General features: G+C 43.8%; 2 protein-coding genes across 3 annotated transcripts in view; one reads left to right on the forward strand and one right to left on the reverse strand.

Annotated features, from left to right (window-relative positions):
- Window positions 1-22762: 22762 nt before the first annotated feature.
- Window positions 22763-111059, forward strand: LOC149444781 (hematopoietic SH2 domain-containing protein homolog). Its single transcript, XM_089654534.1, has 6 exons — window positions 22763-22818; window positions 76302-76438; window positions 80420-80509; window positions 83393-83558; window positions 88932-89204; window positions 110371-111059. Exons 2-6 carry the CDS (start codon window positions 76335-76337, stop codon window positions 110746-110748), a joined length of 1011 nt encoding a protein of 336 aa, XP_089510660.1. The 5' UTR covers window positions 22763-22818; window positions 76302-76334; the 3' UTR covers window positions 110749-111059.
- Window positions 111060-127121: 16062 nt separating this feature from the next.
- The window catches only part of CIB3 (calcium and integrin binding family member 3), a 202427-nt gene continuing 185369 nt past the window's right edge, over window positions 127122-144179 (reverse strand). Inside the window, exons 5-6 of one of the 2 annotated variants that reach the window (XM_089654529.1) lie at window positions 130840-131035; window positions 127122-128484 (exon numbers count right to left, since the gene is read on the reverse strand). In XM_089654529.1, coding sequence (XP_089510655.1) covers window positions 128358-128484; window positions 130840-131035 — 323 coding nt within the window. In that variant the 3' untranslated portion in view covers window positions 127122-128357. Of the gene's footprint in view, window positions 128799-130839; window positions 131036-144179 lie in introns of both variants that reach the window. The other variant, XM_089654530.1, reaches the window with a different exon arrangement.

Raw genomic sequence — 144179 nt, forward strand, 5'->3', positions numbered from 1 at the left:
GGTGCTGTATGGCCTTCCATTGCTGCTGCCTCCACCGCCACCCTGCGCCATGTGCCTCTGTCGTCTGCTCACGCTGCTGACGGCTTCCGCTTTTTAACCGAGGCCTGTGTTTGGCTTCCGAATACTGCTGCATCCACCGCCACCCTGCGCCATGTGTCTCTGTCGTCTGCTCACGCTGCTGACGGCTTCCGCTTTTTAACCTAGGCCTGTGTATGGCTTCAGAATAATGCTGCCTACACCGCCACCCTGCGCCATGTGCCTCTGTCGTCTGCTCACGCTGCTGCCAGGTCCATACTGATTCATGGCCCCCTGTACCGGCTCCTTATGAACGTGGTTCAGCGGGTTTGCATCACTTAACGGCAAATCGTTGACAAACGCTGGGACGTTCAGTGTTGTGCGCATTAAGCCAGACACCAAAGGGCAGCACAGACCTGTTATTACTCACTCAAGCATGGCTGAACAAAACCAGTCTCTACCACAAATTGGACCCAGACCTGCCCAGGGTCTCGTAAGTAGATTGCACGGAGGAGTAGAGTTCGTTATTGGAATTAACTGTGAGGGACTTTTAAACCTAGGCCTGTGTATGGCCTTCAATTGAAGCTGCTTCTGCTCCGCCACTCTGCCATTGGACTCTTGATAGTCGTCGACTATCAAGAGTCCAATGGCAGAGTGGCGGAGCAGAAGCAGCTTCAATTGAAGGCCATACACAGGCCTAGGTTTAAAAGTCCCTCACAGTTAATTCCAATAACGAACTCTACTCCTCCGTGCAATCTACTTACGAGACCCTGGGCAGGTCTGGGTCCAATTTGTGGTAGAGACTGGTTTTGTTCAGCCATGCTTGAGCGAGTAATAACAGGTCTGTGCTGCCCTTTGGTGTCTGGCTTAATGCGCACAACACTGAACGTCCCAGCGTTTGTCAACGATTTGCCATTAAGTGATGCAAACCCGCTGAACCACGTTCATGAGGAGCCGGTACAGGGGGCCATGAATCAGTATGGACCTGGCAGCAGCGTGAGCAGACGACAGAGGCACATGGCGCAGGGTGGCGGTGTAGGCAGCATTATTCTGAAGCCATACACAGGCCTAGGTTAAAAAGCGGAAGCCGTCAGCAGCGTGAGCAGACGACAGAGGCACATGGCGCAGGGTGGCGGTGGATGCAGCAGTATTCGGAAGCCAAACACAGGCCTCGGTTAAAAAGCGGAAGCCGTCAGCAGCGTGAGCAGACGACAGAGGCACATGGCGCAGGGTGGCGGTGGAGGCAGCAGCAATGGAAGGCCATACAGCACCCTATCACAAAATGGAACCCACCAACAGTGTAAGGAGACCTGAAAGTGGCACATGGCAGAGTCTGGCGATGAAGTCAGCAGCAATGGGAGGCCGTACAGGGACCCATGACACACTCTGGACCTGGCAGCAGCAAGAGGGGGCGGTACAGGGGCCCATGGGAGAGTGGCGAAGCGTAAGCAGCTTAAATTGAAGGCCATACAGAGGCCTATGTTAAAAAGTCCCCCCAGCAGCAGCGTGGGGAGACGACTATTAGTCGTCTCCCCACGCTGCTGCTGGGGGGACTTTTTAACATAGGCCTCTGTATGGCCTTCAATTTTAGCTGCTTACGCTCCGCCACTCTGCCATGGGCCCCTGTACAGCCTCCTCATGCTGCTGCCAGGCCCGTAATCTGCCATGGGCCCCCGTACCGACTCCTCATGCTGCTGCCAGGCCCGTAATCTGTCATGGGCCCCTGTACCGCCTCCCCATGCTGCTGCCAGGTCCAGAGTGTGTCATGGGTCCCTGTACGGCCTCCCATTGCTGCTGTCTCCATCGCCACACTCTGCCATGTGCCACTTTCAGGTCTCCTCACACTGCTGGTGGGTTCCATTTTGTCATAGGGTGCTGTATGGCCTCCCATTGCTGCTGCCAGGCCCGTAATCTGCCATGGGCCCCCGTACCGACTCCTCATGCTGCTGCCAGGCCCGTAATCTGTCATGGGCCCCTGTACCGCCTCCTCATGCTGCTGCCAGGTCCAGAGTGTGTCATGGGTCCCTGTACGGCCTCCCATTGCTGCTGTCTCCATCGCCACACTCTGCCATGTGCCACTTTCAGGTCTCCTCACACTGCTGGTGGGTTCCATTTTGTCATAGGGTGCTGTATGGCCTCCCATTGCTGCTGCCAGGCCCGTAATCTGCCATGGGCCCCCGTACCGACTCCTCATGCTGCTGCCAGGCCCGTAATCTGTCATGGGCCCCTGTACCGCCTCCTCATGCTGCTGCCAGGTCCAGAGTGTGTCATGGGTCCCTGTACGGCCTCCCATTGCTGCTGTCTCCATCGCCACACTCTGCCATGTGCCACTTTCAGGTCTCCTCACACTGCTGGTGGGTTCCATTTTGTCATAGGGTGCTGTATGGCCTCCCATTGCTGCTGCCTCCACCGCCACACTGTGGCTCCACACTCTGGTTTTGGCCCCGTGACTGCCCAAATGAGTGAAGTGTGCGGTGATTCTAAGATCGACGGCACTCATCTGCATATCATACTGACTGACAGTATTATTTCTCTTCCCCAGCAGACTCCAAGGGCATTTAAATTAAAGGTACAGTGTTCTGCACTAATATAAAGGCTCTCTGAAGCCTAGAAACACCCTTTTTATAAGTTAAATTCGCAGCGAATATATTCGCATCGAATCAAATTTATTCCGCGAATTCGGCGAATCAGCCGAATCGAATTTTTGAATAATTCGCTCATCTCTAGTCTCCATCTGTTGGCAGATGTCATCCAGAGGGGAAGTTCCCCTTCCAGGCTCAGTCATGGCCGCAAGGTACTGTCAGGCTCCGCCCAACGGGATCTCTAGTGGTCCACGGCACGGGGTCTCCCAGGACGTGGAGTCTAAGTCCCAGTCTGCCTTTTCACCAGGGCCCCTGATGGTGGGGATGGACTTGGTGCAAGACTGAAACCAGGTCGCGTTCCTGGGCACCCCCGGCAGTGGCAGAGGGGTCCCGCTGAGGGTATGTGCCCGGGTTGAGCCTGCTGTGAAGGGGATGACAGATCCCGATCCGAGCGGGATGGATGGGATGACAGATCCCGATCTGAGCGGGATGGATGGGATGACAGATCCCGATCCGAGCAGGATGGATGGGCGACTGTCAGGAGTAGGCGAGGTCAGACTAGCCGGTTCGGTATTGTGCGGGCAGCGTGGTACAGGGGGAGTAGGCGGAGAATGGTCGGGGTCACAAGCCAGGTTCAGCAGGTAGCGGGCAACGTGGTACCGAGGGTCAGGCAGAAGGATGGTCAGGAACGAGCCGGGGTCAGAGCAGGAGAAGGTCAGCGTAAAACAGAACAGGCAGAGTTTGGCAACAAGGAAACGTACTTACAGGACAGGAAACAAGACCTTGCGGCAACTTGGATATGCACAGGGCCGTTTAAATAGAGCGCCCTGTTCTTCCATTGGTGCGGCCGCGATCGCTAGTGCGCATGCGCGGCCGCCGCCGCGATCGCCGAGGACCCAGCGCTCTGCGCATGCATGCACCGCCGCGAGCCCGGGATCCCTGACAACCTCGTACAGATCAAACAGGGGGATGAGCGGAAGACCGCGTTTAACACCAGAACCGGGCACTATGAATACCTGGTGATGCCCTTTGGGTTGTGTAACGCGCTCGCGGTTTTACAGGAATTCATAAACGATGTCCTTCGTGACTTGTTGCAGCAGGGCGTGGTGGTTTACCTGGATGACATCCTGGTTTACTCTACCTCCATGGAGTCCCATATCCAGGATGTTAAGCGGGTGCTGCAACGATTACGTGAGAACAAACTCTTTTGTAAACTCGAGAAGTGCGAGTTCCATCGATCCCAAGTTGCCTTTTTGGGCTACATCATTTCCGCGGAGGGATTCTGCATGGACCCTCAGAAGGTTGCGGCGGTTCTGTAGTGGCCTCGTCCCAATGGTCTTCAGCCCATTCAGCGCTTTCTGGGTTTTGCCAACTACTATCGGAAGTTCATCAGGAACTTCTCCACGTTGGCAAAGCCTCTCTCTGATCTAACCAAGAAGGGGAGTAACCCTCACGAGTGGCCATCCGAGGCCATCGTAGCTTTCGAGGCTCTGAAATCCGCCTTCGCTTCAGCTCCGATTCTTTCTCATCCCAATCCTGGGTTGCCATTCGTCCTCGAGGTTGATGCTTCCAAGATGGGAGTAGGGGCTCTCCTGTCTCCTGTCTCAGTGTCAGTTGCCCGATGGACCCCTACTTCCCTGCGGATTCTACTCCAGGAAGCTTTCCTCTGCAGATTGGAGATAGGGAGTTGTTGGCCATCATTCTGGCTCTCAAGGAATGGAGGCACCTGCTCGAGGGTTCCGCGGTTCCGGTCCTCATTCTTACCGATCACAAGAACCTGACTTATCTTTCGGAGGCCAAGAGATTGACACCCCTCCAGGCCAGATGGGCTCTGTTCTTGTCACGCTTCAACTATGTGGTTTCCTATTTGCCTGGTTCCAAGAATGTCAGAGCTGATGCGTTATCACAGCAATACTCTGAGTTGTCCAGGGAGAACTCTGAGCCAACCTCGGTTATACCTCCAGATCAGATCCTGGCTGCCATTCGCACCAGTCTGACTTCTCCTCTTGGGGAGCAGATTTTGGCAGCTCAAACTGACGCTCCTTCCGAGAGGCCGGAGGGTAGATGTTTCGTACCCGAGGGATTGCGCACCCGCCTGCTGCGTACTTACCATAACTCCAAAACTGCCGGGCATCCGGGGAGGAACCAGTTGTGCTGGGTCGTCTCTCGTTTATTCTGGTGGCCAACTCTCTGTGCCGACATTGCCTCTTATGTAGCGGCATGTTCGATCTGTGCCCAGAATAAGTCTCCACGGCATCTCCCATTGTGTCTCCTGCAACCCATTTCCAATGGGGAGCGTCCTTGGTCACACCTGGGTATGGACTTTATTGTAGACCTCCCAGTGTCTCGGGGACATACGGTCATTCTCATGGTCGTCGATCGCTTTTCCAAGATGTGCCATTGTATTCCATTGTATTACCAACAGCGCAAGAACTGGCCACGATCTTTTCCAGGGAGATTTTTCGCCTGCATGCGTTGCCCAAGGCAATTGTCTTGGACCGCGGGAGTCAGTTCGTGTCCAGATTCTGGCGCGCCTTCTGCTCCCAGTTGGGTATTAGTCTCTCCTTTTCTTCAGCCTACCACCCGCAGTCCAATGGGGCTGCGGAGCGTTCCAACCAGGCCTTAGAACAATTCCTTCGGTGTTATATCTCGGACCATCAGGACGATTGGGCCGATCTCCTGCCTTGGGCAGAGTTTGCCAGGAACTCGGCGGTCAACTCCTCCTCCGGGATGTCTCCCTTCATAGCCAACTATGGGTTCCAACCCACGGTATTACCTGAGAGGTTCTCACCACAGGACATTCCGGCTGTGGAGAACCATCTTGCTGCCCTGCGTTCTTCATGGGGGCAGATCCAGAGGGCCTTGAGGGACTCAGCTCAGCGCCAGAAGTTCCAGGCTGATCGCAGACGGTTGCCCGCTCCTTCATACCAGGTCGGCGATCGGGTGTGGTTGTCTACTCGCAACCTCAATCTTCGGGTGCCCACACCCAAACTAGCTCCCCGTTTTGTTGGTCCTTTTTGCCTTCTCCGCAAGGTGAATCCGGTGGCCTATGCCCTTGCCCTTCCTCCTGGGATGCGGATCTCCAATATCTTTCATGTATCCCTGTTGAAACCTCTGATCTGCAATCGCTTCACTACCTCTCTGCCTTGGCCCCGTCCCATCCGGGTTGACGGTCATGAGGAGTATGAGGTGAGCCGGATCCTGGACTCTCGATTGGTGAGCGGTCGATTACAGTTCCTGGTTCATTGGCGCGGTTATGGTCCCGAGGAGCGTTCCTGGGTTCCTTCCGCGGATGTCCATGCTCATGCCCTCCTCCGCGCTTTTCATACCCGCTTTCCTCAGAAACCTTTTGTTGAGCCGTGGAGGGGGAGGGGCCCTTGAGGAGGAGGTACTGTCAAGGTCCTACCTTTTCCCAGAGGTTATGTTACTCCATGTGCTGGCATCCATCTTGGATTTCTGCTGAGCATGGTGGGAATATTTTATGCCTTCAGGTCTCTGAGGTCCATCCCCCAGAGGGGTGTGGCTGATTACATATAAGCCTGTGGTCCGCACATGCTCTTTGCACTTGTGTCTTGTGACTTTGTGTTGCTATAACTCTGTTCTGACTCTCGTGACTCTCCTGGAATCTGACTCGGCTTGTGACTCGACTATTCTTTGTGTTCTCCTTTGATCTGACCCTCTGTTGCTGAACCCGGCTCGTGACCTGTGATTCTCGTCTGCTGTCCTGTACCGTTTTGTCCCGTTGTTGTCGACCCGGCCTGCCTGACTACTCTATTGTCTTTTCCTCCAGCTACACGCCATTGGTAGCGGCCATTACCACAACTGAGGTGTCTCGGGGGCTGCGACCTGGTTCCTGGCTGCGTCAAGTCCATCCCCACCATCAGGGGCCCTGGTGAAGGGCAGCCTGGGACTTAGACTCCGCACCCTGAGGGACTTCGGTCTGTGGGTGGTGGTTGTCGTCAGCCAGTGCGTTACATGGTTATTAGGCCTGCCTGTCCGTTCCTCAGCTCCTGCCCTGACAGTGAGGCCCTAGTTTAATGACTTCTCCCAGAGTTAATTGGAGCCAGGAGTGAGCCAACCTTGACTCCAATCAGTGTGATGATATTGGATGTGTTGCTGACAGCTGTCCTGCCCTTAAAAAACACACACCTGTTTTGGGTTTACTGGTTTCAAGAAGCACTGTCTGATGTTGAAGCACTGGAGATTGTTGCCACATGTACCACACAGCAGGTACTTGCCAGATATTCCTGCAGCTCCTTTAATGTTGCTGTAGGCCTCTTGGCAGCCTCCCAGACCAGTTTTCTTCTCGTCTTTTCATCAATTTTGGGGGGGACATCCATTTCTTGGTAATGTCACTATTTTCTCCACTTGGTGATGACTGACTTCCATGGTATATCTAATACCCTGAAAATTCTCTTGTACCTTTCTCCTAACTGATACCTTTTACCAATGAGATCCCTCTGATGCTTTGGAAGGTCTCTGCAGACCATGGCTTTTGCTGTAGGATGCGACTAAGAAAATGTCGGGAAAGTCCTACTAGAACAGCTGAACTTTATTTCGGGTTAATCAGAAGCACTTTAATGATGGCAGGTGTGTACTGACTCCTATTTAACATGATTTTGAATGTGATTGCTTAATTCTGAACACAGCTACATCCCCTATTTTAAAGAAGGTGTTCACACTTATGCAAGCACATTATTTTAGCTTTTTAGGTTTACTACCCCCACCTAAAACATTTCAGTTAGTTTTTCAATTGAGTTGTATAGTTTATGGGTCACATTAAAGGTGGAAAAAGTTCTGAAAAGATTTATCTTTGTCTCATTTTTTTTACATCACAGAAACCTGACATTTTACCAGGGGTGTGTAGACTTTTTATATCCACTGTATATTGACCTTTGTATTTAGCTAAAAAGATCTGCAGCATTTTGGAGGCCAATGCTTCCTTTTCCTCCCAGCAGTGGCAGGCAGCATCCTTGATTTCGAGGCACCAGCTCACAAGTATACCATGCTGGGTGTTTAAAAAAAGTGTCCCTGCTCCTTTACATGGCTTTTTCAGCTTTCATATAGCGGTCAAAATAACTGCTTCTACAGCTGCAGAATGTTTGGTGCATGAGAGCGATACCGTACTCAGAATACCAAGTAATGGAATGTTCCTGTGAACCTTCCAAGCAAATGAAGGTGGATCAAGCTGGACATAGAGCCCTCCATGGTAGGCAACAAAAATTGGGGTTCAGTGTACTAACTGAGTTTTATGAAATAGGTTTAAGTCATTGCCAGAAGCTAGAATTGTTTTCCCTCCCCATCCAATTTTATTGTTTGCTTGGTGCTGTCTCTGCAGCTACAAAACTTTAATATGTGGCTTTTGTCCTGTGCTTTGAAGAGGAAATGACTCATATGAAGAACATACAAGCAGAGAGCGCACCAGTTACACTATAATCTAGTAGATTGCATTCCCCTACAAAAAAGAATTACTTTTAGGGTATTGATCAAGATTAATACCCATTAACTTATCAGCAGAACTGTGTTTTTGGCTTTCTTTTAACATCTCTAAATAAAAATTGAAATTCAGTTGTGGACAGTGTTCAGTAAAACGTAATACCTGATTATAACATACTTTAATTCTGCAGAATATCAAATTGTGTACCTGCTACATTTTTGTTTGCAGTTACTGTGCTTTACATTGACTACTGCTACATGTGGAATGTTGGTTTCTTGCTAAAAAAAATGTATTATCATGTTGATGAGTAAAGCTCCACTTTAAGCCTTGCACAGATGTACAGGCTCCTCCCCTGTACTGAAATTGCTTATTTTGATTACACTGCATGCTATGAGCTTTTTGCAGTGTGTTTTAGAAGCAGAAGTTAAGGGTGTTGCGTGGAGGGATGAGGGGAGGCATAGGAGGAAGCAGGAAACACAAAATAAAAGCATACTAAAAAAATCAGCTTTAATGCTGTAATAACTGCATGCACCTTAAGACAGTAGTCAGGATCACCAGGTGAACATAAAAGTGAAAGGGCTTGAAAAAAAATCTAGACTTGTATGCTGCCACATAATAAATTTTTATTATTGGGTTTAGATACACTTTAAAGAGGGTATTAATGAATGGGAAGAGGATCATCATAATTTAAGCAAACTTTATATGTTGACTGCAAGATCTGTTTTAACAAGTTGAATTTGCATGTAGACAGGAGGAAGCATTTGTTTAGTTTTTATCCCAGACACACACACACGTACGTATTAACCACTTCAAGTCCGGACACCTGTCACCCTAGCAGTAATGTCACCATAGTGACACTGTACTACTTGTGGGGGCTGATGAAGATTTTGTTTTCATTTTTTAAACTGATTGCTTTTACTGGGTGAAGGCTGAAAAAGCAATAATTTCTCCTTCTCTCTGGCTGCATTCCTGCAGCCATTGAGAAATACTGTGCGAGCTGTGATTGGTCACAGCTTGTCACATGGTACAATGCTGTTGTGAATAGCCTTGTACCATGTGACCTCTGTGATCATTCACAGATTTCACAAGTAGTAAGCAATGATGTCAGGAAGTGACATCTCGTTTACTACTGTTCATGTGATCCCTGATTGGCCAATCAGTGATCAAATGAATTGGGACCTCACACAGAAGTCACATACAGCGATCTGTGTTCTGCTTTGTCCGGAGGACACTGTGTGCACCGATCACAGTGCCGCACGCTCCCAGGGAGCTCGCACAGGCAATGGATGCGGGGGGATGTTTAGAAACCATCCGGCCGTTTATTGACATGGGCCGAACACAAAGAGGTTAACTTACTTGTGAGTGAGTAGGCAGTAGGGAGCATGCAGCCAATAACACAAAGGCTAATGGTCAGCCACTAAGATTGACATGAATACGTTACCTAAAGGGCCAGAATTTTAGTTCCTCTTAGTAAATACTGACCACAGATGATGCCTGAACAAAGATGGCTTTGGGCCTTTAGGGAGAAATAAAAATAAAGGCATTGTCAGGGGCAGCACCATTATCTCTTTTACAGGTAATACACACCTGTAAGTGTTACTCATAACTTAACGAGCAAATAGTTACCTGTACAGTATACTGTCCACATATATATGTAGTTCCCTGTGGATCTGGACCCCACCCTGAAAGCCCAACACCTTCTGACACCACAGTACACTATTAACTGAAATAAACCACCACCAGAAAGTGAATTCACACACAGATTGAAGTAAACTAGTAAAAGGTTTAAAGCAAACTTCAATATGGCTTGGTTACACAGAATAAACAGAATTGGAATGCGTAAAATCAATTGTTGCTTGTGTTGATTTGGAGTTAAGGACTTAAGGAAAACAGTTATCACAGAATCTCAATTACAGTGCCTTGAAAAAGTATTCATACCCCTTGAAATTTTCCACATTTTGTCACGTTACAACCAAAATTGTAAATGTATTTTATTGGCATTTTATGTGATAGACCAACACAAAGTGGCACATAATTGTGAAGTGGGAGGAAAATGATAAATGGTTTCCCACATTTTTTACAAATAAATATCTGTTTGTAGAACCACCTTTCACTGCAATTACAGCTGCAAGTTTTTTGGGGATGTCTCTACCAGCTTTGCACATCTTGAGAGTGACATTTTTGCCCATTCTTCTTTGCAAAATAGTTCAAGCTCTGTCAGATTGGATGGAGAGTGTCTGTGAACAGCAATTTTCAAGTCTTGCCACTGATTCTCAATTGGAGTTAGGTCTGGACTTTGCACCATTCTAACACATGAATATGCTTTGATCTAAACCATTCCATTGTAGCTCTGGCTGAATGTTTAGGGTCGTTGTCCTGCTGGAAGGTGAACCTCCGCTCCAGTCTCAAGTCTTTTGCAGACTCAAAAAGCTTTTCTTTTAAGATTGCCCTGTATTTCAGTCCATCCATCTTCCCATCAACTCTGACCAGCTTCCCTGTCCCTGCTGAAGAAAAGCATCTCCACAACATGATGCTGCCACCACCATGTTTCACGGTGGGGATGGTGTGTTCAGGGCGATGTGCAGTGTTAGTTTTCAATGTTTGCTTTTAGGCCAAAAAGTTCAGTTTTCGTCTCATCTGACTATTTATTTGTAAAAAAGTTTGAAAACCGTTAATCATTTTCTTTCCCCTCAGGGAGCACGCAGCGTGGCGATCGCCGGTGCACTGTGTCCCTCGGACACAGCAGATCACGGAAAGAGCCGAAGATGTCGGCTCGGTCATGTGATCAGCTGTGTCCAATCACAGCTGATCACATGTAAACACGGCAATGCCGGTCACGCTGACAGCTCGAGAAGAGAGGAAAGCCGGTAATCAGCTTTCCGCGGAGGGGACATGTGCACTGATCATCAGGGCACTGATGATCAGTGTGCCCTGATGATCAGTGTTGCCCCAGAAGTGCCACCTGTCAGTGTCCATCAGTGCCAGCAGTCAGTGCCCATCAGTGCCACGTGCCAGTGCCCATCAGTGCCACATCAATGCCACATATCAGTGCACATCAATGCCACATATCAGTGCCCATCTGAGCTGCCTTTCAATGTCACTCATCAGTGCCAGTCAGTGCCACCTATCAATGCCAATCAGTGCCACCTATCAGTGCTGCCTATCAGTGCACATCAGTGCCGCCTATCAGTGCCAGTCAGTGCCGCCTATCAGTGCCCGTCAGTGCCGCCTATCAGTGCCAGTCAGTTCTGCCTAAGAGTGCCAGTCAGTGCCGCCTATCAGTGCCAGTCAGTGCTGCCTATCAGTGCCATATATCAGTGCCATAAATCAGTGTCATGTATCAGTGCTGCCTTTCAGTGCCCATCAGTGATGCCTGTCAATGCCCATCAGTGCAACCTACCAGTGCCTCCTCATCAGTGCCCATCAGTGCCACCTATTAGTGTCCATCAGTGCAGCCTATCAGTGCCCATCACTGCAGCCTCATTAGCGCACATCAGTGAAGGAGAAAAATAACTTATTTACAAAATTGTATAACAAAAACTAAAAAAAAATTTTTTTTTTTCAAAATTTTCAGTGGTTTTTGGTTTGTTTAAGAAAAAGTAAAACTCCCAGAGGTGATTAAATACCACCAAAAGAAAGCTCTATCTGTCTCAAAAAAATTTCATATGGGTACAGTGTTGCATGACCGCGCAATTGTCATTCAAAATGTGACAGCGCTGAAATATGGAAATTGGCCTGGGCAGGAAGGGGGTATAAGTGCCCTGTAGGCTAGTGGTTAATAATGCTTGGGATTTTCTCAGCCAAGGGATAGCATCTGGCAGTCTCCCCGTTGGTAAGGCCTCCACATACTTTCCGGTCCTGCCTGCAGCGTTCCGTCTGGTCACCTACTAACAGATTAAGTTTCTCCACGATGCGGCAAGGCCAGCGATCATCAGACTCCTTGCCTCCTCTCTCTCTCTACAGCCTGGTTCAGTCCTCCCACAGTCAACGCACTCTTCTCTCTTCTCTCCCCTCTCACTCCCCGTTTCATCTCCCAGGCTTTCATATATATATGCCTCCGCCCTGAGGCTAGGTTCACACCTATGCAGTTTGTGTTTGATCCGTTTCTGCAGTGCTTTTTGCGGTGCGTTTTGCATTTTTGCACATGCATTTTTTGTGTTTGATGTGTTTTTTCTGTGGTTTGCGTTTTTTTTTTCAACTTGTTGCTGGCCAGATTAAAATGTGAAATGCATCAAAAACCCACTACATTCTTTTCTGCAGCAACTCCATTGACGTCTATAGAACCAAAAACGCAATGTTTTGTGCTTAAAAAAAGTCCCTGACCCTTTCCAAAAAACGCTCCGGGTGAAAACACAGAGATGGGAACCTGTCCAATAGGAAATCATGTTAAATGGACTACTGTGCATTTCTGCACAACGCAATGGAAAACGCATAGGTGTGAACCTAGAATGAAATGGCAAGGGATGCTGGGGTGTGTTGGAGGTCTCTTGGTGGCAGCTGATGAGGATCTATTGTTGTGTGGGGGCTTATTGTGCTGGGGAGGTCTATTGATGCTAGTGGGGGATCTATTGTTGCTGGGGAGTCACTTGTTGATGGGATGGATCTGCTATTGAGAGAGGGGTCTATTATTGCTGATTGCTTGAGGGTTTAATAATGTTGGCTCAGGGGAGATCTGTTGTTGCTAGAGGGGGATGAATCTACTATTGAGAGAAGGGTCTATTATTGATGATTGCTGGAGGGTTTAATAATGTTGGCTCAGGGGAGATCTGTTGTTGCTAGAGGGGGATGAATCTACTATTGAGAGAGGGGTCTATTATTGATGATTGCTGGAGGGTTTAATAATGTTGGCTCAGGGGAGATCTGTTGTTGCTAGAGGGGGGTCTATTGTTGCTGGCTGAAGAGGATCTATATTACTGCTTTTTTTGTTATCATTAACAAATTCCATAAAATGCTTAGCACCACAAAATGATACTTGGTTCTGTATGTTCTAAATGGGCGGTACTGGGAGGGAGTGGAGGTGAACAGTGCTCGGAGGTGGGTTGGGTGTGGAGACAAGGGTTGACTTGGAAAGGGAGAGTTCCTGCACCTATTGTCTGAGGAAAAAAAGCCCTGTATGTATCAATCCATAAAACAGCACTAAAAAGTAAAAATAAAAATAAAAAAAGCACTAAAAGAGGACTTTTTTCCAAGCTGAAATAATTCAGCCTTACTACTGATAATTCTATCTATAAAAAGTACCACCTTTGGGTTGTCTTCTGTACCTCTCTGCAATGCCTGTTCTTGTTCCACGGTCTCATTTTTATCTATGCATTATGGGGAATTAGCTTTTTTTGGATAATCTCATTGGATGGTGGGTTACAGCTAGCTTGGATTTTATTTAATCACTGGAATATTATTACTAGTATAAATTGTAACTGTGCTTTTCAAAAAGTGCACTAAGGTTACCTAAAACCCAGTGCAGGCAGATCAGATTGTACACAAAATGTGTATAGTGAGATCAGGGGAAGATATGTGAACTAGTAAACTATCACTGGTGTTTACTTTCGTTTAAAGAGTGCAGAAGACCAATGGTAAAGGTGATTTTTGAACCCCTATGAGTTTACTCTAGTACAGGCTGTACCCTGTGCCACACATTGCTTGGCCTGGTGAGCTATGGAAAACCTTCCCAATCAAGTCAGGAACAGCAATAATGGAAATTGTGAATCCATCTGCGCAGACACTGTCTACTGAGGAAATGCCACCCAGGACGTATCAAGTATAGTAGTGGAGCCACGTACATGACATCATTAGGGTTGCCACCTCATCCCTTTAAAATCAAACATATATTAATTACACAGTTTCTGAGGCTAATTTAGTACACATAAGGCACTAAGTGAGTTTAATTACCACCTTAATCAGTCACAGAACCTGTGTAATTACTATGTGTCTGGTATTATAAGGATGAGGTGGCAACCCTAGACATCATCCCACGGCCATCTTGCCTAGTTGTAATGTTGCATTGAGTGTATATCCTAGCATGGCAGTGTGCCTTATTTTATAAGTGGCGTTTTTACCTATAGCAGTAATAAAATATTTAAAAAAAGAGCACTATTGACTGTTCCTTTATCTTTCATGGATGTCGCTGCATTTTCGAACTTTGTGAATGGGTGATGATTGACCCCTTAAAGAGAGAGGACATTTGACCTATTGTTAGCTTAGTAGTCATACCCTGGTGGTGAGCAGCCAGTTTTTTTTTTTTTGGAGGCTATTGGCACAATGGCTGTTATTCTACGAAGATTTATTAATCATTGGACACATGTTGGTGATTGGACTTTATGACAATTAAGTCCATTATTGGATTGCTTTTGATTTATGGACAGTTATTTATTTATTATTATTTATTTATTGGATGTGCTACACATTATTATTATTCATGATTTATATAGCGCCAACAGTTTACGCAGTGCTTTACAATATAAGGGAGACAGTACAATTACAATACATTTCAGTACAGAAGGAATATGAGGGCTCTGCTCGTGGAGCTTACAATCTAAACATTTTATTTAGTTATTTGGTTCCACTACACTATTTTTTTGTACATCACTGATTTAAGGATATTTGTTTATTTATTAGGCTGTGCTACACATTTATTTATCTATTTGGTTGCGCTATGCTACCTTTGTATAGGTACAGCATTAAAGCAGGGCAGAAGAGTTCTAACCTTCCCCCTTCTCTATTCCATTTTTTTATACACAAGTTCAGGCTGGAGTTGGACTTTCAGTCTGGGTTCACAATGATGCGGCATGAAATTGGCACTGGTTTCTGTGCGATTTCCGCACCGGATCATAAGCGCACCCCGTTCATGTGAACCGCTGCTGGTGTGTATGTGAAGTTAACAATGCCCCAAAATCAGTTCACAAAATGCAGTGCAATGTGTAGAATCTGATCGCATGGGTGTGAATACTCATGCAATCCAATTCTGATGCAAACAAAAAAAAGGGTCCTATTTTGGTGCGGATGCAATATGATCTGAGCCATACAAAATGTATGGCTCAAATTGCACCGCATAGAAATCGCAGGTGATATGAACAGGAATGCAGTGCAGTTCCTGTGCGCATCACATGCGATGTACCGCACCACATCAATGTGAACCCAGGCTTAAGGAGAAGTATAGTCTTTGTAATTTTGCTTTGGATGTAATCATGCACTACTAAGCCCTTAGCAGTGCAACACAATAATTGTGCTTTACTGTTCTTTCCCACAACATATATCTAGGTTGTTGATTTACTACATAAAAAGAGACTGTTTCTGTCATAGAGTTATTATGCAATTATGCAATGTATTATGTATTATGCAATTTCCTTTTTCCATGACAGCAAAGATGCTATTTTTTTTACATTTCCCTTGCCCAGGATTGGGTTTTCCCCTTGCACATGGTTGGAAATGTATTTTTTAAAGCAACCCTTTCATTAGGAGTACAAACTGCAAACATGCCTGCAAATGAAGAATATAAATACTTCCTTTTTGTTGACCTCACAACCAGAACATGGCTCCACTCGTCAGAAAACTTCCAGTGACATTTGCTGGGAAACTTACACTTCCTGGAGTGGTGATCTTGATTATCCCCCAAAGCCCTCACTGGTTTCTCTCTCCATTCTCCATGTTTTTACAGGACAGAGTGGTGATGTGGTGGTTGTTGGAAAGAACAACAGAGCTCTATAGAGGACCACGTAGAAATGTTGATTTTTCCAGCAGACTTCAGCAAAGGACTTTCTCTTGAACAGAGCAGTGTTCGAGAGCGAGTATTTAAATTCTTTTTTTTCTTTTTCTTAATGACAGTGTGGCCTTAAGTAGAGAGGTTCAGTAAAGTTACGTCCAGTACAAGGATCACCATCCACTTGACCTCGAGAATATTAACCCCCCTTCCTGACCAGGCCATTTTTTAACGATATGGCGTTGCATTACTTTAACTGACAATTGCACAGCCATGCAACGCTGTGCTTAAATTAAATTTATGTAATTTTTTCCCAAAAATAGAGCTTTCTTTTGGTGGTATTTGATCACCTTTGCATTTTTTACTTTTTGTGTTATAAACAAAAAAAGACTGACAATTTAAAAAATAAAAACAATATTTAGTTTCTGCTATAAAACAAATCCAAAAAAAATGTAAAAAATTTAATTTCTTTATATATTTAGGCCAAAATGTATTCTGCTACATATTTTTGGTGAAAAAAAAATCCCAATAAGCATATATTGATTAGTTTGCGCAAAAGTTATAGCGTCTACAAACTTTGGGACATATACTGGAATTTTATTTATTTATTTTGTAATACTAGCAATGGCGCCGATCAGCGACTTATAGCGGGACTGCAATATTGCGGCTGACATTTTTACACTAACTGACACTTTGTGGGAACCAGTGACACTCATACAGTGCTAAAAATATGTACTGACACTGTACTAATGACACTGGCTGGGAAGGGGTTAAGTATCTAGGGTATTTAAAGGGTTAACTGTGTGCTTAGCTATGTGCTTGGTGTACACTAGGTGGTGCTTTTACTAGGGGAAGTGAAGGATCGTGTTCCCAGCTTTGCAGGGACACATGATCTTCATCCTCCCCCCCCCCCCCCCGTCAGAACACAGCTCTGCCTTGTTTACATCGGCAGAGCTCTGTTCTGTGTTCTGGACATCTGTTCACTGGCATTGGTAGATCTGCTTCTGCTGTGAGTGCTCACAGCCGAAGCAATCCACCAGCAGCATTCCCACATCCCCTATGGCGGAAGAGCAAAATCACATTTATATACATGATTTTGCACAGGAGGGCAGCCTTGTAGCAGTAAAACTGCTATAAAGCGGACCTTAAGTGGCTATACTGGCTAGTCTACATATCTCTATATTTAATGCAATAAAATATACAGCAGAGCAGTCATTTAAAGAGGTTGTAAAGTTATTTTTTTATTATTATTAAAATAAAAAAGAAGTTATACTTACCTGCAAGTGTATTGCAGTTTGAATGGCCTCAAACCTCCTTTTCTACGGTCCCCCACTGACATTCATGACTCCTCCTCTTCTACATGTGCCACCATAGGAAGCATCTTCCTGTGGTGGTACATGTGGGGGCTAGCTCCTGAGCTGGGACACAGCAAACATTTAGAAGAAGGTGCTCTGGTCAGATGAGACCAAAATTTTACTTTTTGGCCTAAACGCAAAATGCTATGTGTGGCAGGAAATTAACACTGCACATCACCCTGAACACACCATCCCCACCGTGAAACATGGTGTTGGCTGTATCCTGTTGGGGATGCTTTTCTTTGGCAGGGACAGGGAAGCTGATCAGAGTTGATGGGAAGATAGATGAAGCCAAATACAGGGCAATCTTAAAAGAAAACTTGTTAAGAGTCTGCAAAAGACTTGAGACTGGGGTGGAGGTTCACGTTCCAGCAGGACAACAACCCTAAACATACAGCCAGAGCTGCAATGGAATGGTTTATACCAAAGCATATTCATGTCTTAGAATGGCCCAGTCAGAGTCCAGACCTAAATCCAATTGAGAATCTGTGGCAAGACTTGATATTGCTGTTCACAGATGCTGTCCATCCATTCTAATAAAGCATGAGCTATTTTGCAAAGAAGAATTACTCTCGATGTGCAAAGCTGGCAGAGACATATCCAAAAATACTTGCAGCTGTAATTGCAGAGAAAGGAGGTTCTACAAAGTATTGACTGGGGGGGGGGGGGGCTGAATACAAATGCACGCCCCACTTTTCAGATATTTATTTGTAAAAAATGTTGAAAATCATTTTCCTTCCATTATGAATACATTTACATTTTTGGTGGTAACATGACAACATGCGGAAAATTTCAAGGGGTAAGAATACTTTAGGCATGGGGTGGGGTAGAAATAGTTACAGAAAGGTTTTACCCTAATGCATAGAGACATTAGAACCAAAGTGTGAAAGTCACATAAAAATAAATTATGATGAATTAAAGAAAGGTAGTATGAATAGCGCCACGGAAATTTTTATTTTTTTTTATATAATAAATAAATAGCTGCAAATCCTAACCTATGAAAATAGGGTGCATAAATAGTGAAAAAACCAGGTTGCGCTAAATAAATTTACAAATAAATTTGCCTGGCCCACTCTGTGAGGGCGTCGATGACGAAATGTGTAGGGCGGAGCTTTTGGATGTGACGTCAGTACGTTTCCTAGTCGCTGGTATGGCGCATGCGCAGCCAGGCTGGGTCCGTGTTTGTGTTATTCATCACGCTGTTCATGCTAGTGTCGGCTTAGACACTGCCTTTTGTAAGTGCAACATGTTTTGTTAAATCGACAATTTTATTAAGTACTGCACCATGAGTTTTTATTCCCTTGTATTTTGAGTGGAGGTCTGATCATCCTAAGGATTCGGTGGCTGAGTGGTGAAGTGGATCTAGATGCTATAGTATTGCTCCCTGGAGACCAATTATCAAGTTCCTAGTGTTGCTGCTTCGCATTACAGATCATTGCTCCCAGAGCAGAAAGCGTTGTATGCTGATTTATAATATGATCAGCATCTTGCTCTGGTGACTTCATTCAATCTATTCGGTGGTGGATACACTTTTTGGTGATATTTGGTTGAACACTTTGTATTTCATCAAGCATTATATTTTTTATTTTGGACTTTTTCGGTTGGACTTTTTTTTTTTTATTTTTGATTGGACTTTATATGATTTATTTATGATTTTATTTATTTGTAAATTTATTTAGCGCAACCTGGTTTTTTCACTATGATGAATTAAAGCAGTATTAAACCCAAAACCAAAAATTTAACATATTTCGTTGCTTACCAATCATACGATGTGGTGGCTGCATTAGTTTTCTTTTTTTAGGCTTTTTTCACTTCTGTTTTCACCTGGTGATCTGGCCAGTGACATACCTCTATTGGATTCCCCACTCTGGATGAAGGAGCACAAGGGGCACCTTTGGACAGAAGCATTTTCAGTCTGGGGGGAGGAGAGTGTAAGATGTACTAGCAGATTTAGAAACACTAACAAATTGAAGCCAAACTCCAGCTCAAACTTGATAAGCAGTTACAACAAACAGTTTTTCTTCTTTTGGGATAAAGGTTTTACATAAATAAAAATTGATCATTGTGCACACCACCGCTAGTGTTAAATGGATTGCCTCATCTCTGTAATTGACATATTCTGCTGGAGAGCCTGTTCTTTTGAAAAACAGACTTACTGGCCAGATCACCAGATGAAACTAGAAGAAAGCAGAAACAATAAAACAAATGCAGCCATCACATCTAAGAATTGGTAAGCTGCAATGTAATAAATGTTTGCTTTTTGTGTCCCTTTTTGGAGATTTCCCTTCACTTCCTGTTCTGTAGCCGAAACAGGAAGTGAGAGGAAATCCCTCCAAAGTGAGGGCATCCCAGTGTGTCATTAAGGTCACCAGAACTGGTGACACAGACAGCAATAAAAGCCTGGCAGGTGTTCTAAACCCTCTCTACTCTACCCAAAACAAAAAAAGTATTATTTATTACAGGTATTTGTATATTGCTGTTAATTTACGCAGCGCTTTACATATATATTATACATTCACATCAGTCCCTAACCCTCAAGGGGCATACAATCTAAAGTCCCTAACTCACATTCATACATATACATACTAGGGCCAAGTTAGACAGGATCCAATTAACCTACCAGCAAGTCTTTGGAGTCTGGAGTACACAGAGGAAACCCACACAGTCACAGGGAGAACATGAAAACTCCAGGCAGGTATGGGATTCAAACCAACAACCCTAGTACTGCCAGGCGGAAGTGCTAACAATTTAGCCACTGTGCTGCATACATTTGTGTCTCCCTGGCAGCAGAGTTTGTCCTGTCAATTCTTCTGCTTTTCTTTTCTCCCTCCCTAATTTGTGGCTGTCAGCTGATCGGCCTCTGTGTCTGTGATTTTAAACACAATGCCAAGGATAGAGAACAATTGAGCATGTGCAGAACAGGGCGAGACAGTGCATTGTTGGATTATAAAGTGGGGGTAAACTTAAAATGTTACTAAATCCAGGACCCTGCATTCACTATATCTGGTCAGTACACACAACATGGAAGTGCAATTATTTCAGTAAATATAAACTGCTAAATACCTTTTCTCATCAGCACTTAGAGCAGTCTTCTGACTTCTATCAGTGACCAACAGAGCACTGGTTAAAGCTTGTAGGCAGAGTTTTCATTTTGCTCTAGGAGAATGCAGAACCCCTGACCTCTGTCTGGACAGTGCTGTTTGGCCCTGTGCTGATCACATGCACTCTCCCAAAACCTCTGTAGTGATACACACCAAACCGAGCATGTACAGAGTGTCTTCACACAATATTTCTTATCAGGGAATAAGAGGAGGACACTGGAAGAAGGGGAGGATCAGAGAAGACAGGATCAAACAGTGTTTTTACACAATGCAGAGGATTGACCCCTTACGTTCCACGGTGAATATAACAAGCATGCTTTACTGCATATACAGACTGATTTTACTGTTGTGGATTTAGTAGCACTTTAACTACAAAAATAAAAGCACGTTTAAGCCATAATGTGCTAGTATGCACTGCATATGTCAGACTTCCCTTTAGAATGGATCCCTCCGGTGGCACCCTGTCGCCACTGACAGGGTTTCCATCTTCACCCTGTCCTCTTTGCAGGCTCCAGCCATTTGATTGGCTGAGCCGCGATGACGCAATTCCCGGGCATGGCACAAAGCTCTGAAGAAAAGGCATGGGCATACCGTTCCTTCAGACGCATGCATTGGTGAACTCACCGGCTGCCCTTCACTAGAATAACTCATAAACGGTGCATGTTTAGGAGATATTCGTTTTACCTACAGAGAAGAGTTATTATACGCTTACCTGTAGGCAAAAGTTGAAAAGCAGACTTTCTTACCACTTTAAACAGTACAGACTCTTATTTTTTTTCCTATTCCTGCAAAATTGGCCAACGTAACGTGACCTTTTAGGACTTAAGTTTCTTTTTAAACATCTGTCAGGTTTTATCACTATCTATGTCCCTGCTAGTGACATTGTCCCTCACTTGCTGTCCACATCTCTGGGACAGGAAAAAAGGAGAAATCTCCCCAGTGGAATCTAAGGCTGGCCATACACTATACAATTTTCTGTACAATTTCTGCCCAATTTCCTTTATATTTACCTTCAACTGTGTAGTGCAAGGGCCTGCCTAATTGGATACAACTGAAAGTGTTGTTTGGGTTTGACCTCTTATCAGGGGCGTATCTACCGCGAGGCAAACAAGGCGTTTGCCTAGGGTGGCAATTTTTAGGGGGGCAGCACCGCCCCCCAGAAGAAGGGACCTTTTGAGCAGTGGCAGACGGCAGGAAGATCGATGTGGTGGGGCGTAGGAGAGGGCAGTTGCAGAGCGATGGTAATGTACTTCTCCCTCCAGCAGCTGACGAGCCAGGACCTGGGGACAGCCTGGAACAGGGAGAGGAGAAGTGGCGGAGATGAAAGAGCCTGAAGGAGGTGAGCTGTGTTGTGTTCTGTGGGCTCTCCCTCCTGCATCCATCCAGTACATTGCACACTGACAGATAGTATGGGGCTGCACACACCTCCCCCCCTTCCTGCTGCCCGGGGATCAGCAGCGCTTGGAGAGAAGGTGGGAGGGTGTGTGGTCCCATAGGATCTGAGGAAGAGGGGGGGAGGAAGAGAAAGGGAAGAGAGAGAGAGAGGGAGAGAGAAAGAGAGGGAGAAAGAGAGAGGGAGAGAGAAAGAGAGGGAGAAAGATAGAGAGAGAGGGAGAAAGGGAGAGAGAGGGGGAGAGAGGGAGAAAGAGAGAGAGAGGGGGGAGAGGGAGGAAGAGACAGGGAAAGAGAGGGAGGGAAAGAGAGGGAGAGAGAGGGAGAGGGGAGAGAGAGGGAGAGGGAGAGGGAGGGATAGAGAGAGGGAGAGAGATAGAGAGATGAAGAGACAGAGAAAGAGAGAGAGAGGGAGAAAGAGAGAGGGAGGAAGAGAGAGAGAAAGAAAGAGAGGGGGAAGAGAGGGAGAGAAAGAGAGAGGGAGAGAGAGGGGGGAAGAGGGAGCGAGAAAAAGAGAGAGGGAGAAAGGGGGGGGGGGGTGAAGAGAGAGGAAAGAGAGAGAAGAGAAAGAAAGGGAGAGAGAGAGAGAGAGAGAATCATACTGTATATACTGTACATACACACACTTGTTGAACTCTTGCTCTCTCATTGGGGAGGGGGGCGCAAAATGTTTGTGTTGCCTAGGGCAGCACAAAATCTAAATACACTACTGCCTCTTATTATATGGTTTTTGTAAATCTAAAGCAAAAATCTGTATAATGTATGGCCAGCCTTATTGTGATGATTATTGCAATTATTTTCATAAATGAACCCTGTTGTTATTTGTAAATGACAAGTCATACACTCATCACTAAGTCCTGGCAACTGGCATGCTCAGAGTGTCTTGTGCTGTGTCACATATCATCAGCTGTCTCTAAATTTAATTATATAATAGATCAGGATCACGGAGTACCTTTTACAAACAGATTTAGGCATCTGTGCATGTTACGCAACACAAAACCTGACATCATTGGCACGTTGAAGCATGGTGTTTCTAATTCCATCTTCCTTATCTCTTGCTTTTGAAGCAGAGCAGGTGACTGCAACAGCACTCACCTTTCTACCAGCTCCACCTGTTTGTCCAGTATATGATCATTTGGAATGGAAAGGGGTGTGCACTGCTTTTCTGGTAGATACGGGAATAGAAACCAGCTCATTTACCTGAGAAACACCTGGCGGGATCTATCTACACACTTCTCGCAAGGTAAAATGCATCTCTTTTTTTTAAGACGTACTCCAATATAACCTAATATTGCTGCACTCCTCTAGCAGCTAACAAATGCTCTGTTAATTGTATTTTTTGTTTTACTTAAGATAATTTAAGGGAATCATGGTATATATACACAATGAGTAAATAGTGTATGTTACATAGTTACATAGTTAGTCTGGCTGAAAAAAGGACAAAAGTCCATCCAGTTCAACTATAAAAAAAAATAAAAAAATTAAATTATAATCTTATACCCACAGTTGATCCAGAAGAAGAAAAAAAACCCAGCAAAGCATAATTCGATTTGCTCCTGCAGGGGAAAAAATTATTATCATTACTATACAGGATTTATATAGCGCCAACAGCGCTTTACAAAATGAAGGTAGACATTACAGTTACAATGCAATTTGGTACAAGAGGAAACAGAGGGCCCTGCTCGTTAAAGATTACAATCTAGGAGAAAAATCCTTTCTCTTCCTCCGAGAGGCAATCGGATATTCCCTGGATCAACTTTACCTTTAAATGTTAGTATCGAGTTATATTCTGTGTATCCAAGAAAGAATCCAGGCCTTTTTTAAAGCAATCCACTGAGCTGGTCAGAACCAACTCTTAAGGGAGTCTATTCTACATTTTCACAGCTCTTACTGTGAAAAAACCTTTTCCATGTTTGGAGATTAAATTTCTTTTCCTCCAGACGTAAAGAGTGCCCCTTGTCCTCTGTGATGACCTCAGGGTGAATAGCTGTACACCGAGTTCACTTTTTGAACCACTGATGTACTTATACATGTTGATCATATCCCCCATTAATCTCCTCTTCTCAAGAGAGAATAAATTCAGTTCCTCTAATCTTTCCTCATAGCTGAACTCCTCCATCCTTCTTATCAGTTTGGTTGCCTTTCTCTGGACTTTCTCCAGTTCCCCAATGTTCTTTTTATGAATTGGTGCCCAAAACTGAACTGCATATTCCAGGTGAGGTCTTACTGATGATTTTTACCTGGGTAAAATGATATCTCTCTCTCTGGAGTCTATACCTCTTTTAATACATGTATATTTTCTTAGTTTCCACATTAGAGGATCTGATATACCCATCAATTGTGTCACCAAGTTCTTTGAACAAACCTAAAATCTGAATATAGAGTACAATTGCAGCCTTTTTAGGATTGAAAAAAGTACTCAGTGGTCTACAATGGACAGCAGAGTCCCCATTTATTTTATTTTTGCCAGTTTTTTATGGAGTTTCGACAACACTTTGGTGAGAGGTACTGAATACCATAATAACTAATCTTTGTTCATTATTTGTAATTTGTAAGTGCGGCCAGTCACAATTTCCCCCTGCTGCAGTCAGGCCAATATAAGATGGATACCGATTGGTTTATGAGGGTTTCTTAATATGATAATTTAGAACTATTAAATGAGGTTACTTGTAAATAATCAGTATGATGAACTTAATCACTTCATTTCTCTGTTCATTGAACATAGATAAGTGCGGCAACGTGGATCATGACATTCATTATGCTTAAAGGGTAGCTATACCCAAAACTTTTTTAGGTTTTTCAGGTTTTACTGCTATCTGGTACTCCATTACAGGGATTTTTCTCAAATCTTCATTTGTTGGACAACCTTTTACCAGAAAGGTAGTGAGGGAAAATGTGCACCAGGAAAGACGCCATCAATAAGAAATTGATAGAGGTTCTATCATTCCCCTACTCCAGTCCCCCCCCCCAAAAAAAAAATTAATTCAGCAGCTACAAATAATATGGCTGCTGACTTTTAATCAAGGGACACCTACTTGTGCAGGGATCCAGTGTTGTCCTCACCTGAGCCAATCCTTCAGTCAGGTTGTGGTACAGGCACTGACATTTTAGGTAAGGAAAACTGGCCGTGAAGCCTTGCAGCTTTACAGCTGGTCTCCTAGTGCACATGCATGAGCCACGCTGTGCTTTGTGAATGGTCCTGTACTTTTCTGAGACCTGTGATGTGTCCCAGAAGGCTGCGGGGGTAAGGAGGGGGTGAACTTCATATCGTGAACTGACTGGAAGTGGGAGCGGGTACCAGTCAAACCAGGTGCCCGCTCCCCCCTCCCAAAAAAAAAAGTGGCAAATGTAGCAGTTGACGGGGGGAGGATGCAAACAAGTGGATCTTCCCCTTTTGGGTGAAGTTCCTCTTTAACTAAAGTAAAGCATTTTTTCCTGTCTGGCTGTGTGCGATTTCACCTTACATTATGTAAAACTAAAAAAAAAGTTTTTGGTATAGATACATTTTAACTGCTTTCCGTCCGCCCATTGTTTATAGACAGTGGATGGGAAGCAGCGCTGATGGGAGCCAAGGTACCTGTACGTCAGCCTGCATCAGAGGCTCCTGTGCGGCTTGCACCTGGAAACCTGGTGATCTGCCTGTCACCTGGACACAGCAGATCACATTACTGCTGTGTTCGGGTGTTCACATGGTATTGTACCATGTGATTGCTGTGTCCAATCACAGCAATCACATAGTAAATGATACCAAGTGAAAGTAAAGATAGGTTGTCTCAGCTCTCACTGAGAAGTGATGCTGTCAGGCTGCTTGTACACTCACAGACTGCAGTGCCAGCCAGCCCTTATGTCCCTGACCACTTCTCCAGTGTAATCATAATAAAAAAAATGCAGCCAGCCCCTATCCCCTGTCTCAGTGCTCACAAAAACTCCGCCATACACCATACCAATGTCCTGATCACTGCCATACCCCCTATCAGCATCATGATCACCACGACATGCCATACCAGCATCCTGATTACCACCATACGCCATACCAGCGCCATGATCACTGCCATAACCCATACCAGCATCCTGATCAATGCTTTACTCCATACCATCATCCTAATCATCGCCATACCAGTGTCCTGATCAATACCATACCTCATGCCAACATCCTGATCATCGCCATACCCCACACCAATGTCCTGATCACTGCCATGTGTCATACCAGTGTCCAGAATTTTGGGGTCTCAACTGATCAATTTTCAGATATATATCCCATAGTTTGTAGACTCTAAAACTTTCACACAGACTAAATAATATACAGTTTTGGGTTATATTTACCCAGAAAATGTATCAGAATACATTTGGGAATAAATGTATGAAGAAATGTTATTTATTTGCAAAATGTTATAACAAAAACTAAGCAAAAAAAATTTTTTTTTCAAAACTTTCAGTATTTTTTCATTTATATAGCGAAAAATAAAAACCCAGTAGTAATAAAATACCACCAAAAGAAAGCTCTATTTGTGTGAAAAAAAGATAAAAATTTTACTTAGGTACAGTGTTGCATGACCGCGCAATTGTGATTCAAAGTGCGACAGTGCTGCGCTCGTGAGCAGCAGCCAGGATGGCTGCCTATTAATTTACTGTCTCGGCCGCCGGACACATCGGCCGATTTCTGACCCTCAGGGGGGGTCCCTCCGCTTCCTCCCTGGTCCCCTGTCCTTCCAGCACCCTGATGGGGAAAAAAACCCCCGGCCGCCCGCACCTCCAGCGTCCGGAGGACCGTTCGGGAGGTTGCGGCCTACCCGCCGGAGATCGCGGGTGAAGCCGCGGACTCGATTTTGGGCCGGCCTCCGGAGGCTTCCAGGACCCCGGCCGCGGATTCGCGGTTTTCGCCCGGGACAACAGCTGAAGCCCTGGCTGCAAGTTTGGGTCCCCTGCCATCACTACCTGCAGGTGAGATGGATCCTGGCAGTGGGGAGGACCTGGATCCCGAGCCATCCCGGCGGTCGCACATTCCATCCCTGCGGGATGCCGAGCTCCTGCGCCGCTTTAAAAGTATGCTGCAATCAGAATTGTCCTCCGCTACCTCCAAGCTGGCCGACCGTCTTTCGTGGGAAATTCGGGATTTGGGCAATCGGACGAATGATCTCGAAGATAAAATGGACGCTGCGGCCACAGTCATTGAAAATCACGAACAGGACCTGTGCGACCTTAAGAAGGAATTGGCGGACGCACTACTGCGGCTTGAGGATTTCGAAAACCGTTCCCGCCGTGGCAATTTGCGGCTAAGGGGTATTCCGGAAACGGTCACGGATCTTACCTCCACTGCTACTGCTCTGTTTCAGGAGCTGACACCCGCTATTCCCATTGACCGGCTCGAATTTGACCGCATACATCGTTCTTTGGGCCCCAGACGACCGGATGGGCCCCCGAGGGACATTATCATCAAGTTTACTTATTACCGCACTAAGGAAACTATCCTCTTGGCGGCCAGAAATAACCCTGATCTTAGCTTCCAGGGGCACCGCTACCAGCTTTTCGCGGACCTCTCTCAGACCACTCTCCAGAAGCGACGCCAGTTGAAGCCCTTCACTTCGGTCCTGGTGAAACACAGAATTAAATATGCCTGGGGCTTTCCGTTCCGCCTCACCTTCACCTACCAGGGCCGCAGTCATTCTGTGGCTACGCCGGAGGAGGCCCATTCTCTCCTGGAATCTCTACATCTTCTCTCGCCGGAAGCTGCTGATCGGAGCCCGGCTCATTTATCTGGTTCCTCGGCAAGGCCGCCCCCTCTGGGCCGCATCTGGGAGCGGTCGTCCAACAGGAGGGGGGCTCTCCCTCAGACCCCTTCGCGATCAAGTCCTTCCTGTTCTTCTCCAGGCTGAAGATGCGCCTTGGAACTCCCACATATTGTCTCACCGAGGGACTACCTTGACGAGATCGTGAGTTTGGCCCTTAGGGCCTCCCCGGTTTGTCGACATTCTAGGTTGAGACTGCTCCGGCTTGCCCTTTTGGGTTTCATCCCAGGTTGGGGGGGGTCTCTTCCTGGACTTAGGAATCGGGACTTTTTGCTGCCGCAGCCTGTTTTGGGTCCATGTGATGGTGCTTGGGTCTACGTTTGTGGCATTGGGTGATGGTTCCCTTGGGCTCCGGGGTGGGAGGTTGACCCGGTGGGCCTGGTTGGGTGGAGGGGGGTTGGCCCCTGTGGTTCTCCGGGTTTCTATGGGGAGGTCGTTGCGGAGGTTCCTGCTCCTGGGACTTTTAGTTTATTAAGATTTACTATATTCTATTATGTACATTGCCTTTTTGCCCCCTGAGGGCTTCTGTTTTGATGTTTCCATTTGCAGCCATGTGTCCGATGGTAGAGTTACCCCTAACTGTATCCTTCATGTGTAGGATGCACGTCACCATTGGTGTGACACGATTGCACTGTTGTGTATACTTTTTGTGTCTTTTTCCTTTTTTCTTTCTTTGTTCTTCTCTTTTTCTCTGTTTTTTTTTTGTTTTTGTTTTCTGCAGGGTTCCGGGACGCCATGGTCCGATCGCCATTGGGAGTGGAAATTGCTGGCTGCTTTGGGCTTTTTTCTGCTGAGCGTGTTGCGTTGATACCGCCATGGCCTCACCCCTTTTGAAAATACATTCACAAAATGTTCAGGGCTTCAATTCGCCTCAGAAACGGGCTAAAGTTTTTCATCACCTCAAGTCGCAACAAATTGATGTGGTATGTCTACAGGAGACCAGGTTTTCTCAGTCCTCCGCTCCGCGTTATCTTTCACCTCACTATCCCATCTTTTAGACGGCCTCGGCTCCTGAGAAACGTCGGGGTGTTCTGATAGCTTTTAAACGCAATCTCCCCTTTGTCTGTGCTCGGAATATAGCGGACCCCACGGGCAGGTATTTGCTTCTGCAAGGCACCCTCTGGGACCAGGAGGTTACCTTTGTCTCTTACTACGCGCCTAACCGTTTCCAGCATAAATTCTTTTCGCATCTTTGCACCATTATTTCTCGACACTCTAAGGGTCTTCTTCTCGTTATGGGGGATTCGAATGTTACCTTAGATTCCACACTGGATAGGCGCTACGCACAAGGAGCGACCCCCTCTCATGACTTGGTGCTGGAGGAACGTATGCGCTCTCTTTTGCGGACGGCGGGGCTAGCGGACGTCTGGAGGGAACTTCATCCAACTGAACGCGACTTTACGTTCTATTCTAACCCTCATGACAGTTTTTGTAGAATTGATCATATATTCATGCAGGTCCAGCAACTCCCCTCGGTCCGGTGGATAACTATTCCCTCCTCACCCTGGTCAGACCATGATCCTTTGGTACTCCTCCTTGCCCTTTCCGGGTCAGAACGACGCCCTTTTCATTGGAGCATCAATGACTCTTTACTGACCACTCAGGCTACCTGCCAAGAAATAGAATTCTTCTTACGGACATACTTTACGGAAAACTCGGGATCGGTCTCTTCAGCAGTGCCCCTATGGGAAGCGCATAAGGCCACGGTGCGGGGTCATGTTATACAGCTGGCTGCAGTCCGGAAGCAGGAGCGGGAATTTCGACTCTCGGAGCTTCATTCTCTCCTGACCTCTGCGGATGCGCGTTGGAAGTCATCTCCATCCGTGGCCCATAAACGCGCTCGGGACGCTCTGGCGACAGAATTGGACCTCCTTGCCTCTTCAGAGGCGGAACGGGCCTTGCGTTGGACCAAACATAAATTCTATTCCTGTGCTAATAAGCCTGGTCCCATGCTAGCCAGGACACTCAATTCTGTGGGGAAACCCCATAAACCGATTCGGCTTCGACTTTCCACGGGTGGCTGTACTTCTAATCCCCAGCAGATTGTTTCCCGATTCTCGGACTTCCTTTCGCGCCTTTATGCTGCCCCAGATCCTTTCCCTGTGGCCCAGGCAGAGGCATTCTTTCAGGACCTCCATCTTCCTGGATTAACCGAGGCAGCACAGGCGGCCCTCAACGCAGGTGTCACTGTACCGGAAGTGCTACAAGCAATCAAATTTTTACGGTCCACCGCGGCCCCAGGTCCAGACGGCTTCTCCGGTCTCTATTATAAAAAATTTTCAGCCCTATTGGCACCCTTTTTAGCTGCCTACTTTAATGAGTTATGACAGGGCTCCTTGCCCTCTCCGGACGCACTTAGGGCACATATGTCTATGATTCCTAAGACGACCGCTGATGTCCAGGAACCGCAAGCCTTCCGGCCCATCTCTCTTCTTAATGAAGACTTGAAAATATTGGGCAAGATCCTTAGTTTTCGCATCAATAAATATTTGTGTAGCCTGGTCCACAGGGACCAAGTAGGGTTCGTCCCCGGGAGGCAGGCGGGTGATAATGTCCGTAAGGTGGTCCATCTTATACATTTTCTGCAACAACGGAAAATCCCAGGATTCTTACTGTCCTTGGACATATATAAAGCTTTTGATTCTCTATCCTGGGAATATCTGCGGTTTGTGCTGTCTCGCTGGGGTTTCGGGGATCTATTCTCTCTTGGATTCAAGCCTTGTATTCCTTTCCTTCGGCTTACGTTAAATACGCTGGGTATTTCTCGGATCCCTTTCCTGTTGGGCGAGGGACGAGGCAGGGTTGCCCGCTGTCCCCGGCGCTCTTTGTCCTGGCGCTTGAGCCACTGGCTTTAGCGCTCCGGACCGACTGCAATGTATCAGGGGTTCCATACGCGGGACAGGAGTTTAAGCTGAGGCTCTTTGCGGACGATTCCCTCTTGACCCTTACTAATCCTCTGACGACGCTTCCTAATTTGCAACGGGTTCATGAGCGCTTTTCCTTGATCTCGGGTCTACGTATTAATTTGGATAAAACCGTTGCTCTCAATATTACTTTGGCTTCAGATTTGGTTTTGCGCCTACAATCCCACTTCCCTCACCGGTGGGCTTCCTCTTCTCTTGAATACTTGGGCATTCGCTTGACCCCCACCTATGACTCCCTTTTTGCTGCAAATTATTATCCTTTGCTTAGCTCCTTATCTTCTCTTATGCATTCCTGGCAATTTCCGCACCTGTCTTGGATAGGACGGGTTCATTCAGTGAAAATGACCATCTTGCCGAAATTGTTATATTATTTTCGCACCCTCCCATTTTCTTTGGTTGCTTCAGGCGAAGTTTATGCGTTTTATCTGGGCCAATAAGCATCCCAGAGTTTCTAGAAATACGCTCTTTGCTCATAGACTCCAAGGTGGTCTTGGGGTACCCAATGTAACTAAGTATTATCAGGCGAGCCAAATTGCCCCTCTGTCTATGTTGCACGCTTCCTCCGATGTTCCTCTCTGGGTCCTGCTGGAACTGCCTAATTGTGCCCCTATCGCACTATCGACACTTCTATGGCTTCCCCCTGCCCTGCGCCCTACGGCGCTGAGTCCGATGTTGCTCCATGGCCTATGAGTCTGGGACTCGGTACGTTACTCCAGTGGCCTGATGTCACCTTTCTTGCCCTTGCTTCCAATCGTTAATAACCCTCTTTTCCCGCCAGGTCTAGATCACCCGAGGGCATTTTCTTGGTGGGTGGCTCATGGTTTCTCACAGGTGCGACACTTTTTGATTTTTCGGTCCTTCCCCACCTGGAATGTCCTCCGGGAGTCTCGGGATGTTCCCCCAGCGGAATTTTTCGGTACCTTCAATTGCGGCACTGGCTACTCTCGCTGAGGGCCACTTCTGCTTTCCCATATCAGAAATCTGCCTTTGAACGGCTTTGCCAGCAGCGTCCGGGCGCCCCGGGCCTTATCTCCCTTCTTTACGCAGCTTTGAACAGATGCCCGTCGCACACTTCTCTTTCATATGTAGTTCAGTGGGAACGCGACCTGGGAGTGGCTGTGGATCCGGAGGACTGGAATAAAGCCTGGTCACTCATAGCTAAATGTTCGTTTAATACGACCACGCTGGAAGCAGCCTATAAGGTATTGTTTCGTTGGTATTGGGTGCCGGCTCATTTGGCCCAGGCTAACCCTGCCTGTAGTGATCGATGTTTTCGGGGTTGTGGCCATCGTGGCGATGTACTGCATATCTGGTGGTCATGCCCGAGGTTGGTTCGTTTTTGGTCTCGTGTGTTTGGCCTCCTTTTCACTTTGTTTCATCTCTCCATACGCCAGGATGCTCGGTATGCTTTGCTTCATTGCCCCATACCGGGCCTCTTGGCTCGTCAGCAGCGGTTGGCTTCCTATTTGTTTTTATTGGCCACTAGGACAATTGCCCAGGCCTGGAAGAGTCCGTTTGTACTTTTTCAGGGGGTGCGGGATCGTATGACTACTATGATGCTCAATGAACAGATGTCAAGTATATGCAACGACTCTCAAAATAAATTTTTGAAAATATGGGAGCCATGGTTGCAATATGCCTTTCCCACGCTCCCCCCGGCCAGTGTAGGGAGGTGATGGAGTTTTGTATTGGCGCTCATGGACCCTTGCTCTCTGGTGTGTGTTTTTGTTTTTGTTTTTTTTTTTCTCTTTCTTTCTTCTCTGCTTTTCTTCTTTCCTTTTCTGTTTGTTTTGATGTGACAGTGGACAGCTGTCTTTAGTTGCGATAATCTGAGTTTCACTGATGTTATTGTAACCTATGTGCCATTGATAGCCCCTACGTGGGCATACGTTTTGCCTTATTGGAATTAGAGCGTTGTCTGCTCTATTATGCATTTTCTATCGGTGCAATTGATAGCCCCTGCATGGGCATGTTTTGTTGCCTCTGTTTTATACTGTTTAAAATTAATAAAAACCATTGAAATACAAAGTGCGACAGTGCTGAAAGCTGAAAATTAGCCTGGACTGGAAGGGGGTGAAATTGTCCGGACTTGAAGGGGTTAAGATATGTATCCATATATTAATAAAAAATGTTTGTTTGTCAGTTGAATAGTTTTTATTGCTTATCCACTTTGTCAGCCTTAGCCTAACTGTCACGAATATGTGCTTTTGTCAGTTCATAATGTTGATCAGAATAATACAGAACAGCTAATGTTGTTTGTCCTCTACACAGACTAACATCTATAGGCATTATAAAGATCACATTTTACATTTCAGGCAATGGGAGCAGCAAGCTATACCAAGTGAAAGTAAAGATAGGTTGTCTAAGCTCTCACTGAGAAGCGATGCTGCAGTCTGTGAGCGTACAACAATGTCAGTAGTAATTTAAGGGGCACATCATTGAAATCCAATGCTGGAATTGTTTGTTAGTATGAGCATGATTTATTATTCTGATGCAAAATCTTTACATGTAAATATATACAACAATAGGTAAAGATATGCATATCAATCGAATGACCGTTTCCTCATTGAGTGACAGTGAGCTATCTGCAGACACTGCTAGCCAATACTTTTTTTATTGGTATAGCTATCAGACTGCATATTTAACCTTGGCCAGTCAACACAGATATTTTCTCTAATAAGTCAGCATTGGAGAAGTTTGCCATCCACTAGTGTCTGAAGCATGCCTTCCCTGCCTTGGTCCATAAACCTTTCCTGAGGTGAGTGTCCATTGTTTAGGGACATTTGAATGTGGTCATATCTTGAATGTGCCAGCACATCTGACCGCCTTGTAGTGTCTATGGCCAGCTTTCTGCAACACACAAATTTACCATTTATTTAAAAGGGAGACTATGGTGTAGAGCTATCCTTATAAAGAAACATTGCCCTATTTGAGTGCTGTCATCCATACTTGACGTCCAAGGTAGTTTCATACTACTGCACTGTCAATACAGCAACACCTATATTACGATTATGAATGTTTATGTCCCAAATGCTAACCAGATAGCATTTTTCAGAGATTCTATTTCCCCCTTGCTGTCATCCTCCCATCCTTTTACGATTATAGGGGGAGATTTCAACTTAACTGTATCTCATACTAGAGACCGGAGATCCTTTCTGGGCCACCTGCCTTCTAAACATGCTGTAAAGCAATCCGTTTCTTTTCGTCAATGGATCAGAGGACACAAATTGTTTTATGTTTGGCAAGTACAGTGTTTCATGTACAGGAATGCAGACAACACAAAATGCTGGTGTGAGGAATCATGTTGTACAACAGAACTTCATCCAGGTCAGCATAGAACAGGAAACAGGAAATATAAGGCAATGCAATATTACCATATGCAAGTAGGGTCACAGTATTTGCATAATAACTCTATAACATCTCCCTTTTTTACATTCAATTCAAACCTTGTAAACAATTAAACTAAAACAGATCCTGAACAGTCTTGAACATGGCATACCACTACAGATTGAGTCTATCTGGTGGTCTTGAAACTTGACCACTACGCAAGACCACAGGGATTTTGCCTGGGGAAATCCGTTCAGCTCCAGAAGGTGTTGATAAGGAGCTACCCTCTTTCCTGGCTGGTGTGTTTGGCAAAGAAGAACTTGACGGGATATGTGGCTGCATTTTGTCATCCTCATTGTATCCCGATATGACAGCAGAGTTCTCTCTGCTTTGAGTATATGGTCCAGTAGGACTCGGGGCATTGAGCACCTCAGGAGGATCACGTGCAAGATGCTCATAGGCTTGTGTGGTGAATCGTTCTGCCTTTCGCAGGTCCACTTGATTGCGGCGGTAAAGACTGCCTTCTACATCCACAAGATATGATCGAGGAGCAACTCTCTGAACACAGGAACCCAGTCTCCAGTGACCGGTCCTGTCACCTGGAAGCGGCTTCATACGGATTGGCTCTCCAATGCTTAGTTCAGGTAAGTCTTTAGCAGACACATCGTATGACAGCTTGGCAATCTGTTTCCTCCGCTGCAGTTTCGCCGGGACACCTGTAACCACACAAGGATCAAGTAATATGTTGGCCACAGGCAATGAAGTCTTCAGTCTCCTAGACATCAAGCGCTGTGCAGGACTACTGTCCATGCCTTCAGATGGGGTGTTCCTCCAATGTAGAATGGCCTTCCACGGATCAGTAACATCAAACTTTGCCTTCTTACAAAGATTCTTCACTATCTTGACAGCTGATTCCGCTTTGCCATTTGCTTGCGGGTGCCTCGGGGATGAGGTAACATGCTCGAATCCCCAATCTTTAGAGAACCGTCTGAATTGCTCACATGCAAATTGAGGTCCATTATCCGAGATTACTCTATCCGGCTGGCCATAACGTGCAAACTGTGCTTTACAACGCTTGATGGTAGTATCAGCAGACAGGTCAGGAAGTAGCTCAATCTCCCAAAAGTCAGAATAGTGATCAACAATTAGTAGAAAATCATGGCCAGCATAATTCAGCAAGTCCATGCTTACAATTTGCCAAGGCCGGGTGGGCAGCACATGCGACATCATAGGTTCTTTCTGTTGTGCCTGCGCATATTCATTGCATGCCGAGCAACAGCTAACAAAGTCTCTAATCTCATTCTGCATGTTGGGCCAGTATAGGGTATCACGTGCTTGCCTATAGCATGCTTCTCCACCAATGTGACTGGCATGAATACGAGTCAGCATCTCTGATCTTAAAGATTTAGGAATGATGACCCTTGGCCCCTTGTACAGTATACCATCCTGAATGGCGATTTCATCTCTGAAAGTCGAATATTCTCTCACAAGTAATGGCACTTCCAACTTGGAATCAGGCCAACTATTCAGAACAACATATTTAAGAGCCTACTCTCATCAGTTTCAGTGTGCTGTTTTATCTGAAGCAATCGTTGGTCCGTGACGTTTAAATAGTCTGAATGATTGATCTGTGAAAGGACATCCAGGTCCCGTTGAACATTGCAAACTGTGTGTTGTGCATACTTAGGTGTACCACCTGCTGATGTAGCTCTGCTAAGAGTGTCACTAATGTACATTTCAGGACCAGGTTTATAGACAACTTTTTGGCAATAGTTTTGTAACGTGAGCAACATGCTCTGTAGAAGTTTGGGTGCACACGAAAGGGGTTTCTTGAAAATAGAAATCAGAGGTTTATGGTCAGTTTCTGCCGTGATCTCGTCGTGCCCATAGAGGTAGTGATGAAAGCGCTGGCAGGCAAACACTATACTCAGACACTCCTTTTCTATTTGTGCGTAGTTTTGTTCAGTAAGAGTCAGTGCCCTTGAAGCAAAAGTGATAGGCTGGCCAGCTTGCAATAGGCAACACCCAAATCCAGTTTTGCTTGCATCACTTTGAATAGTTACAGGTTTTGTAACGTCATAGTACTTCAGGACAGGTGTTTCCGTGACCAAGCGTTTGATGTCCTGCACTGCATTATCATGCTTAGGAAGCCAATGCCAAACAGCGTCCTTGTCCAGAAGCCTTCTCAATGGCTTGCAGAGCTCTGAGAGGTGTGGTACGAATTTTGCTAGGTAGGTAACAAATCCAATGAAGCGTTGCAGGGATTTCACATTTGCTGGCTGCGGCATATCCAGTATGGCTCTGATTTTTTCTGGGTCAGCCTTCACACCCTCCCAGGTTAGAATGTGTCCATGAAAGCGGACCTCTTTGACCTTGAATTGCAGTTTTTTCATGCCAAGTCTCAATTTTACCTGCCTACAACGATTCATCAGTTCCAGCAGTTTGCCATCATGATCTTGCTCTGCTTCCTCATCTGTGTCCCCACAGCCAACCACAAGGATGTCATCAGCTATTGGTTCAATACCACCGAGTCCAGCCAATAGTTCATGTTGTTTACGTTGATACACCTCTGGTGCAACTGATATATTTCCTCTAATAAGTCAGCATTGGAGAAGTTTGCCATCCACTAGTGTCTGAAGCATGCCTTCCCTGCCTTGGTCCATAAACCTTTCCTGAGGTGAGTGTCCATTGTTTAGGGACATCTGAATGTGGTCATATCTTGAATGTGCCAGCACATCTGACCGCCTTGTAGTGTCTATGGCCAGCTTTCTGCAACACACAAATTTACCATTTATTTAAAAGGGAGACTATGGTGTAGCTATCCTTATAAAGAAACATTGCCCTATGTGAGTGCTGTCATCCATACTTGACGTCCAAGGTAGTTTCATACTACTGCACTGTCAATACAGCAACACCTATATTACGATTATGAATGTTTATGTCCCAAATGCTAACCAGATAGCATTTTTCAGAGAATCTATTTCCCCCTTTTGCGTCATGTAGACATCAATGTTTCCTTATCAGCGGCTCTACATGAATTTTTTTTACTTAATGCAGGTTCTGTACCTAAATCTTCAACTATATGGGAAGCCCATAAAGCATTCATTAGAGGTCGCTTCATAACAGAAAGCTCCCGTCCAGGGGCGGACTGACCATTTGGAAACTCAGGCACTGCCCGAGGGCCCGGGGTCAGTAGGGGGCCCCATGAGATGCCCCTGGTACCTTTTTCATAGGCTTTTTTGAGTTTGGGCAAGGACACAGGGGCCCCATGATCCCCTATTGCCCGGGGGCCCCATGAGTTGTCAGTCCGCCCTTGCTCCCGTCTCAAGAAATCTTCAGTCCATCTGAAAATGGGTCTAATGCAACAATTGTCCCAGGCAGAAAAAAACCTTGTAAAGTCACCATCTACCTCTAAACTTAGGATAGTTATACAACTTAAGAATCATCTTAAAGTACTAGAAGCAAATTAAGCAGCAAAGAGCTTGTTGTGGATGAAACAACAATTCTACCAGTATGCTAATAAACCACACAGACTATTAGTTAACAAACTGAAGACGAAATCAACTAGTACCGTTGAATTCTTATTCCAAACAGATGGCACCCCCACATACTGTCCTCAAAGGATAGCCAAAGTTTTTGGTGATTTTTACTACAAGCTTTATAATTGTCTGTCCCCAGACCTACAACCAGTGTCATTTGACAACTTCATATCCACCCTTTACCTTCCTAAATTTAAGCAAGAAGATAGTCTTATTTTGAATGCCCCTATCAGCATGGAAGAACTATGTAAAGTTATCAAGGATCTTCCGACGCAAAAAACGCCTGGTCCTGATGTTTTTTCCTATGCTTACTATAAGCAGTTTATTGTAGAATTAGGCCCCGCTTTATTGGACTTATATTCTTCTGATGAAAGGGGAAATACGTCACCCACACTTTCAACACTCTCATATCACAGTCATTCCCAAACCTGGTAAGAATCCAGCCACCCCCGGCCAATTATAGACCTTACTTAACACGGACTATAAAATCTTCACGAAAATTTTAGCCAATCGCTTGGCTCCCTTGCTGCCTAAACTCATACATAAAGATCAAGTGGGGTTTATTCTAGCAAGATAGGTGGGTGACAATACTAGACGAATGGTGAATTTAATTGACATTCTTATTGTCTCACGCTCTCCTGCTTTGCTGTTGAGTCTGGATGCTCAAAAAGCCTTTGACAGGCTGGTATGGCCCTATATGTTTGAGTTATTACAACATATAGGTGTACAATCACTGTTTGCTGATGATGTCGTATTAACAATCACCAAACCTGACCTTTCTTTGCCTGTATTACATAACGTTTTACAAGCCTTTAGTGATCTCTCTGGTTACAAAATGAACACTTCAAAGACGGAAGCTATGCCTCTCAATATCCCATCCCAGGACCTCCAACTCTTACAACAAAATTACCCATATCACTGGTGTTCCAACTATTAAATATCTGGGTACTCGTATAACCTTGACATATTCACATTTATAAGAAGCTAACTTTCCTTCCTTGTATAAGGAAATGTATGCCCTCCTGAATCAGTGGGATAATTATAATATTTCCTTTCTAGGCAGGATAAACATGTTAAAGATGTCAGTTCTACCAAAGCTGCTCTAACTCTCTGAGACACTCCCAGTTGCAGTCCCACAGTCTCAATTACGGACCCTACAGCGATCGTTTCTTAGATTCATTTGGCACGCTAAGAAAAACGGTTCTTTTACCCCTGAAAATTAGAGGTGGTCTGGGGGCTCCAGACATTATTAAATATTATTTGGCAACGCACTTAAGACAAACATTGTCCTAGTTTATCCAGACTCCCCATAACAGATAGTCAGAGATAGAATTAAACCATTTATATCCCATTCATACCTGCTCGTTATTACGCCCCTTAAAAAACTCCACTTCATCCCTAATCTCCCTCCCTCCCTTGCCTAATTCTATGAAATTTACTCTTAAGGTATGGTCGATCTGTATAAAATCTCAGATGTTGTTGTCCACCTGCTCTCCTCTGATAAATATTTTATATAACACAGAAATCCCTAATAGTCTGTCCTATCCTCAAATGAACTTACGGCCATTTAATGGGATATTTCATCTTCATCATTTAATCAATCCAGACTCTCGCAAGATCAGATCGTTTGAAGAGATCAGGATTTGGAAGCCCTCAACACCCTCCTCAGCTTGGTATACTTACCTCCAATTTCTCCACTTTTTCCACGCCCTGAGTTCTTCTTTAACATTGAATCGCCCTACTGATTTTGAAAGAATAATTATTTGAAGTCCCTCCCAGCTGCACCTTATATTTTTACTGTATAAATTACTTCTCAATAACGACTCTCTAGAAGATTCTCCCCATCCTTATATGAGTAAATGGGAGGGAGCCCTTCAACGTCCAATTACTTTAAAATGTTAGCAGATGATTTGGGAGTCAGCTACTAAAACTTCACGATGTGTCACCTATAGAGAGAACCTATATAAAATATTGATGCATTGGTATAAAACCCCTGTTGTCTTACATGCTATTAACCCGACTCTGTCTGAGAGATGTTGAAGATGTCTGGGTGGAATGGGTTCTTTGATACATATCTTTTCGTTTTGCCCTCAGATCCACCGCTTCTGGGCTATGGTCAGAAATGTCTTGGAACGAGTTTTAAATGTAGCTCTCCCTTTAGATCCACTTCATTACTTTTTAGGTCTCCCATTTAGGGGTATTCCTAAACACTCTAAAAAGCTAGGGTTTCATTGACTGACTGCCGCTAGATCAGTGATTCTCAACCTTTCTAATGCCGCGACCCCTTAATACAGTTCCTCATGTTGTGGTGACCCCCAACCATTAAATTATTTTCGTTGCTACGTCATAACTGTAATTTTGCTACTGTTATGAATTGTAATATAAATATCTGATATACAGGATGTATTTTTATTGCTACAAATTGAACATAATTAAAGCATAGTGATTAATCACATAGACAAAATGTAGTTATATATTGTGAAATATTTATTTCTAATTACAAATACATGAAATGTTATCTTGAAGCATGGTGTAGCATGGATAACAGGCTTAATATAACAACAGTAAACTAAATTGCTACATTTTGCAACATTATGCATAAAAAGCCAACGTCAGTGCGAAGGTTGAGATTGCTTTCTTCTCACCAGATCAGAAATTCTCGGGGCAGTCTTTGCAAGAGCACAACGAAGATCATCTTCCACAACGAGTCTGCTTCTGTATTTAGACTTGATAACCAACAAGCTGGAAAACCCTGTTTCAGATAGATATGTTGTTGGAAATGGAAGAAGAAGGCGCAACACAGTCTCAGACAGAACAGGATATGACTGCAAATACTTGATCCAGAATTTTGTAACTGGCATTGTAGAAAAATCAGTTCTCGCTGCATCGCTGTTAATAAGTTCAATGAACTCCTCTTGTGCTGTCTCGGGAACATCTTCAACTTTGACTGTGAATGGGCTTGTGGCAAGTGCAAATGGGGTGTCAGGTAGATTTGGAAAGTACGATGAAATTTAATCTTCAAGCATGTGCAAGTGTTCTTTCACAGAAATTATCATAGTAATTCTTTTGTCTGGTTCAATGCTATGTTCCTCAAAGAAAGCAGATAAGGTAGGCAACATGTAAATATTATTTTTATCCAATTTTTTTTGCCAAAGCTGAAGTTTCATTTGGAATGATCGAATCTTTTCAGACAAATCGAGGCAAGTTGCATTTGGTCCTTGCAGTGATAATTTTAACTCATTCAAGATGGCAAAGATGTCAACCAAGGAAGCTATTTTCTGCAGTTCAGGTTTATCGCTGAAAAGTGCTTCGAACTGCGGTCTTACCTTCTGATTAAAAAACGTTTTAAGTTCATCACAAAGCTCAAAAACACGTTTTAAAACTTTTCCTCTTGACAACCATCTCACTTCAATGTGAAATAGCAAAGCATTGTGTGGCGCATCCAACTCGTTGCACAGTTGCAAAAACAGTCGACTGTTTAAACTGCTCACCTTTTCAATTGACACAACTTATGACGCTTTTCATTACTTCTTGTAACTCTTGTGGCAGCGTCTTTGTTGCTAATATTTGCCTATGAATCATACAGTGAGTTCCGATGACTTTTGGTGACTCATTCAGTACCAAACGTTGAAATCCAGATCGACATCCTAGCATAGCTGGAGCACCATCTGTGCAAACACCACAAACCTTTTCCCAAGAGATCTGATGCTCTTTCAGAAATGAACCAACTGTGTCAAATACATCATGTGCAGTAGTTGTCGTTTCAAGAGGTTTGCAAAAAAGAAACTCATCTTTAAAGTCGCCATCATTAATATACCTCACGTAAACCAGTAACTGTGAACAGTTTGCCACGTCTGTAGATTCATCAAGCTGGATACTAAATATTGGAAGTGGAGCAGATTTAATTTCCTGCACTACCTGACCAAGAATATCAGCAGACATGTCATCTAATCGCCTGTGGATAGTGTCGTTGGATAAGGAAATTGCATTCAATTTCGTAACAAAATTCGTCTCCGATCATAACTCGAACAATGTCTTTGGCCGCTGGCAACAGTAAATCCTCACCAATGGTGTGAGCTTTCATAGCTCTGGCAATTCTGAGTGCCACCAAATATGAAGCTTCAACGGCTGCTACGTTTTGTTTGTAGTACTTGCCACCAGTGTCAAGTCTGGCTTTCTTGAGTGCATCAGCTTTGCTTCTAAAATAGTTGGTATCCCTGCTGGCAAAGCTCGGATGCTTGCTATCAAAATGGCGTTTTAGTTTGTTCGGCTTCATAGATTCAGCTGATAGAACTTCACAACAAATAATACATTGCGGTTTCTCAATTCCTACTGTAATTATTGAGGTAAAACCATACTGTAAAAAATCCTCAGTATATTTTCTCTTTTTAGGATTCTTCTCTACACGATCCATTGTCATGGGATGGTTTGTTATATAAATGAAAATATTATATGACAATAGCTGATGAACAATAATTCAAGTGTTGTCCCGTCTTCCCTCCAATGCTTTCAACACAGCAGCTGTTTTCTACAGTACCTGCTGTCTGCACATGTGTGAACGGTCTGCATAAATACAATGGCGCCAACCCCAGTGTCGGACTGGGACTCCCGTGGCTCACCTGGAGAATTGGGTCTGATGGCCCACCAAAAACACATACAGACACCAAGTCATCAAATGTTAATTCAAATAAATACAGGTATTTATTCATAACCATAGAACTTTAGAATAAATACAAAATATTTGTAAACCAAATAAATAATAAACATAACTTAAACCACTTAAACACACAATCCGAATATCGTCCGAAAAATATCGCTTACAAAGCGATTGTACGATAATCTGATCGTTAGTACAAAGCTTTTGAGAGCCGATCACAACAGTTCATGCCATAAAATCCGATCGGACATGCACGATAATTATTCTCGTATGATGCCCGATCGTACGATTTTCGTATAATCAGTACAGTTGTCGTCCGAAAATGCAATGCAAATACACTACAACACATGACATCACTCCCGATTTTTTTTATTCTGTCGTACGAGAATTTTCGTAACTTTAGTACACTTTATTTTTGATGTGTGACCAGCATGCAAAAAGAATGGACGATCCATTGTCTGATTTTCGCATCGTATGTATGGGGCAATAGTCACAGTAGTAATAAAAACAATAAATGCAGAAAAGTGCAAAGGATAACCACAGAATATGTGGTATTGAGTAAACGTTTTCAAATTTTCACATACTTCACATTAAAGCCAGCTTCCTTAGCAAGTCACTTAAAGGAAAACTGTCACCAAGTCTAAAAATCTGCTATTTCTACACAGGGGCAGCACTAAACAAAACCACCATTAAAAAAAACAGAATCAAGCCGGGTCAGCAACAAGACAGGAACAGGAGCAGGAGCAGGATGCAGGATGCAGGATGCAGGAACAAGATACAGGGCCCAGGAAAAACACAACACCAAGGCAGAGTCTGCAGGTCTGAATGTCCCTTAAATACACCAGTATAATTAGTTCCAGGTGTTTGACTGGCTGCAAGGTTGAGTCTCTGATTGCTGGGAGCACCCGCTGGCCAGCCCTGGTACTGCAGCTCACAAGGCAGGTGAGTCCCACTATTGCTGGCCAGTCCATTCCTGACAGCAGCACTGTGCCGGCTGCTGTCATGAGTCTGACCCCCGAGTCTGGCGACCCCCGGGAAAGGGCCGATCGACCCCCAAAGGGGTCGCGACCCACAGGTTGAGAATCGCTGTGCTAGATGATTGATACCTAGATTTTGGAAGTCAGTGGATGTCCCTACACTAAGCCACTTATTGAAATTGATTTCTGAAGTTAGGGATATGGAATACCTTACAGTTTTAACAGGCGACTACCTGAGCCATTTTTAGACCACTTGGTAATACCCCCTCATATACTCCTGACATCTAAATCGCTAATCTGTACTACACATATTCCATTTGCAGGTCTGTGTTATGCTATGTTGTTATTATACACAGTTTTATCATGCTGTCTGTTAACCGCTTGCCGCCCTGCCACTGTATATATACGTGTGCAGGACGGCACTCAGGCGCAAAACCACATTTTAAAACGGGTTCCACGCTCCCGCTGTTTTTGCCATTCGATCCCAGAGGGATCAATCATTAGATTTCAGCCAGTGATGTTGTCAAATGACACTGGTTGTAGGTCTGGGGACAGACAATTATAAAGCTTGTAGTAAAAATTACCAAAAACTTTGACTATCCTTTGAGGACAGTATGTGGGGGTGCCATCTGTTTGGAATAAGAATTCAGCGGTACTAGTTGATTTCGTCTTCAGTTTGTTAACTAATAGTCTGTGTGGTTTATTAGCATACTGGTAGAATTGTTGTTTCATCCACAACAAGCTCTTTGCTGCTTAATTTGCTTCTAGTACTTTAAGATGATTCTTAAGTTGTATAACTATCCTAAGTTTAGAGGTAGATGGTGACTCTACAAGGTTTTTTTCTGCCTGGGACAATTGTTACATTAGACCCATTTTCAGATGGACTGAAGATTTTCCGATTGGCAGCCCACAAATTCTGCAGCACACTTACTTCCCCCATTCACTGCCCAACCCGGAATTCAGGTGGAAACAGCAAATTTAAATACTCCCCTTGATTTTTTTGAGCTGTTTTTCACAGAAGATCTTTATGCATTGATTGTGGATCAAAGCAATTTATATGCACGACAATATATCGCCGCCAACCCAAATTCATAACTTGCCAGACCATTCGCATGGAAACCCATTACGGTTTCCGAATTTAAAGTTTTTTTGGGCCTAACCCTCAACATGGGCATTAATAATAAAAATCAATTGCGGTTGTATTGGTCCACAGACCCGCTTGTTCACATGTCCGTGTTCTCTGCTGCCATGGCCAGGCATAGATATGAAAAGATAATGCGTTTTATTCACTTCTACGACAACACACTCTGTCTTCCTCGGGGTGACCCTGAATTTGACCGGCTCCACAAAATTCGGCCCCTCGTAAATCACTTTAACCAAAAAGTTGCAGATGTGTATACTCCACATAAAAACATCTGCATCGATGAGTCCCTCATTCAATATTCTGGCCGCCTTCTAATCAAACAATATCTCCCCAGCAAGCGTGCCAGATATGGGATCAAGATGTATAAGACCTGTGAGAGGGCAACAGGCTATACATGTAAGTTTCGGATTTATGAGGGAAAAGATAGTCACTTGGAGCCCCCCGGATGCCCAGACTACATGGGGAGCAGTGGCAAGATAGTTTGGGACTTGGCGTCATCCTTTTTCCATATGGGGTACCACTTATACGTGGACAATTTTTTATTCAAGCGTGCCATTATTTAGACATTTGTTCAATCTGGGAATTTGCGCATGTGGCACTGTGCGATCTAATCGCCGGGGCTTCCCCCAACGGCTTGTAAATACCCATCTTAAAAAGGGGGGAAAAGCCTGCTTGAGAAATGAAGAATTGCTCGCAGTGAAGTGGAAGGACAAACGGGATGTTTACCTCCTGTCTTCCATTCACGCAGATACGACCGTCCAAATTACTATGGCAGCTGGTGTTGTTGAGAAGCCCCTCTGTGTCCACGATTATAACCTTAACATGGGAGGGGTGGACTTCAACGACCAGATGATGAAGCTGTACTTAGTTTCCCGAAAAGCCAAACGCTGGTACATAAAAGTGTCAGTTTATTTCAATTGGCTGTATATAACGCTTTTGTTCTCTATAAAGCAACTGGACATAGTGGATCATACCTAAATTTCCAGTTAGAGATCAACAGGGCCCTTTTGTATCCAGAAGGTGCTGCGCCCCAAACCCCTCTCCCAGATGCAGTTAGCTGTCTGCATGAGGGACATTTTCCCGATACCATTCCTGGTACCCCAACCCAAAGAAGACCCCAAAAAAGATGTCGTGTCTGCAGCAAACGTGGAATTAGGCGTGACAGCCGCTATTGTTGTCCCTCCTGTCCTGGCCAACCTGGCCTCTGCGTCAAGCCCTGCTTCCGCCTCTACCATACACTAGTTGACTATTAGTATAGGGTACAGCACGGCACAGATCAGGGCACATTTACACAGGGTCTCGAAAGATGTTAGGTAGTCAGGAAACTGGCTATCGCATTTGGAGAGACCCTACCAGCTGTTTTAAAAATGTTTAAAGTTTGAAAAAAAAGTAAAAAAAAAAATACAAATCCCCCCCCAAAAAATAAAAAAATTTAAAAACCAAAAATAGTTATAGTTTTTTTTGTTGTTGTCATTTTTGTGATTGTTCTACTTTTACTGTTTTATTGTTACTGTTTTATTGTTAACCATTTCTGTTTGCAGAAATGCTTTCAGCTGCAGCACTGACCTGTTTATTCTGACAGCAACAGGAACTTGCTCTCAGAATAGACATAAGTCAGCGTGGGCGGCGCTGTTGGATGAGATTTTTCATCCGCAGTTAAAAAAAAGAGAATATATGCCAAAGCATGGGGGCCTGGGGTGGCCAGTGGGTGGATGGCCCCTATGCTTCGGCATATATATTTTATATTTGTTGGCACATTTCATGTGTGCCCGCCATTAGAAGTGGGTGGATGCAGGGAGGTTTCTAATGGTGGGCATACCACCACACACTTTTCCTTGCAGAGATATTTCAATTATAAAGTTGTTTTATTGAGTTTATGTTTTATTGTTAACCATTGTTGATTTCTTTGCAGGAATGTCAAACTGCAGCACTGACCTGTCTATTCTGACAGCAACAGGGTCTTGCTTTCAGAATAGACATAAGTAGGTGTGTGCAGTGCTGACGGATGAGATTTTTCATCCGCAGTTAAAAAAAGAGAATATATGCCAAAGCATGGGGGCCTGGGGTGGCCAGTGGGTGGATGGCCCCTATGCTTCGGCATATATATTTTATATTTGTTGGCACATTTCATGTGTGCCCGCCATTAGAAGTGGGTGGATGCAGGGAGGTTTCTAATGGTGGGCATACCACCACACACTTTTCCTTGCAGAGATATTTCAATTATAAAGTTGTTTTATTGAGTTTATGTTTTATTGTTAACCATTGTTGATTTCTTTGCAGGAATGTCAAACTGCAGCACTGACCTGTCTATTCTGACAGCAACAGGGTCTTGCTTTCAGAATAGACATAAGTAGGTGTGTGCAGTGCTGACGGATGAGATTTTTCATCCGCAGTTAAAAAAAAAGAATATATGCCAAAGCATGGGGGCCTGGGGTGGCCAGTGGGTGGATGGCCCCTATGCTTTGGCATATATATTTTATATTTGTTGGCACATTTCATGTGTGCCCACCATTAGAAGTGGGTGGATGCAGGGAGGTTTCTAATGGTGGGCATACCACCACACACTTTTCCTTGCAGAGATATTTCAATTATAAAGCAATCAATATACACTTATTGGGATTTTTTTTACCAAAAACATGTAGCAGAAAATACATTTTGGCTTAAATGTATGACTAACTTTGAGTTTACGATATATTTTTTATAGCTGAAAGTAGAAAATATTGTTTTTTTTAAAACATTTCGTGTTTTTTTTGTTTATAGCGCAAAAAATAAAAAGCGCACAGGTGATCAAATACCACCAAAAGAAAGATCTATTTGTGTGACAAAAAGGACATAAATTTTGTTTGGGTACAGCATTGCATGACCGCGCAATTATCATTTGAATTACTGCAGCGCTGTATAGCAAAAAAAGGCATAAATTACAGTATCTATATCATAGTTTGTAGACACTATAACTTTCACACAAAGCAATCAATATACACTTATTGGGATTTTTTTTACCAAAAACATGTAGCAGAATACATTTTGCCTTATATTTATGACCAACTTTGAGTTTACAATATATTTTTTATAGCTGAAAGTAGAAAATATTGTTTTTTTTTTCAAAATTTTCGTGTTTTTTTTGTTTATAGCGCAAAAAATAAAAAGCGCACAGGTGATCAAATACCACCAAAATAAAGCTCTATTTGTGTGAAAAAAAGGACGTAAATTTCGTTTGGGTACAGCATTGCATGACCGCGCAATTATCATTTGAATTAGTGCAGCGCCAAACAGCAAAAAAAGGCCTGGTCATTAAGGGGGGTATATCCTCAGGAGCTCAAGTGGTTAACCTTCTATTGTTTTATATGTTGTCTATGTTACATGCAACATCCACACCCATGTTGTTGTCATATATTTGTATTGTTAAAATTGGCTTTAGCCATTAATAAAAATTTACAGTAAATAAAAGGGAAACTATGAGGACAGAAATAGAAATATGGGAGCTGCCATCATCTGCTTGGTTTGAAAGCTGCAGGCTCTGAATTTATCCTGATATGAAGCAAGAACTACCTTCCTGTATACCTTTTCCTGGAAATATAGTCTGGCAGTAATGCTAGGATCAGGATCTTAGATAGTAAAGCTGGGGATTCATCATTAAAAATGTTCACAGAAATCTAACCTGACCTGTAAAAATCACACAATTAAAGAGAACCTCCTCCTTACTCTATAAACCTTTAAACCCAACTAGGGGGGGAATTAATAATCATATTAACCTATATTCTTGTGACTTTTTCTTTAATCTTTTTTGTCCTGACTCTTCACTGCCTGGGTCCCAGTTCCTGCAGCACCATTTTTAACCACTTGCCCTCCAGAGGATTTACCCCCCTTCCTGACCAGGCTATTTTTTGCGATACGGCGCTGTGTTACTTTAACTGACAATTGCGCGGTCATGCAATGCTGCACCCAAATGAAATTTATGTCCTTTTTCCCACAAATTGAGCTTTCTTTCGGTGGCATTTGATCGCCTGTGCGGTTTTTATTTTTGCGCTATAAACGATAGGCTGGCAATTTTGACAAAAACACAATATTTTTTACTTTTTGTTATTACGTGCCTAGTAAAAAAATAAAAAAAAATCAAATTTCATCATAAATGTAGGCCAAAATGTATTCTGCTACATTTCTTCGCTACAAATACAGTGGGGAAAATAATTCCCCTGCAGATTTTGTAAGTTTGCCCACTTACAGAGAAATTAAGTGTCTATAATTTTTATTGTGTATATATCGTGTATTTTAAATGGTAGAGACAGAATACCAACGAAAAATCCAGAAAAAACACATGATACAAATGTTATAAATTGAGTTGCAGTTCAGAGAGTAAGATAAGTATTTGATCCCCATGCAAAACATGACTTAGTACTTGGTGGAGAAACACTTGTTGGCAAGCACAGAGGTAAAACTTTTCCTGTAGTTGGTTACCAGGTTTGCACACATCTGAGAAGGGATTTTGGTCTACCCTTCTTTACAGATCGTCTCTAAATCCTTAAGGTTTCTTGGCTGTCTCTTGGCAACTTGAAGTTTCAGCTCCCTTCATAAATCTTCCATAGGATTAAAGTCTGGAGACTGGCTAGACCCCTCCATGACCTTAATATGCTTCTTCTTGAGCCACTCCTTTGTTGCCTTGGTGGTATGTTTTGGGTCATTGTCATGCTGGAAGACCCATCCACGACCCATCTTCAGTGTTCTGGCTGAGGGAAGAAGGTTCTGATCCAATATTTTACAACACATGGCCATGCCCATTGCCCCCTTAATGCAGCAAAGTTGGCCTGTACCTTTGGCAGAGAAAAATCCCCAAAGCATAATGTTTCCACCTCTGTGCTTGACTGTAGGTATGGTGTTCTTAGGGTCATAGTCAGCATTTTTCTTCTTCCAAACACAGCGAGTCGAGTTAATGTCAAAGAGCTCAATTTTGGTCTCATCTGACCACAGAACTTTCTCCCAGTCCTCCTCTGAATCATTTAGGTGTTCACTGGCAAACTTCAGATAGGCCAATACATGTGCCTTCTTGAGGAGAGGGACTATGCGGGCACTGAAGGATTTCATATTGTGTTACCAATGGTTTGTTTGGTGAATGTGGTCCCAACTGCCTTGAGATCATTCACAAGCTCCTCCCATGTAGTTCTGGGCTGATCCCTAACTTTTTCTTATGATCATCCTTACCCCATGAAGCAAAGTCTTGCATGGAACTTCAGACCAAGGGGGATTGATAGTTATTTTGTATTTCTTCCATTTGTGAATAATCTCTCCAACAGTTGTCTCCTTCTCTCCAAGCTTCTTGCTGGTGGTCTTGTAGCCCATTCCAGTCTTGTGCAGGTCTACAATCTTGTTCATGACATCCTTTGACAGCTCTTTGGTCTTGCCCATGGTTGTGTCCAAGAAAAAGATTCTGTGGACAGGTGTCTTTTATACACATAGCAAACTGTTGTTAGTAGCACCTTCTTAAATTGAGAGGACTAGTCTGTGTACCACATGAGCACATAGCAAGTCTGTGGGAGCCAAAATTATTATTGGTTGGTAGGGGATCAAATACTTATTCTAATCACTGAACTGCAACTCAATTTATAACATTTGTATCATGTGTTTTTTCTGGATTTTTGGTTGATATTCTGTCTCTATCATTTAAAATACACCTATGATAAAAATTATAGACCCTTAATTTCTTTCTAAGTGGGCAAACAAAATATGCAGAGGATCAAATAATTATTTTCCCCACTGTAGTCCCAATACATGTAAATTAACTGGTTTACATGAAAGTTATAGCGTTTACAAATGGCAGTATATATACAGAAAGTTTTTTATTTATTTTTTTACTAGTAATGGCGGCGATCAGCAACTCTGGGCATTCTGACACTGGGGGGGACTGACTTGGTGTCACTGACATCCCCAGTGACACCAGTACAGCGATTGGTGCTAATAAAAAGTACTGTGTATCACTGTAAGCACACTGCTTTGTATGGCTCTGCTTTGCAGAGCCATACAAAGCATAATGCGGTAGCTGACAGGGGAGAGATCTGTGTTGTTTATACACAGGTCTCTCCCCCGTCAGAGATACTTGGCGATCACCATGGTCGGGACCCGTTGATTGACAGCCAAGTCCGTGAATGGCAGCGCAGGTAGGGCACGTGGGCGCCCCCTACCTGTGACTGCAGAATCACGTAAATATACGTGATTTTGCGCATCTGTGCTGCCCTGTAGCAGTATCTCTGGCGCGGAAGCAGTTAAACTGCCGGTGATACTAAAATGTTACTGCGCGTGTTCAAGATTAAATGCATGATCGCATGCACTTCACCTTGCATGCAACGTATGACACTACAGGCATCTGTTGGGTGTTTTTTTTTTTGTCTCCAACAGTTGCCTTTAATATCTCATGGCGAATGTACGAGATGAAGCTCCTGACACCATGTGCTTCCTTTTTGCGCATGCACACTATGATAGTAGGTACAGTACTGAATTTCCTTGAATAGAATGGTGATGTTGCCTTCCCAGGGAGCATCGGAATGGCTGGGGTCTGTCACCACTGCAGTCAGTAAAACCAGGAACTTGAAGAGAAAAAACGTTAAGTAGAGCAAGATGACATTTAATAAAGTGTTAGGCAGATATATATGCTGATGTGAGATATAAGTAAATGGGGGAAGTTTTAAGAAATAATCAAGAAGTGTATGCTTAACTGCAAGCTAGATAAAAGAAGTAAAAAATATTGTGCCAAAAAAAAACTTAGTGGGGTTCAGTAGCGCAAAATATCATATAGTAAATAAAAACGATAAAAACGAAATGTCCAAATGTGATTTTTCATGTGAAAAAGGCCTAAATAAAGTCCCAGAAAAAAATCTTCAAATTCTCCAAACAAATTCACCACGTGTACAAAAGTAATAAATAAATGTCCCCCCTTTCGGGTGTACACTCACCAAATAAATTTGCCTCCCACTTTCATGGTTGGCCAAATTGCTTTAAATAAAACAATCACCATCTCACACACACCAAGATGTCACTCTCTTCAGGATGCACAAGTATCATTTCAAGTCTTGGTTGGTAATGGATATACAGGCAGAGAAAATGGTCTCAAACTCCCTTCTTCCTTCTCTGGAATCACCTCCCAAATGGTCATGTAAGGGAAAGAACACAAAAGAGAAACCCAAATGGTGCAGTACAAAATTGCCTTCTTTATTGGCCCAAATAGATTGCCACTTACAAGAATAAAAAGATAGTGAAAACGAACCATGTGAAGCCCTGCAGTGCTCTCACCACCGCCGAGTGACACAAAATGGCGCCAATCAGGGGCGTATTTACCACAAGGCAAACAAGGCATTTGCCTAGGGCAGCATTGTTCAGGGGGGGCAGAAGAAGGGACGGAAGAAGGGACACATGCAGCATGGGGACCAGGTGGGATCTGGTAGAGGTTGCGGGCTTCTTGATTGTGTATGGAGAGCCCGACTCTCCTTCCCAGGGATGTCCGGAGATGTGAAGAGGAGTGTCTTTCTCTCTCGCTGGGAGGGGGGGGTGTTAGTGGAAAGCTCTCTCAGGTGGGCGGTGGGCAGGGGTGTTGTTGGTCAATGTCAGGCTTTTTCTGTGGGGGGGCGCCCAATTTTTGTGTTGCCTAGGGCAGCATGAAACCTAAATACACCACTGGCGCCAATCATGTCACTTCCGGTTCCGCTTCCTCCTCTGCAATCACCTCCCAAATGGTCATGTAAGGGAAAGAACACAAAAGAGAAACTCAAATGGTGCAGTACAAAATTGCCTTCTTTATTGGCCCAAATAGATAGCCACTTACAAGAATAAAAAGAATCACAAGCTCAAAAATGCTGCAGATAGTGAAACCAAACCATGTGAAGCCCTGCAGTGCTCTCACCACCACTGAGTGACACAAAATGGCACCAATCACATCACTTCCAGTTCTGCTTTATTCACTTCCAGTTGCCGCACAGTCCGGCCCACATATACATAAGTATTCACAGCCTTTGCTCAAAACTTTGTTGAAGCACCTTTAGCACCAATTACAGCCTCAAGTCATTTTGAGTATGATGCTACAAGCTTGGAACAACTATTTTTTGGCAATTTCTCCCATTCTTTACAGTACCTCTCAAGCTCCATCAGGTTGGATGGGGAGCATCGGTGCACAGCCATTTTCAGATCTCTCCAGAGATGTTCAATCGGGTTCAAATCTGGGCTCTGGCTGGGCCACTCCAGGACATTCACAGAGTTGGCCCATAGCCACTCCTTTGATATTTGGACTGTGTGCTTAGGGTCATTGTCCTGTTGAAAGATGAACCGTCATCCCAGTCTAAGGTCCAGAGTGCTCTGGAACTGGTTTTCATCAAAGATGTCTCTACATTGCTGCATTCTACTTTCTTTCAATCCTGACTCGTCTCCCAGTTCCTGCCACTGAAAAACATCCCCAAAGTATGATGGCTTCCATCTGGCCACTCTACCATACAGGCCGGATAGGTGGTGTGCTGCAGAGATGGTTGTTCTTCTGGAAGCTTCTCCTCTCTCCACATAGAAACACTGGAGCTCTTTCAGAGTGACCATCGGGTGCTTGGTTATCTCCCTGGCTAAGGTCCTTCTCCCTCGATTGCTCATTTTGGCCAGGCAGCCTGCTATAGGAAGATTCCTGGTGGTTCCAAACTTCTTTCATTTATGGATGATGGAGGCCACTGTGCTCATTGGGACCTTCAATGCTGCAGAAATTTTTCTGTACCCTTCCCCAGATCTGTGCCTTGATACAATCCTGTCTCGGAGGTCTACGGACAATTCCTTGAACTTCATGGCTTGGTTTGTGCTCTGACATGCACTGTTAACTGTGGGACTTTATATAGACAGGTTTATGCCTTTCCTAATCATGTCCAATCAAATGAATTTCCCACAGGTGGACTCCAATCAAGTTGTGGAAACATCTCAAGGATGATCAGTGGGAACAGGGTGCACCAAAGCTCAATTTTGAGTGTCATGGCAAAAGCTGTGAATACTTATGTACATGAGGTTTTTGTTTTTTTTTAATAAGTTGCAAAGGTTTCAAAACGAACTTCTTTCATGTCATTATGGGGTATTGCTTGTAGAATGTTGAGGAAAAAATGAATTTAATCCATTTTAGAATAAGGCTGTAACATAACAAAATGTGGCAAAAGTTAAGCGCTGTGAATACTTTATATCAGGGCTTAAATTTTCGAGTCTAGACCTACTAGCCAGGCACAAACCTTAATCTCCACCTGTTGCCCCACCCAACCTTGCCCAAGTCCGCCTCCAACCCCACCCCCTGCCCCCCCCGCCCCACCCCAGCCCCCAACCACGCCCCCTCAAAGCTATGAAATTAAATTTTTCTTTAGAATAAAGAGTCCAAAATATAAAACTGTATACAGTAATGTATATCCCAGCTCCCCTGTACTCCATTGTAGTGATATGACATGTATACAGTACTTACTCCTTGAGACCCCCGCGGTTGAGAGGAGAGAGGGTGTCTCCTCTCAGCGGAGGAAAGTGGACCTCTCCTGCACCTGTCCCCTCAGCAGCGGTGCCGAAGAAGCCGGAAACCGGAACTTGGCTTCACAATGAGGCTTGGAGCGCAGCCGCTCCATCATCTGTGCTAACCGCTAGATAATTTCTCCTCGCATTTGGCGAACGGGCGAGCGGCTTTTTCAAGCCCAGCTTTATATATATACATATATATAGATTCGGGAGAATAAAAAAATTAAATTTAAAGACTAGTAGGTCCTTGTCAATTACAGCCTCAGGATCTACAGCACTATAAACAACTAAAAACACTGTGAGGATAAAAATACACACTTCTCAGCACTGTGAAGAACTCCCACCCTAGGCTATCAGATAGGTACACTGTGGGCTCAAAAATGGGTACTAGCATAGGAAGTAAATAGGTTATAACCCCCTGTGAACTGAACTAGGGATATTGAAAAGCAGAAACACAAAAGGAAAGGTACCCTCTTATAACACCTCCTATTGCTGAAGAGTAATGTAGTCTGGTATCAGCATGGTATAGAGCCAAGCACTCGCTGCTCCCAACCTGAACATATATAGTGCACCATGTTAGGAGAAGAAAAAAATGACCAGGTACCATTTGAAAACATGGTGTTGCTATAGATAATGAAGTACTGATTTTAGTCTTTGATCTGTCCCATTTATCATGATGTCAAAATTATGTCTCTGGTAGAAAGTGTGACAAATGTATCTGTTAATAAAGGGAAAGCTTTTTCTTTTTCTTCAATGATGCACATTTAGCTCATGCTACAAAAAAGCAAAGACAGCAAAAAGTTCATAAGAGCTATAAAATACTAAAAGTCATAGAAAAGTCTTAAACTTTATTTTTTTAATTACAAACAGGATTTTACTTACCTACATTGCACAGAGCAGCCCCAAAATTCCTCTTCTTGAGTCCCCTGCTGGCGCTCCTTTCTCCTCCTCTTCTTGGTTGGCCACCAGATGAATTTGCTTCCTTTTGTAGCACACCTTCACACTTGATCCCGAGCTGCACTGACTGTGTCCTGTGACACAGATAGCCCACCCCTTACCCCCCCAGCCCCCGCTCCGAGGCTCCTCCAATGGCTCCCTCTGCTCTCAGCAAAACCTGTGAGAGGGGGGAGACCTGCTACAGATGGGCACAGTGCTGGATTAAATGAGGGCTCAGGTAAGTATTGGGGGGTGGGGAGGGTGAGGAGTAATACTTTTACCTAAACATTTTTTACCTTAATGCAAGGAATGCATTAAAGTGTTCCTAAACCCACAACAGTAAAATCAGTCTGTGTATGCAGTAAAGCATGCTTGTTATACTCACTGTGGAGCCTAAGTGGTTAACCCTCTGCATTGTGTAGGAGTGCTGTTTGATCTGACTTCTGTGATCCTCCCCTTCTTCCAGTGCCCCCCTCTTATGACCTGATATGACATATCATGTGGAGTCACTCTACAAATGCTCAGTTTGGTGTTGTAATGCCTATGAAAAGTGTTGGCCTTGGACCATTTGTTTCTTGGGTAATTTTTACAATAAAGCATTGTTGCGCAAATGCCAGGGGCATGAGAAGTGACTGATGTCATTTCTTTAGCCAAAGGAACAAGGTCACAAGATATTCTGCTGAGAGCAAGATAAAAACTTGTTTATGGAATGAACCATGTTTATGACATCTAGTAACCTCACATTAGGAGATAAAAACCTGTTTAAGGACATCTAAGTTAGAAATCCTTAAGTCTGGGGGAGATGAAAAGAGGTTTTCGGGTAGATAAGAAGCAAAAGTGTGACTTTTCAGATAACGAATATGGTGGTTGAACATGACTGTTATCCTCCCGAAACCCTTCTGCTAGCCCAGGGGTGGGCAAACTTTTTGACTTGAGGGCCGCAATGGGTTCATATATTGGACCCGGGGGCCGGACCAAGAGTAGATGAATGATGTGTATGTGTCATCCATAGTAAGTATAGTAATATTCCCCCATAGTAAGCATAGTAATTAATCCCCCATATAGTAATTCATCCCCCATAGTAATTCATCCCCATATAGTAATTCATCCCCCATATAGTAATTCATCCCCCATAGTAATTCATCCCCCATATAGTAATTCATCTCCCATAGTAATTCATCCCCCATAGTAATTCATCCCCCATATAGTAATTCATCCCCCATAGTAATTCATCCCCCCTGTAGTAATTCATCCCCCCTGTAGTAATTCATCCCCCATAGTAATTCATCCCCCATATAGTAATTCATCCCCCATAGTAATTCATCCCCCATAATAATTCATCCCCCATATAGTAATTCATCCCCCATAGTAATTCATCCCCCATAGTAATTAATCCCCCATATAGTAATTCATCCCCCATAGTAATTCATCCCCCATATAGTAATTCATCCCCCATATAGTAATTCATCCCCCCTATAGTAATTCATCCCCCCTATAGTAATTCATTCCCCATATTAATTCATCCCCCATATTAATTCATCCCCCATATTAATTCATCCCTCATATAGTATTTCATCCCCCACAGTACTATTCCCCCCCAAGTAGTAAGCCAAGTCCCCCCTGTGTCAATTCACTTACCTTTGCTCCGCGCGTTCCTCTCGCCGTGTTCCCGCGCCGTTCCGGTCTTCAGGGCGGACTGTGAGAGGAGCCTAGCTCCCCTCCCCTCACGTTCGTCACGCTGCCCTGCCTACACACATCCTGACAGCCACATCCGCGGGCCGGATTAAAAGGTCCGCCGGGCCGTATACGGCCCGTGGGCCGTAGTTTGCCCATTGCTGTGCTAGCCCCTCCTGTGGTGGTGGCGCTGCCCACTATTGGACCTCTTCCAGAAAAGGGGTTTATAAGGCGGAGGTCCGGGCAAGACCAGTGGAAGCTCCCCTAGTGGCCAGAGGACGCTCTGATGCTGGGATTTTTACCAAGGCTATATGGGCTCATTGACTGGTCGCGGCTATGGCTTCTCCGTGACCCCCTGGGTAGTTTGGTTCCGATAGGATTTGTTTATCCCAGCTTCCACATAGCTTCGGTAATGTATTAATTCTATGCTGTGACGCTGTCAAATGATGTGTCTATTTCATGCTGTAATGCTCACATTATTATTGGTGTGTATTATGCAGATTGTGATGACTATAAGATATATCCTCCTGTGTGTCGTGTGATCATAAAAGTGGAGGTTTTGCCAGTGCAAGAGTATTGCAGTTGGATTCTGTTATTTCTTGGAGTGCCGAGTGAATGCTATGATGTGCTAGGACAGGTATTGTAACGGACATGTAAAAGTTATTGTAACGGACATGTAAGATTTGAGTGTAAATATGAAATCCTAGCCATAACAGGTGAATAGATTAGATTATGTCAGGCCCTTTCATTGCAGAGGTGTGTGCAGGAACAGTCTGGTCATTAAGGATGTACATTGAGCCCCTGGGCAGTAGGGAAATGAATAGAAGGTACAAACAATTGATCTGGGATCAGATGTGTATGTATACACAATTCCTCAATAGGCCTTACAGACCCAATCATCATTTAGCATTAATTAGTCTAAAGCCAGGTTCCTGGAGGTGACAACTTTTGTGTGTCAATCAGGTTATCACCTTCTGGGAAAGCCAGTGACAGCAGACAGACTGTCTGCCTTATGTGGAAAGTTCTATAAGTAATATTCATCAAAGGAGTATGTTTAATCTCTTATAAAAGCCAAAATATTAGTTGCAGAGATATGAACAAGCTTCCTTTGTGCAGACCATTCTGTATGCTACATTTACATATAAGAATCATATTTGTGGCTTGGGGAGGAAGCCAGGGAAATGCATGGAATGATTAGATGACGCGGGGGTGCGACAGTCGGATGGTGTTTGGTACTGTTGCGATCGGGCTGATGCGCTGGTGTCAGAAATCCAATCCCCGACTTGGTGTTCAGGCCAGTCTCGGCCCAATTGAACTTGGGCAGGTCCATACACAGTACCTCTTGTGGGCAGGTCAGGACCACCTCCCCCAGAGTCAATTGGCCGAAGACTAATGTCCCACCCATGTCCAAATCGCCATAAATTGAACGCACGGACATTTGGACAGGGTGATCCGTACGGAGCTGGTTCGATTGACCAATGGATTGCTAAGTTTCTGGCTTGCTCCAGCCGCAGGGTAAAGTGTTATTCTGTCTTTTTATTCCCTTTTATTTTATAGTAATTAGTCATTTGTGTGTCTTCTTATATCTTTTGTATTTGCTGTAACCTTTTATCTTTTGTACATATTTTATGCACTGCCCACTTTGGGAAATTAAATCTTAAAATTAATTAGTGAACTTCTGTGTACTTAAGCACGTGCTCATATCTTCGGAGAGACTAGATCGGAGAGATTAGATTGGGTTATATTGTATTGTATTTTAGTGCCTTTAAAACGCTCGGTTAAGCTCATTGCCAATCTGTATGCAACTGCACTGCGACTGGGCAGATTGCACACAGATTGCAAAGGTAACAGATCTGCCAGACGGAGATCTGTGTGTGTGGGGTGTCTCAACAGACCATTCTGCGGATAAACTGTTGGGTGGTGGCAGGCTACCTTTGTGGTGCGTCTGGTGTGGGGGTGTGTGGACAGTGGAAGGGTTATCAACACCGGGGTTCAAGCTAGGATAGCTGAAGGGACCTTTAGAAGGGTGTGTGATTACTAAGCTGGTCCTCAACTCTAATCAGGGCACCAGGTTGTATGTAAGATCGTATCTGCCAGTGTGTGGTCGACCAGCTGGATTGGAGTGGAGTCTCCATCCGGTGGTGGCCAGAGGTAGTGCGGGCTGTGAAAAGGTATCATGGCTGGTCTTATATACGGTTTGAGATATTTAAGTGTAAATCCCTTTATTCCCCCTCTTTACCACCCTGTCGCGGCCGCACGCGTGCATCACGGTTAGCTAGTCGCTGTGGGCGTGGCATGTGGTGGACACGTGACAGGGTGATCGTTTTAACGAATCCTTGACAGGTATTTATTGGGTAGTTGGTCTTTCACAATGCATAGAACATGTAATGGTTTAAATGCTGATTAAAAGTACCTGCGCGACTGCATGTTGATTGTGTGCATGTATATGACTTGTTTTTAGTAATTCCACCCAGCATTACTATTACAGGTGTGTATTGCTAGAGAGGTTTTTTTTTTTCTTGGGAGAGTGCATGTGATCAGCACAGGGCCAATCAGCACTGTCCAGAGGTCAGGGGTTCTGAATCATCTTAGAGCAAAATGAAAACTCCTCCTACAAGCTTTAACCAGTGCTCTGCTGGAGACTGATAGAAGTCACAAGACTGCTCTAACTGAGAGAAAAGGTATTTAGCAGTATATATTTACTAATATAATTGAATTTCCATGTTCTGTGTGGGAGACCAGATAGAGTGAATGCAGGGTCCTGGGTTTAGTAATTATTTAGGGTAAAAAAGTGTTTAGGCAACTTCTTTGTAAAACTAATATATACATTGTAATTAGCTGCTCCTGACAGCTGCAGTTAACACAATTTATCAGTTTACATTTTAACACAAACTGATGCTAAAAAACCTGTTTCTTCCAGTTAGTACTGAAAGAGGCTGTAATAGCAGCTCTCCTACAACAACTGGGACCTCCTGCCAAACAGACTGAAGGACCTGACAGTTAGTGTGGGACTGTGCTCACACTCACCTCCTCTCCTCTTTTCATACACCTTCTGAAAAGCAATCCCACACAGATCACTTTTCAGAGGGCAAAGCTAGTTCAAATATCAGTGTCATTCAACCCACTGTCCAGGACCCATCCCAATCTGTGACTGGACGATGACAGGAGAAGCAGCACAGTGATAAGCTCACCTCTCTCATTCTGATTTCTGATCCCTTTAGCACACGTCTTTTCAGCACATGAAAAGATTGGCTCCTTGTGCTGTTTCTTCCTATCACACTCCATACCAAAGTCAAATTCAGATATTTTCACTGCTTGTATTTCAATTACCGATGTACAAAGGGTGTTGAACTCAAATCGGGACTTTTTGCATTTATATAATGAAAGAACAATCTTCAAGGAGTAGAAAGTGCATTTACATTTCTACATACTTCCCTGCTACATTTATACACTTATCCCGGCGTTTAACTAATGCCTGGAAAGCTCTGGCATAGAAAGATTAGTCAGTACGCCTGAACCATCCTAGGACAGCCTGCTTCACTTCACTTCGTCATCATTATGTTCCCTATTCCCACAGAAAGACTCGTCTTGTGCAATTTTATGACAGCTTATGCGTTGGTTATCCAGGATCTATGCACTGAATGTTCACAGGAACGACTGCTGTGGGCTGGGAACCACCATGACCAGGATCGTCACTGACAGACGTACAGCCATCTTTGAAACATTACTCATCACTGTACTGTGATTGAAGTCTTCTGTAGATATCTGTGGGTTTTACGCCTTTGTTCACAAGATACTTTATCACCACATGCTGTTCCATGCACGCACTAACTTTGTTGTCTGCCATCTTGATTAACTGTCTCTGGACTGGCCCATGACTGTGCGCCGCCTATCAGTAATAGGACACATTTGCCACCGTAGTACCGCCATGCTAGCATTCTTTTTCATACCTAGAAAATGAAAAGTACCTAGAAAATGAAAAGGTTTGACTTGACCACCCCTTGTATTAAAGCGGTATCAAAACCAGAACTATATTATATTGCAGCTTACTAATCATTAAATGGAGTGGCTGCATATGTTTTCTTTTTTGTGAACTTTTTTCGCTCTGTTTTCACCTGGTGATCTGGCCAAAAACACACCTCCTGAATTAAAGAGCCCCCACTCTAGATGAAGTAAAACGGGGAGCTTTTGAACAGCAGCATTGTCAGTCTGGGGGGGAAGGGAGTGTTAGATGTACTAGAAGATTTAGATACACTAACAAATTGAAGCCAAACTCCAGCTCACACTTTATACGAAGTGGCAGCAGTTTTTATCCTTTTTGGGATAAAGATTTTACATAAATAAATAAAAATTGAGAATTGTAAGCACCCCTGTCAGCTGTAAATGGTTTGTCTCAACCCTCTAACCTCTACATCTACAGAACAGCTTGTTCTGTTGAAACACAGCAAACGTACTGGCCAGATCACCAGGTAAATATAAAAGGAAGAATGCTTAAAAAAGTATACTGTAAGAATCGTGTTTCTGTCTATATTTTCTAATATATACATACATTAAAGCAACTATTGATTCCATGTGCTGGCCGTTCTTCCTCCTACGTAGCGAAGCACTATATTTTTTCAATACTGATTGCTTCTCACAGTGCAAGTCTTTCCGTCAAGTCTGCCTAACTGATCAAAAACAATGCATTCCATATACAATTTTCTGTGAGCTACAAAAAGCTATTAAAGGAATAGGCAATGTGTCTGTACATTGAAAGTGATACTAAACCCACAACAGTAAAATCAGTCTGTATATGCAATAAAGCATGCTTGTTATACTCACTGTGGAACCTAAGGGGTTATTCCTCTGCATTGTGTAAAAAGGATGTTTGATCCTGTCTTCTCTGATCTTCACCTTCTTCCACTCTCCCTAATCCATCTGCTGAAAGTGCAGAGCCCTAGGAGGCACTCTGCACATGTTCAGTTTGGTGTATATTGCAAGATTTTTTTTGGGAGGGTGCATGTGATCAGCACAGGGCCAATTAGCACTGTCCACACAGAGGGTCAGGGGTTGTGCAGAATCATAGGACAGTCAAAGGAGAATGAAAACTCCAGCTTCAAGCTTTAACCAGTGCTCAGCCAGACACTGCTAGAAGTCACAAGACTGCTACTGTATATACTGCTGATAACAAAAAATGTATTTAGCAGTTTATATTTAGTAAATTAATTCCATGTCCTGTGTACTGTGGGAGACTGGATATAGTGAGTGCAGGGTCCTGGGTTTACACTAAACATGTAATATTTACTCACACACACTCACACAAAAAATTGAGAAATCTATTTTTGTGGCATTACGAAAATGGTGTTACACTCTGCATGCCACCTGCTGCAGCATTGTTTGTTCTACCCCCTAAGTGGCTGGGGGCAGTTTGCAAATAGGAGAGCTTGTCCTACAGAAAGAGGCAGACTTGACAACAATTTAAATATTTTAAGTTTCACATTATTACAACAATTCAAGCATGCGTCAGACATACACTTTTGAAAGTACTGCACGTCTCTGGGAAATACAAGAAGTGGAATTTTTAACCAGGAAGCAGATAATAACTTTTTTTCATCACTCATGTTGTAAGGCAACATATTTGTACTTTATTTTCATGGTATTTTTCTGGTAATATCAAGCAATGCCTTGTATGAGTTTACTCTGGATGCTAAGATAACCCAGTAGGTTAAAGCACACCTGTAGTACTGGAGAAACTGATATGCTGCCATTACAGAGGTAAGGAATGTAGTTGATGGCCTTTTCTTTTTTTCTGTTACAAAGATTTTAGGGTATTTTGAAAAGAAAATCCTATAATGTCCCTCCTTCCATAGCAGTTAAACCCCATCTAGGTGTACTATCTAAGCCCCATACACACATACTAGCTAAGCCCCATCTATTCATTTTGCATATGGTCAGCTGAACTTATCACAACAGTAACTCTCCCATAATCTATCCTTGCTACATTTCCATGGTAAGAATCAGACATTATGTAGGTACTTTGTTTTTTAATTAATTATATTCAATTGTCTTTTTCTGTTCCAAAGTAACCCAGTATAAGGCAGACCATGCTCTGCCAAATGAGCAATAAATCAATAATAATAATAATAATAAATATCAGGGAATATGCAGTTCAGTTTTGGGCACCAATTCGCAAAAACAACATTGGGGAACTGGAGAAAGTGCAGAGAAGGGCAACCAAACTGATAAGATTCATGTAGGAGTTCAGCTATGAGGAAAGATTAGAGGAACGGAATTTATCCTCTCTTGAGAAGAGGAGATTAAGGGGGAATATTATCAACATGTATAAATAAATCAGTGGTTCATATACTGAACTCAGTGTAGAGTTATCACCTTGAGGTCATCACAGAGGACAAGGGGGCACTCTTTACGTCTGGAGGAAAAGAAATTTAATCTCCAAACACGGAAAGGTTTCTTCACAGTGAGAGCTGCAAAGATGTGGAATAGATTCCCTCAAGAGTTGGTTCTGGCCAACTCAGTGGATTGCTTTAAAAAAGGCCTGAATTCTTTCTTAGTTACCGTATTTGCCGGCGTATAAGATGACTGGGCGTATAAGACGACCCCCTACTTTTCCTGTTAAAATATAGGGGTTTGAGCTATACTCGCCGTATAAGACTACCCCTCTTCCAACACACACCAAATAAAAATGAAAAAACATCAGATTTGATTTCAATATGGTATGCTATTTCAGTATGGTATTCCAATGATGGGGTGCTATTCCTCCCACTGACACCAATGATGGGGCACGATTCCTCGCTCTGACACCAATGATGGGGCACTATTTCTCCCACTGATACCAATGATGAGGCACTACTCCTCCCACTGACACCAATGATGGGGCACTATTTCATCCACTGACACCAATGATGGAGCACTATTCCTCCCACTGATACCAATGATGGGACACTATTCCTCCCACTGACACCAATGATGGTGCCCCATCATTAGTGTCAGTGTGTGAGGAATAGTGTCCCATCATTAGTGTCAGTGGGAGGAATAGTGCCCCATCATTAGTCAGTGGGAGGAATAGCGCCCCATCATTGGTGTCAGTGGGAGGAATAGCGCCCCATCATTGGTATCAGTGGCAGGAATTGCACCCCATCATTGGTGTCAGTGGGAGGAATAGCACCCCATCATTGGTATCAGTGGTGGGAAAAGTGCCCCATCATTGGTATCAGTGGGAAGAATAGTGCCCCATCATTGGTGTCAGTGGGGGGGGGGGGAATAGTGCCCCATCATTGGTGTCAGTGGGGAGGAGGAATAGTGCCTCATCGCTGGTGTCAGTGGGGGGAGGAATAGTGCCTCATCATTGGTGTCATTGGGGAGGAGGAATAGTGCCCCATCGTTGGTGTCAGTGGGGGAGGAATAGTGCCCCATCGTTGGTGTCGGTGGGGGAGGAACAGTGCCTCATCGTTGGTGTCAGTGGGGGAGGAACAGTGCCCCATCGTTAGTGTCAGTGGGGGAGAGGAATAGTGCCAAGAGTGTCACAGCATGGTGCTGCTGCACACTTACTGGCCGCTCCCTCACTCGATTTTCGCGGGGCCGCTCGGCTCCGCCTCCTCGCCGGTGATTGGTTGTCTGTGTGCCTTTCCAGTGCTGGCGCCCAATCACCGGTGAGGAGGCGGAGCCAAGCGGCCGCGCGACCATCGAGCGGCCGAACTGAAAGGAGCAGCCGCGCTTCCTGGACCGGATCGTCGTGGGGCCAGGTAAGGTACAGCAGCCCCCTGCCCGCCCCTGTACTTAGTGTCCCTTCCGCCACCGCACCGCCCCTCGAAAAAGTGCCGCCCTGACACCGGCTCGCCGTATACCGCCGTATAAGACGACCACCGACTTTTCAGAAGATTTTCATGGGTTAAAAAGTCGTCTTATACGCCGGCAAATACGGTACACAGAATATAACTGGATACTAACATTTACAGATAAAGTTGATCCAGGGAATATCCGATTGCCTCTTGGGGGATCAGGATGGAATTTTTTTCTCTGCAGGAGCAAATTGGATCATGCTTTGCTGGATTTTTTTGCCTTCCTCTGGATTAACTGTGGGTATAGGATTACAACTTTTTTTTTCTAATGGTTGAACTGGATGGACTTTTGTCTTATTTTCAGCCAGACTAACTATGTAACTTAACACAGCATTTCCAACCTTTTTACCCTAGGGGAACAGTTGAAATTATTTCAGGTTTCAGGGAACACCTGCTAAAATTGATTCCTGGCGGTCATTGGGAAGAATTACCCTTTCATTGGTGGTCAGTGGAAAGAATGCCTCCCTTACAGTGGTGGTCAGAATGCCACTTTTACAGACAGGAAAATAGATCATTGGTGTCCTGCTGCTGACTCTATCAAGTAGTTCTGAACCCAAAACTATTGAGGTAACATCAGTTGGCAGGCCAATCAGTCAGTCACAGCTCAAGAAGCCCCTAAGCTAATAGGCAAGGGATTGTCAAATTAAAGGTCATGTGAAGCTGGGAACTGCCACAGGGGACATTTTTTAAAATATAACACTAAGGGGAGAGGATTCTTCCTTTAATGTGACATCAAGGGCAAAGTGCCACACTGTATTGTCCTAAAATTTAATAAAATATCAAAAAAGAGTGCAAAAACACCTGAAAACCTCAACTCCACACTTCCCAAGCCCTCTCTAACCCCCATATCCTTAGTTATTTTTTTGCTTGCCATGTTTGCTTGATCAGGGTAGGGTTAGCAAAGTTTTAAAGTGGATGTAAACTCTGTTTTTTAACTGGGAACCGTTGAAATTATTTCAGGTTTCAGGGAACACCTACTAAAATTAATTCCTGGGCGTCATTAGGAAGAATTACCCTTTCATTGGCGGTCAGTGGAAAGAATGCCTCCCTTACAGTGGTGGTCAGAATGCCACTTTTACAGACAGGAAAATAGATCATTGGTGTCCTGCTGCTGACTCTACCAAGTAGTTCTGAACCCAAAACTATTGAGGTACCATCAGTTGGGAGGCCAATCAGTCAGTCACAGCTCAAGAAGCCCCTAAGCTAATAGGCAAGGGATTGTCAAATTAAAGGTCATGTGAAGCTGGGAACTGCCACAGTGGACATTTTTTAAAATATAACACTGAGAGGAGAGGATCCTTCCTTTAATGTGACATCAAGGGCAAAGTGCCACACTGTATTGTTCTAAAATTTTAGAAAATATCAAAACAGAGTGCAAAAACACCTGAAAACCTCAACTCCACACTTCCCAAACCCTCTCTAACCCCCATATCCTTAGTTATTTTTTTGCTTGCCATGTTTGCTTGATCAGGGTAGGGATAGCAAAGTTTTTAAGTGGATGTAAACTCTGTTTTTTAACTTGTACCTACAGGTAAGCCTATAATAAGGCCTATAATTATGACTTTGCCTTGCAGTGGAAACCTTTTTTCTTTTTTTGGAGAGTTTACTACCGCTTTAACTAAAACATGTACAAGTGATTATGTCCATTGACTACTGGGTTTCGATGATTGACCACTAGTTGGTGATGGTCCAATATGCACATCAGGGGCTAGTCTGTCCTGCTCCATGTGTCATGTCTGAGAGAGACCTTCTGACAAGAAGCTGAAATTTAAAAACCTGGGGTGAGGGTGTGCGTTGTATTGGATACACAATGTTTTCCTTTTTTTTCTTTTGTATTCAAAGAATGCAGTGAAATGTTACAATGAAAAAGGCACCTCTACAACAGACTGTCAGCAGCAACAACTGCCTGGTACGGTCTAATTATTCCAAGCTAAAAGTTACAAACGAAAAATAAAAAAAGGTTCAGAAGTAGGACATTTTTAATGAGGAAGAATTATTATTAGAGACATAAAGTGCAGGCAGATGTTTTACTAAAAATAATTGTAAAACTGGCCAGCAGCAGGACAATTTTAATCAGCCATTTTAGTTCCAAATTTACTACAGACAAAGATCATAGGTGAGGTTTTACTACAAGAAATATTAGACCACAGAGGATACAGCAGTGGAAAACTGGCAATCAAGAGGACAATTTTAAATAGCAATTTTAGGCCCAAATATACTACAGAATAAAAAAGTAAAATAGGTAGGGGTTTTAATATAAGAATTAGGACATCACAGAGGATACAGCAGTGTAAATTTGGCCTTCTGAAGGAACGCCAAATTTATTATATTAAAAGGGCACAGTAGGAGTTTTATTACAAGAATTAGGAAGCTGAAGAGAACACAGTAGTGGAAAATTGAGCAGCAGTAGTAGAAGAATTTTAAATAGTAATATTAGGCCCAAATTTACTACGAAGAGAACTGGTAGGGGTTTCTCTACAAGAGGTAGGAGACCACAGATGACACAGCAATGTAAAACTGGCCAGTTAATCAGGGATTAGTTTCTTTTACCTATATTCCTTTCCTATTTTCTTTTAAATGAATGTTTAGCAACAACTGCCTGATATGCCCCAAGCTAAAAGTTATAATCTAATAATAAGAGAAAATATCCCATTTAATGAAAAATAGCTAAGATGTTGACAATAAAAAGAGCTAGAGAACAATCCATTATTATGTACAAATATTGGACCTTGAAAAGATTTTTGGGTGCACAAATCTATGCGCATAGGTAGGACACCTAAGAAAATGTACACTAGCACTGTAATTCAAAGAACTCTAGTTGTTACACCAAATGAAAAAAAAAATACTTGATTTTTTAAAGAAAAAACCTTTACAAAATTGCAGCCAGTAAAAAAATAGGAAATATGTCCTGTGAAAAAAATACATGCAGTCTGACAGTGCATGTCATGCATATGCTTTCCCTATCACGGACAAGAACATTGTCATGGCTCTTGGGAACACAGACATTATAACAAGGGGCAGGCACATATCAATCAACTCATTTTTGGCCAATCTAAGCCACCTAACCTAAAGACAAGAAAACAATATTGGTAGTTAGTTGATATGGTTGTGAACTATGGTTGCATTACTTCACTGTTTCTGTGACCAAGGACAAGTTGAACCTATGTTCAACATAAACCTGAAACTCATCCCTAGTGTCTTCTTTGTTATAATAGCGAAGGCAAGGGATAGCTAGGGAAGCAGGTTCTTGGTTACCGGTATATGCAACCCATTTTGAATTGTGGCCAAGATAGTCATTACCTGCAATTACTGTACATTTTCAAATTGTATAATAGAAAATAAGGTCACCATAACCCTACTAAATTTTTCAGGTATCTGTAGGAGTTCACATAAGACTTTTTTTTTTTGGAAACCATTGATCAGGAAATTTCTAGGAGCTCACAACTGCAGTTTCTAGTACCTGTCACAATATTGCCTTAATACTGGCCTGCCTCGACTAGAGACCGTAATTATATTTGTATAGTCAGTGAGTATGAAAATCAGTGATTATGACTTCTGTTTCCAGCTAGGCTGACTTAAAGGGGAACTTCAGGCAGATATGAAACAATCAACATGTAAACAATTATGCATTCATTAAAAAAAATATATATTTTTAAATCCACTGCAAGTACAGGTATATACATTTGTCTTTTTGTATTCCCTTGTTTATCGGCACTCAGACTGGGAGTGGGAGGGACTGTACTAAGTCAGGTTCTACATCATGTAAATGTGCTGACAGTGGGCATACTGGTAGCAGGAGAGAAGAAAGTGAGCAGAGGGGTGACCTCATCAATATGTTGCTGCTTTTTACAGTCATATCAGCAGGTTGGAGATGGTTAAGGACATTGCTGTACAATATAGCATTATTGTCTGGATCACAAAATAGATTTGTAAATACTGGTAGTTAAAACTCTTCCAAACTCCATATTTCAGCTGTGTATGAAGCTGCTTATCTGGTGTTAAACCTTGATGTAAAGCAAATAAACTTTCCATGGGTCCCATTAATTGTTTAGTAACTAATTTTTCAGGATGACTGCTCTACTTTTATTATTTCACAACTTGACAATTGCACTGGTCTTTTAACCACTTGCCTACCGTGCACTTATACCCCCTTCGTGCCCAGACCACTTTTCAGCTTTCAGCGCTGTTGCACTTTAAATGACAATTGCGCGGTCATGTAACACTGTACCCATATGACATTTTTTATAATTTTTTTCACACAAATAGAGCTTTGTTTTGGTGGAATTTAATCACCACTGGGTGTTTTGTTTTTTTCGCTATAAAAAAAAGAGCAAAAAGTTAAAAAAAAAAAGTTTTTCTTTGTTTCTATTATAACATTTTGCAAATAGATAATTTTTCTCCTTCATTGATGTGCGTTGATGAGGCTGCACTGATGGGCACTGATAGGCGGCACTGATGGGCATTGATAGGCAGTACTGATAGACGGCACTGATAGGTGGCACTGATGATGCTGCACTGATATGTAACAATAATGGGCACTGATAGGTGGCACTGATAGGCGGCACTGATGGACAGCACTGATGGGTGGCACTGACTGGTGGCACTGCTGGGCACTGCTGAGCACTGACTGGCGGCACTGCTGGGCACTGATGGGTGGCACTGGTGGGTGGCACTACTAGGCACTGATGGGTGGCACTGCTGGGCAACTGTGGGCGGCACTGCGGGGCACAGGTGGGTGGCACTTCTGGGCACTGATCATCAGGTCACTGATGATCAGTGCCCTGATGATCAGTGCTGATCCTTCCTGTGACAAATGCCGGTTGTCATTAGTAGTTTCCTCATGCTGTGACAGCGTGAGGAAAGTGCAGCCGATAACCGGCAAGCGCATTTACAGTGATCTGCTGTGTCATTGGACACGCCTGATCACATGGTAAAAGACCGCTGTGATTGTCCTTTTACCACATCACAAGATCAGCTGTGTCCGTAGGACACAGTGATCATGGAGATCGCCAGGCGTGCCCCCAGGGGCGCGCGAGAGGGCGCATTCTGGTAGGACGACATATGACGCCCTCCCAGAACTGGACAACTGCGCTGTAGCCATCATTAGGCTATAGCCCGGTCTCAAGTAGTTAAGGAGTGAGTGACTCAAGTACAGGGCTGCTGATAAGGCAGTATGACCAGTACTGTTGTACCGGGCCCGCCCTATCATTTCCACAAGGGGCGCCAGGCAGCATAACAGTTAATTACTGCATAATAAATAAAGAGTGCTTGCTAAACTTCTTCCCTGCTTATGAGAGGGGGTGCAGTTTACATTTTCCTGGTCTAAAGAGGGGCCCAGGAGGTAAGCAGACTAGAGAGACTGTTTCCTCTCTTCAGGGTGCATGTACATCACTCCACCCTGCCAATCAATTAGTCCCAGCCAGGTCAGCTGCCACTGTCCACTGCCTTCCCTGCTGGAGTGATACTATGATTTTTCGCTCTGCTTTTATCACCCGCACCCAGGGGTCCTGGCTTCAGTAATCTGTACTCCCCCTCCAGCAGGAAAACCCACCCCATGTTCCAGCTCCTGGAAGTATCTCCACAGCTCTGAAGCTCCCATCATGGTCCACAAACAACAGCAAGAGAGGAGCTGCCCCATTCAGAATCCGATTGGTTGAGGCCTGGAGGGGGCAGGGTTTGTGAATGTTGGTATATAGAGATACACCTATAATGGACAGATGACTATTGACACTGATTCCTGCCAGATTTACACATACTGAATTAAAAAGTCCTCAGATTGTATTATGGATGGGGAGCACTGGGATAGATGTTCAATGATTTCCAACCCATTTACAGTTCAACCAACATCTATATCTGTCTGATCCCTCTACATTCCATCCGTCAGTTCTAGGTGATCATTTGTAAACTGTCCCCATGTGTATCATCTATACACCATCCTCACCCCCCCATATATGATCTGTACACCCTGTTAGTAACCGCCTAGTGGGGCCTCTAGCAGTCCACAGGACAGGAGTCTAAGCCCCAGTCTGCTTGTTCACCAGGGCCCCTGATGGTGGGGATGGGCTTGGAGCAGACAGGGACCAGGTCACGGCCCCTGAGTACACCCGTCCGTGGTAGAGAGATCCGCCAGGGGTATGTGCAGGTAGAGAGCCTGACATGAAGAGGTGGAAGACGGGATCCGAGTGGGATGGATGGATGGCGGAGTAGTAAGCGTGGTCAAACGGGCCGGGTCGGTAACAGTGGGATCAACGTAGTACAAGGCGGCAGGCAGAAGAATAGTCAGGTCACTCTCTGGGGTCGGTAACAGAAGTTCAGATCAGGTATGGGGATTATCCAGAAGAGAGGTCAAACTAGCCAGGGAGTCAGAGCAGAAGTCAGCGGAGGTCAGGTTCAGGCAAGGTCAGCAACGAATCTCAAATAGCAGGAACACAGGAGCAAAGATCAGACCATACGGCAACTTGTGTCTGTGCAGGGCTGGTTTAAGTAGCCCGCCCTGCACCTGACAGGGGCAGCCTAGGTCCTAGTGCCTGCCCAGCACCGTCATAGGTGCCGGGTGCGCCTGGGTCCTAGTGCCCTGCTGCCTGCATGTCTTGACAGACACCTACGCATGTGCAGACCCATGCGTCGCGATGGTCCCTGACACACCCTCAGCATCCCCCTATATATCATCTATACACACTCCAGACCCCCCCTATATAATATCTATACACCCTCCACACCCCCCTTATATATCATCTATATACCCTCCACATCCCCTCTAGATATCATCTATACACCCCCTCCACATCCCCCTATATATCATCTATACATCCTCCACATCCTTTCTATATATCATCTATACACCCTCCACATCTCCCCTATTTTGTTTATCTATACACCCTCCACACTCCCCTATATATCATCTATACACCCTCCACATCCCCCCTATATGTCATCTATACATCTTCAAAATCCCCCTTATATATCATCTATACACCCTCCACATCCCCTCTATATATCATCTGTACATCCTACACATCCAGTCATATATATCATCTACACAACATCCACATCCCCTCTGTATATCATCTATAAACCCTCCACATTCCCCTATATATCATCTATACACCCTCCACATCCAGTCCTATATAATATCTATACACCCTCCATATCCCCCCTATATATTATCTATACAACGTCCACATCCCCTCTATATATAATCTATACACCCTCCACATCCCCCCTATATATCATTTATACAATGTCCACATCCCCCCTATATATCATCTATACACCCTCCACATCTACCCTATGTATCATCTGTACACCCTCCACATCTACCCTATGTATCATCTGTACACCCTCCACATCTCCCCTATATATCATCTATAGACCCTCCACATCCTCCCTATATATCACACATCACATTATATTAATCACATTCATTTTGATAGTAAGAATCCATTCACACTTGTGGGACTTGTCATGTGACTTTGGACATTAAAGTTGTATGAAAAGTCACAGCCTATTCTTTTCAATGGCACTCATTCAAATCAGTGCGATTTAAATTCACAGAGATATTGAAAAGGTGGCTGCACTACTTTGGTGTGACTTTGATGTCTTTGGTCCAGAGAGTGTAAAGTTGGATCAAAGTTGTACCAAAAGTCACATCAAAGCCACGCTCCAAAGTCACACTGGAAATCGTGCGACTTTGGAGATGCACTAATGTAAATTGAGTCTAAATGTCTGTAGAAAGTACTTACTAGAGAGTATGAACTCCGTAAGTGTGGTTGACTATTTTGCTAATCCAAGATGTTGAGGTGAGAGGGCCAGGGGTCAATGATATCTGTTCTTTAAAATGACTATGCTCTTCTGTTGATGGCCTTTAACAGGTACTGATAAATAGAGCTATGGCTCCTGGAAAGACCTTGTTCACAGGGGACAATGACACCTGTGCAAATGTCATATTACAACACAATAGCAGGACAGCCGCTGTGTCCCAATAGACATGAATAGGACTGCCTGGACAGGGATGCATGCAACACCTGTGCATCCCCGTGCTGGTAAAACACAGCCCTGCATGAGGCACAGATGTAATCTTCCAGTGTGAATGAGGACTAAGGCTTTAAATGTTGGGTGAGTCCATGAAATGCCAGATTTAAAACTCCAAGTGCATCTTTATGCAAGGACCTACCATGTGTTGTAGTCTTGCAATTGAAGTCTTGCGGGTTCTATTTGACTGACAACTCCTTTGATTTTTCAGTCAAAGGACGTTGGGTGGCTGGGGAATGACAGGGTCACTGTCACATACTTGATGGGAGACTGAAATGACGAGGTCGGCCTCACTTGTGTCACTAGCCCTGACCCCCACTGGAGTTGGAACAGAGGGAGTCTAGGGACCAGGGGGACAAGAGTGCCAGTAGATGTTGTTTGCAGCTCTTGCAGATGATGACCTTGGAAGACTGATGATCTTCTGATTTAGGAACAGTAGTAACATGCAGAGCTGGTTTTGTAGATCTCCAGGTGTGCACCAGAGCAAGGCAGGAAGTGAGGGTGAGAGACAGGAGCAGTGTCATGGGAATAGCCAGGGTCATCAACAGGCGGACAGCACGGTACAGAATCAGAAGCAAAGCCAAGGTCAGGAGCAGAGCCGAAGTCGGGAACCAGTATCAATCAGGAGAGCAATCAGAGTCAGGTCAGGAACAAGCCGGGTGAGCAACAAAGGAATCACACATTAACAAGCAGGACACGGGGGAGCTGAAGACCAGTCAGCACCTAAAGTGGGCAGAGGCACTCTTTAAATAGCCTGTCTGGCGCCAATCTTCGCCGTGCATGTGCACGTTTGCGATCGCGCATTTCCGCGCGCATGCGCACAACCGACCACTCTTCTCCGGACGTTTCTATGCATATATGCATTTCTATTCACAATTCGTCTCACCTGAAATCCCTTACAGTCACCCACTGAGCAAATTTTGCCCACCTAATCAGGAATCAGCCAAAATTTAAACAGTGTATGGCCAGCTATAATATGCGGCAGAAGGGGGCACCCACATAGGATTTTTTTATAGTTGACAAGAGTTCAGCTTTAAAGTGTTACTAAACCCACAACGGTAAAATCACTCTGTATATGCAGTAAAGCATGCTTGTTATACTCATTGTGGAACCTAAGGGGTTAATCTTCTACATTGTGTAAAAAGGATGTTTGATCCTGTCTTCTCTGATCCTTCCCCTTCTGCTCAGTTTAGTGTGTATTGCTAGAAAGTTTTTTCTTTTTCTTAGGAGAGTGCATGTGATCAGCATAGGGCAAATCAGCACTGTCCAGACAGAAGGTCATTGGTCATGTAATCTCATAGGTCAGTGAGAGGAAAACTAAAACTCCTCCTACAAGCTTTAACCAGTGCTCTGCTGGACACTGATAGACGTCACAAGACTGCTCTCACTGCTGATGAAAAAAGGTATTTAGCAGTTTATAGTTAAATAATTGCACTTCCATGTTCTGTGTACTGTGGGAAACCAGATATAGTGAATGCAGGGTCCTGGGTTTAGTAACACTTTAACATAAAGGAAATCAGTCATCAAGATAAATACTTGTTTGATGAAAGTTGTCATTGTTTGACTCACATACTCCAGGGCAGTAAAAATGCTGTTGAGTTTCACTTTAATTAAGGTCACTGCTTGGTGTACAGCTTGTAAAAACAGACAATGTCACCTTACATACAGCTACTTAGCCTAGTAAAACTTATCAATCTGCTGCTGCATCATGTTTGCGACTGGTTTAGTTAAAGCAGGACTAAACCCTGCTATCCTTTTCAGCCAAGGAAGCTGCCATCTTAGCCTCTGTTTGATCTGCAGTTGCCATGGGGATGGACATGTGATCGGTTATGACACCAGCCATTAAATAGTTTGACAGTTTGTCTGAGAGCACAAGCAAATGAGACAGCATTACCAGTATGCCGGGAATGTAACTGTTTTTGAAATTGTTAAATTGATGGGTTAAGTTTCGCTTTAAGTTATATTTATAAAAACGTTATTCTAAAAATGTATTTCTTGCATTTCACGCTTGTTGTGCTAGTCATGAGGTAGCAGGTAGGAATGTCCTTGATGTTCAAGTTGAACATAAGTTCAACTTGAACATCAGGTGTTTTCATGTTCTGCCCAACGCGTCCCTCAATGCAATATGCTCTGACAGTGCATTGTGATTGACCAAGGCAATGCACCTGACCACAGCGCAAGCAGTGCAATACTTTGACCAATCACAGCACAATTGTGCTGAGTTAGCGGTGATGTCACCACTAGCTCCGCCCAATTGTTTACATTTGAATGGCAAATATCAGATGTGGCAAGTGCTCAGCGGGTGCAGATGGGTCTGCAGGTGTCAGTTTTTTTTGTTTTTTTTAAATTTCGGTTCGAATGTTTGACCTTGAATCCAACAGGAGGGTGTTTGGCTCATCACTAGTGGCAGGGTGAGCATATCTGACATCTTGTAAATCTTTTGCCAGCGCTGGTGTCTGTAGGAGTTGATGTGAAGAAGGTCTCAGGTGCATCAGCCTGAACTCTCTTTTCAATAGTTGCTGTGTCAGGTGATCATGTTAGCTAGGCCTGTTTGTCAATTGTGGACTGGCAAGTGCGATGTCAGGTTCCTCATGGAATATTCTTTGCCAATATGTCATAGTGAAAGTTTTTCATATGAATAAATACAAATTTTAAACCTTTTCTGTACATGTAATGTTATTTTTCCTTGTCTTTATTTGTTTATTACACCTTCAATACTCCCTCAAGAGTTGGTTCTGGCCAGCTCAGCGGATTGCTTTAAAAAAGGCCTGGATTATTTCTTAGATACACAAAATATAACTGGATACTAACATTTATAGATAAAGTTGATCCAGGGAATATCCGATTGCCTCTTGGGGGATCAGGAAGGCATTTTATTCCCTGCAGGAGCAAATTGGATCATGCTTTGCTGGGTTTTTTGCCTTCCTCTGGATCAACTGTGGGTATAGGATTATAACTTTTTTTTTTTTAATGGTTGAACTGGATGGACTTTGTCTTTTTTCAGCCAGACTAACTATGTAACTATGTAATACAGCCATTTTAATGATGTATTGAGTGGTGGAAGCACATTTAAGTAGGGATGAGGTTTGGACTTACCGCTATGATGGGTTAACAGTGAATTCTCGAGAATTGCAATCTTTTGCATTAAAAGTTCACAGGTTTACTGCCAGGAAAAAGAAAGAGCCTTTATTGAAGTGCATTTGTCCATGGTCAGCTGAGTCACAAGAGCCAATCATTTAAAGGAATGGATAATCCAACCCCCTAAAAGAAGGTGGGCTGACAGCAGCTATATTGCTATGTACATTGGAACTGTTAGGAAGCAATGACAGTTCTGTGTGGGGAATAAAAGCCCCACAAATGGTCAGAACTGAATAGCAAGTTTCACTCCATAGACTTCAACGGGTTTGCTGCACTTTAATGGTCAGAATAAATTATTTATTCTGGCCAATGAAATTAATTAACACCCAAATGCTTGGTAAACAAGGGTAAACACGGTTAAACGCATTACACACTTTTACAAGTGTCAGCCTTTTTTGGCCAAAAGACTCCTGCCAGGAGGAGTTAAAGAAAACATCCAGTGTGCATGAGACCTAAAAATGTGGTTCCTATAAGAAAAACAACAAATATTTCTTGTGAAAATATAAGGCCTCCAAACATTCTACATTAGAATACTGACACTCCAGGCTACTTGTGCTATATCTGTAGAGTCCAGGGGTGGACTGACAACTCATGGGGCCCCCCGGGCAATAGGGGCCCCATGCCCCTGTGTCCTTGCCCAAACTCAAAAAAGCCTATGAAAAAGGTACCAGGGGCATCTCATGGGGCCCCCTACTGACCCCGGGCCCTCGGGCAGTGCCCGAGTTTCCAAATGGTCAGTCCGCCCCTGGTAGAGTCATTGATAAATAAATGACCTCATGCTGTCCATATACAAAGGTGTGAAAGCCATAAATGTGTTGTTTAATTGTGAACACACATGAAGGGCAAAAAGGGTAATAATTAAAAAGCAATAGAGTGGTAAAAAGAAGAAATGTGAAGCAGGCTATAAATATAACCAGTATAGTTTACTATAATTAATTCCTATATAATATCCATCAATAATATTTTTTTTTTCATGTTTGCTGCACAAGTGTAACCTTTGATAGATGCACAGAGGAAACACGTACTGTACTTGTCATTATGTGAATCAGAGTAAACTGTAAAAAGAAGAATTTTGTCACCTTGTGGAAAATCTCAGTAATTTCAGAGCTAATTTGAAACCTGTGCAGAATGGGTAAATAAAGCATAGCTTGTCCATGTATTGCAAATGTTACTCTTTGGGTTTAGAGTTCCTGGACATAATCCAGTTTTACAGTCAGAAAATATGAAATTATTTGACACTTTGTTTTGTATTTCTAGTTGCTGACGAGTCCCTAGGATCTCCAGCAGAATATGGAGCTAAGTAAACCGTCTGTAAAATGGTTCATTGAAACACAGTCAGAATGGTTCACACAAAATGGAATCCCTGAATGGTTTCATGGTGTGATCACAAGAAAGTAAGTATGTCATTTTGTCATTCAGTGGTTATGTGGTATGTTTAATTCTATTTTATTTCTTTAAAAGGGATGGTAAATATAAATGTTTCTAAGTACATATGCTCATTGTAAAGTGCAACCTTGGAACTAGAAATTAGAAAGTCAATAAAAATTATTTCTGCTTTATTGCAACCAATTTGAGCTCATTAGCCATTAAATTACCTTTACTGAGAAATAAATATTTACCTAAAAATCAAAGATTTGTAGCAACAGGAGTTTATATGGTGTTTAAATGATATCTTTTTCCTTTTGAGAAAGGGGAAGCAGGATAATGCTTCTTTTAAATATCCCCAAATCCTGCACCTTCTGAATTTGAAGATATGTCTTAAAAATTGTAAAAAGAGTGGACAAGGATTATTTTTCCTTCTTTATCCATAACAGATTTCTTTAATTTACATTTTAGCAAGTCTTCTTTTTGGAAACTCCTACAGTGAGTATTACTATTTAGGTAGAGGAGTAAGTGATTTTTTTGTATGACAGAGGATAGTAGCATATATATATTAATTTGGAATACAATGTATGTTTCACATGAGTGCTAAAACTGGGTTTAAATTTGCAGGATAAATTGTTACAATTTTATCACATTTTGGGGTTCACACTTTTCTTATTTGTGGAACTTCACCTTTAAATTGGCACACGTTGGTTGGCAGCTCTGCAGTGCAATTACAGTAGCACTGGAGGCCAATATAAGGCACATGCATCGTAAGACAAGTGCTGTCTGCAAGCAGTAAAACAATAGTCACAGAACTCGCAGTGTGCCAGAAGAAAATTATGCACATGCAGAACGATCAGGCAAAGCCTTTACGTAGCTCCAAAACAGTGTGATATACACTGTTCAAAAAAATTAAAGGAACACTTTTTAATCAGAGTTTAGCATCGTCAATTAAACTCCTGGGATATTGATCTGTTCAGTTACATAGCAGAGGAGGTTGTTAATCAGTTTCAGCTGCTTTGGTGTTAATGAATTTAAAAACAGGTGCACTAGATGGGCAACAATGAGATGACCCCCAAAACAGGAATGGTTTCACGGGTGGAGGCCAATGACATTTTTTCCCTACTCATCTTTCTGACTGTTTTTCACTAGTTTTGCATTTGGCTAGGGGCAGTGTCACTACTGGTAGCATGAGGCAATACCTTGACCCTACAGAAGTTGTACAGGCAGTCCAACTTCTCCAGGATGGCACATCAATATGTGCTATTGCCAGAAGGTTTGCTGTGTCTCCCAATGCATTCTCAAGAACATAGAGGAGATTTTAGGAGACAGTCAGTTACTCTAGGAGAGCTGGACAGGGCCGTAGAAGGTCCTTAACCCATCAGCAGGACCGGTATCTGCTCCTTTGTGCAAGGAGGAACAGGATGAACACTGCAAGAGCCCTACAAAAGGACCTCCAGCAGGCCACTGATGTAAATGTCTCTGACCAAGAAATCAGGAACAAACTTCAAGAGGGTGGCCGGAGGGCCTGATGTCCTCTAGTGGGCTCTGTGCTCACTGCCCAGCACCGTAGAGTTCAACTGGCATTTGCTAATGAACACCAGAATTGGCAGGTCTGTCACTAGCACTCTGTGCTTTTCACAGATGAGAGCAGGTTCACCCTGAGCACACGTAACAGATGTGAAAGGGTCTGGAGAAGCCGTGGAGAACATTTTGCTGCCTGTAACATTATTCAGCATGACTGTTTTGGTGGTGGGTCAGTGATGGTCTGGGGAGGCATATCCATGGAGGGACACACAGACCTCTACACGCTAGACAATGGCACCATTGAAGGCAAGTAAGAGATCTGTGTTTAGGCCTGAGGTGCATGGAGTCACCCCAGAGTCGGAGTCAAACATTTTGTTCAAACCCCACCTTTACTGATCATTACAAATAGTAAGGCAAAATCTTCTCAGCAGGGACATCACTACAAACTGGACAGAGTTACTATCCCATTTCCACTTTATCCAAAACTAGATTTCAATGTTTTGGGTAGCGTTCTGATTTAAGTTGAAGCATACTGTCAGCAAAATTCCACAACTGACCTTAATTATCAACGCATCTCTATAAAGTTATATCTGTATTGCCAGTGAGAACAGTAGGGGCTAATGAATGAAAAGTATACTAATAAGAAAAATGTTTGCTGCCCCTAGACTCTCAGCCTCCAACTGTCATTTCTGCTGTGCAGAACTGACAATAAAACCAGGTTTCTTATAGTCAAAAAAAGGGGGGAAAATTGTTAGCACAATTTTCATGCATAAGCACCTGTTCAAATTTTTCATTTTGAGGTTGCTTTGAATCTGACTGCAGACTATAGTGTCATACATACAGATCTTTACTGAGTCACATAATAATTATTAAAACCAGCTTACTAAGAAGACATGGGCACCTGTACACTCCCACATATTGTGGTTAAGGTTTGTTCATTAACTATTGTCATTGGCACCTATGTCAGCACAACAATTTGCAGTCACGTGTTTTAACTGTTTTTGGAGCAGGGTCATATTACCTTTCTTCTAAATTACCAGTACTCACTGCTCTTGGGAATGATATGTAGTGGTGACTACCTTTTCCTGTTCAACACGTGAGAAAGAGATATATTTAGGAAATGGTAGTCTCTGTGACAGAATGCACATTCAAGTTGTCTTTATGTCATTATTAGATCTCTATCAGATATTACTCACAGAGGCAATCCAAAAATGTGCTTTGATATGACATATTTTTATTGATGTTTATAGAATACTTTTTGCATAGACTGGAATATAGCACATAAAGACTGTAAAGCTAGCGATAGATGTTTATGTGGTTTTTTCATTTTTTTTTTAGCCAGAGCTAAACAAAAAAAAACAAAAGCAGATTCCTCCCCGGGACATTGTATTTTGACTGCAAGACTCTCCACTATCAGAATGTATTGATTAGAAGCCACAGCTGCTGATCAACAAAAGTTTTCTAACATTCCTGAGAAATCAATCTAATGGTCAGCTTCTCTTGAACAGGAATGGCTGAACATGGATCAAAATTCATCCAGTCCCTGCAAAGTTTATTTGCAAAGTGTATTTTGACCATGCAAGGGAGCTTTTGCTTAGCTTAGTGAATGAGGTCCAGCTGTGCTGACTTCCATTTTCCATTCTTCTGCAACAAAAATCTTGTTTTTTTCTAATTTGCCTTGCATGTGATTGGGTAATTTTTGCAAAGAGAATTTTATTTCTACATTCCCTGGCAAAGTGGAAATTTCTATTGTAAAGCAACCATGCTCTATTCCTTTAGTAAATCAGCCACAGTTTTATCAGTATCAGTGTCAAGACCACTGAGGGTGAAATTGTATATGGAAGGATACATGGACGGCCAATATTGCACAACCTGAAAACCAGTCATGATTAGACTAAAGGAGCAGAAAGAGTTCAATTATCAAAGTGAATGTTCGCCTGGCTTAGTAAATAAAGTGCAAGGGAAGTTAAAAAAAAAAAAAAAGACAGGATGTTTTCATACACATGACTGGATGACTGAAATGGACAGACATTCACATCATTCACAAAGCTAAGTGAATATTCACATTGCAAAGAGGATGTGGTCTAATCCTTTGGTATATCAACCCTACTGTCTTCCAATATCTGAGTATGAATAGTTGGACAGAATTACCACACCCTGTACCTTTTGCATACTTGTTTGCATTCCTTTTGCCCAAGGGTTTAGTTATTATATACATACTGTTATGAACTCCCAAGAATTGGGAAACTGGTCTCCGGATGAGTCAGACTCAAAGTAAGTGAATAAAGAGGCATTATGATCCGATTGTGGCTGGCTGTCTTCAGGGTTGTACACTAACACACTGCAAAAATAACTAGAAGCTGCCTGTCTCTGAGCTATGTCGGACAGAATCATATAAAATATCTTAATATGGAAATCAGGTGATAGCAGTTTTTGTTCTTAAATAAGATGTTGGCCTTAAAACAAATCTGTTTTAATTATAGGGATGCAGAGAATTTGCTAAAGGATAAGACACCAGGATGTTTTCTCATCAGAGTAAGTGAAAGCCGGATTGGATATAGCTTGTCTTACAGGTAACCTGATTTTTTTTTTTATGTGAAAGTACATAATTCCTTACTATTTTATTAATCCACTGAAACAATCCAAAACTGGCATAAAAGTGCTGAATAATCAGGAATTATATGCTAGCTTTGGATTGTGTGTTGCTTCACAGTGCCATTTATTGCGTGCGGCACCTCAATGCACTGCATAGTAGAGGCACAACAATGCACCTTGCATACGTGCATTGTGGTGCACTGCATTGTTAACACAAAATCATGTGCATTTTTTGATGTGTTGCAGTGCATTGGCAGCTCAGTTATAATGAATGGGCTACGTTAATGCACCCCAAGGCCTCACAAGTGTGAATGGACCCTCATTGTTGGACCATGCCTGATTAAACATATGCTTGGTTTACTAAATTCATTATTAACATATTTCAGTTTGATGTGATTTGAGCTTTTAAGTATGTCATTTATATGGTAAATAAAGCAATATGTCAGGGATGTTCGATTCCTATCACCCGATGCCGGGGACATGTAGAGAGGAGAGAGAAGAGTGGACACGTCCGCTTCCCTCCCCTTCTTGTCCTGACCTGGAAGTGATGTTATGATGCCACTTCTGGGTCCCCGTTGAGAGATTTCTGGCCATGGAAGCCGGGAAAGAATGTAATGTGCACCACATTACATTCAGTGGAGCACAGGGGAGACATGCAAGGTCTTTTAGACCCCGGATGCCTCAATAAAGAGAACCTGTCACCAAAAAATCATCACATAGCATATACCATCCCCCCCAAAAAAACATTGAGGCCCCCACATACCCACACATACAAACGTAAAAGCACACGCTGGGGCGCCTACACATCAAAATGTCGATTGAGATACACATGTCACATATCGCCACACACCAGGATGAGAGCAATAATTCTTCTGGCACCAGACCTCCTCTGTAACGCTAAACTGATGACCTATAAGGAGCTTTAAAAGTGTGGAACTATAGAAAATATAGGGTACTGAAGTTCGTCACCATTTCACGGGCGCGTACAAATTTAATGTTTGACAAGTTGGATATCTGTTTACTCAGTGCAACCTCATCTTTTATGTTTTACAAAAAAGTAGGGCCTAAAATTAACTTACTTGTATTTTTTACTGGCATTTTGCGGTAATATCATGCGACATAAAAAATTGGGAATACTACTATTTTATTCTCTAGGGTCTCTGCTTTCAGAAAATATACAATGTTAGGGGGTTTATGTAATCTTCAGGCCTAAACTGATTTTTTTAAACTTGTGCAAAAAGTGCAAAAAATGCAAAAAAGTTTCTTGACAGCAAAAAAGGATATAGGATAAGCTGGACACTCCCCTTTCCTGAGGAGCAGCCAATCGGTGTTCATTACACTGCAAGGTCTCTCCCCTCCCCTGGGGAGGAGGAAATAAACAGTGCAATAGTAAAAATATTAAACATTTAAGTCCCCATAAAGCCCCTTTTGTTTTTAAAAGCCCCAGGCATTCCTAATATCACCTCCGATTTAATACAGTTTTGGTTAAAAAAAAAAATTTTTATCTGGACAAGTAGATTGTCATGAGGGACAAGTACATTGGGACACCGGCTTAGTCCCTGGACAAGTAGTTTTTTCAAAAATTTCCACACCCCTGAATACGCAATCACAAAATACAAGTGAAACATGTAATAATGTTATGAACTGTTGAACATGAAAATCAGTGACAACAATCCAGTGGTGACACCTTCTCTGTGGGACCTTCACCCTTATGCACTCACCAGAAATCTGGCAAACATACACACAAAATAAGGTCTGTGATGGCCTTCTCCCCTTCTTCCTAGTGGTGGACTCCCACAGAAAATGACCAAGATGTACATGAATGGCTACCGTTTCGTGCATGGCCTTGGTGGCACAACACCAGCATGTAGGCATTCTCTGACGCGTTTTGTGCACATGCACATTCTCAAAAGGACCAACCTCAAAGGGAGTGTGTGAACAAACCGTGTCAGAGGGAGCCTACATGGTGTCGTCACGCTGCCGAGGCCGTGCATAGTCCAGCGGCCATTCATGTGCATCTTGGTCACTTTCTGTTGGAGTCCACCATGAGGAAGGAGGGAAGGGGGCCATCACAGATCTTATTTTGGGTGTATGTTTGCCAGATTTCTGGTGAGTGCATAAGGGTGAAGGTCCCACAGAAGAGGTGTCACCCCTGGATTGTTGTCACTGATTTTCATGTTCAACAGTCAAAGAATTTATTATTTATCAGTCACTTTGCACTATTCACTCTTTGGTGCTTATTGATGTATGTTACTACTATTACCATTGTATGCTTTACGGTTCATAATGTTATTACATGATTCACTTGTATCTTGTGACTGTGTATTGCTATATATAAAATACATGTAGCATTTTTTAGCGCTGCACATTGTGTTGTTTATTTGTTCTTTGGGGTTGGTCACCTTTTAGTGCTAGCAGCTTTTTTTCACTTCCAAGCACTCACTACACCTTGTTTGTTATATGGTAAATAAAGACTTTTTTAAGGATTGGAAAACAACACAATTCCAAAGTTAAGTATAATAGTTCCATGCTATAAAATATTTAATAAACAATTAAATTCCTGCATAGTTGTTAAAGCAGCATCTATTGGCTAACACTGACATTACATAAGCAACTCTTCCACAAGTGACACTTCACCAGGGGCAAAAAGATAGATTCTATGATTTACTGTCTAATCTTTATAGGAAGAATGATAGCTGCTATGAACTTTTCATTCATGCACCATTTCTAAAGTAATTCCCATTACATAATTTAGTCAGGTTATAAAATGACATATTTAACTCTTTAAAATATTTTAGTAATCCCGACAGTTATTTATCCATGTATATCCCGTCATAATAATTTTTCCTTTGCTCTTGCAGGACACTGGATCGCTACAGACATTTTATGATTGATGTTTTGAAGGATCAGCAGTGTATTATTGCAGGTGATACAAAAATCCACTTGACATTGGAGGACCTAGTAAAATTTCATACACAATTTCCTTTGCATCCATTTAATGATTTTTTAACACTTCCATGTGGTCAGGTATGTTTCAAAGTCACCGTAACGTTATTGTTTGGTTATTTTAAGTTTAACAGAGACTAGAAACAGACTTTCAGATGTTCCTGGATGACAGTAGCATTTAAAGGGACTCTGTAGCCAAAAGGTGTTTATAGTCACCTATACTAGTGCCCGTTCATGGTTTCTTCAAGAGCTATGGCCTCTGCCAGAATCTTCAGCATATGACACTTCCTGGAGTGTCAGATGTATGTGTCATGTACCTGATAGAAGTCTGAATTGACAAGGTCAGCCTGTCTTGTATCTCCAGCCCAGGCCCCACTGAAAGTGGAACAGATGGTGCCGAGGGACAGGAGAAACTCGGATGTTGATTACAGAACTTGCAGCTGGAGGTGTAACCTCAGTAAATCAAGCAGGGCGTCCGGCCAGGAACAGAGGAGATGCCGGAATGGCCAGCTGAGGTTAAGGAAGCATTCCACTGGAACTGCAAGTTCTGGGTACATGGCTTGCCGGAACTTCTGATAAGCGTGAGACGGGAACACACCATGACAACCGGAGCTAATATAATAGATAGCCAGAACAATCACTCGGCAGGAGTGTAGAGCCAAAATGGAGCTGGAAGCATAGTCAGAGTAATAGCCAGGGTTAGTCACATTAATGGGTTAGTCCATCGAAAGCCCACATTTACCTTGTGGGTGAATGGTGCTGCACTGAAGTACCCATTGGCTTTTAATACCCACAGTGGTATGATCTCTCTGCTGCAGTTCCCAGATCTGCCCTACTTTGCCAGGAAATCTTATCTAGCTGCGAGTTAGAGGGAAACTCCATTAGGCAATGTCACCTGTTTGCATGTCACCTGTTTGCATGAGTCACCTGTTTGCTTCAAACTCATTTATGGTGCTCCAATGACAAAATCTCTGAGGCTTCACAGTGGTTACCAGAAGAGAGTGGAGATAGAATTCAGGTACAGAGATTTTGTCATTGGAGCACCAACTACTACCTCTATGCCGACGACACACAAATCTATCTCTCAACCCCCCACCTCACCCCCTTGGTCTCTGCCCGAATCACACACCTACTGAGCGACATATCAGACTGGATGTCGCTCCACTTCCTTAAACTGAACCTCTCCAATACCGAGTTTTTTGTCTTCCCCCCCAGCCCGGACACCACCCCCCCATTGACTTCTCCGTCACATCCAACAATGCCACCATCAAACCCGCCCCGCAGGCCAGAGTACTTGGTGTCATTCTGGACTCCAACCTATCCTTCCAGCCCCAAGTCCAATCTTTAACAAACTCGTGCAGACTCCACCTCCTCAACATCGCCAAAATATGCACGTTCCTAACCCCAGAAACCACTAAACAGCTCATCCACTCCCTCATCATATCACAACTCGACTACTGCAACTCCCTCCTCACTGGCCTGCCTCGCCGTTGGCTATCCCCGCTTCAGTCGATCCTGAATACGGCTGCCAGACTCATTCACCTTTCCAACCGCTCCGTCTCTGCCACCCCCCTCTGCCAATCCCTCCACTGGCTTCCGATTGCGCAACGGATCAAATTTAAAATCCTAACACTGACGTACAAAGCTGTCCACCATACTGCCCCGTACTACATCACTGACCTAATATCCAAGTACCGCCCAGCACGCACACTCCGCTCTTTACAAGACCTCCTTCTCTCTAGTTCCCTGGTATCCTCCTCCCATGCCCGCCTCCAGGACTTCTCCAGGGTGTCACCCATCCTCTGGAACTCCCTGCCCCAACCCATCAGATTATCACCCACTCTCCTCTCCTTTAGGCGCACCCTGAAAACCCATCTCTTCAGGGAAGCCTACCCCACCCCCTGCTAACCTGCCGACCTCTTCCTACCACTCCATCCCCCACAGCTATCTCCTCCTGTACCACTATCCCCTCCCTCCTAGATTGTAAGCTCGAAAGAGCAGGGCCCTCGATCCCCTCATGTTTTGCATTGTATTGGTATTGTTCTGTCACATGTTCTGTCCCCCTTTGTAATGTACAGCGCTGAGCGAACCATTGGTGCTTTATAAATACTGTATAATAATAATAATAAAAAATGAGTTTGAAGCAAACAGGTGACTCATCCTGCCAGCTTCTAAAATCTCTACAGTGCAATACAATGGTTTAAAGCTACATGACGATTTACATTTGATTGCCTTAAACACAGATTTATCTAAAGGCATATCTATGATTAATACAATATGTACAGTAAATGTGTATGTATTATTGGTCCATGTGTGATCAGTATTTCTTTCCATGTTTAAAATCAAATTGTGTACATTTTATTTTTGTATTATTTATTACAGGTACTATTATAGTGCTGACAATTTACGCAGTGCTTTACACATATATTGTACATTCACATCAGTCCCTGTCCTCAACGACAATCTAAAGTCCCTAACTCACATTCACACCCATTCTTGGGCCAATTTAGACAGAAGCCAATTAACATACCTATTGTAATAAAGTCATATCACAATTTGCTATCACTGCCATGTCTTGCAGTAATAAAAAAGTGGAAAGGTCGAATAATGCCCTCCATCACACTGACACCACAATGGGAAACTCAGCAAGTTCAATATATTTGTATTGATGTTGGTGCAGTAAATCATAGCAACCACTAAGAAATGTATCATTCTGACTTTAGTAACTGAAATGATTGGGTTGCTGCATTTTGCAGTCTTTGTTATGTTCTCAAGTTTTCTAATTCTTCTCAAGTCCCAGTATAGTTGGATCCAACTGGAGAGCTGCATGTAAGTGCACCTGTTTATGACAATTAACAGACTGTGGAAAGGCCTGGCAAAATGTTAAGGTGGCCAAAAAACAACAGCTTAAATAGTACCAACAAAAGGACAGAAATAGAATCAAGTACAAAGCCTGGATGTCAAAATGACCTCATAGCCCCTCCCATATTAAAAGTTAGACTTTTCCGTGTGTTTTTGTTGGTACTATTTAAGCTCTAATAATAGTGCATAAAGGATCAGATTACCAACACTATACCAAGGTGTGCTGGTGAAGATCTTTATTTTCCTATGATGGTTGGATAATGCCATCAACCAATTCACTATAGCACCCTTCATGAACTGTGGGCAAGTTTGTAAGATGTGCAACGCGTACAGTACAACTTCTTTTTGTAGAAAATATGCATACCTTATCATGCTGTTTTTTTTAAATAACAAATGCAATCATTTAGAGTTTGGATGAGAAGTTTAGTGTAGTATAACGCTTTGGTAGTTAAATAACACATATTCTGTAGCGGTCAATACTTTAGACCAAAAAGAGGCACAAAGGCACAATAGAGGTCCAGAATGAAGGACAAGTCCAATTCCAAAAATGTTGTGGTGAATACAAAAATCTTCTGTATTGCATATAGGAGTAAAAAAATCCAAAGCAAACTTATTCTAACACGTTTCAGTCTAAAAACAAACCTTAATCATAGCTAGTTATATCAAAAATAACAATATATAGAGTGGAACATGGATGCCCATCCTACCATCCATTATCAGATCAAATAACTACACCTGTAGATGCAGGGGACGGGCTGAGCTAATGTGCACCACTATCCATATAACACGCCCAGTGAACATAATGACTCACAATAAACACAGAACCACAGAGAAAAACATACACAAATATATAAAATCAAATCTAACACATACTGGCATTTGGAATTTATAAAATTAATACTTCGCATATATGTCTGAAGACTTCTGGAGCGAATAAAGTGGGAGATCAACCCACCTGAGGTTTAACCCCAAAGGTGATCTGGTCCGCAACCTGTGGATCCACTATGCTTCTCTCTGTAATCGATACGATGCCTATTTCCCCCTCTTGCTGACACATAAACTCACTTAATGCCACCAAAACTAAAAAAAAAGTAACATCTCCTCCATGAACTTCTTTAAAATGTTGTGAGACAGTAGAAATTTGTTTTGCTTGTGGGTTAATGATATCGCAAGAATGTTCTCCGATGCAGGTTCTAAGACAGCATATAGTGCATCCCACATACTGCAGTCGACATGATGTGCAGCATATGAGATACACCACATAGGTGGTCCCACAGTTTATAAAATTTCTAATCATAAAACCAACCATTGGTTTTTCAGTTACTCTTTGATGAGGAATCGGAAAAATAGACTGTTAGCTAGGGGTTTCCCCAATTGGTGTATTGAACGAGACAGGAGGATTGCTGAAGCTAGAGATCAGGCACATCTTTTGGGAGAATGTAACATACAGAACAAGAGAGCGTTTGACTTATCTGGACAAGAGAATCAGGGAAGTGACAGGAAGGTTACCTTTGTCACTATCTTTTCAAAAGAATATCAGTCTATTGTTAATATTATTAAGAAGAATTTACTGATGTTGATCTGCATCTGGGTTGATCTCCCACTTTATTTGCTCCAGAAGTCTTCAGACATATATGACAAGTATTACTTGTATATCTTCCAAATGCCAGTATGTGTTAGATTTGATTTTATATATTTGTGTATGTTTTTCTCTGTGGTTATAAATGTGTTTATTGTGAGTCATTACGTTCACTGGGTGTGTTATATGGAGAGTGGTGCACGTTAGTTCAACCCGTCCCCTGCACCACCTGTAATTATTTGATCCGATTATGGATGGTGGGTTTGGCAGCCACCATCTATAGATTGGTTTTGTTATTTTTCATATAACTAGCTATGAATAAGGTCTATTTTTAGACTGAAACTCGTCAGCATAAGTTTGCCATGGAATATTTTTACTACTTTATGCAATAAAGAAGATTTTTGTATTCACCTGTTGTCGGCATTTTTGGAATTGGACTTGTCCCTCATTTGGACCTGGGTCCAACCTCTTGGACTTGCACCTATAAGCAGATTGAGACTGCTAGTCAGGCACGGTGAGCTTATATGCTTTAAGCCTAGTACATTTGACAGGTAGTAGCAACCAACTTCTGTTTGGATTTCTAAATGAAGGACAATTGGAAGCTATGAGCACGGGCCCTAAAGCACACACCCAAAGGCCTTCAGGAATGCCATGTCACACTTACAGACTACTAGGTAGAAGTCTAGTTACACATTTACAGTTGGTAGGTACAAAGGGTTTGAGAACACCTCTTCTAATGCTCTTCATTAGATCTAGATCTGAAAAGAGGATGTATAAACATTTCCATTATATAGCCATATCTATATCCGGTCTCAGCATACCACTACGTATGTGTAAGAAAGCCTGACTTCATTGTAATTTTTAATGTAATGTCTCCTGATTCAGTCTTCCAATGTGAGATAGTGAGCTAGATATAATTCTAAAGCATTATTTTGTTTGCAAAGGAATAAACATATTTAAATAGTTTAAAACAATGGTAAATTTAGCTTGTTTTTTCACCTATTCTATTATAGAAAACAAATGCAACTGCAGACTATGAAGAATTATTTGAGGATAAAAAAACATTTGCAACATCATTTCCAATGCCATCAAAGGTTTTGACTGATGCTTTAGCAGCTTCTGGAGTAACAATGGATCAAGCCTGTCCCCCTGTACCACCCAGAAGGCATCAAGCTCCTAAAACTAGTTCTGAAAACACAAGTACTTCATGTAACTTACCTCCAAATCTGCCAGGAAATAGACTTTATCCAACACTGCCAACAGAACCATTCACATTAAACTATGGTGTAAGTGTTTCAAACATACATACAAGTGATGTAGCGAAGTATATGGTTGTTGCTGAGTGTGATCCATGACTTACATGTTTTTTATCAAAATGTAATATGTAAAAAGTGATTCAAAGGAAAAATATTCTTTAGGTGTGTGTGTGCTCAAAGGGAACCTGGAAAAGTCCAGTTTAGGGTTTACACATCTCCCAGGCTCCTCTCATACACTTTTACTAATTCTCTTTGTCCATTTTGTGTTTTGCACCTCTCCCTTTTGGCAATTAAGGCTAACCTGAAACTAATGGGCTTTAGGCTTGCTTAGTCTCCACTTATGCAGTTTTACAGCTTTCACAAACCTTGAAGCTTTCACAGACATGACTTGATTGTTTCCCCCGGCTGTAGAGCACTGCCTCTGAGTTTCATGCTAGCCTAAATGGGCAAAAGAGAGAGGTGCAAAACCCAAGCTGGACAGGGAATCAAAGGTAGCTAAAAGTGTAAGCAAAACCCCTATCTATCCATCTGTCTATCGCACTACCCCCTTAAGGGTTGCTTAGTAATGTTTGGGTTCCTTGTCCATCTGGAGCTGTCGTTGAAAGCCCAACCACTGCTGACACCACTGTGCTCTGATGACCCTGATAAATCACACCTGTAAAATGGACTCACACACAGAGTAGTATAAACCAAGATGATGTTTATATTGGATTTGGAATATTTCAAGAATAACAAAATAACACTGGTATTGGCAGCAAATCTGATCACTTTTGGCAATTGTGAGCAAAAGTAACAACATTCACAATAAAACAAAAGTATATGTTAGCAGGCCTGCTTTCAGAAATAATCCACTGCCTCCAGTCTGAGAGGACTGTTGAATTCACAGTGAGCAGGAATGACAATCAATAACAGATATGCTCACTGTGGGTCCTCAGAACTAGATAACAAGGATTAAATGTGAAATAAAGAGAATTCTCAGTTATAATTAGCTGTGTCCCCTTTAAGAGCTCTATATCTTCTGCGCGCTTGTTGGGGCCCAATTGGTGTGAATTTGCGTCCAGGGGTGGATGGTAGTTCCCCTGGGTAGTCATATCAAAGATAGTGAGGGAAAAAGCTAGCACTCCCTTGATTGATGGCAAAAAATTAGTGAAAAGTTCCCTTTAAGAGATCCAGCAATGAATTGAGCTTGAAGCGGTAAATAGCAACAATTGGTATAAATGTCTATGGTTAAAGATAACTCCTTCTGGATGTCAAAGGCAAAATATGAACAGTAGTAGGTATCCTGCTTTGCAGAAAGAGAGGGGGGTTTGCTGATTCAGTTGGCACTGCTGTATCTTTGGCTATAACTGAATGTCCTGTGGTCAGCTTGGAGGATAACTGTACTGCATGTGTATTACAATGGAGCTGGTATAACTAGGCCACAACTGGTGCAACTGTCTGAAATGTTCACAATTATGTGCAAGCAGATAACTGAAGTGACAAGCTATCAAATTTCATTTTGTTAGTGAATGCATGGGTGTCAAGGTCCTACCTTTTCCCCGAGGTTTTGTTACTCCATGTGCTGGCATCCATCTTGGATTTCTGCTGAGCATGGTGGGAAGCTTTTATGCCTTCAGGTCTCTGAGGTCCATCCCCCAGAGGGGTGTGGCTGAGTACATATAAGCCTGTGATCCGCACATGCTCTTTGCACTTGTGTCTTTGTCTTGCTACAGCTCTGTGTATATGCTCGTGACTCTTCTGGTATTCTGACTCGGCTTGTGACTAAGACCATTCTCTGTGTTTTCCTTCGATCTGACCTTCCGTTGCTGAACCCGGCCCGTGACCTGTGATTCTCTGTCTACTGTTCTGTACTGTTTTGTCCCATTGTTGTCGACTCGGCTTGCCTGACTACGCTATTGTCATTCTCACCAGCTACACGCCATTGGCGGCGGCCATTACCGCAGCCGGGGTGTCTCGGGGGCCGCGACCTGGTTCCGTCTGCGTCAAGTCCATCCCCACCATCAGGGGCCCTGGTGAAGGGCAGCCTGGGACTTAGACTCCGCGCCCTGAGGGACTTCGGTCTGTTGGTGGTGGTTGTCGTCAGCCAGTGCCTTACCCTGCCACTAGGCCTACCTGTCCGTTCCACAGCCCTGCCCTGACATTACACAAGTGCCATGAATTCTGACGGTGCAGGTACGCCTTCGCTTCCAATGTTGGTCGCCAGACTGGATCAACAGGATCTCCTGTTGGATCAGTTCGCCCAGGCGTTGCAAACTCTGCTGGCACGCACCGCGCACCTTACTCCTGGTGTTATTAGACTGGTTGTCACTCCGGTGGTCGCTCCCGCTGCTGTTCCGCTTGTTGCGCCTACCGCCGCGACTGCTGCGGCACCCGCGGCGCCCAGAGGTATGACTGGTTCAGCCCCTCTTCCACAGCGCTTTGGGGGTGAGCCGAGTCAGTGTCGTGGGTTCCTCAACCTGGTGGGGATTTACTTCTAATTAATACCCCACGCTTTTCCGACTGAGAGGTCAAAGGTGGGTTTCCTAATATTGCTACTCTCAGACAAGGCCTTGGCCTGGGCGAATCCCTTATGGGAGAGGAATGACCCAGTGATTCACGAGTTTTCCGGTTTTGTCGATGCCTTCCGTAGGGTATTCGACGTACCGGCTCGCTCCGCCTCGGCTGCCAAGCTGCTCATGTCTATGCATCAGGGTTCACGGACCGTTGCCGAGTACGCCATAGAGTTTCGTACCCTGGCAGCAGAGGTGGGTTGGAACAATGAGGCTCTGGTGGCTGCGTTTTCTCAGGGTCTTTCTGATGCATTGAAGGATGAGATCGCAGCCAAGGAATTGCCTGTGGAGCTGGAGGCACTAATTTCCTTCCTGATCCTGATTGATACCAGGCTCAGGGAGAGGCCTTCACTCAAGGAACGCCTGCGGAGGCCTTCCAATCGACTGGCACCTGCGTTTTCTGTCCCACCCATTCCTCCCTCTCCTCCCATGCCTCCTGGGGATAGATTGTCTGGTGGTGAGCCCATGCTGCTGGGGTTTGCTCGCCTTTCCGAGGGGGAGCGGGTCGCTCGGCGTCGGGAGGGTCGCTGCCTGTACTGTGGTCTTGGTGGGCACTTTCGGCAGTCCTGTCCGGTCCGTCCGGGAAACGCTCGCACCTGAGATCCTGTCGGGGACAGATCTTGGGTGGAGTCTCCTCGTCCCCGGCGTTCCGCAGAGATAAGCCACTGATCACCGTTGTCCTCTCTTGGGCGGAGGGCTCAGTGACGGCCCAGGCGTTGGTAGATTCTGGGGCCGGCGGGTTGTTTATGGACAGCTCGTTTGCTGCCCAGCACTCCATTCCCCTGCAGGCTCGAGTTACCCCATTGGTTCTTGAGGCAATAGATGGCAGGCCCCGGCAACCACCGCAGGTTACCCACGAGACTATGCCAGTTGAAGTAGCTATTGGGGCTGTTCACAGGGAGTTGGCCTGTTTCCAGGTGATTTCTTCTCTATTCGGTGGTTTTGGGGTATCCCTGGCTCCAGATGCACAATCCAACCTTCAATTGGCAAACTGCTGAGATTCTCTCGTGGTCTCCACAGTGTGGGGCCGGGTGCATCCGTGGGCCGGTTAAGGTGTTGTGTGCCTCCTCGGACTCTGCGTTGCCCTTCGTCCTTGAGGTCGATGCATCCGAGACAGGAGTAGGCGCTCTCCTGTCTCAACGTCGGTCACCCGATGGACCCCTACTTCCCTGTGGGTTCTACTCCAGGAAGCTTTCCTCTGCAGAGTGCAACTACCAGATTGGAGATAGGGAGTTGTTGGCAATCATTCTGGCTCTCAAGGAATGGAGGCACCTGCTCGAGGGCTCCGCGGTTCCGGTCCTCATTCTTACCGATCATAAGAACCTGACTTATCTTTCGGAGGCCAAAAGATTGACACCCCGTCAGGCCAGATGGGCCTTGTTCTTGTCGCGGTTCAACTATGTGGTCTCCTATTTGCCTGGTTCCAAGAATGTCAGGGCTGATGCATTATCGCGGCAATACTCTGAGTTGTCCAGGGAGGACTCTGAGCCAACCTCGGTCATACCTCCGGATCAGATCCTGGCTGCCATTCGCACCAGTCTGACTTCTCCCCTTGGGGAGCAGATTTTGGCGGCTCAAACTGACGCTCCTCCCGAGAGACCGGAGGGTAGATGTTTTGTACCCGAGGGGTTGCGCACCCGTCTGCTGCGTACTTACCATAACTCCAAAACTGCTGGGCATCCGGGGAGGAACCAGTTGTCTTGGGTCGTCTCTCGGTTGTTCTGGTGGCCAACTCTCCAAGCCGACATCGCCTCTTATGTAGCGGCATGTTCGATCTGTGCCCAGAATAAATCTCCACGGCATCTTCCAATGGGTCTTCTGCAACCCATTCCCAATGGGGAGCGTCCTTGGTCACACCTGGGCATGGACTTTATTGTAGACCTCCCTGTGTCTCGGGGTCATACGGTCATTCTCATGGTCGTCGATCGTTTTTCCAAAATGTGCCATTGTATTCCACTCAGGAAATTACCAACAGCGCAAGAACTGGCCACGGTCTTTTCCAGGGAGATTTTTCGCCTGCATGGGTTGCCCAAGGTGATTGTCTCGGACCGCGGGAGTCAGTTCGTGTCCAGATTCTGGCGCGCCTTCTGCTCCCAGTTGGGTATTAGTCTCTCCTTTTCTTCAGCCTACCACCCGCAGTCCAATGGGGCTGCGGAGCGTTCCAATCAGGCCTTAGAACAATTCCTTCGGTGTTATGTCTCAGACCATCAGGACGATTGGGCCGATCTCCTGCCTTGGGCAGAGTTTGCCAGGAACTCAGCGGTCAACTCCTCCTCCGGGATGTCTCCCTTTATGGCCAACTATGGGTACCAACCCACGGTATTACCTGAGAGGTTTTCACCACAGGACATTCCGGCTGTGGAGAACCATCTTGCTGCCCTGCGTTCTTCATGGGGGCAGATCCAGAGGGCTTTGAGGGACTCGGATCAGCGTCAGAAGTTCCAGGCTGATCGCAAACGGTTGCCCGCTCCTTCATACCAGGTCGGCGATCGGGTGTGGTTGTCTACTCGTAACCTCAATCTTCGGGTGCCCACACCCAAACTAGCTCCCCGTTTTGTCGGTCCTTTTCGCATTCTCCGCAAGGTGAATCCGGTGGCCTATGCCCTTGCCCTTCCACCTGGGATGCGGATCTCCAATACCTTTCATGTATCACTGTTGAAACCTCTGAGCTGCAATCGCTTCACTACCTCTCTGCCTCGGCCCCGTCCCATTCGGGTTGACGGTCATGAGGAGTATGAGGTGAGCCGGATTCTGGACTCTCGATTGGTGCGCGGTCGATTACAGTTCCTGGTTCATTGGCGCGGTTATGGTCCCGAGGAGCGTTCCTGGGTTCCTTCTGCGGATGTCCATGCTCCTGCCCTCCTCCGCGCTTTTCATACCCGCTTTCCTCAGAAACCTTTTGTTGAGCCGGGGAGGGGGAGGGGCCCTTGAGGAGGAGGTACTGTCAAGGTCCTACCTTTTCCCCGAGGTTTTGTTACTCCATGTGCTGGCATCCATCTTGGATTTCTGCTGAGCATGGTGGGAAGCTTTTATGCCTTCAGGTCTCTGAGGTCCATCCCCCAGAGGGGTGTGGCTGAGTACATATAAGCCTGTGATCCGCACATGCTCTTTGCACTTGTGTCTTTGTCTTGCTACAGCTCTGTGTATATGCTCGTGACTCTTCTGGTATTCTGACTCGGCTTGTGACTAAGACCATTCTCTGTGTTTTCCTTCGATCTGACCTTCCGTTGCTGAACCCGGCCCGTGACCTGTGATTCTCTGTCTACTGTTCTGTACTGTTTTGTCCCGTTGTTGTCGACTCGGCTTGCCTGACTACGCTATTGTCATTCTCACCAGCTACACGCCATTGGTGGCGGCCATTACCGCAGCTGGGGTGTCTCGGGGGCCGCGACCTGGTTCCTGGCTGTGTCAAGTCCATCCCCACCATCAGGGGCCCTGGTGAAGGGCAGCCTGGGACTTAGACTCCGCGCCCTGAGGGACTTCGGTCTGTGGGTGGTGGTTGTCGTCAGCCAGTGCCTTACCCTGCCACTAGGCCTACCTGTCCGTTCCACAGCCCTGCCCTGACATTGGGTCTCTCTTACCCAATCAATGTGGTTCGGTGGATTGCCGCGATACGTGTTTTCTGATGAATAGAGACAGTCCACGGGCCCTCTGGTTCAGACTTGGCATCCTGTTCTGACTCTTAGGCCTTGATTCACTGAGATGTGAGTGTATTAGCAGAGACTGACCATTCAATCAATCAGTGGTCTGACCAGCGTCTAGCAAGCTCATTAATGAGCGTCTACTGACTACTTTGCCATTAGTGAATGTGGTATCCCGTCTGGCACATTTTTAGGTGCAATACCGGATATATTCGCTAGATGGCGCACAAGCGCGGGCTTTATTAACATTGGCGTTTTTCTGATAGAAAATTCTAATACAGCTGTACTATTACATTCTGAAAATTCTCTTTTGCTATTTTTTTTTTTGGCTGTTTCTCCAAAATGATCAGGAAAGTATTGCATTTACTAATGAATGTCATACATTTTATTTTCAAATTTTTCACACTTATATCTCAAATAATTTATATACTTCTAATTTCCCAATATAGTTATATATCTTCATTCTCTTTAATCACATAACTATTCTATGTTAAAGACAAGTGCAGCGCTATAAATGCATGTGATCAATAATGAACGCATGTAAAAACCAAAAAGTGCAAAGAATTGCAATAATGATGTAAACTGGTAAATCGTGCTAAAATAAGTTCATAGAATCATTCCTGAATAATGGAATGTCCTTTGTGTGAGAGTACCAACTCAGAGAGTGCCTATGAATGGCACGTGTGGTCTCTCCGTGACGGACAGTAGTGCATGAACTCGTGAAAGGTAAACCACCCTTGGGACTGGTCTACACTCACCAGAAAAAAAGTATTAATGTGCATGGGTTATACACATCGCACATCTGGGGGTGCAGCGGTATGCTGGCAGCTATGGGTTAGTCATCCAGCTCCATCCATCCATCCATCAGGGTGGGTGCCCAAATGGTCCTGGGGAGGAATTAGCTCAGCCACAGGAGCCAGAAAGGTGCTCAATAGTGTAGTACACTGTCACAGGGGTGGATGACCTTTCACGAGTTCATGCACTACTGTTCGTGGTTATATTTATCTTGTGTAATACCATTTTACTAGTCTATATCATTTGACCAGCGCTCGCTTTATCATTTTTAAACAATGTAACTATTCTACATTATAGCTCAAACTGTGTTTCCCACAGTGGTTTAGTGGTTAGAGCTCAGAACTTACAGCACTTGGGTCATGGGTTCTAATCCCAGTCTTGGCAACATCCCAAAAAAATGGAGATCAATTTTCTGGGTTGTGGCAGGAATATTGATCAATCAATTATGATTTTGCCTAGTGACTAGAAAGTGGATGAATGTTACTTGCGTACTGTTCTTCTGCCAATTAGGTCATGTGCAAGTTTCATGCCGTGTATATTTCATTGTAACTTTTTTCTCTTTTAAATCTGTCTCCTTATACAACTTGACCCCCTCCCCCACCCCATCATCACCTGTCCTATATGCAAATCTATGGATCACCGCCCCACTCTTTAACTATCTATTTACTGATCAAGTGAATGTGTCTCATTTTCTATCAGCTACAGCTCAGATCTCACATTATTATACAATTGCTGATTGTATCTCACCACTAGTCTGATTGAATTCACAATTCCTGGTCAGTCCTGTTCCCTGACCTCTAATAACCTTTAGGGCCAGTTCACACTACATGTGTTTCAGTTGCTTTTTCAGCATCACAAACGCACAGAAAGAAGGTTATATGGTTGTCAATGTCATAGTTCACATCAGCGCTGCATTGTTTCTGCACAGAACTGTACTGGAACACATTGAAACGTCCTTGAATGTACTAAAACGCACATGTCCCTAACTACATTGAATACAAAGAAAATAGAAAAAAATAAGTGGAAGGGATACAAAAATGCAATGTAAACATGTCCAAAACGCATCCAAAATGTACTGGAACACACTAAACATGCATGCCAAAAGGGCATGAAAAAAACCCATCAGGAACACATCTAGACTGTTTCTATGTGATATATTACTCGTGAGCCAAAACAAGATAATTCCCTTAGCGTGATAACTTTAAACCATAAATTGCTACTGGTGCTTCAGCACTATACACATAGCTCATAAACTGTGTTGAAAACTAAACCATAAATAATGATATGTATCTAATATACATATACGTGCCGCGCTCCATATAAATAACAGAACTAAATATATTAAGTGATGGTGATAATAACGTGGAAAACACAGTGCTACATACAAGTGCAACATAAACATGAGATGTGTAAAGATATGATTCTGCCAATATGTATAACAGTCCTCTTTACACTTCTTTCATTATTCCAGTGACAGGTGAAGTATATAGTGCCACACTCCTGTGCTCTGTGGATGGATGTGCGCTCACCTCCTTGTCAGCCAGACAAGCTGGCTAGACACACTTTTTGTCCTCACTGGACAAGATGGGAATCTTTGCTTTGTCTGCGTGTCTCCATCCAGTGCTGGGTTACCTATTTGCCACCAGAGGTCTCCCTCCTTCCACACTGGGGTCTCAATGGATTTCTTATGGGGATGGTGTAAATGGTTTTTCTCCTCTCAATAGCACCATGTAAAAGACAAAAAGCCACCAATGGTGCCTTATCCTTTGCGTGGCCAGAGCCCATTTATTGTAAAAGAAACGCCACTCACATTATAATCCAACAGTTCAGTAGTTAGCCGGCGTGTGTATCAGTCCTGTGTTGCTGGCACCGCTCGTCCACCGCGGCATAGTGACGTCAGAGCCCCTCCCCTGACGTCACTACGCCGCGGTGGACGAGCGGTGCCAGCAACACAGGACTGATACACACGCCGGCTAACTACTGAACTGTTGGATTATAATGTGAGTGGCGTTTCTTTTACAATAAATGGGCTCTGGCCACGCAAAGGATAAGGCACCATTGGTGGTTTTTTGTCTTTTACATGGTGCTATTGAGAGGAGAAAAACCATTTACACCATCCCCATAAGAAATCCATTGAGACCCCAGTGTGGAAGGAGGGAGACCTCTGGTGGCAAATAGGTAACCCAGCACTGGATGGAGACACGCAGACAAAGCAAAGATTCCCATCTTGTCCAGTGAGGACAAAAAGTGTGTCTAGCCAGCTTGTCTGGCTGACAAGGAGGTGAGCGCACATCCATCCACAGAGCACAGGAGTGTGGCACTATATACTTCACCTGTCACTGGAATAATGAAAGAAGTGTAAAGAGGACTGTTATACATATTGGCAGAATCATATCTTTACACATCTCATGTTTATGTTGCACTTGTATGTAGCACTGTGTTTTCCACGTTATTATCACCATCACTTAATATATTTAGTTCTGTTATTTATATGGAGCGCGGCACGTATATGTATATTAGATACATATCATTATTTATGGTTTAGACTGTTTCTATAGTGTGAACCAGCCCTTAGGACTTGTCCACACCATTGGTGGTGCAGAAACGCATGCAAGAACACACATTTTCCAGCACAGCAAAGAAATGCAATGCCCTATGTAGATGTGCGCAGGTACCATGATGAAAACGTTGTTGCACCTACACACGTCTATTAAAAACAGCCCCATTCACAGCCACAAATACGCATGGCACCACACTACTGTGCGGTTAGGTGCGACACACTTGGAAAATAACATAAAAATAAGCCAACATGGCTAAAACATATCTTGAAAATATGGGGACTCTGATCTCCGGCGACAGTCCGTTCACGAAGGAGAAGCAATTCTGCACCCTAAAACCAACATAGAGGAAAGGGATGGTCAAATTGCTGTGCTGCTTCCAAACCACCTCTGGCATGCCAGGGTCATTATGCAGGTCCTCGATGCCAGTTTTTGCCTGCGGCCACAAAATATCCACTGGCCACAAGTGAAGGTGAGTGGAGGACGTGAAGGTGGATTTCTACCAGCTTCAACCGCAAGCAGTACCACTCCTGAAAAATGAGAGCAAATAATCATTGACACGTCATCATGACAGTCAATTCTCAGTGCAGGCTATCTAGAGTGTCTTTCCTTTTTAACCATTTCAAGAGTTCAAGGAAACATTCTTGGAGCATCTACTGTGTTTGGAAAGGCCAAAGGTCCCCCCCTCCCCCAGGCACACTAATGCTTATGCAGGCCATAGACGGGGAGAAAAACAGCCGATTTTTCTTTTAAAAAATGAAAAATCGGTTGTTCAAGCGGCCGACGTTACCAGCAATGGTAAAAAAAAAAATCGGCCGATTTTCGACCCATCTATGGCCTGCATAAGATATGGTGTGGCCCTAGGGTCAATGTGTGTTTAGAATACTTCCAAAATGCACATACAAAAACACTACATCCAAATGCATGTTGCATTTCTATAGCATGTTAAACAGCAGAATAACGCACTTCCATAATGTTAACATGCGCAAGTAAAAATAGACAAAATCCACATCCTTTTATTCTGGCTTCACATACATGCATTGTGGTCTAACACCGCACTCCTGGGCAAATCACATGCAATTTGTGTGCGTTGCAATTAGAGACAAACATTTTGCACACCTCAAATTGCACCGCATGCGGGCCAAAAATGTGCAGGACCCTTTTTCAGGGTATGCACATGGGTGTGAATAGGCATGCCATCCAATTTGGAAAATCGCAATATGCTTTGTGTACCAATATTGGTGTGTTGGTAACTTCACCTAGAAAGCCGCAGCAGGTGGCATGAAGGGGTTGCGGTTGTGATGCGGTGCAGCGCTTGCACAGAAAACACTGCAAATTTCACATCGCATCTGTGTGACACCAGAATGTGCCAATATGTGGCTTGACAAAGCACAGTGGTCAGTGCAGATTATTTTCAATCCATGTTTTTTTACACTTTTCATTCACTGGTTTAACTCAGGTGATCATTAATCACAATTATCTCCGGAGATCACATGCAGCCCCTCAACCATCTACACATATCTCTGGAAATCTATACAGATCTCCTTGAAAAAATGTCTCCTCTCCTCTTCGGAAAACAATTGTCCTCCACCTCATAAACAGGGGGACAGAGAAGACTTCTCCTTGATAACTAAAATCAGATGAATTATCTGTGCTTAATAAACATACACCAATACTGCAAATGCATTGTACTGTCCAAGGCATTGCACACTAACGCATTGCACACTAGAAATGTCAAATGCGTTAGTGTGTACAGTGCATGAGTGTAAAATGCTTTAGTGCACACTGCAGTGTACAACGCATTGCACACTGTAATACACTGTACAAAGTAATACCGTGTACACCCACACATTGTAGACTGTAATGCACTGTACTCTGTCATGCAGGATGGACCTACGCATTGCACACTGTGATACCGTGTACACCCACACATTGTAGACTGTAATGCACTGTACACTGTCATGCAGGCTGGAGCTACGCATTGCACACTGTGATACGCTGTCCACTGTCATGCAGAATCCAGCAACGCATTGCACACTGTTATACCATGTACACCAACACATTGTAGAATGTAATGCATTATACGTAGTATACATGTCCAGATATTCAAAGATTAGCCATGAAGGCCTAGCTGGTTACCTATTTGGCGACCGCAGATAGCCGAATAACGCTACACTGCATCCAGGCAGCTCTGGGAGGGTGTCATATGACATCCTGGCAGAACGCGCTCTCCGTGATTGCTGTGTCCTAAGGACACAGCTGATCACGTGATGTGGTAAAGACCAATCACAGCGGCTTTTTACCATGTGATCAGCCATGTCCAATGACACGCTGATCACCGGGAAATGCATTTGCCGGGTCTTGGCTGCACTTTCATCACGCTGTCAGAATGTGTGGAAAGTACTGCCGAGAACCAGCAGTTATCAAAGCAGGGATCGGCCCCGATGATCAGTGCCCACCAGTGCCACCCAACAGTTCCGCCCACCTGTGGCCAGCAGTGCCGCCTCATCAACGCACATCAGTGTTGCTAAATTACCAGTTTACCAAATGTTATAATATAAACAGACTTTTATTCATTATGAGCTATTTTGTGGTTTATCGAGCAAAAAGTAAAACTCACAGCAGCAAGTCAATACCACCCAAAGAAAGCTCTATTTGTCTGAAAAAACTGATACAAATTTAAGATGGGTACAATGTGGCATGACCGCACAATTGTCATTCAAAGGGTAACAGTGCAGAAAGATGAAAATTGGCCAGGACAGGAAGGGGGTATGAGTACCCAGTAGGCAAGTGGTTAATATAATTGACCCATCAATACCCAGGAGCTAATGTACAGATAAGTAGCATGTGCACCAAGTGAGATTCTGCTAGGCCCCACCCACAAAATTACAATTACTTGTCCCTCACATGTTCTAAACATATTTGCAATGGCCACAGTTACTTTACATATAAGGATCATCTCCTCAGTTGAGAACTGTGCTCTCGCCATGTCCAAATGCCAATAAAGTTATCAAAATTTTCAACCAACACAAAACCTCCAACCACTTCTCATCCACTTACACTCCCCACAACCACTTCCGGGTGCGCGCGCACCAGATGACGGACTTCCAGGAGGATAGCTGCTCGTGCGCCATGGGGGACACCTGTTTGGCGTTTATTTGTGCACGATCGCGCATATCTATGCACGATCGCTCATTTCTATGCACGGCTATGATAGCTTTCGCGAATGTGTGTTTTAGTGATTTTTTTCTTTTTAAACCTTGGCTAATATATATTTGTTGCCAAAGGCCAAAAATCAACATACAGTGGGGACTATTTTATTACTGTAAATCAAATTGTAGAAAACCTGTAGCTGGCTGCATAGTGAATGTGACATATTCATTAGTACATAACAATATTGTGGTGCAAGCAGGTTTTTTATTTTTTTGTTTGGTTTTGAAAAAGCCAGTTTGCACCCACTTGCATATTCACGCTCTTACAAGCTACATTTGAGCAGATTATATAAGTATACAAAGTAACTATTAAGGTTGTTCATATATTGAACATAAAATAAACACAAAAACATCGGTCAAACATTTATTGATCAAATATATCTTCATTTATTTGGTCAGCAGGAACAAGTAGGTACAGTCAATATCTTGGTGAGTCACAAAAATAGGATTGATGTGGCAAAAATAAAACACTCCTGCTCATAAGAGCTTACAATCTAAAGATACTTCTAATGAACTGTGTGTGCTCAGGTTATAGCAGGAAACAAAGGGGAAGATGAATCAAGTAACATTTTCGTGCACATAAGGTTTACTTACACAATCATTTAGTATAAAGATCCATTCACCAAAAAAGTCTACACATAAAAATATAAAGAAAACAAGACATATGTGAAAAACCCCTCCCACCTCTACAAATCCCCTACACATACATTTGTCAGCAGGTTTGTAAGAAAAATGCATTTGAGTCTAAATAAGCAAGCAAAATTAAAACAAGAGCAGATTTTAAACAAAACGATTGACATGTGTGAGGCTTTCAATGCAAAGAGAAAAAAACACAATCATTGTGCAATAACACACAAACACACTTTACAAGGCCAAAAATACGCAAACATTTCCAGCCCACTTCCAAACACAGCCTGAGTGGTGTCTGGGGCAATTCAGCACAAAATCTCTTCCTCCCCCAAACCACTACAAGCAAGGACTTAGTCACAAACCACCCGGCCTAGTAACAGGCCAAATCACTCCCTACTGCACATCTTTATATAAGCTAGGTTGTATTTGGAGCATGCCAAACAAGGCCCCACACCCAATGAAGCCACACCCACCACTGACCTTAATTTGGTCAGTGAAAGTGTTTTCACCTGATGAATCCGCTTCCTACCTGCATTAACCCTTGGTATACAGGCCCCACAAATCAGAAAGATATATACAGTGAAATGTACGTGTGCAGCATACAACAGAACATTGAGCAGGGATGTGAAAGGGAACCCCAATTGGAACCTTTATTGCTACTATGGTCACAATTCCCTCCAGGTTCTCGCATGAGTTAAGACAGTCACATGACCACATCTTGTATGCAATACTGAAAATGACAAATCGATTTGACTAGTATGGTGAATTTCCCATCAATTGGTAAAACACTCCAGAAATCAAACATCACCAAACATTACACTCTGGGCAAAGCTGATTTACAAATCATGCAACTTACAGTAAAGTTGACCATTTCAATGCAATTTTCAAGACATCTGACACAGATCTCTATGCAAATTGCCACTAAAGTAGTACATGTACTACTATAGAAATCAGTGTTTGAAACGCACCCATATGGTCACTCTAATAGCAGACAATAGGGTGCGACTTTGCAGACGATTTACAGCTTGCATGTTGTGCAAATCACATGCCAAGTCCCACTCAATGAGCACGCTATTGGAGCGTTCATATTGTTGTGGTTCAAACTTGGTAGGAGCCGCAAGTAATAATAGAGTAATGAATACACTACTTTTCATGCAATTTGCTGAGAGATCGATGTCGAATGTCTTGCAAATTGCACTTGAAATCACCATGTACCCCGACTTTGAAATCATGCAACTTCTATGCAAGTCACATGATGTGACTGTGGTGTCAATAACACCACTTAGAAATCTGCTTTAATGTGACCGGGTAGCCCCCAGTAACATTGTTTGCGATTGCCATGCAATTGGCATGACAGGCGACTTGCAAATCGTAGACCAAGTCGCACCCTATTGACCACTGTAGGCTCTGTTCACATCCAATTGGATTGTGAACTCGTGCAACTTCACTGTAAGTTGGGCAATTGCCGCATCGGATTAGATGTGACAGTGGTGTTGGCCCCAGTAACATTGGGTGCAATTTGCCATGCAAAGAGCAAGCTGCTGGCCATGCCAATCACATGAGAAGTCACATCCAGGGTGTGCAATTTCAGGTGCGATTTGTGCATTGACATCGTACCTGATATTGGATATAATGAATGTGAGTGTATTAACATACACCATTTGTTGCAGCGAGAGTTCAAAGGTATTTGAGAATTGTGGCCATTTATTAGCAATTTAACATCTAGACTCAAATAGAAATCGCAATGCTACACACAATTGAAAACACAACTAGTTAGTAATTCTCTAGAAAACACAGTAAAATTGGCAACTTAAAGAGTAATTTTCAATTGCATATAGTGTGAGCGAAGCAGGAAAATCAACAAAGGAAATAAATCTTTGAAGGCGTGCGGTACCTGCCTGCTGGGATAAGGGTCTGCTATGCATTTGGGGGAAAAATCCTTCACAAAAGTGGGTGGAGTGTAAACCATCATTATCAAATCTATTAGTGATTCAGGCCCTTATCTTATACCATTGTATGACATTCACATAAGGTGCAGCTTTGAAGGTGTTTCAACAGACAAGGCCTCATTCTAATTCACATTTTAGGGATCATTTAGACAGAATGCAAAGATGTTGCCAGAACATGTATGTGAAGACAGCCACACACGGAGATCATGCTACTACCTCGCCGGGGTTGGGATTCGAACCGACAACCCTAGAGTTGTGAGGCAGCAGTGCTAACCACTAACCCACGGAGCTACATTGCTAACCCAGCCTGTATTTCTGTGCTGTGAATCAATCCTAGGTCCCTGGGCATGGTCAGTTTAACTAGCCAGATATCTCCAATGTGATACAAATGTTGTGCTATGTTGCCAATTCAGATGTATGTTGGTTCTATGTATCCCAATACAAAGGATTGCAATACTAATACAGGCGTACCTCGGTTTACCAACGCCTCAGGGAACGTCATATTTGGGGTACAAATGCCAAACCATTTCAGTTAATTGGTCTGTTTACAAATGTTTGAATAATTTGGTATGGGCATGTGGCCTGGTATGGTTCAGGAGGGGGGGAGGCGCTCGCTCGTCCCCCCCCTTTCCTGACCTGCCGGGCTGCATGCTCGGATAAGTATGTGTTATGGATTTTGGGGGGTACCCCATGCTGTTTTTTATTTAATTTCAGCGTGGAGGTACCCCTTAACATCCATACGAGACCCGAAGGGCTTAGTATGGATGGGAGGGGGGACCCCACGCCAGTTATTTAAAGAACTGTTTCTAAATCCCTGCAATACTTTGACATTCAACTGTCAGTGGGGAAATCCGCCGACAGCTGAAACATGAGCGCTGCATTGGTTTTCACTACTAAAACGCCACATGAGTTGATAACATAACTCATGCAGGATTGTAGGAGCGACAGCCATGAGTTAATGTTTCATCTGTCAGCGGGGTTCCCCACTGACAGCTGAATGTAAAATAATTCCCTTTATTGCATAAATAATAGAAAAAAAGCGTGGGTCCCCCCTCCCATCTGTACCAAGCCCTTCGGATCTAGTATGGATATTAAGGGGGAACTCCACGTCGAAATGTAAAAAAAAAATAGCGTGGGTCCCCTCAATATCCATACCAGACCCTTATCCAAGCATGCAGCCCGGCAGGTCAGGGAAGGGGGGGGGGGACGAGCGAGCACCCCCCCCCTCCTGAACCATACCAGGCCACATGCCCTCAACATGGGGGGGGTGCTTTGGGGCAGGGGGGGCTCCCCCCCCCAAAGCACCTTGTCCCCATGTTGATGAGGACAAGGGCCTCTTCCCCACAACCCTGGCCGGTGGTTGTGGGGGTCTGCGGGCGGGGGGCTTATCAGAATCTGGAAGCCCCCTTTAACAAGGGGGCCCCCAGATCCCGCCTCCCCCCCCCATACGTGAATGATTCTGCGGTACACGGTCCGCAGACTCATTCACAAAAAAACTAAGTGTGGTGTAAAAAAAACACAGTACAGGGTCTTTGACAAGTCCTTTATTAAAACAATGTCCCCCGAAGTAGATCCAACGTCAGTCGCGGCGGCGGCAGGGACCCGAAAAAAAAAATAAAAGTTCCGCTCCCGTCGGAGGCTTCCAGCCTAGTGAAGAAGAGGCTAGCTGACAGTTCTTATATAGGTATGGGGCGGGGCCAGCCGGGGACATCATCTGAGTGACCCGCCCCATGTCACATGCTTGCTGTTCCCGGCTGGCCCCGCCCCATAGCTATATAAGAAATGTCAGACTGTCTCCTGCATTCAGCTAGTTAGCCTCAGTGGAGAGACAGGGTGACATTTCTCAAATAGGTAAGGGGCGTGGATGATGTGCCCGGCTGGCCCCGCCCCATACCTATATAAGAACTGTCAGCTAGCCTCTTCTTCACTAGGCTGGAAGCCTCGGACTGGAGCGGAACCTTTTTTTTTTTTTCTTTTTTCGGGTCCCTGCCGCCGTCGCCGTGATTGACGTTGGATCTACTTCGGGGGACATTGTTTTAATAAAGGACTTGTCAAAGACCCTGTACTGTGTTTTTTTTACACCACACTTAGTTTTTTTGTGAATGAGTCTGCGGACCGTGTACCGCAGAATCATTCACGTAGGGGGGGGGGGGCGGGATCTGGGGGCCCCCTTGTTAAAGGGGGCTTCCAGATTCTGATAAGCCCCCCGCCCGCAGACCCCCACAACCACCGGCCAGGGTTGTGGGGAAGAGGCCCTTGTCCTCATCGACATGGGGACAAGGTGCTTTGGGGGGGGGAGCCCCCCTGCCCCAAAGCACCCCCCCCATGTTGAGGGCATGTGGCCTGGTATGGTTCAGGAGGGGGGGGCGCTCGCTCGTCCCCCCCCCTTTTCTGACCTGCCGGGCTGCATGCTCGGATAAAGGTCTGGTATGGATATTGAGGGGGACCCACGCTGTTTTTTTTTTAAATTTCAGCATGGAGTTCCCCCTTGATATCCATACCAGACCCGAAGGGCTTGGTATGGATGAGAGGGGGGACCCACGCTGTTTTTTTTTTTTTTTTTTATTGCGGACCTTTATTTTTACATTCAGCTTTCAAAATAAATTTTATCTAGACCTTCAAAATAAGTAAAATCATAACAGAAATAATTATAAAGGATAAGAAACAAAAATATAATCACTAAAACGAAGGAAATCTAATTAGATTACATGAAGATATGCTTAATGCTGTTTATTAAACACAGTAGTCGCGACCGAGTGCCGGCTGTCAGAGGAATCCACAATCAGATTCACTATTAGTCAGTGGCTAAAAAGCAAACGCCCATGGCAGAGGACTAAAATGTGTTCTGCACATGCTCAGTTCTATCTGCCAAAGACACTGCACGGGCATCTAGATTTTTACTGTGTCGATTTCCTTGAGAAAAACGATTTTTAACACATTCTTAATTTTTTTGGAAATAGCAGATATTGTTTAAAGTGAAGTCCTGATATTTGGCAAAGCAAATTTCTAAGTGAACATGTCTCTACAGTGATTTTTCATGGTGTTAGACGTGCTTCTTAGCAAGTCTGCTTTTGTGAGTCTGATTCCGGGCGTGTGTCTTTTTGTGAATTAGATTGGGCGTCTGCTTATGGGCTCTGCTCACTAGTGAATTAGGTTGCAGGGTCAAAAATGGACGGACGCCCATGAAAATTGGGCTTAAGCCCATAAATATGCGCCCATGCCCAATAGTGAATCAGGGCCTTACTGTCAGAGTTACCTGCTTGGCAGCGTGGCAAGCCGGGCAGTCAGTGAGTTCTTTCTGCTCTCTCTCTCTTATCCCGGTTCCATGGCCTAGTTCAGCGTATCAGCTGTCAGCTCACCTCCTTCTCCTTCAGTCTCCCTCCTCACTCTCCTGGACAATGTCCCAGGCTTTGATATCTTAAGTGAATTAACCCTTAATGGTTTTGGGTTACTTTCATTGTTTTTTTTTAAGTTTTTCAACTGTGCCAGGAATTACATGGCACATTCCGCGGTGATTAGGTTTAGGTAACAGAGTTACTGAGATGACTATAAATGTTGGAGTATGTTCCTGACAATCATTAGAACTGAAGAAGCTACTTGGAGGTGTGTCGAAACATCTTCAACACTACAGAACAAGGCCAGTTAAAATGTTACTTACTTGTATTACCTAATAAGGACATAGAGTTAAAATCCATACTCTGAAGGACATAGAAACAAAGGGCTTAAAGTGATGGTAAAGGCATCTTTTTTTAAAATAACAAATATGTTATACTATCCTGCTTTCTGCAGTGGTTTTGCACAGAACAACCTGGACCCTCCTCTTATCAGGTCCCCCATAGACATTTCTGGTCTCTCCCTCCTGCCAAGTGCCCCCACAGCAAGCAGCTTGCTATCGGGGCACCCAAGCAGGTTGGCGCCTGAGATGCTGCTCTGGGTATCCATACACCCACAGTCGTGGCTCGTCCCTTCCCCCCCTCCCCCCGAACTCTCCTCTTTGGCTCACTGGCTGTGAATGACAGTAACGGGAGCCACTGGCTCCTGCTGCTGTCTCAGCCAATGAGGAGAGAGAGACCTGGGACAGCCAAAACTCTTGTTCATATTGCTGAACTGAGATGGGGCTCAGGCAAATATTGGGGGAGCTGGGGGAAGCTGCTGCACACAGAAGGTTTTTTCCCTTCATGCATAGCATGCATGAAAGTATAAAACCTTGAGCCTTTACAACCACTTTAAGTAAAGCTACAGATAAAACAGAAAGCCCATTAACAACATCAGAATCTGTACATTATAACAATTAAAGAGGTGTCAATAAAGCCAACCATTTTAGTTTGTGCTCTAAAGTTTACCACACACACAAGCTTCTTATGTGTAGTGAGCATTGCAACCTAGACTGGATATAAGTTGAACTCTATATAGTTGTTGATAAACCTAAAGTGAATGAATTTTTTGAGTGTTTATAATTGTTGATAAACCTAAAGTGAATGATTTTTTTGCATGTGCACTATATTGCCAAAAGTATTGGGACACCCCTCCAGATCATTAGATTCAGGTGTTCCAATCACCTCCATGGCCACAGTTGTATAAAATCAAGCACCTGTTTCTACAAACATTTGTAAAAGAATGGGTCGCTCTCAGGAGCTCAGTGAATTCAAGCATGGTACCGTGATAGGTTGCCACTTGTGCAATAAGTCCATCCGTGACCAAGAAATTTTCTTGCTACTAAATATTCCACAGTCAAGTGGTATAATAACAAAGTGGAAGCAGCAGTAATTCAGCCATGAAGTGGTAGGCCACGTAAAATGACAGAGCAGGGTCAGCACGCATGAGGAAGCACACAGTGCGGAGAGGTCACTAATTGTCTGCAGAGTCAATAGCTAAATACCTTTAAACTTCGTGTGGCCTTAAGATTAGCACAACAGTACGTAGAGAGCTTCATGGAATGGGTTTCCATGGCCGAGTAGCTGTATCCAAGCCTTATATCACCAAGTGCAATGCAAAGCGTTGGATGCAGTGGTGTAAAGCACGCTTCCACTGGACTCTAGAGCAGTGGAGACATGTTCTCTGGAGTGAAGAATCACGCTTATCTGTCTGGGTTTGTGGGTTGCCAGGATAATGGTACTTGCCTGACTGCACTGTACCAAGTGTAAAGTTTGTTGGAGGGGAAATTATGGTGTGGGGTTGTTTTTCAGGGGTCGGGCTTTGCCCCTTAGTTCCAGTGAAGGGAACTCTTAAGACATCAGCATACCAATACATTTTGGACAATTTCATGCTCCCAACTTTGTGGGAACAGTTTGGGGATGGCCCCTTCCTGTTCCAACATGACTGTGCACAAGTACACAAAGCAAGTCCATAATGTCATAGATGAGCGAGTTTGGGGTGGAGGAACTTGACTGGCCTGCACAGAGTCCTGACCTCAACCGATAGAACACCTTTGGGATGAGTTAGAGCAAGGACTGCAAGTCAGGCCTTCTCATCCGACATTAATGACTGACCTCACAAATGCGCTTCTGGAAGAAAGGTCAAACATTCCCATAGACACCCTCCTAAACATTGTGGACAGCCTTCCCAGAGGATTTTAAGCTGTTATAGCTGCAAAGGGTGGGTCAACTCAATATTGAACCCTACAGACTAAGACTGGGATGCCATTAAAGTACATGTGCAGGCATCCCAATAATTTTGGCAATATTGTATATATAGTTGTCGATAAATCTAAAGTGAGTTGTACAGACATTGTACAAAGAGATTGCAAAGTGGGTGGCCTGCATGGTAAAAATGCATAAATATGGTATACAGAAAACCCAATGTGAATATTGGAACACTATGTACAGTACATTTTAACAGCACTGTACAAATTCTCTTTTATAGGGCTTTGTGTTACCAAATGGCTATCCACCTATGACAAAGTCATACAGTTTAGAGTCATCAATCCCCACTGCAGCTCCTAACACAATTTGTCAGATTAAAAAAGAAGAGAAGCAAGGGCAGGCACCTGTGAAACCTTTGAAAGCTTGTCGGAATGCATTGACCAAAGCTGTATCTTTAATGACAGAAGGGGAAATAATTCAAGATTTCAAGAAAATGGATAATGCTGTGACAACACACTTGAGAGGTATGAGGGAAAATTTTGAACGATTTGGACAAACAGGGCAAAAGGAAGGAAACCCAACAACAAAACATAAAAATAAAAACACAAACTTGCCAGAAGAATACAAGGCACCTCCCCCATTCGCTCCTGGTTTTTGATAAATGGAACTTGCTGAGCTGAAAAACTGACAATGCAGCCCTGCTGTGCAGAAGACATGTTTGAAGGCTATAAAAGGGTTATTTCCTGCTGAACTTTACCACACGAGATGCAGATCAGGAATGGCCAATAGCGTAGGTCATATTTCCAGGCTTTGTGGAAAAAAAACGTAAAGTCTTAATTAAGAAAAATAGAGACAATAATGTAAACTATTTTTGTACTACATAATTTAAAAAATACATTCTGTGACCATTCTATAGGCATTCAAGTATTTACAAATTCCTAACAAACAGTAAATGAGCTTTTAAAGTCATCACTGACCTATGAAACTGCAGACACTGTGGAGAAATTAATTTTTAAAGATTACAGCAGAAGCTCCGAAGTCATTCAGCTCTTTCATCAGTTCAGCTTGCCCTGCTTTTCCTCCCATATCACCTGTTCAATTCTTACATTAGAGATAAGAAGGCTGGAAGGCTAACAAGTCACTTTTGGGAGTTTGGAAGCAGTTTTTGTCAAACAGCCAGTGGGCTGGACTCCTCCCCTGTCAGAATACACTGATCAGCGCTGCAGCCTATTTGCTGTAGTGAAGATCGAACCAAAGTTTTCCAACAAGCCTGTTTGTGAATAGTTGATCAGTAGATCGACTGCTCTTCAACATGACTGTCCAGATGGATCAAAATTTGGTTGTTCCCTGTTGAACTGGTCGATTTTCAAATCATCTATGGCCAGCTTTAGACAAGGACTTCACTACTTCTGCTATGAACTTTGAGGTAAATTGCTCCTCGGTGCATGCAGCTACAGAAGTTAGTGATGGCTTGTTTTAAAGTACACTGACTGCTTTTTAGGAAAATGTAATTATTTGAATGTGCATGCAGGAAAACCGAGATCTGTGTGCATTTTCAATTCACATTGCCCTTGAAATCTGCAGGGGATGTCAGTGCAATGTTAAGGACAACCCAAATGCAGGTTGCAAACGCAGTGCGTTTTGCCTGCACTATATCACACCAGAAACGCTTGCAACGTGTTTCTAAACTTGCTGCATGCACTACTTTAGTGCGATGTGGTGCCATTTGAACCCTTTCAAAATGAATAGGCTCAAATCTCACCCCACTGAATTGCACATGAATTGCATAGGAATGTGGTTCGCTTTCCTGTGCAATTCATATGCAATTCATAGTGTGAACCTAGGCTTACACTTTAAAGCCATTGTACACTTTAAAATGCTTTCATTGTTTTAACTAGGTCTTAGTGTAGTTATATTCCCTGTGTTGTTTGCCTTACCTTGTAATGATGGGCACACATGTTGTGGCTGCAGCTTGTAGTGTGTTTGCTGATCAACCCCCCTATCCCCCTATATCCATGTATTGTTTCAGCTAGCTGGTCCCTATGCACCAGGGAGACAGGACAACGTCCTGTTGCGGGTCATACAGCATCCAATGAATGCACTGACATCCCCTTTGTGTTGCATCACAAATGTGGGAGTGCTAATATGAAACACTGCATGAGAGCTCTCTGTGTATATTGACTGTTCTGCCTGCTTGTGTCTGTGTCAGATCTAATCACTCTGTAGCTCCCAACTGCATAAGCAATAGACTGAGATACCCAGGGATTGTGGGATATGTAGTTTCCTCACAGAAAGTGTCCGTTCTGACACTACAGACAGATGTTATGCATTAACCTGTCCAGTGCTATGCTGCATGCCTGTTTCAACAAAACTCAAACTGCTGACATAGGATCCACAAATGACATCATGAAACCAAATGATCTATGCACATCTTATGCAGATGAAATAGACAAGGTGTAGGTAGGAAGGTTTACCACTCTTTTAAAGTTGGCTTGACCTAGTTAATTAGTCACATTAAAATTATATTTTGAGACCCAAATAATGCCACATTTGCTAATGCCATGTTTCTTCACACAAGCTAAGCATTCTTGAGAAGCATCATGTTTTTACACATTTCGCTTAAAGTGGAACTTCACTCTCTCAATCAACATTGACTATTCTGAATCCTTATGCTGCTAGCATTAGGAAATGGATAGGAAAGTATATCATATTTACTTGTTTTAAACCATTTTTTACATTTCTTTAGCTACTTCCTAGTTTCCATACCTAGGCAAATGTTGTCATACAGTCCAGGAGTCTTCAGGAGGGGAGGAGGGGTTTTCTCAGCTAAGCACACCTTCCTGCCTGTATGCCTGAGCTAAGAGCAGATGGATTCCAGGAAGTAATTCTTCCATGAACCATCTGCCCTTACTCAAGATGATCACAGCCAGAAATGCTAGGGGGTGCTTTTCTAAGTGATTTCTCAGCAAAATAAAGCATAAAGTCATGGATAGATAGCTGAGATTGCTTTGAATATTTAAAATGAATTAAATAGCACTTTTTCTTTGTGATTGCTCAGGTACAGTGTAGTTCCATGTTAAGGTGTCTACATGCACTAGAGAATTCTTGCCCAATTAAGCCATTTACAGTCCATGCAAGAAATGTGCATACAATTGATGAAAGTTTCATAACCCTGGCTGATGCTCCCTGGCTAAACCTGTGGGGAAAGGTTACTTTTTCTCTCTGGTCTATCCCAGATGACCATTGAGCAAAGACACAGGTGATCATAGGTACAGGTGGCTTGACTTTACTTATCTGAGGGAGCTATGTACATCGGTGTATTTACCACAAGGAAAACAAAGCATTTGCCTAGGGTTGCATTTTTCAGGGGGGAGGCTGTGGGCTGCTTGACGGTGTATGCAGAGCCCGACTCTCTTTCCCAAGGATGTCCGGAACTGTGAAGGTGAGTGTCTTCTCTGTCTTGATGGGGGGGTGGCTAGTGTATGTGGGCAGTGGCAGTGGGAAGCTCTCTCAGGTGGGGAGGCAGGGGTGTTGGTCAATGTCAGGCTCTCTCTGAAGGGGGGCTGGTGGTGTTGATTGGTGTCAGGCTCTTTCTACGGAAGGGGGGGTGTTGGGTGAGCAATTTTGGTGTTGCCTAGGGCAACACAAAACTTAAATACACCACTGGCTATGTAGACTCTACCCCTAGAATTTTTCATATTTCATGGCTGGGCAACTTTAAGAATTATAGGCTTTAAAAGGAAAGCCAAGAATGCATATATGTTTTTAGAGTGGTTGTATTACAAATTGTTTAGATATCGAAAACAATAGAATTTCAAATTTCCAGGATTGTTCACAGTGGTTAAAAAAAGAAGAGTGATAATAGAGTGATAATAAAACGGGTGGCGCAGTGGCTAAATGGTTAGAACGTCTGTGAAAATAATTAACGAGCGCTTGGAGATAGATGACAAGCAGCTAGCATGAAAGGCACAAACCCCAAACCTTCACACTAAAAATAATAACACATGCAGCGCTACAAAAGGTTAATATATGTTGTATAAAGGATAATAAGTGATGGGCTACTGGTGCTTAAAAGTGATTGGAAAACGTCCTCATATCATGATACAATAGTCCCAGTAAACAGTGCAAAGGTGGTCGACTCCGTGCTGAAAGGTGTATAATATTATGCACTCACCAGAAAGCGCATAATATGCGCATTTGAGTTGTCAGACCACTCCTGGTCCTAGAAAGCTGAAACAGTGTAGATCACCTGGCAGGCTGTCACTCTGATGGGGATACACCTTTCCTTAACCAGCAGGGGGATTCCAGACATCCAGAAATACTCTGTATCAATGATCCAGACTCCTCAACCAGGGCACTCATATAAGATAATAATTAGGAATCTGCTTGCGCTCCTATGTAAAATACAATTGGTAAACGTGTGAAGCTGCTAACATCTGATCCAATACCCCAAGATCAAAACAATGCAGAAGAAATACAAATGATGTAGCGCTAAAACACCCAGTAAAAAGCATCAGTGCCTTAGGACATGCAGCATGATGTTAAAGTCCTATATGAACATAATACATATATGTGCGTGATGATACTGACAAAAATGGAAAACAGATGTGTAACCCCTACACACAGTGCACATATATGAATATAAAGTCCAGTGATCCTGTATCAATATTTGCACTCAAACAGAGTCCTTGGACTGTATGTGGGCCCGCACACCACCACGTGCAATCCGAAATCAGCTGAAGTGGCCTCTCACCTCCTCCCTGCGACCCTGCAGGGCCACAGAGCTTTATCAGATCCCCACTGAGTCAAGGTATGCTTCTTCTTGAGTGGATGGTTGGTATATCCCCAGTATACAGCTTCCACCTCTCCTGTGGTATCCTCCGAGGTGAGCTGAGCAGGATGCACCCCAGCTCAAGCCCCCATGGGATAAAGGAAGCAAAAGACATCCTCCATAGTGTAAAACCGTTTTAATAAATGCCGGAAAATAAATGTATAATACACTCACATTTGCCAAATAACATACAAGCTGTTTCCCATAGCATGGGTGTATGCGTGTGGCTGAGGGTGTACCAAGATGGCGCCGCGCCGGAAGTGCGTCACCACGTATTGCCGTCGACGCGTTGCGTCACGTGACCCCGTGACTTCCTCAGGACTCATGGACACAGACAAACAAACAGCTTTCTTCAGAATAACAAAAGCCCCCCCCCTCTCTTAAGGTGGATATCTTAAATGAGTGCCCTGGTTGAGGAGTCTGGATCATTGATACAGAGTATTTCTGGATGTCTGGAATCCCCCTGCTGGTTAAGGAAAGGTGTATCCCCATCAGAGTGACAGCCTGCCAGATGATCTACACTGTTTCAGCTTTCTAGGACCAGGAGTGGTCTGACAACTCAAATGCGCATATTATGCGCTTTCTGGTGAGTGCATAATATTATACACCTTTCAGCACGGAGTCGACCACCTTTGCACTGTTTACTGGGACTATTGTATCATGATATGAGGACGTTTTCCAATCACTTTTAAGCACCAGTAGTCCATCACTTATTATCCTTTATACAACATATATTAACCTTTTGTAGCGCTGCATGTGTTATTATTTTTTATGGTTAGAACTTCTGCCTGGCAGTACCAGGGTCACTGGTTCAAATCCCAGCCATGGCTCCACCTGCCTGGAGTTTGCATGTTTTCCCTGTGCCTCTGTGGGTTTCGTCCAGGTACTCTGGTTTCCTCCCACACTCCAAAGAAATGCTGGTAGGTTCATTGGATCCTGTCTATATTGTCTCTAGTATTTGTATGTATAAATGTAAGTTAGGGACCTTAGATTGTACACCCCTTGAGGGTTAGGGACTGATGTTAATGTACAATATATATGTAAAGCACTGCGTAAATTGACAGCGCTATATAAGTACCATAAATATACTATATTTTGAGCATTGAATTGACTTGCTGTAGAAAAGCTTAACACTTTTGCAGAAAGTATGGGAATTCTGTTATTATTATATATTTTGAATATTGTATTGATTAAATATATTTACAGTTGCAAGAAAAAGTATGTGAACCCCTTGGGATTACGTGGAGTTTTGCATGAATTGGGCATAAAATGTGCTCTGAATGTCATCTAAGTCACAACAATAGAAGAACACAGTCTGCTGAACATAATACTACACAAACATTAGATGTTGCCATGGTTTAATTGCACATAACATGTAAACATTCACGGTGCAGGGAGGAAAAAGTGTGTGAACCTTTGGACTTAATAACTGGTTGACCCTCCTTTGGCAGCAATAACCTCAACCAAACGATTCCTGTAGTTGCAGATCAGACCTGCACAACGATCTGGAGTAATTTTGGACCACTCCTCTTCACAAAACTGTTTCAGTGTAGCAATATTCTTGGGATGTCTGGTGTGAATCGCTCTCTTAAGGTCATGCCACAGCATTTCAATCGGTTTGAGGTCAGGACTCTGACTGGCCACTCTAGAAGGTGTATTCTGTGCTGTTGCAGCCATTGTTTTGTTGAATTACTTGTATGCTTTGGGTCATTGTCCTGTTGCATCACCCATCCTCTGCGGAGCTTCAGTTGGCGGACAGATGGTCGTACATTTCCTGCAAAATGTCTTGATAAACTGTCTTGATAAACTCTGGAATTCATTTTCCCATCAATGACAACAATCCATCCAGACCCTGAGGCAGCAAAGCAGCCCCAAACCATGATGCTCCCTCCGCCATGTTTTACAGTGGGGATGAGGTTTTGATGTTGGTGTGCTGTGCCTTTTTCTCCACACATAGTGTTGTGTGTTCTTCCCAAACAACTCAATCTTGGTTTCATCTGTCCACAGTATATTTTGTCAGTAGTGCTGTTGAACATCCAGGTGCTCTTTTGCAAACTTCAAACGTGCTGCAATATTCTTTTTGGACAGCAATGGCTTCCTCCGTGGTGTCCTCCCATGTACTCCATTCTTGTTTAATGTTTTCCTTATTGTAGATGTGTCAACAAAAATGTTAGCATGTGCCAGAGATTTCTGTAGGTCTTTAGCTGACACGCTGGGATTCTTCTTTACCTCATGCAGCATTCTGCGCTGTGCTCTTGCAGTCATTTTTACAGGACGACCACTCCTAGGGAGAGTAGCAACAGTGCTAAACTTTCTCCATTTGTAGACAGTCTGTCTTACCGTGGACACGTGAACATCAAGGCTTTTGGAGATACTTTTGTAACCCTTTCCAGCTTCATGCAAGTCAACAATTCTTGATCGTAGGTCTTCTGAGAGCTCTTTTCTGCGAGGCATGGTTCACATCAGACAGTGCTTCTTGAAACCAGTAAACCCAAAACAGGTGTGTGTTTTTTAAGGGCAGGACAGCTGTCAGCAACACATCCAATATCATCACACTGATTGGAGTCAAGGTTGGCTCACTCCTGGCTCCAATTAGCTCTGGGAGAAGTCATTGAGCTAGGGCCTCACATACTTTTTCCTCCCTGCACTGTGAATGTTTACATGTTATGTGCAATTAAACCATGGCAGCATCTAATGCTTGTGTAGTATTATGTTCAGCAGACTGTGTTCTTCTATTGTTGTGACTTAGATGACGTTCAGAGCACATTTTATGCCCAATTCATGCAAAACTCCATGTAATCCCAAGGGGTTCACATACTTTTTCTTGCAACTGTATTTCTCATGTAAAACATTTCATGTGATGCATTTTCTGTGATCCTAAAAATGCTAAAGGATCATTTTGCACATATTTAGGTATTTCAATTAATAAAGTTATGTATTTGCACATGTTGTTTAGTACGCTGAGGAACACTAGGGAGTCTGTATGATATGAATTTGTAAAATAAATTATTTCTCTTCTCTGATATTTTTTTGTTGTAATCAATATGAAATATGAAAAGCAAAAAAAAAAAAACATGGTATCTCTCATATGCAGTTGTTTTGAACTTCAATCATGATGAAATAAAGCAGCAGGTAGAGAGAGGCAGACATAAACTTTACAGAGCCTATGTTTAACCACTTACTGCCCACCCTATAGCAGAACTACTGCTACAGGCGGCAGGGCTGCACAAAATCACGTGTGTGTGTATATATATATATATGTGTGTGTTTAATTTTGCATTTCCGGATAGGGGGCACGCGGGAGCTACCATTGGCGGCCACAGATGACGATCACCGGGTCCCAGCTGAAGATTCCCCGCTGGCACCCGCTGATCAACGTGTACAACTGACAGGGGAGAGACCTCTGTGTAAACAACACAGATCTATCTCCTGCCATCAGTAACATGCTGCTGTGTATTTCTCTACACAGTAAAGAAACACACAGCAGTATGTTTCCCTAGTAAAACACACACCGCACACAGTTAACCCTTTGATCACCCCAGATGTTAACCCCATCCTGTCCAGTGTCATTGGGATGTCAGTTTATTTATTTATGGTACTTATATAGCGCTGTTAATTTACACACGCTTTACATATCTCCTAGATTGCAAGCTCCAAGGAGCAGGGCCCTCCTAACCCTCTTGTATTGAACTGTATTGTTGCTGTATTGTCTCCCATTATATTGTAAAGCGCTGAGCAAACTGTTGGCGCTATATAAATCCTGTATAATAATAATATATATATTGTACATTCACATCAGTCCCTAACCCTCAAGGGGCATACGATCTAAGGTCCCTAACTCACATTCATACATACTATTATTATACAGTATTTATAAAGCACCAACAGTTCACTCAGTGCTGTACATTACAAAGGGGGACAGAACATGCGACAGTACAGTAACAATACAATACACGAGGGGTTCGAGGGCCCTGCTTACAATCTAGGGCCAATTTAGACAGAAACCAAGTAACCTACCAGCATGTCTTTGAGATGTGGGAGGAAACCGGAGTGCCTGAGGAAACCCACACAGGCACAACATGCAAACTCCAGGTAGGTGATGCTGTGGTTGGGATTTGAACCAACAACGCTAGTACTGCCAGGTGGAACTGCTAACCATTTAGCCACTGTGCTGCCCGTGCAGTTATTGTCAGCATGCCCGTCGTAGTCCCGCAATCCCGCTATAAGTCACTGATCGCCGCCACCATTACTAGTATATATACAGCCATTTCTAGATGCAGATGCAGTATATATACAGCCATTTCTAGATGCTATACCTTTCACATAAACCAGTTAATTTACATATATTTGGATTTTTAATTTTTTTTAGCAGACATGTAGCAGAACACATTTTGGCCTAAATTTATGCTGAAATTTGATTTTTTCGATTTTTTTACTGGACATATTTTATAGCAAAAAATCAAAAAAAAATTTTTTTTTTTCAAAATTGTCAGTCTTTTTTTGTTTCTAGCCCAAAAAATAAAAACAGAAGCGATCAAATACCACTGAAAGAAAGCTTTATTTGTGGGGAAAAAAGGAAATAAATTAAATTTGGGAGCTGTGTTGCATGACCGCGCAATTGTCAGTTAAAGTACCACAAAGCCGTAAAATATGGCCTAGTCAGGAAGGGGGGGGGGGTAAATCATCTGGAGGGCAAGTGGTTAAAGAGGCAGTTTAGATTCCTTGGACGATCATCATTGTTGTTCCATTGGCAAGTTTGTATCCGTCAAGAACTGGTAAGTAACTTACAATGCTGTGCCTGTAAGCAAAGCTGCAATTTTGTCTCTCCTCCCTTTCACATCTTGTCATTCACTACCCTATTTACCTATACCAGATTGTTACAAATTTGGATTAGCACGTGTTGATAGGACTCCAGGTCGTTACTGCAGAAAATGGTACCAATCAGATGAGCTACCATGAGGGCTCCTAAGAGTACATCCATTATAAATGATACATTTGCATTAGACAAAGAATATGCTGTGTCATGGTATGGGAGCCTGCCAATTATTAATCCCCTTATTAATGCCTTGTGTCACATGCCCTCAGAGTCCTGCTCTGTATTGTTCCAATTGTCCCCTGTGTCACTAGGCCAAATGGCCTAATTAAATTACTCTGGGCCCCCTCCCTCCCGGCCAGCTGGCTGGGAGCTCTCTGCACATCTCCCAACTTGCTTTTCATTTATGCAGACATCATCTCTGCTTCCCAGGATGTCCCTGTAACCAGCCTGATTCTCCCTGAGGTCTAGTATTACCTCCCCCCTCCCGGTTGCCAAGGTGACCAGGGAGTGTCCTGCAGCAGTTTAAGAGGCTGATGCTAGAAGCTCAGTTTTTCATTCCGGTGTGGAGTCCGCAAGGGATCTCAAGCTTCGGCGAGACCCTTGTAAATAGACTCTGCAAGTCTACTCCCCAGCCTCACGGAGACCCCACAGGAGGGAAGAGACAACCAGAGAAAGCCTACATGCGATTGCGAGAGACCCCACAGAAGGGGGAGAGACTATCCCAGCCTGCCTGTTTTTTGCCAGAGACCCCACAGAAGGGGGAGAGACTACCGCAGCCCGCCTGCCAGAGACAGAGGCCACCCGCCTGATCCAGACTCCACAGGTACCTGCGTTCTGCTTCTGCCCCTGGGAGACCAGGCACCCTGTTGGATCCGTGAGTACCTGCTTCCCCACTGTGTTACCTGAACTGTTGCAGTGGTGACTCCTCGCACCCCTCTCCTGTGTCGGACTACCCCTGTTACAGGGACACCCCCTTGGCTCTCCTAGTGGACTATAAGTGGGTGGGGCCCCCTCGTTACCATTTAGTGGCAAATCCACCCTCTCTGCCACCCCCCGTATTGAAGGACTGCCGTCTGTTTGTCTCAATAAAGCTTTGTGCGTCTGCCATCCACTCTGTGTGTTCTGTCCTGCCTTTCCTCCGTCACATGCTGGTTATATCATTTTGCTGCATGACTGCAATTGGGGCAAGTGAAATAAAGAGGACCCTGAAGAGACTACATGATTTGATACTGCATAGGTAACTTAACAGTCATGTTTCACTGAGATATATTGAATATATTGCTGTTATGTACATCTTTATTTCATGACCACTATTATTCACTGTCTAGCTGTTTATAGCACTGCTGAAACCCAAAAATGAGAACAATACACAAAGATTGCATTGCAACTAAAAGCAGCATAGAAGGTGGATTACAAATGTTCTGATGCTGGCTGATCTCTACTCCTCAGCTTGTTAAAATTGACATAACTTTCACATGTGCAGGCCACCTTCTTTGCTGGGTTGTGTTGCAATATTATGTGCGTGCAGTGTTCTACACTGAGGGTGACTGTACTGCTATAGTACACAGCTACAATAACAAAGCAACCCTGCTGAGGATGTGTTCACAATCCTGAAACATGATGTATAAAAGTAGACATTTACACTTGTCTGTTTAAATTACATTTGGTGCCAACCGAGGTTCCATGAGAGGAAATCAATCAATTCCCCCCTCTGCAGTTAGAAGAATGAATGATGTGTGGCATAAACTTCTAATGCTGGGCATAAAATGCCCCCACCCCCCCCTAAAACAACCCCTTTTTGGAAAGTAGACACCCCAAACTATTTGCTGAGAGGCATGTTGAGTCAACAGAAGAATTTATTTTTTACCACAAGTTTTTGGAAAATGACAAAAAAAAATATATTTTTTCTATACAAAATTGTCAATTAAATTATTTATTTCTCACACAAACCATGGGTATATGTGGAATTACTCCCCGAAATACATTCTGCTACTTCTCCCGAGCATGGGGGTACCACATGTGAGAGACTTTTTGGCAGTCTAGCCAAGTACAGGACCCCCAAATCCAATAAGCCCCATCAGGCTTTTAACGGGCTTTATTTCCTCATTACACTTCCTGACTACCTATCACAGTTTCGGAGGCCCTGAAATGACAGGATAGCACCAACACCCCCCAAATGACCCCAAGGAATTTGATAAGAGGCACGGAAAGTAGTTTGCTGATCTTGTTTGTTGCCACAAGTTTTTGGAAAATGAAGAAAGAAAACAAAAACATATATTTTCTTTTCTTTTGTTATATTTCAAAACCTTATGAGAAAAAATTAGAACTGCAAAATACTCACCATGCCTTTTTTAAATTCCTTGGGGTGTCTACTTCCCAAAAAGGGGTAATTTGGGGGGGGGAGGGGGGGTGGTGCTATCCTGGCAATTCAGGGACTCCGAAACTGTGATAGGTAGTGAGGAACTGAAATGAGGATGTTACGCACCTTCAGGCTTTCAAAGTGGTCGTTGGATTTCAGGTTCTTGTATATGGCTAGGCTCCCAAAAAGTATCACATATGTGGTATGCCCATACTTGGTAGAAGTAGCAGAATGTATTTTGGGGTGTAGTTCCACATATACCCATGACTTATGTGAGAAATATATAATGTAAATAACAACTTTGTGTAAAAAAAAATGTTTTTGTAATTTTCCAAAAACTTGTGGAAAAATAATTATTCTTCCATGGACTCAATATGCCTTTGTGTCTACTTTCTGAAAAGGGGTCATTTGGGGGTGCTTGTACTGTCCTGGTATTTTAGCACCTTAAGAAATGAGCAGTCAGAAAGTAAAAGCTGTTAAATTCCATTATTTATAGCATAGTTTGTAGATGCTATAACTTTCACACAATGCAATCAATATACACTTATTGGGATCTTTTTTAACCAAAAACATGTAGCAGAATACATTTTGGCCTAACTTTATGATAAAATTGTAGTTTTTTGGATATTTTTTATGACAGAAATGAGAAAATATTGTTTTTCCCCCCAAAAAGCTTTTTTCAAAACATTTTTTGTTTATAGCACCAAAAATAAAAAGCGCACAGATGATCAAATACCACCAAAAGAAAGCTCTATTTGTGTGAAAAAAAGACATAAGTTTCATTTATGTACCATATTGCATGATTGCGCAATTGTCCGTTAAACTAGTGCAGCACAGTATAGCAAAAAAATGGCATAAATTGCAGTATCTATACCATAGTTTGTAAACGCTATAACTTTCACACAAAGCAACCAATATACACTTATTACAATTTTTTTTACCAAAAAATAAAGGTCTATTTTTGTGAAAAAAAGGACATAAATATCCTTTGGGTACAGCATTGCATGACTGCACAATTATCAGTTGAATTAGTGCAGTGCCGAGTGGCAAAAAGAGGCCTGGTCATTAAGGGAGTAAATCCTCTGGATGGCAAGTGGTTACCCATCTGAAGACCAAGCCTTTTCTGACACTTTTTGTTCACATGAAAAAAAAATCTGAAATTTTTGCTAGGAAATTACTTTAAACCCCCAAACATTATATTTTTTAAGCAGACAACCTAGTGAATAAAATGGTGGGTACTGCAATTTTTTATGTCACATAGTACTCGTGCAACGATTTTTCAAACGCAAATGTTTTGAAAAAAATACACTTTGTTTACTTTTAATGCACAAAAACACAATATATTGGCCAATTATTTGATAAATTATAAAAGATGATGGTATGTTGAGAAAATAGATGCCAAACATGACATTCTTTAAAACTGCACATGCCCGTGCAATGGCGACAAACTGCATACATTTTTAATATCCTTGGGCAACACTTTAAAAGCCTTTACAAGCTACCATTTTACCATTTTAGATTTACTGAGGAGGTATAGTGCTAGAATTACTGCCCTTGATCCACGCGTGACATCGGACCAGGGTGCTTTATTTATTTTTTTTTTGTTAAGTTATTTTGATTTTATAAATTATTTTTACATTGTCCCTTTCATTTTTTTTTTGCGATCTCTTTTAATGCTAACACATGGAGTGCAAATATCCCCTATAACTTCAATGGGCATTGTCATAAATTCTTTTTTGAGAAATGAGACTCTAGATATCTCCTTTACCCTTACACTATCTAATCTCACCAAGATCAGTGTGATCAGATGCTTTCCCAATTTACAAATGGCGCTGTTTATATCCTGCGAAACTGAAGTGATGAAATGCTCATAGCTTCTGATTTCTTAGACTATAGAGATGATTGGCACCATTCTGGTCTCCAATCAGCTCTATGGTCAGCTGGCATAAACACCGGCTGCATTTTCAGGTGACACGGGACTGCCCGAGAAGGCCGTGGAAGGCAGCGGGGCAGGGGGGTATCGTCTCCTGCTGCTTGTAAAAGCAATCCTGCAGCTAAGTAGCTACTAGAATTGCTTTTAAATGAAAGCTGATCACCAGCTTTAAAAAAATGATACCAGGATGATGCCTGCAGCTTTAGGCATCATCCTGGTATAACCATTCAAAGTCCAGTGATGTACCAGTACGTTGCTGGTCCTTGTTGGATATATATGCTATGTTCTTTTTTTTTTGTATGCATCTTGTGGGCTGAATGAAAAAAAGAGGCAAAATCTCTGCCAGAAAAAGTGTGTGGTATGCCCACCATTAGAATATAGCGCCCTGCATCCACCCTCTTCTAATGGTGGGCACACATTAAGTCACATGGTGCCACATGCACTAATTCCAAGATTGTACAAATGTCTAAATAGTGGCACGCTTGAATAAAAATTGTCCACGTATAAGTGGTACCCCATATGGAAAAAGGATGACTCCAAGTCCTAAACTATCTTGCCACTACTCCCCATTTAGTCTGGGCATCTGGGGGGCTTCATGTGACTATCTTTTCCCTTCTAAATCCGAAACTTATATGTATAGCCTGTTGCCCTCTCACATGTCTTATACATCTTGACCCCATATGTGGCTTGCTTGCTGGGAAGAAATTGTTTGAATGCAAGGCGGCCAGAAAAATCAATGAGGGTCTCATCAACACAGATTTTTGCTGGGGAGTTTAGACATCTGCAAATTTTTGGTTAACCATTAGCCGCCCAGCCAATGGCCGTTTGGCGGCTTCAAATGTGTCCCTGCATTCCGGGTGCACGCCATTTGGCGTGCTCCCGCACATGCGCCGTTTGCGCTAATGCAGAGCGGCGCAGCAGTGCGATCTGTCACCGGCCGTGCACCTCGGACACGGCCGATGACAGATCCGAGTAGCGGCTCCCGTTGCTGGTACCATGTGACCTGCTGCGACCAATCACAGCAGGTCACATGACAGTTGTATACAATAGATGGCTTCATTCATGATGCCATCCATTGTATACTAGAGCCTAGCTGTGAATGGTCACAGCTAATTACATGCACGTCATGTGATTAGCTGTGACCAAATCACAGCTAAGCGCAAAAAAAAAAAAAAAAAGCTGAATGAATCGATTTCATTCAGGTAAATGCTTGCTTATAGCAAAGTAATTCTTTGCTATAAGCAAATTGTGTAAAAAAAAAAAATACTGATCACTTCCCCAAAGTAGTACAATGTTACTATGGTAACATTGTACTACTTTGGTCATAGTAAAATATGAAAAAAAAATCTTAAAAAAAATAAAAAAAAGTAATAAAAAATTAAATATAATAAAAAAATTAAAAAAATAAAAAAATATATATATATTTTTTTTTTTCATACTGTCACCAGTCAGTGTCCCTGTTCACCGCCATGCCAGTTATATGATGATGCTGTACTGCACTGGTGACAGTATGTAAAAAAAAAAATAGTGAAAATAATTTTTTAAATTTTTTCATTTTCCGAAAAATTATGACAAAAAAATACAACTTCAAAAAACTCGCCATGCCTCTTATGAAGTACATCGGACTGTCTACTCTGCAAAAAGGGGTCATTTGGGGATATCTGTACTATTCTGACATTCTTGGACCTCAAGAAATTAGATTGGCCGTCAGTACTTCAGGATTGATCAATAATCAGATCTATACCATAGTTTGTGAACTCTATAACTTTCCTACAAACTAAAAAATACATCCTAATTTGGGTTATTTTCACCAAAGACATGTAGCAGAATAGATCTCGGCCTAAATTTATGAAGAACAATTATTTATTTGTAAACTTTTATAACAGAAACAAAGAAAAATGTGTTTTTTTTCAAAATTTTTGGTCTTTTTTTGTTAATTTAGCAAAAAATAAAAACCCCAGCGGTGATTAAATACCACCAAAAGAAAGCTCTAGTTGTGTGAAGAAAATGATAAAATTTTAGTTTGGGTACAATGTTGTATGACCGCGCAATTGTCATTCAAAGTGTGAGAGCGCTGAAACCTGAAAAATGGCCTGGGCAGGAAGGTGTAAAATTGCACGGTATTGAAACGGTTAAGGTGATTTACGAGGGGCCGAATTTTGTGGAGCTGGTAAAATTCAGGGTCACCCCGAGGACAACAGAATGTGTTGTTGTTGAAATGCATAAAACGCATTACACTCTCATATCTATGCCTGGCCATGGCAGCAGAGAACATGGGCATATGATGAATCAGGTCTGTGGACCAATACAACCGCAATTCATTTTTTTTTTAGTAATGCTCATGTTGAGGGTTAGGCCCCAAAAAAATGTAAATTCGGAAACCGTAATGGGTTTCCATGTAAATGGTCTGGTAAGGGTTGAATGTGGGTTGGTGGCGATAAATTGTTGTGCACAGGGGTGGACTGACCATTTGGGCATTCTGGCATTCACTGGCCTCACTGGGCACAATTCACTAAGCGGTATCTTACCGCATCAGAGTATGCGGTAGGATACTGCATAGCATTTTAAAAAAAAAATGTTTCAATTCACCAAAAACACTACTAAAATACAGCATTAGTTATTTTATCAAGTCATGCAGTATTTTAGTAGTGAAAAACATGCATTATTGTTTCAGCTGTCAGAGATGTTCCCGGCTGACAGCTGAATGTAAAAGAAAGAATTGCCGTCAATTAAAAAAATAATTTAAAAAAAATGGCGTAGGGTCCCCCCCAAAATCCATACCAGACCCTTATCCGAGCATGCAGCCTGGCAGGTCAGGAAAGGGGGGGGGGAGAGCGAGCCATATGCCCTCAACATGGGGGGGGGGTGCACCTTGTCCCCATGTTGATGGGGACAAGGGCCTCTTCCCCACAACCCTTGCCTGTGGTTGTGGGGGTCTGCGGGCAGGGGGCCTATCGGAATCTGAAAGCCCCCTTTAGCAAGGGGGCCTCCAGATTCCGCCCCACCCCCCATGTGAATGAGTATGGGTTGCATGGTATCGCTATCCATTCACAAGAAAAAAAATGTAGTGTGAAAAAATACAGGAGACAGGCTTTGAAAAGTCCTTTATTAAAAGAAGAGAAATAAAAGAATGTCCTCCGCAGTAGATCCAATGTCAATCACGATGCCACCACTACCCGAAAAAAAAAAAGAAAAAAAGAAGGCTCCACTCCCGATGCTGACTTCCAGCCGTCTGCCTCTCCTCTGGCTTGACAGTTCTTAAATATGTAAGGGGAGGGGCCGCCCAGGGGACACATGTATGTGACCCCGCCCCTTGTGGCATCATTTGGGATTTGCTGGGTCAATGATGTCACAAGTAGGTAGGGCCACACGCGTAATGTCACTGGGTGGCCCTGCCCCTTACATATTTAAGAACTGTCAAGCCAGTGGAGCAGGCAGACGGTGGGAGCTAGCATCGGGAGCAGAGCCTTCTTTTTTTTTTCTTTTTCCGGAGAATTTATTTAATCTACTTTATGTGTATCACCTGAGGCTAGTCACTTCACTGGGTATACTGTATGTAAGGGTTTACAACCACTTTAAGTGTAATTATCATTAAGCAAACTGCTGCAACATTTATAGACAACATATATAGAAGCAATTTAAGTAAAAAATGAACTATTTTTAAAGTTTGTTACACTTTATATTTTGAAATATAAAAATGTGTCAGACTGGCTACTACTATTCACCATTGTGAATAAAGCATTTATAAATGAGAACCATCCTGTTTTATTAAATAGATTGCACATGTGAACAAACCATGTGCAAAGGAAAAAAAACTTTATTTATAACCCAAATAATTTAGGTAATCATGGCTTTGAAACTACAGTAAGTGTGGTTTTACAAAAAACCAAGTTTAAAGCATTATTATTATACAGGATTTATATAACGCCAACAGTTTCCACAGCGCTTTACAATATAAAGGGAGACTGTACAATTACAAACATTTCAGTACAGAAGGAACAGGAGGACCCTGCTCATGGAGCTTACAATCTAAAGGAAGGGGAAGGTGGTACAAAAGGTGATAGCTGTAGGCGATATTCTGATGGAGATGGCTCAAGTCCAGTTCTTAAGTAAAGGTGGGGTAGGCTTCCCTGAATAAGTGAGTTTTCAAAGATCGCCTAAAGGTAGACAGGGTGGGGGCTGACCAGACATACTGCGGTAGGGAGTTCCAGGGGATGGGAGAGGCTTTGGAGAAGTCCTGGAGGAGAGCATGGGAGGAGGTGATGAGGGAGCTAGAGAGCAAGATGTCTTGGGAGGATCATTATCATTCACTCCATAAGTATACTTTGCTACAAAAATAATCCACTAAAACGTAAAGCACACTTATCAATGCAGTTATCTCCAGAGTTCTTTGTGGAGTCCTGTAATCTCACTATAGTAATCCCATGAATAGTATTCAGATATGGGTAATAAACTCTAAAAAAAAGAAAAAGAAAAGATCTAAACATTTATATATGGACTGTTTACATGAACGTTGGATCAGTTAAAGTGCATAATTACAACAGAATGTTTAGGAGATCTGTCTGCAGGCCACGACAGAAAAGGTAACTATGATGCATGCATAATTTAATCAAATCAGAGCTGTACTGTTGGTTTTCACAAGCTGTTAAAGCCAGATGTAATCATTAGCCACAGATATTTCCAGATTAATAAATCCTGAGTTTGAAATTACAGCATTAAGAGTATTCTCTTTGAAGACGCACAGCTGTTAAATCCGGATGTGGAAGGTGCTATTGACAGGAAAAAAAAAAAGAAGAAAAAGTAATAACAAATAATATGATATTTGCCATGAGTATTGTAGTACAGGCTTATGCAACTCACTTGTAATGATGGGGGGATGTTAAACATGTATTACCATTATGCGGGGGAAATCATTTTATTTTTCTTTTGAGTAAAGTGGCTGGGACAGAGCTGTTGCAGCTCAGTCCCGCAGCTACCTTAGCCAGCAATAGACCACTATACGAGGTGATCACCTGCAGCTGGACAGACCTCCCATGAAAAAAAAATGTAAGCATCAAATAGGAGAATAAAGCTCTCCCAAGGTCAAACACACACATTCACTTCGAGATTTACCATCCTGCTGTGTTAAAAAAAAAGAGTTGGATTACTGTGATATAATTTTATTTAGCAGACCTTGTCAATTATACTTTGGGGTAAATACAAAGGGATGTGTAAAATATAAAAATTACATTGGAAAAAATTACATGAAATTTACATTTTTTACATTTGCATTATTTATTCCTATTACCAACCAAGGAAACAAAATATAGCATTCTGTATGTTTCCAAATCTGCTACCAAATTAAAGCTCTATCTATACCTAAAAAAAATTATGCATGATATATTAAGATTGCAACTGCTCAGAGGGATAATGTGTGGAACTGAGATCCCCAAAATGAAAAATGCTCTGGGTCTTAAAGGGAATTAGGGGGAAAAGTGGTTAAAAAAGCCCCAACTCCTGTTTTTTTTTTTTAATATAAATCTATTTATTTTCTAAGACCCTCAAAAATCACAACAAGCCGGGTTTCAGTCAATTTCTAACAGCTTAGAAACCTCCTGTTGTTTGTTTACAGTAAAGAGCAGACAGGCTACCAAGGGTCTACTCTCATCGAGAAATAAAGTGCCTTTTTTGTGAACTTTGAAAATTAATTTCTTAACAATACTTATAGATGCAGAGGTGAGTGAGTGCTTGTATAAAGTGTTTTTACTGACTGTTCATAATCTGTACTTTAGTGTGCATGATATGGACACAGATTCACTTTACGTTTCAGTTGTTTTGTTTGACCTAATTGTGAAAAAAATAAGTAATGAAAACGAATCAATAGCTGTCACCAGGGTTGCCAGAAGCAGTGTCCCCAGGGAAGATTGGCCCTCTATTACTGTTTTGGGAAAAATCCCAAATTTATAATTTTCCTTCAATTTCCTTCACATAGAGAGGATGAATATCCCTAACAGGGACACAGACAATAATAAAAACCTGACAAATGTTCTAACCCCTCTTCACTCTATCCAAAGCTAAAAAATATATTTTGCCTAGTTAGGCCCCTTTCACACGGGCATTCCGTCTGTCTGTTTTTCATTTGTTTCCGTTAAGGTCCATTTTTTTAAACGGAACAAGTCTGCATTTTTGTATTGTTTAAAAAATGGAAGAGGACAAAAAACAGGTGAAAAATGGGTGTAAAAGGAACAGAACTAAACAGAAGTTGGATGTTAACTGATATAAACTGAATCCATTTTTTCTTAGCAAAAAGCAGCCTTGCCCACCGCCCCCTCCCCTCCCTCTGACAGATAGTACGGGGAGAACTTCTTCCCGTACTATCTGTCAGATTTGAAAACAGCAGGCTGTGCGGGGCTCTGTCCACATGGCCACGTCACTCATGAACAAAGTTCTGTGAATGAGTGCCTACAAGTCCCGACAGCTTTAGTGGCTGTCCACTTGTAGTTTTCAATGAACTACCACGGCGCTCCTCATTGAAGCTTCCTGTCGGAATATCTGCTTCACTGTACATCCTGTATGGCAAGCAGATATTCTGACAGGTCTGCAGGAGACATGGCATCAGCGAACTACTGATCGCTGGGGCAATACAGCAATACTGGTGCAATACTTTCCAGGCTTCTGTTGACAAAAATAGTAAATGCACATTTTTTGCCTGCAAAAAACTTATTATTTTTGTCCAAAAAGTGAACTTATCCTTTAATGATTTATTTTCCTCAGTAAAATGTTTTAAAACAGTCTTGATTAAAATTAGTGCTATAAAGTGTCTTGTGTTACCTAAGAAAGTCTGGAGCTCTTATGATCATGTGTTGGAAATCTTCCAGAGACAGCTTTCCATCGTTGTCTACATCAGCTTCGTCTATTACCTTATCACATACCAGACACACTTCTTCTGGTGTTAGCTCATTTCGAGTCAGCTTATTCAGTGTCTTTTCCAAATCTGATTTACATATGTAATCGTCATTATTGAAATCTGAAAAAATGTGGGAAAATATACTTTAATCATTAATACAATTTATTGGTACACCATTTAAACATGGCAAGTGAAAAATATTCTGCAAAACTTAGAATGATAGAAGAGTGTTCTTTTTAAATACTGGAAATGCAGCCATACACTTTTTAGGTACTCCATTAGATCACTGGAATAGGAAACTGGGATGCGCATTGATTATCTCTGTTCATCACCCAATGATTAAGAATATTTGCTGAACATTCTTATTTGTTATATATGTATGGACATTCACATAAATGGACAAACCAAGGGGTAGGGTGTGGAGAAGGTAACTGTAAATATCCGATTGGTGCAGTGGGATGCCACTAAGTTGCCATCACCTTACTCAACCAGCTGGAGCTGACCGCAAGGTAACAGGCCCAATAGGAAGGTACTGCAGTCAATCCTGAGGGATTGGATATTTCCTTGATTACCAATGAAATTGAGTAAGTCGTAATTTACTAAAATTGCTTTTTTCACTATGACACAGTCCCACCAAATCCATTTCTCCAGGGCTGGCTGTCTCTCTCTCTCTCTCTCTCTCTCTCTATATATATATATATTTCTCCTGGATCATCAGGTGGAATAAAAAAAAAAAAATGCCTAAAAAATAAATCTAATGCAGCCACTAAATCTAAGGATTGTTATTAGAGATGAGCGAAGTATTCAAAAATTCGATTCGGCTGATTCGGAGAATTTGCGGAATAAATTTGATTCGAGTCAAATATATTCGCTGCGAATTTAACTTATAAAAAGGGTGTTTCTAGGCTTCAGAGAGCCTTTATATTAGTGCAAAACACTGTACCTTTAATTTAAATGCCCTTGGAGTCTGCTGGGGAAGAGAAATAATACTGTCAGTCAGTATGACATGCAGATGAGTGCCGTCGATCTTAGAATCACCGCACACTTCACTCATTTGGGCAGTCACGGGGCCAAAACCAGAGTGTGGAGCCACAGTGTGGCGGTGGAGGCAGCAGCAATGGGAGGCCATACAGCACCCTATGACAAAATGGAACCCACCAGCAGTGTGAGCAGACCTGAAAGTGGCACATGGCAGAGTGTGGCGATGGAGACAGCAGCAATGGGAGGCCGTACAGGGACCCATGAGACACTCTGGACCTGGCAGCAGCATGAGGAGGCGGTACAGGGGCCCATGACAGATTACGGGCCTGGCAGCAGCATGAGGAGTCGGTACGGGGGCCCATGGCAGATTACGGGCCTGGCAGCAGCAATGGGAGGCCCGTAATCTGCCAGCACCCTATGACAAAATGGAACCCACCAGCAGTGTGAGGAGACCTGAAAGTGGCACATGGCAGAGTGTGGCGATGGAGACAGCAGCAATGGGAGGCCGTACAGGGACCCATGAGACACTCTGGACCTGGCAGCAGCATGGGGAGGTGGTACAGGGGCCCATGACAGATTACGGGCCTGGCAGCAGCATGAGGAGTCGGTACGGGGGCCCATGGCAGATTACGGGCCTGGCAGCAGCAATGGGAGGCCCGTAATCTGCCAGCACCCTATGACAAAATGGAACCCACCAGCAGTGTGAGGAGACCTGAAAGTGGCACATGGCAGAGTGTGGCGATGGAGACAGCAGCAATGGGAGGCCGTACAGGGACCCATGAGAGACTCTGGACCTGGCAGCAGCATGAGGAGGCGGTACGGGGGCCCATGGCAGATTACGGGCCTGGCAGCAGCAATGGGAGGCCCGTAATCTGCCAGCACCCTATGACAAAATGGAACCCACCAGCAGTGTGAGGAGACCTGAAAGTGGCACATGGCAGAGTGTGGCGATGGAGACAGCAGCAATGGGAGGCCATACAGGGACCCATGAGACTCTCTGGACCTGGCAGCAGCATGAGGAGGCGGTACGGGGGCCCATGGCAGATTACCGGCCTGGCAGCAGCAATGGGAGGCCCGTAATCTGCTAGCACCCTATGACAAAATGGAACCCACCAGCAGTGTGAGGAGACCTGAAAGTGGCACATGGCAGAGTGTGGCGATGGAGACAGCAGCAATGGGAGGCTGTACAGGGACCCATGAGACACTCTGGACCTGGCAGCAGCATGAGGAGGAGGTACGGGGGCCCATGGCAGATTACGGGCCTGGCAGCAGCAATGGGAGGCCCGTAATCTGCCAGCACCCTATGACAAAATGGAACCCACCAGCAGTATGAGGAGACCTGAAAGTGGCACATGGCAGAGTGTGGCGATGGAGACAGCAGCAATGGGAGGCCGTACAGGGACCCATGACAGATTACGGGCCTGGCAGCAGCATGAGGAGGCGGTACAGGGGCCCATGGCAGATTACGGGCCTGGCAGCAGCAATGGGAGGCCCGTAATCTGCCAGCACCCTATGACAAAATGGAACCCACCAGCAGTGTGAGACCTGAAAGTGGCACATGGCAGAGTGTGGCGATGGAGACAGCAGCAATGGGAGGCCGTACAGGGACCCATGACACACTCTGGACCTGGAAGCAGCAAGAGGAGGCGGTACAGGGGCCCATGGCAGAGTGGCGAAGCGTAAGCAGCTTAAATTGAAGGCCATACAGAGGCCTATGTTAAAAATAATAACATGTTTGGGGCATGATTCATGGCGGATTTAGTCAGTTGTGTCAGGAACTGGTGGTTTGAAATCCAGACTAATCCACGCCTGATTCATTTTCACAAACGTGAGTCTCTCCACACTTTGGGTGGACAGTCGTGTCCTCCGCGGAGTTACAATACCTCCTGCCGCACTAAACACGCGCTCCGATGCCACGCTACTGGCCGGGCATGACAGCCTTTCAAGGGCAAATTCAGCTAGTTGGGGCCAAAGGTCAAGTTTTGTTGCCCAGTAGTCAAGGGGATTGTCTACCTCGGTTGGCAGGGTGCTGTCCAAGTAGGCCCAAGCCTGTTGTTTGAGGTCCTGCTCCAGGTCCACCTGATGCTGCTGCTGCTGCGGCTGAGTAGTTTCCTCACTGCGCTGGTGAAGAAAGCTACTCATCATCGACTGCAGACTGAGGCGGACGCTGCTGGTGGAGCTGCCACTGCTCCTACCACCCCACCCCTCCCCTGCTGCCATGGCAGCGGAACGCGAGCGCACAGGGCCCACAGTGTCTGAGGATGGACGTTGGCGCAGAAAGGCAGAGACCAACTGACTACATAGGTGGTTTTTATAGTACGTTATTTTGGCCTCCCTCTCAGCAGGTGTGAAAAAGGCCACCATTTTTGAACGGTAGCGAGGGTCCAACAAGGTGGACAGCCAAAAGTCATCCCTCTGTCTGATGGTTATTATTCGGCTGTCGCTACGCAAGCAAGCGAGCATGCTATGGGCCATTTGTGCCAAGGAATGCGAGGGACTCCCTGCCTCCATCTCCACAGCATACTGCCACGGTGCGTCTGGGTCCTCTGTCTCCTCCTCCTCCTCCTCTACCAGATGCTCCTGCTCCTCCACTCCTGTCCGCTGAGTGGAAAAACCACCCATTTCACTCAATAATTCCTGAGCACCAATGTCCTCCTCTACCTCCTCCTCTTCTTCCTGTCCTGCCCCCACAGGGGTCATGTGGCGTTGAGATCTGTGCGCCACGTCTACCGCACCCTGACCAGCCATTGTTAACAGCATTTGTTCCAGGACGTGCAACAGAGGAATGACGTCGTTCATCCCATAGTCCTGCCGACTCATGAATAGCGTGGCCTCCTCAAAGGGCCTGAGCAAGCGGCAGGTGTCACGCATGAGCTGCCAATGGCTGACATCTAAGTTACACAGGGGAGTACCTTTATCCGCTTGTAACATCAGGAAATCGGTGATGGCCTTTCGCTGTTCGTAAAGGCGGTCTAACATATGTAGGGTTGAATTCCACCTTGTTGCAACGTCGCAGATCAGGCGATGCTGTGGAATTCTGTTCTGCCGCTGCAGCTCAAGGAGGGTGTGCTTTGCGGTGTAGGAATGGCTGAAATGCATGCAAAGTTTACGTGACATTTTAAGGATGTCTTGCAGTGGGATGGTGGATTTTAGGAACCGCTTGACAACCAGATTGAACACGTGAGCCATGCATGGCGCAACCTTCCCTGACGCAGAGCAGACACCATGTTCTTTCCGTTGTCGGTCAACATGGTTCCGATTTTCAGTTTGCGCAGAGACAGCCATCTGTCGATTTCTCTGTTCATTACACTCAGAAGTTCCTCCCCTGTGTGACTACGTTCGCCAAGGCATACCAGGTGCAGCACAGCGTGACACCGTTGCGCCCTGCACATGTGATATGCCGGTCGGGTAATGGGACTTGGCAAGGGGGTGGCGGCTGAGGACACGGCGGAAGAAGAGGTGGTAGAGGCGGACATCTTTGCTGGACCAAGGACGTGCAAACGTGGAGGCAAAAGCGGCGTGACCTGTCCAAGTTGCTGGTGCGGCTGTGCCGGCACCACGTTCACCCAGTGGGCCGTAAATGACATGTACTGTCCCTGACCGTAGTTACAGCTCCACACGTCGGCGCTGCCATGCACTTTGGCAGAGACCGACATGCTCAAAGACTGGCCCACCATCTCTTCTACATGTGAATGCAGGGCTGGCACTGCCTTTTTGGCGAAGAAATGCCGGCTTGGCACTCTCCACCGCGGCGCGGCACAAGCCATCATTTCTCGGAAAGGTGCTGAGTCCACCACTTGGAAAGGGAGGGACTGCAGCACCAGCAACTTGGACAGGAGGACGTTCAGCTTCTGCACCGTCGGGTGCGTGCTCGCAAACTGTTGTCTCTTGGAAACGGATTCCAAGAAAGACTGCTGACGGAATCCGTGAAGAGGAGTAGCAGGAGAAGGAGCATCTGAACGAGCGGAAGATGCCAACGAGCGACAACTCCCCTCAGCAGAGGTGTTGGAGCCTTGACTGGCTGATAGAGGGAGATTGACGTCGGGTGACGGAGCAAGTAACGGAGCGGGTGATGGAGCGGGGGCTGGGGCAGGCAGAACCGCCGTATCTTTATCACGGTTTTCCCAGGCCACCGAATGGCGACGCTGCATATGCTGCCGCAACGCTGTAGTCCCAACATGGGCCCCCTGGCCACGCTTGAGTTTCTGGCCACATAGTCGACATACGGCTACGTTTACTTCCTCGGGCGGCTTGACGAAAAATTGCCACACCGCCGAGTAGGAAACTTTGCCCCCGATACTCCTCACTGGCTGACTGCTACTTCCTCCGTGCACACCGGCACCACTACTGGCCGTGGTGGTAGGCTGCAGTGGAGCTGGTGCTCTACTCCATGGCCGTTTGCCTCCACTGACACTGCTGTGACCCTGCTGCCTCCTGGGCAACCCAACGACTGTTTTGCTCGCTGGCAAGCTGGCACCCTCTTCTCCTGATGATGCGGAAGCAATAGCCTGATGACGACGAGGCTGCCAAGTGCGATCAGCCTCATCATCATCAATTAGGGTCTCCGCCTCACTACTAGCCCCCTCGGCTGCGTGTGGGTCAGGAGACAGACCTGTCTCTAGACCGGCTACCGAGCCACTCTCCTCGCCAGTACTTCTTCGCCTGGCTGCTGAAGAGGCGGATATCTCCCCCCGTTCCTGACCGCCGTCTGTTAGCTCTTCCTCACTGTACAGTGGGGCTGAGCCCACAGCATGCGACACTTCGCTTGCTGAGGGAACACCAAAGGACAGGGGCGGGTAGAGGACACGTGATTTCAGTGGGCTTGCTCCCGGGCCATGCCAACTAACGGTTGTGTCTGACGTACCCACCGACCGTTGGCTGTAGGTGTCAGAGGTGACCTGGGAAGAGGAAGACGACCGAGCCAACCAATCGATGACGGCAGGGTTGTCGGTGGAGACACGACCGCTGGATGACACCGGGAGCACTGGCCTCTGGCTGCGACTAGTGCTGCCTCGACCCCTTCCTCTGCTGCCACGTCTGCTCGCTCCTGAAACATTGCCTCCTCTGCCACTCCTCTGCGTGTTGTCTGACATACTCTTTAATTCAACGATTCTGTGTCCCTGAGTAACGATTCTGTGTCCCTGAGTAACAGTTCTGTGTCCCTGAGTAACAATTCTGTGTCCCTGAGTAACAATTCTGTGTCCCTCAGTAACAATTCTGTGTCCCTCAGTAACAGTTCTGTGTCCCTCAGTAACAGTTCTGTGTCCCTGAGTAACAGTTCTGTGTCCCTGAGTAACAATTCTGTGTCCCTCAGTAACAATTCTGTGTCCCTCAGTAACAATTCTGTGTCCCCCAGTAACAATTCTGTGTCTGTCCCTGAGTAACAATTCTGTGTCCCTCAGTAACAATTCTGTGTCCCTCAGTAACAATTCTGTGTCTGTCCCTGAGTAACAATTCTGTGTCTGTCCCTGAGTAACAATTCTGTGTCCCTGAGTAACAGTTCTGTGTCCCTGAGTAACAATTCTGTGTCCCTGAGTAACAATTCTGTGTCCCTCAGTAACAATTCTGTGTCCCTCAGAAACAATTCTGTGTCTGTCCCTGAGTAACAATTCTGTGTCTGTCCCTGAGTAACAATTCTGTGTCCCTCAGTAACAATTCTGTGTCCCTCAGTAACAATTCTGTGTCCCTGAGTAACAATTCTGTGTCCCTGAGTAACAGTTCTGTGTCCCTGAGTAAAAATTCTGTGTCCCTCAGTAACAATTCTGTGTCCCTCAGTAACAATTCTGTGTCCCTCAGTAACAATTCTGTGTCCCTCAGTAACAATTCTGTGTCCCTCAGTAACAATTCTGTGTCCCTCAGTAACAATTCTGTGTCTGTCCCTCAGTAACATTTCTGTGTCCCTCAGTAACAATTCTGTTTCCCTCAGTAACAATTCTGTGTCCCTCAGTAACAATTCTGTGTCCCTGAGTAACAGTTCTGTGTCCCTGAGTAACAATTCTGTGTCCCTGAGTAACAATTGTGTCCCTGAGTAACAATTCTGTGTCCCTGAGTAACAGTTCTGTGTCCCTGAGTAACAGTTCTGTGTCCCTGAGTAACAATTCTGTGTCCCTCAGTAACAATTCTGTGTCCCTCAGTAACAATTCTGTGTCTGTCCCTGAGTAACAATTCTGTGTCCCTCAGTAACAATTCTGTGTCCCTCAGTAACAACTCTGTGTCCCTCAGTAACAACTCTGTGTCCCTCAGTAACAACTCTGTGTCCCTCAGTAACAACTCTGTGTCTGTCCCTGAGTAACAATTCTGTGTCCCTGAGTAACAGTTCTGTGTCTGTCCCTGAGTAACAATTCTGTGTCCCTGAGTAACAGTTCTGTGTCCCTGAGTAACAATTCTGTGTCCCTCAGTAACAATTCTGTGTCCCTCAGTAACAATTCTGTGTCCCTCAGTAACAATTCTGTGTCTGTCCCTGAGTAACAATTCTGTGTCCCTCAGTAACAATTCTGTGTCTGTCCCTGAGTAACAATTCTGTGTCCCTGAGTAACAGTTCTGTGTCCCTGAGTAACAATTCTGTGTCCCTGAGTAACAATTCTGTGTCCCTCAGTAACAATTCTGTGTCTGTCCCTGAGTAACAATTCTGTGTCTGTCCCTGAGTAACAATTCTGTGTCCCTCAGTAACAATTCTGTTTCCCTCAGTAACAATTCTGTGTCCCTCAGTAACAATTCTGTGTCTGTCCCTGAGTAACAATTCTGTGTCTGTCCCTGAGTAACAATTCTGTGTCCCTCAGTAACAATTCTGTTTCCCTCAGTAACAATTCTGTGTCCCTCAGTAACAATTCTGTGTCTGTCCCTGAGTAACAATTCTGTGTCTGTCCCTGAGTAACAATTCTGTGTCCCTGAGTAACAATTCTGTGTCCCTCAGTAACAATTCTGTGTCTGTCCCTCAGTAACAATTCTGTGTCCCTCAGTAACAATTCTGTGTCTGTCCCTGAGTAACAATTCTGTGTCCCTGAGTAATAGTTCTGTGTCCCTGAGTAACAATTCTTTGTCCCTGAGTAACAGTTCTGTGTCCCTGAGTAACAATTCTGTGTCCCTGAGTAACAGTTCTGCGTCCCTGAGTAACAATTCTGCGTCCCTGAGTAACAGTTCTGCGTCCCTGAGTAACAGTTCTGCGTCCCTGAGTAACAATTCTGCGTCCCTGAGTAACAATTCTGCGTCCCTCAGTAACAATTCTGTGTCCCTCAGTAACAATTCTGTGTCTGTCCCTGAGTAACAATTCTGTGTCCCTCAGTAACAATTCTGTGTCCCTCAGTAACAATTCTCTGTCCCTCAGTAACAATTCTGTGTCTGTCCCTGAGTAACAATTCTGTGTCCCTGAGTAACAATTCTGTGTCCCTGAGTAACAATACTGTGTCCCTGAGTAACAGTTCTGTGTCCCTGAGTAACAATTCTGTGTCCCTGAGTAACAATTCTGTGTCCCTCAGTAACAATTCTGTGTCTGTCCCTCAGTAACAATTCTGTGTCTGTCCCTGAGTAACAATTCTGTGTCCCTCAGTAACAATTCTGTGTCCCTCAGTAACAATTCTGTGTCTGTCCCCGAGTAACAATTCTGTGTCCCTGAGTAACAGTTCTGTGTCCCTGAGTAACAGTTCTGTGTCCCTAAGTTACAATTCTGTGTCCCTCAGTAACAATTCTGTGTCCCTCAGTAACAATTCTGTGTCCCTCAGTAACAATTCTGTGTCTGTCCCTGAGTTGTTACTCAGGGACAGACACAGAATTGTTACTGAGGGACACAGAATTGTTACTGAGGGACACAGAATTGTTACTGAGGGACACAGAATTGTAACTTAGGGACACAGAACTGTTACTCAGGGACACAGAACTGTTACTCAGGGACACAGAATTGTTACTCGGGGACAGACACAGAATTGTTACTGAGGGACACAGAATTGTTACTGAGGGACACAGAATTGTTACTCAGGGACAGACACAGAATTGTTACTGAGGGACAGACACAGAATTGTTACTGAGGGACAGACACAGAATTGTTACTGAGGGACACAGAATTGTTACTCAGGGACACAGAACTGTTAATTCTGTGTCCCTCAGTAACAATTCTGTGTCCCTCAGTAACAATTCTGTGTCTGTCCCTGAGTAACAGTTCTGTGTCCCTGAGTAACAATTCTGTGTCCCTGAGTAACAGTTCTGTGTCCCTGAGTAACAATTCTGTGTCCCTGAGTAACAATTCTGTGTCCCTGAGTAAGAATTCTGTGTCCCTGAGTAAGAATTCTGTGTCCCTCAGTAACAATTCTGTGTCCCTCAGTAACAATTCTGTGTCCCTCAGTAACAATTCTGTGTCCCTCAGTAACAATTCTGTGTCCCTCAGTAACAATTTTGTGTCTGTCCCTGAGTAACAATTCTGTGTCCCTCAGTAACAATTCTGTGTCCCTCAGTAACAATTCTGTGTCCCTGAGTAACAGTTCTGTGTCCCTGAGTAACAATTCTGTGTCCCTCAGTAACAATTCTGTGTCCCTCAGTAACAATTCTGTGTCCCTGAGTAACAATTCTGTGTCTGTCCCTGAGTAACAATTCTGTGTCCCTCAGTAACAATTCTGTGTCCCTGAGTAACAATTCTGTGTCTGTCCCTGAGTAACAATTCTATGTCTGTCCCTGAGTAACAATTCTGTGTCCCTGAGTAACAGTTCTGTGTCCCTGAGAAACAATTCTGTGTCCCTCAGTAACAATTCTGTGTCCCTCAGAAACAATTCTGTCTGTCCCTGAGTAACAATTCTGTGTCTGTCCCTGAGTAACAATTCTGTGTCCCTCAGTAACAATTCTGTGTCCCTCAGTAACAATTCTGTGTCTGTCCCTGAGTAACAATTCTGTGTCCCTGAGTAACAGTTCTGTGTCCCTGAGTAACAGTTCTGTGTCCCTCAGTAAAAATTCTGTGTCCCTGAGTAACAATTCTGTGTCCCTCAGTAACAATTCTGTGTCCCTCAGTAACAATTCTGTGTCCCTTAGTAACAATTCTGTGTCTGTCCCTGAGTAACAATTCTGTGTCTGTCCCTGATTAACAATTCTGTGTCCCTCAGTAACAATTCTGTGTCCCTCAGTAACAATTCTGTGTCCCTCAGTAACAATTCTGTGTCCCTCAGTAACAATTCTGTTTCCCTCAGTAACAATTCTGTGTCTGTCCCTCAGTAACAATTCTGTGTCTGTCCCTGAGTAACAATTCTGTGTCCCTGAGTAACAGTTCTGTGTCCCTGAGTAACAGTTCTGTGTCTCTGAGTAACAATTCTGTGTCCCTCAGTAACAATTCTGTGTCTGTCCCTCAGTAACAATTCTGTGTCCCTCAGTAACAATTCTGTGTCCCTCAGTAACAATTCTGTGTCCCTCAGTAACAATTCTGTGTCCCTGAGTAACAGTTCTGTGTCCCTGAGTAACAATTCTTTGTCCCTGAGTAACAGTTCTGTGTACCTGAGTAACAATTCTGTGTCCCTGAGTAACAATTCTGCGTCCCTGAGTAACAATTCTGCGTCCCTGAGTAACAGTTCTGCGTCCCTGAGTAACAATTCTGCGTCCCTGAGTAACAATTCTGTGTCCCTCAGTAACAATTCTGTGTCCCTCAGTAACAATTCTGTGTCTGTCCCTGAGTAACAATTCTGTGTCCCTCAGTAACAATTCTGTGTCCCTCAGTAACAATTCTGTGTCCCTCAGTAACAATTCTGTGTCCCTCAGTAACAATTCTGTGTCTGTCCCTGAGTAACAATTCTGTGTCCCTGAGTAACAATTCTGTGTCCCTGAGTAACAATACTGTGTCCCTGAGTAACAATTCTGTGTCCCTCAGTAACAATTCTGTGTCCCTCAGTAACAATTCTGTGTCCCTCAGTAACAATTCTGTGTCCCTCAGTAACAATTCTGTGTCCCTCAGTAACAATTCTGTGTCCCTCAGTAACAATTCTGTGTCCCTCAGTAACAATTCTGTGTCCCTCAGTAACAATTCTGTGTCTGTCCCTCAGTAACAATTCTGTGTCTGTCCCTGAGTAAGAATTCTGTTTCCCTCAGTAACAATTCTGTGTCCCTCAGTAACAATTCTTTGTCTGTCCCCGAGTAACAATTCTGTGTCCCTGAGTAACAATTCTGTGTCCCTCAGTAACAATTCTGTGTCCCTCAGTAACAATTCTGTGTCCCTCAGTAACAATTCTGTGTCCCTCAGTAACAATTCTGTGTCTGTCCCTGAGTAACAGTTCTGTGTCCCTCAGTAACAATTCTGTGTCCCTGAGTAACAGTTCTGTGTCCCTGAGTAACAATTCTGTGTCCCTGAGTAACAATTCTGTGTCCCTGAGTAACAATTCTGTGTCCCTGAGTAACAATTCTGTGTCCCTCAGTAACAATTCTGTGTCCCTCAGTAACAATTCTGTGTCTGTCCCTGAGTAACAATTCTGTGTCCCTCAGTAACAATTCTGTGTCCCTCAGTAACAATTCTGTGTCCCTGAGTAACAGTTCTGTGTCCCTGAGTAACAATTCTGTGTCCCTCAGTAACAATTCTGTGTCCCTCAGTAACAATTCTGTGTCCCTGAGTAACAATTCTGTGTCTGTCCCTGAGTAACAATTCTGTGTCCCTCAGTAACAATTCTGTGTCCCTGAGTAACAATTCTGTGTCTGTCCCTGAGTAACAATTCTGTGTCTGTCCCTGAGTAACAATTCTGTGTCCCTGAGTAACAGTTCTGTGTCCCTGAGTAACAATTCTGTGTCCCTCAGTAACAATTCTGTGTCCCTCAGAAACAATTCTGTCTGTCCCTGAGTAACAATTCTGTGTCTGTCCCTGAGTACCAATTCTGTGTCTGTCCCTGAGTAACAATTCTGTGTCCCTCAGTAACAATTCTGTGTCCCTCAGTAACAATTCTGTGTCTGTCCCTGAGTAACAATTCTGTGTCCCTGAGTAACAGTTCTGTGTCCCTGAGTAACAGTTCTGTGTCCCTCAGTAAAAATTCTGTGTCCCTGAGTAACAATTCTGTGTCCCTCAGTAACAATTCTGTGTCCCTCAGTAACAATTCTGTGTCCCTCAGTAACAATTCTGTGTCCCTCAGTAACAATTCTGTTTCCCTCAGTAACAATTCTGTGTCCCTCAGTAACAATTCTGTGTCTGTCCCTGAGTAACAATTCTGTGTCTGTCCCTGAGTAACAATTCTGTGTCCCTGAGTAACAGTTCTGTGTCCCTGAGTAACAGTTCTGTGTCTGTCCCTCAGTAACAATTCTGTGTCCCTCAGTAACAATTCTGTGTCCCTCAGTAACAATTCTGTGTCCCTGAGTAACAGTTCTGTGTCCCTGAGTAACAGTTCTGTGTCCCTGAGTAACAATTCTTTGTCCCTGAGTAACAGTTCTGTGTACCTGAGTAACAATTCTGTGTCCCTGAGTAACAATTCTGTGTCCCTGAGTAACAATTCTGTGTCCCTGAGTAACAGTTCTGCGTCCCTGAGTAACAATTCTGCGTCCCTGAGTAACAATTCTGTGTCCCTCAGTAACAATTCTGTGTCCCTCAGTAACAATTCTGTGTCTGTCCCTGAGTAACAATTCTGTGTCCCTCAGTAACAATTCTGTGTCCCTCAGTAACAATTCTGTGTCCCTCAGTAACAATTCTGTGTCCCTCAGTAACAATTCTGTGTCTGTCCCTGAGTAACAATTCTGTGTCCCTGAGTAACAATTCTGTGTCCCTGAGTAACAATACTGTGTCCCTGAGTAACAATTCTGTGTCCCTCAGTAACAATTCTGTGTCTGTCCCTGAGTAACAATTCTGTGTCCCTCAGTAACAATTCTGTGTCTGTCCCTCAGTAACAATTCTGTGTCTGTCCCTCAGTAACAATTCTGTTTCCCTCAGTAACAATTCTGTGTCCCTCAGTAACAATTCTTTGTCTGTCCCCGAGTAACAATTCTGTGTCCCTGAGTAACAGTTCTGTGTCCCTGAGTTACAATTCTGTGTCCCTCAGTAACAATTCTGTGTCCCTCAGTAACAATTCTGTGTCTGTCCCTGAGTAACAATTCTGTGTCCCTCAGTAACAATTCTGTGTCCCTCAGTAACAATTCTGTGTCCCTCAGTAACAATTCTGTGTCTGTCCCTGAGTAACAGTTCTGTGTCCCTGAGTAACAGTTCTGTGTCCCTGAGTAACAATTCTGTGTCCCTGAGTAACAGTTCTGTGTCCCTGAGTAACAATTCTGTGTCCCTGAGTAACAATTCTGTGTCCCTCAGTAACAATTCTGTGTCCCTCAGTAACAATTCTGTGTCTGTCCCTGA

Source organism: Staurois parvus, unplaced genomic scaffold (genome assembly GCF_062004578.1).
Source record: "Staurois parvus isolate SC_StPar_1 unplaced genomic scaffold, SC_StPar_1.0 ptg000773l, whole genome shotgun sequence".
NCBI classification, from domain to species: Eukaryota; Metazoa; Chordata; class Amphibia; order Anura; family Ranidae; genus Staurois; species Staurois parvus.

Excerpts from the sequence above, each read along its gene's own strand:
- LOC149444781 (XM_089654534.1), top strand. The coding sequence starts at position 76,335 with ATGGAGCTAAGTAAACCGTCTGTAAAATGGTTCATTGAAACACAGTCA. Across the intron at positions 80,510-83,392 it reads GGATATAGCTTGTCTTACAG|GACACTGGATCGCTACAGAC; the intron begins GTAACCTGATTT and ends TTGCTCTTGCAG. Across the intron at positions 83,559-88,931 it reads TAACACTTCCATGTGGTCAG|AAAACAAATGCAACTGCAGA; the intron begins GTATGTTTCAAA and ends ATTCTATTATAG.